At 41.3% G+C, this 121,896-nt stretch overlaps 5 protein-coding genes across 10 annotated transcripts; 4 read left to right on the top strand and 1 right to left on the bottom strand.

The window, feature by feature from the left end:
- The first annotated feature begins 960 nt into the window (after window positions 1-960).
- LOC311014239 (discs large homolog 1-like protein) lies at window positions 961-92,781 on the top strand. Of its 6 annotated transcripts, XM_084010710.1 has the most exons (26): window positions 961-1,262; window positions 2,368-2,538; window positions 4,457-5,288; window positions 5,829-5,925; window positions 25,260-25,604; window positions 28,883-29,005; window positions 53,781-53,834; window positions 56,278-56,328; window positions 57,457-57,581; window positions 58,286-58,455; window positions 58,653-58,789; window positions 59,587-59,731; window positions 60,692-60,824; window positions 63,136-63,292; window positions 63,673-63,775; window positions 75,213-75,327; window positions 81,067-81,249; window positions 84,066-84,129; window positions 85,609-85,624; window positions 86,188-86,229; window positions 86,638-86,688; window positions 86,925-87,026; window positions 87,350-87,522; window positions 87,602-87,711; window positions 88,598-88,689; window positions 89,369-92,781. In XM_084010710.1, exons 1-26 carry the CDS (start codon window positions 1,244-1,246, stop codon window positions 89,473-89,475), a joined length of 3,717 nt encoding a protein of 1,238 aa, XP_083866836.1. In that variant the 5' UTR covers window positions 961-1,243; the 3' UTR covers window positions 89,476-92,781. The 6 variants fall into 6 exon arrangements, with proteins under 6 accessions (XP_083866836.1, XP_083866837.1, XP_083866838.1 ...); XM_084010711.1 differs by lacking the exons at window positions 25,260-25,604; window positions 28,883-29,005 and having other exon boundaries at window positions 964-1,262; XM_084010712.1 differs by lacking the exons at window positions 25,260-25,604; window positions 28,883-29,005; window positions 86,188-86,229 and having other exon boundaries at window positions 966-1,262.
- A 3,048-nt stretch (window positions 92,782-95,829) lies between these two features.
- Window positions 95,830-104,797, top strand: meltf (melanotransferrin). Its single transcript, XM_084011948.1, is given in 18 exon segments — window positions 95,830-96,254; window positions 96,666-96,820; window positions 97,669-97,768; window positions 98,166-98,351; window positions 98,444-98,600; window positions 99,129-99,196; window positions 99,337-99,521; window positions 99,707-99,872; window positions 99,981-100,123; window positions 100,591-100,686; window positions 100,767-100,962; window positions 101,207-101,362; window positions 101,976-102,041; window positions 102,134-102,309; window positions 102,311-102,322; window positions 103,154-103,285; window positions 103,287-103,347; window positions 104,505-104,797. Coding segments are annotated over 18 exon segments (2,172 nt in total). The 5' UTR covers window positions 95,830-96,205; the 3' UTR covers window positions 104,573-104,797.
- Window positions 104,798-106,994: 2,197 nt separating this feature from the next.
- LOC311014833 (protein NCBP2AS2-like) lies at window positions 106,995-108,333 on the bottom strand. The gene is made up of 2 exons (XM_084011673.1): window positions 108,184-108,333; window positions 106,995-108,095 (listed from the first exon to the last, which is right to left on the bottom strand). The coding sequence occupies exon 2, from the start codon at window positions 108,013-108,015 to the stop codon at window positions 107,710-107,712; it is 306 nt and encodes a 101-aa protein (XP_083867799.1). The 5' UTR covers window positions 108,016-108,095; window positions 108,184-108,333; the 3' UTR covers window positions 106,995-107,709.
- A 58-nt stretch (window positions 108,334-108,391) lies between these two features.
- Window positions 108,392-109,987, top strand: fkbp2 (FKBP prolyl isomerase 2). The gene is made up of 2 exons (XM_084011672.1): window positions 108,392-108,980; window positions 109,485-109,987. The coding sequence occupies exon 1, from the start codon at window positions 108,526-108,528 to the stop codon at window positions 108,940-108,942; it is 417 nt and encodes a 138-aa protein (XP_083867798.1). The 5' UTR covers window positions 108,392-108,525; the 3' UTR covers window positions 108,943-108,980; window positions 109,485-109,987.
- A 627-nt stretch (window positions 109,988-110,614) lies between these two features.
- On the top strand, window positions 110,615-115,870 carry ncbp2 (nuclear cap binding protein subunit 2). Its single transcript, XM_084010964.1, has 5 exons — window positions 110,615-110,765; window positions 111,214-111,300; window positions 113,111-113,205; window positions 113,337-113,475; window positions 115,362-115,870. The coding sequence occupies exons 1-5, from the start codon at window positions 110,691-110,693 to the stop codon at window positions 115,458-115,460; spliced, it is 495 nt and encodes a 164-aa protein (XP_083867090.1). The 5' UTR covers window positions 110,615-110,690; the 3' UTR covers window positions 115,461-115,870.
- The last annotated feature ends 6,026 nt before the right edge of the window (window positions 115,871-121,896 follow it).

The following is a 121,896-nucleotide window of genomic DNA, read 5'->3' as shown; positions in this document are numbered from 1 at the left end:
GAAAGTTGTATTAGCGAGGCACAATATAACCTAGTGTATAATGTTGTAGTTTAAAGGTCAACTTCCCCAATCTCCCAGGCTATTCATGCAATGTTTTCATCAAACTGTATCATGTTTGAGATGATGCCACCAAAAGATGATCTTTTCCGCCACTTTTAACCATAAAGGTCTGACCGAGACTCACTTTTGATTTTCTAATGTATGAAAGCTAATTGCTGACTACTCCTCTAAGAGGCTGGTTTGGGAATCCTCGGCCTTACCTGACATGAATATGAGCTACAAGGGGACAAGCTATAAAGACGCTTTTAATTTACTCAAAACACTTCAACGGTTTACCATGACAATACCACCAAACTCACACGGGGACTCACTGTTTATTGGCATTTATTTTTCCCTCTTATATGGCATCAGGGTTTTGCTGAACAGTAGTTCTTGCTTTGTTTTGCATCACCATTTAATTCTTGCACAGCTACTCTGTGTATTTAATTGTTTCTAAATTGAATTGAATACTACATTGTGTGTGTGTGTGTGTGTGTGTGTGTGTGTGTTTGCCTGACCAGACATTTGGTTTCATATCTGCAGGGCAAAGCTCAGTTCAATATCCAATTTAGTCAACAAATGTATGGCAACTATAGCAGCCTAAACCAGTGGGAGCGCGGGGTAGGGGAGCACCCATAGAAGCACCTCTGGGAGACCAATCAGTGTTTGTAAACCGAGAGTGGATTAGATGTAGGCTGGTGTTTGTCCTGGAATAGAGCGGGTTTATCCGCTGCACACAATGTAGCTGTTTAACATGACAACACGACCAGAGGCTGGCGAAGACACGAAGAGCCTCTCAAACCTGCTGTTTTCAGTCGAGTGCACGAGTCTGTTCGGGACTCGGTGTGTGCGTGTGTGTGTGTTTTTTGTTCACGTCGCCTAAGAACCGGTCGGACAGCGTTTTGAGTCACCTGAATGAAGAAATGGAGGACTAGTTTTTCCAAAAGCGAGACAGAGAGGGAGCGTAAAAGCGAAAGAAGAAAAAAAAAGAAAGAAAACAAGGTGCTAAGTCCAAGTCAACGTTTTTCTTTTATCCGCCGCCGTGACGATTTTCTCGGACTTGCAAAACTCTTTCTCAAAGTTTTCCTTTCCACGAAGAGACAGGTTGGTGTAGACTGTTCTGGAGTCAGTTTGGTGTCCCGGGACGGACGCACACATCTGTAATAACAGCGCCACACGGACCAGAGCCCCGCGGAAGAAGACCATGCCTGTGCGACAGAAAGGTACATGTTTAGTGGTCTTCATTTCTACCTCTGTGGTGGCCGTTTAGCCTCCTCTCACACACGTTTTCACACGAAACGGTGTCGCATACGTTAGTTTTTAACAACTGTAAAAGGTTGTGTTCATACCGTAAAGTTCGCTCGGCGGAACTTCTGTAAAACACCCGCAATTTAACCGTGAATCGTTTATTGGCGCACGCATGCAACGTACACATCACACTTTAAGAGGAAGTACTAATTATTCAGACACTGTGATGCATTCGGCACGCAAGTCACCTGCAATGGGTGTTTTATACTAATGTTGTGTGTTATTAGTTTACAAGCTGACTGAACGCCTCGTGTTAATTGCCTTCAAGTGTGTGAATGTGCAACCCGATTCGTATTTGAATACGAGTCGCGCAAAAATATTACGGTATTTTGATCGGCGTTTGCCATTCAGGCGACAGTCGTTGTAGTTTGTGATGCTGTCAGTGCTTCCGGTTTAATCAGCTGTTCAGCCTGCACGGAGACTGGAATGTGGTCTGCACCTTTCTTATTTTTTTTTTTTTTTTTTGTCTGCACCTTTCTTTCACACCAACTCTATTGCCCACGTGACCTCATCACGTTTACACAACGTCATTGTCACATTTTAATACCACACAATGCAGATACCATAAAAAAATAAATAAAAAAAATGCAGATACCATAATGACATGTTCCACTGATCCTATAATTAAGATGACGTCAGGAGCTTAAAGTAAAGGTGCACCTTAATCCACCTTTGTAACATAAACGTCCACACAAATAATGAATGAATGAAGACTTTTTTATACTTTTAATTTGTAATCAAAACAGTGCAAACTGGCCGTAGTTAACAGCAAAGAGAACGGTTCTCTGGTACACCTGTGTCTACACTCCCAACATCCAGGTGTTATCAATCTGTCTCTGATTAAATGTGACTCTGGGAGGTCCGAACTAGCCTCAGTTTTCAATGACAGTCATCCTCAATTAATTTGTTAATGTACATAAAATATATTACTCTTTAGTGCCTGGATCATTTCTCCCTTTCTTAGTTATGGAGAAAAATACTGTTTTTATTTTTATATTTACCCATATATGTTGTATTTAGATGCTCAGCGAGCCCTGGAGCTCCTCCAGCAGTACCGAGCCAAACTTGACGACAGACAGCAGAGCCAGAGACGGACCAAGCAGGGCTCCGTGGAGGAAGATTCCCAGCTGCAGCAATCTCTGGACAGAGTCATCAATGTCTTCCAGAGTCAGCTCTTTAATGCTCTGCTTGGTAAGGATACCTTTTTTGTTTGTTTAATTCATACCCAGCCAGTCACTGTTACAACTCGAGCTATTGATTTTGAAACTTTGGTTTGCTTTATTCCTGCTGACCCCCCTCCATTCTTTGATGCTTGGATTGGACATCTGTGTATTTTTCTGCCCCGGGTCATTTCACATTATATTACCAGAGCTCAAGGTATTTACATCAGCGTCGTTTTTTTTTTTAGATTAAAGCCTTACCCAAACCCTTTGTTTCTCTTATACAGACATTGGCATTGGGGTAAACCAGTGGCTATACCGTGCTGTGGGCAAATTTCATTATTTTCTATAATTCCTTGGCTATCTAGAGGTACATTGTTGGAAAGCAGTTTTAATAATGTAATTTTGGATTATTTTATCTCAAAACATTTGGGAGTCAGAAGCTGCCTGTGCAGATGAGTGAACTGACCCTCTAGCTTGGTACCTGTGCAGGTTGCCTCAACAACACCACTATGTGTGAGGGATTGTATAGAAAGACTTAGTCTTGTCCACACAAACTAAGACAATGTGAAGACGATAAACTTGTAGTCCAGCACACAGACCGAAAGAGAGGGAGAGGAGCAATGTGGAAGCATATGTTTTCAGGGGGTCAACCAGAACTTGTGCTCTCACATAAGAGATCAGAGCCCAAACGTGTAGGCGAGGCTTGTCACAGAAAACACAGGGCCCTTTGTAGAAAGATTGCATAAATTTATAGAATGTGTAGCAAGTATGAACTCCTCTCAAGAGTTAACAGTCTGTCGAACTGGTTTGTTCTGCTTGTGGTGAGCTGTTGCCTTTTTAGAAGGAAAACACCGGGGGTTCAACAAACTGGTTCTAGTCCCTGTTCCCGCCCGCTACCTTGCACCACGCCCACACCTGTAGTTGTAACAGGAACACTCCTTTCTCTGTGTGTGTGCTCTTCAGTAAACGGCCGGGTTCCTGTTTGTGACTTTGACCTTTAATCAAACTCTCCGGTGTTAAAGTTGTATCCTGGCATTCGACTTAAGCTCTACTGTATGTGCATAGAGGGGATTATGTGTTACACCACTTTGTCATTTCCAATCTTTATGCCTGTTATTTGAATGTATAGGTTAAATTGTTAAATTGTACTTTTTCTTTTCAAACAACCTCCTCCAACTGTTCGGTTTATTCCCTGTCCCCTTCCCACATACTTTGTGGTAAGTTATGAGTCAGCAGCCTGAGTTCATAACCATTACTGTAATCATAATGGTCACTGGTGCGTTCTACCAGTGTGCTTACTTCTAAAATGGGAAATGACAGTCGAATGAACTATTTCTCTCTGTAAGTGAGGAACCCGGAATACCTCAGGAGCTGCTGTTCTCTATAACTACAGTGTCAGTATCGTTGTGCTGCCACTAGAGGTCAACAGCGTATTGCTCCTTAGGTTTCTCTACCAACGTCAACATTGTGTCTCTTGTGTTAAATAATTTAGACTTTTTTTGAAAAAGAAATTTCAATCACTCCCTCCCTGTGAAGTGACATTTTCAGGCATGTTTCGTTCAATGAAATGTCCACTACACCCAAAAAAACAATTTAAAATGGTTATATAAATCCTCAGTATGGACACGCATGAACTAGAAAATGCTTTTAATTTTCACGTGATGGAATGTCTCAATCATAAACCGATCATCAATTCAACTGGAGGTTAATTTTCTCTAATCGACTCATCATTTCGGCTCCACTGCGCTGCATTGCTTGGAGAAAACATTACCTCAATGTGCTGATGTTTAGCCAATTATTTATTCACTTTGTTTTGTACTTTGTTAGCCTTCCATTAATAGTCATGCATTCATTCACCCATCCCTTCAATGTGTCATTACACCATTTACTAATCCTCTCATCCCTTCAGTCATTCATCTCAGCTCTAATCTCTGCTCCTCTCCTAGACATTCAGGAGTACTACGAGTTAACCATCCTCGCAGACAGCAAATGTTCTGTAGACCAGGCAGACCCTCCATTGAACATCCCTGCCTCCTCCGACCTGCTATCGGAGCTCTCAGAAGAGCCCTCTTCTGGTCCTCTGAGCCAGCAGGCTTCTGGAGGATCGCCCAAGCCAAAACCCTTGACCCCCAAACCCAAATCAATCAAGTCCCATGCTGCTCCACTCCCATCTGGGAGACCCACATACAAGCCGTCGTCCCCTACAACCCAGCACATTACACCTCAGTCACAGCCAGGCAAGGTCAAGTATCGTGCTCCTCTTCCTCCTGTCCTTCCTGGAGTCTCATCATCATTAGTGTCAGAACCCTCTTCTCCGTCTTCTGCTCCGTCCCCTGGAAGCCCAGTGAATGTTGTAGAAAGCCCCACTGGCTTCATAAAAACACCTCCTGGAGTATCACGGGATCTTACTGCCACCAACTCAAATGTTTCTTCAGAAAGCTCCTCCACCTCCACCAATCCACAAAGCGAGTCTGCCTCTCCAGACCCCAACCTGGTGACCGTCTCAGCCCTCGTCTCCAGCACTGTCCAAGGCTTTGTATTTCCAACCACTCCGGAGAAACTAGTTCCCACTAGCCCCACTCCTAGCACCAGCCCCGGTCCCAACAATGTCAGAGATGTGACTATAGTCTCTACAGCTCTTGTGACCAGCAAGGACCCAGGCATAGGCAAAGCTGCTCCCAGCACCAGTCCAACGAGCCCCGACCAGGGAAGATTTACCTTCAGCAGCCGCAGCCCCACAGGTCCTCCAGGGCCTTTGATGAAAAGGCCTCATCTGAGGTACTTCCAACGTCCATATATTTTAATAATTTAGCAACACTTTGCAACTTTCAACTCTCAACTGATTTATAATTTCTGATGAATTCAGTGTTCAAAACATTACAGCAATGAGTAATCAAAGATGTGAATGAAAGAGGGAAAAAAAGGAGCATGACCAGTCAAAATGTTATCAGCGTGCCGTCAAAATCCTGATTATTTATACTTTGAATAAAGCTAATGTGGAAAAAAACAGTATGCTTTCAACTATAGCCTTTTCATTCCCATTGATGAAGTTTGTGGTACTACAGATGGTCCTTTTTCCCCTTCTTTCTTTCTTTCTTGGTCAGCTATTTCTACTGTAGCTATAGTGTTCATGCTAACAAACAAAGTTCTTCTCTTTACTACCACCACAATTGAAAACCCATTTAAAGAAATGTTGACACAATTCCTGATAGTTAGATTTTGTTTGCTATTGTGAATACAGGTGTAGTAGTACGGAAAAATGTCAGTTTTCACAATTCACTTTGAGACACCATCTCTCCTTGGTCTCTGTTCCTATAGTCCAACCAGCCCAGGGCCAGTTAAAGTCACCTCCACTAGCCCCAGCTATGGTCCAGCCAGCCCCAGGCCGGCTACAAGCTCACTGACCCCCAACAAGGTAAGACATCTCTGGTTGTGTTGTGCCTACAGGAAATCTCTCCTGTTACTATAAACACATATTGCCTCCTATCCAAGGTTGATCGGTGGCAACATTGAGGTGACAGTAGGCGGCAAAATTATGAAAAAGTTGTTTTATTACATTTAAGGAGTCTTGGAGGAAAAAATCAAAATATTTGATTGTGCCTCGGCAAGCTTGGCATGTGTCAGTGAGCCTCATATTCAGGTTTTATTTTGCCAAATCTATCCGCTAGTATTTGGATTTGTTGTTTGTATTTCTGCAAATCCATTTCCATCTCTGTCCCTTGTCTGTGCACCATTTGGTGTGACGCTGTCTTTTCATATATGGATAGAGCTTATTAAGAAATTAGGAGCATGGTTTTCGTTGCTAATGCAAATACAAAATAATCATGGTTATACAAGATAGGTTTTCATGGATCTCTGACTGACAGCTGTGGCTTAAATAAAGAAGAACAAAGAATTATCCTGGATTTGTTGCTTCACGTCAAACATATCATTACATGGAACTAATTGTGATATGCAGGAGGGCAAACATCTTTTAACCTGTGACAACTCTCTCTTCTTGACACAGTATATGGAAAGGCTGCTGGTGGCTCCAGAGAGCAGAATTAGATGGACAGGTCGTTTATGCAAGCTGGCTGTTTGAACATAGGCTTACATTTCATTACATACATAATATGACAAGGGAAATCAATTCAGTTCAGTAATATTTGATTCTCCAACAGAACAAACTCGGGTGGGCTCAAGCAACTGTGTTTGTCTTGGTGTTCTTGCTGAAATAGCTTTTTGTGGTTTGGGCTGTTTGAACACAGGCTTACACTGTAGACGTTGATCTTCTGGTAATATTCCACATCTCTGGAAAATGTGCTGATATGAACTTCCATTGCTTCTACTAAAGCTAAAGTCAATACAGTGCTGTACAATGTGTGCATCAGGAAACATTTGTCAAGTTACGGCTACTTGTTAATTTACCCAATAGAAACCAGGGTTAATGTAGTTGTTGTTGTCAGTTATCACACAAAAAAGTGAAAGGACAAAAGGGTAAAGTGGCACATTTTTAATAATTTTTTTAAATGTTATTATCCATTACTCAACAGTTTAATGAATGAGATTGCTTGGCAGTCGAAGAAATCGAGACAGACTGACACCTCTGTGTCGGCAGCAGTGAGCATCATGAGTGCGGGGACACAAGTAGAGTAGGACGGGAACAGAAACAAATGCATTTTGTTTGTTTTATGCATGATATTTGGATGTGAGACTTTTCTCAGTATCTTGAAGTACATTGATGTGTTTCAAGTCCAACATCCGTTGTAGTGATGTCCTGTCTCGAGTGTGTAAAAAGCCCACTAGCCTGAGTGAGTGAAATCCCATTTTTGTGTGCGAAGCTTCAGGGTGCATACGGAGCTTTAACTTTGCCAATACCCAAAGTTGAAAGTAGAGCATCCATTGCTATACCGCCGTTACTGTTCACTCAATCTAACCCCCCACTCCTGCCAGAGACTGACCTGATAAAACAGCAGAGTGGTGTGTGTGTGTGTGTGTGTGTGTGTGTGTGTGTGTGTGTGTGTGTGTATGTGTGTGTGTGTGCTTATGTCTGCGTATACACGTCTGTCTGCATGACTGTTTGCCTGTGTATCCATGCGTTTCTGCGCTTGTCTCTGCAGTTTTGCCGTTTTCTTCGTGCGCCGAGTGTGTTCGGATATATATTCTGAGCCATGCACTCTTTGAGGTCAAAATGTGTCTAACAGTTGCCGTAAAGCGAAGGCAGCAGCTGGAAAACAAGAGGGCGGGCGGAGGTGCACTGGGACAGCTGCCATGTTTCCGAGACGGCCTCTATTTTAGAGGAGAAGTCCTCTCTGGCTGCTCCGATGACAGGACAGGTGGAGAGGACATGAGAAAGGGAGGAGAGAGAAAGTGAGGAATGAAAGAAGAGGGCGTGAAGGAGGGGACAGAGACGGACCGACGGCAAAAGGATGTCACCAAAAGCAACAAGCGGCTGAGTGGTGGAAGTTGCGGCTGGAAGATGTTTGGGTGAAAGTTTGCCGGTCGGACTGGTGAGGATGGACTGCATCTGCATCCTCACTACCAAGGTGAGACACGGGAAGAGAGCAGGGAGGAGTCGAGCAGAGGAGAATGGCAGACGAGACGGTTTTGTGACAATGTAGATGTACAGCCTTAGTTTTCTAAATGACGAAATTATTGAAGGTTTAAATGATTGGTTTTCCAATGTTTCCCTCATGGTGACATTCATTCATTCATATCAGTCATCACTTTCATTTTGATGTTGAATTTGTGTATTATTCCCTCACGTGATCTTTTTTATTATAAGCTGTAATCAAGATAGCATGATTTGAATCGAAAGTGAGTCTGCAGTCCTTTCGGAGGAATTCCACTTCCAAATGTAGCATTTCACGATAAACTACAGGATTAGTTAATGATGGGAAACGAAGTGCACCTGCACCAATTAGCCACAATTAGTCGGTGACTGAGTGCTTATTGTACAGATGGTGTGCTGTACTTTGTGAATGAACAGGCTACAAGGTGATGTCTAGGAGGAACGGGCTGTGCTCCGCTGAAGCGTCTCTAATGGGAATGCCGAGCTGTTGCTCAGCTGTTGGTCTGACAACATGTGACACCCAGAGAGACAGGAAACTGGGTTGATAGGACATGCACTTCAAAAGACGAGCTAGCTGACTGATCCACTGGCTGACAGGAGAGAACACATACATTATGCACATATGTGCATGCTCAGAAATGCATGGCCCATTTAAAAGCAGCAGACCCAGTATGAGTTGGGCTAGAATCCAGCAAAGCCCCCCCCCCAATGACCCTGCACATAAGTGAACAAATAACAGATGGATGGATGGATGGATGGATGAAGAATTATTTAATGGTTAATGCTTTGAATGTTTGGAAGACACCTTTGCACAGGACACGAACAGTGGTCTCCTGGATAAAAGTCATGGGTTTGTTTGACCTATTACCCTCGACTCCCTCCCACGCTGTGTGGACTCCCTCGCTCGTTGTAATACGTCTGTTGCTCTGCTTGTAAAACAGCGGAATGCCCTTAATCTCATTAAGGACTCAGTCTTGATTGCGCTTATTCATGGACTCTACTTAAGTGTAACCACATTGTCTGTTTGAAGGACAAACACGGTGACCCTGTCTTGGAGCCAGTTCATGAGCTGGCTAACACAGAGATTGCGAGGTTTAGACTAGACAGTGACTCCAACTCTCACCGTAAAGTAGTCAATTATATCTGATAACAACACAGCGATCAGCTCGAGAGAGAAGCCATGTGGTCTTTTATTGGATCTGAGGAATGCACACACCTAAACAAATACAAATAAGGCTGTAGTGTGTTGGCAGATACGCAAACAGACTGCAGGGATTCCATCTTGCATTCATCTGGTTTATCTTGTTTATCTCATTAAGATAATGGATTAAAGAACGAAGGGTGTTCCCTGAGCTAAAGGCTTCTAGATTACTGCTTGAGGAATTTTCCGTATTTTCTCTCTCTCTCTCTCTCTCTCTCTCTCTCTCTCTCTCTCTCTCTCTCTCTCTCTCTCTCTCTCTCTCTCTCTCTCTCTCTCTCTCTCTCTCTCTCACTTTCTGTGACCCTCTTTGACTCTTTTAACTACATGCATCCTTGGTAAATTGCAAGCAACACGTTTTATCCAGACCTTAAGCCATTAAAATGTACGCCGTGTTGATCCGAGGTGCATGTTGTTTACAATTAACAATTAAACAATTAAATTAACAATGATGTAAAATTCAATGGCCTCCCAGTGCTCACATATCATAGAAAATTATTAAATCGGGAAGTCCAGGCTAATAGGTTTCAAGCTTACAAATTACAGTACAATAATCATGTGGGTGTACCACCTCTATCTATCTATCTATCTATATATATTTATATATATATATATATATATATATATATATATATATATATATATATATATATATATATAGTAGCATCTAAGCTAGATTGTTGCCAAATATACACATACATGTGAATTTTCCTTTCTATCAGTATTCCCTTCTCTATCTGGCCCAATCCTCTTTTCCTCTCTGATATATCCAGTCTTAAATCTCACCCTGGTTGTATCTGTGTGTGATTGTTGTTTGGCCTTACTGTCACTGGCCTCCTGCTCCAAGAGAGCAAGAGTCTCTCCTAAGAGGCTTACCTTAGGCTGCTAATAGACTTTACAGAGGTGGAGCTATTTTAGATGGGACAAAGAGGAGAAAAGAGAGGGAAAACATGAAAGAGACACATACAAAGACTGAAGGAAGAGGAGAGACCAAGTCTGCGAGGGTGCACACGTACATCTAGCTTTTCTGGGTTATTTTACTGGATTTTGCCAGGAAACTCGGCGCTTCATCATTCCACCGATCCATCCATCTGTGCAACTGTCCAGCTGGCACCGTGATGTAACTGTGGAGAGGTCACGGCTGACAAATCAAACAACGGAGAAAGCATGAGAGCAGAGGAGGGAGAGAACTTCCCAAGCAGCTGTAGGACGATTGAGCCCAAAGCTAGACAGCAATGTAGGGCTGCTGTCACCGGTTTGCTCACTTCATGAGATCTTCAGCCGAAAGGGTGAAAAAAAAAATCTACATCTGTTGTGAAGAATTGGACTGGAGTCTGGAGGTGTTTGGATATCCCTGCCTGTGGTGGGGCTGACACCTACTGGGCCTCTGCGAGGGTACATGTGAAGATGGACCATCGTAACTCTTCATTCTCAAGCGATGTAATGTATCTTCACTTACTCACTAGTTACAATTTATTCTCTGGCTCACCTGCTGGCTGGCTCACTTCAGGAAATGGTCTTAGTCTTGTAATTAGGGACTAGTAGAGGGCACTAGAGTAGCAAGTTCAATTGAGGTTAAATCAACATCACTAATGAATGACCAGCAGACTATACATGCTCATTAACGCGTGCTCTATGTAAAATGCCATACAGTTGGGTGCATTGTTTTTAGATCAAGGTTTTTGTGAACACAATTTTGTTTGGTGTTGAATTTTTAAGTCAAACAAAAAGTTTACATAGTATCTAAATGTGTACATACAGTAAACAAAGCACATGTCCTGTCGAACTTATATAAATACATTTTGGAAAAAACAACAACAGAGAAATAAATGTTTTTCTCTTTTATAAACCAGTATCAACATATGTCCAAAGGCTGTAATGGATAAAGTACATTGAAGTACAGGTTGGGACACATATATGTATCAGTGTGATACATATATGTGTATCAGTCACATATATGTATCAGTGTGCCTCCCTAGTTATTTTTAGAATAAGACGGGTGTTTCATCCTTCTGGAAACACTTTGACCCAGTCCCTGATTCATGGGTCCTCAGAACTGTGGAGATCAGGGAGGCTGGCTGACAACCGGCAGAGCTGAGTAATTAAGAGGAATTAGTGCAGGACCAGAGGTCATGACTTTATCATGAATGATAGCTGCCTGCTAATAGTCCACAAAGATACGATACGAAACATGTCCCCGTGTCTTACAAAGGGACAGATTTACAAATGGACAGTTCAATCTTTAGCTCCAATGACATTGAGAAAATATTTCCGATTCAAGTTTTCTTTCTCTTAGTTAACTGAAGATAGGCTAATATGTTAGGGAAAACCCACATTTTATCAACTTGTTTAGGAGCCCTGAAGGTGGAGTGAGAAGCTAGTTAATCCATGACTTTGATGGAGGCCTGGAGACGGCATAACTAATAAGATGGGAGTAAGTCTCGACAACTTATGAGAAAAAATCGAGCAATATGTGTGGCTTACCTGCATTGTTGTTTGAGGGACTTTGCTGTGAAATGCGTACCCTATACTGTAGTAAGTGATGGAGCCCAGATAAATAATTGTGAATTCTTCTTGCTCATTATTTCCCAAATCATAAAACAGTTGTAATTACACAATCCATAAATCGACAGTTGGTACAATAACTGAATGGAACTGCTATGATTTCTAATGGTTTAGTATCACTCTGTGGCAAAGGGGGAATCCGTGAATCACTCAAACTGGCCCAACGCTAGAGTGCTGCAAACTGGAGCTGATTCTCAGCATAAATCTGTCCGAGTCCACATCCCTGAAACCAAGCCAATTCCTGAAGCCATGCACCGGAAAAGCCAGCTCACATTTGGCCATCAGTTCCCAGACTTCAGCCTTAACCAGCCTGGATCAACCCTGGAGGCAACGACTGACCAGTGTTGGTGTGCTGAAAAATAAATCACCTGTATGAGAAGGAGTGAAAGCAGGCTGATCGCTTCATGAATAGCGGGTATAGTAGTGGGAGTGGCTTATGATGATGTTCATATCTAAGTCGAGAGCTACGTTCTCCTTTCTTCATTTGACTTTCTTCAACAATGTTTTCACAGGAGCAGGAATTTGTGATCTTTCCTTGTTTAGCCACCTCAGCTAACAGGCTAGGAAGCTAACATTACATAGTTCAGGCCATGTCATGTCTGAATACAGCAGGAGCAGTTAATCCCATTAAGCAGATGACTAATCTCTGAGGAGCTACACACACACACACACACACACACACACACACACATACAACTATCTGAGTTCATTTCAGTTCAACTCAGTCTTATCATTGATTTTTCAGAAGGGGGAAATGAAACGGGTTTGGGTCACCGTGGCTTTGTCAACCCATGACCCTCGCCTGTCCTGATAGTTTGAGAGTAGATGAGGGATATTTTTGTATTGTGGGTATTAAAGATTAAAAGATATTGCCCTCGTCCTGCTTGTACTGCTCTGAATTACTGTTAGTAGTATAGTTTCATATTTAGGATCAACTGGCACCTTAATATCACACTTAGTAGGTTTACATCCATTAAAGTATTACACATTATATGTTTATAACCCTTATTTTTCAATGAACAATCAAGTAATCAATGTTTTTGAACAAAATTAGTTATTAATATGACATACATTTTATATATGTTTAAACATAAACCATTCTATCTACATCCAGATCAAAGAGATTAACTATTTCTCCTGTCTTACAGCTCACATAGACAACCTTCTTCTTTCATTTTCATAACCTACTAAAAGCCTCTGTCGACAAAAAGTTTAAAACCAAAGTAAATCAAAGTTTATATTCGACATGATTGAGATAAAATGAATATTTACAGAATATTTTCCTAGCACTGCGGTGTGTGTGTTTTGCCACATAGTGGCACTGTATGTATGACAAACCCACCAACATCTTGGGTGATCATATTATATTCCTGCAGAGACAATCTTGACATCTGTCCCTTTGAATTAATTATTATAAATACATAAAATGACAGTCCATTAATGGGTGGAACCTCTAACTTTTCTGCTGAAGAAGTGTTGTACTTTCAACATTTGGATTTCAGCAGCAGTCAGCGTGTCCTCACACACCATTTAAGAGAGGGAGGAAGAGTGTGTGTGTGTGTGTGTGTGTGTGTGTGTGTGTGTGTGTGTGTGTGTGTGTGTGTGTGTGTGTGTGTGTGTGTGTGTGTGTATAGAGGAAAATCCACTCACATGGAAACTGAATACACAGCTGGTAAAAGATGATCATATGACCATATTTGAAATGTATGGCGTCCTGACGTTTTTTTCTGAATAGAGAATCTGCCACGGTTGGCTAGTAAGTGAGTGTATGAGGTTAACACACACACACACACACACACACACACACACACACACACACACACACACACACACACACACACACACACACACAGTGTAGTTATTTCTGTGCTGGCTGACCTACTAATGTTAACATGGAGTGCATGCCTGCTAGGCTCATGAGGTAGCATCCTCTCTCTCTCTCTCTCTCTCTCTCTCTCTCTCTCTCTCTCTCTCTCTCTCTCTCTCTCTCTCTCTCTCCCCCATTTGTATCTCGTTCCTTCCTTTCTCTTTATTTTTTGTCCCGTTCAGTTATTTGATGTGTGATTCTGGAAATATGACATAACATTCTATCACTAACCTCACATCATGTTTTATGAAGCACATGAGCCAGAACGCCCGGGGCTATCTCAGATGCAGGGATGTATTTGTGTGTGTGTGTGTGTGTGTGTGTGTGTGTGTGTGTCTGTCCCCCATCTGTTCTTTGCCAAACACAGAAGGACTCAAACTCATATAGCTGGTCTCAGGACAGCCAGCGTATCACATAAGCCAAGGCTTCTAGAAGGCTGGCACTTGACCCAAAGCTGACTTTGTCAACATAAAAATAACTCACTGGTCTTTTCCAGACGAATACTTTAGCTTCCTGTGTATGCATAATACATAAATCGAGACATGGCAGAAAAACTACTGTCCCAATCCAGACTCCTCATCAGGCGATCTGTTGAACCATTTGATGGGAGCGCTTACATTTTCTCTTTACCCTTACACTCCTGGGAACAACTCTCAAGCTCAGGGCAAATGTTTATTTATAAGAAATGGAGCAGCTGGGAAGTTGGCCTCAATATTTGAAGTTTTATCCATTCAACATCTTGAATATCACTCTTCAAAACAAGCACGGAGCGCCAAAACTGTCTCCAACAAACAAGTACACTCCAATACACACACAAGAGAGGATCTCGTGGATTTAGATGGATATCAAAGTAAATATTTTTAGCGGTATGAGCAATCGTATCTAACATACGTCCAAAGAGACATTATCAACACACCAAAAAAATATTGTTAAAAATGTTTGAGGATGGATGGAGAACACAGTGTTCACTCAATGATATGTCTAAATGAAGAAGACTTTCTAGAAAGGTGGTGTACGGAGAGATTTTCAGCGTTGCATCCATTATTCATTCATCGTTGATGCATTACACAGAACACACATAAAGTTGTACATGTGTAAGTTTATGCAGAAGGAGTTTCTTGAAGATAGGTCCCTGCTGTGCTCAGAATAACCTTTCATGTCATTGCATTATTTATACCACTTGTCTACCTGCATCAGCTTCTCCACTTAATTGGCTCCTCCAGACTTTTATCTTGTATCAGTTGGAACCATTACTCATTACCCGCTGTAATTGTAAGCCGGGGCTTCGTCCTGGGTTGTGAATTGATTGATTTACTTGATCAGTAAACCAATGAAATCACTTTGGAGACGTCTGTGTAGCGGCAGCTTTTCCATCTTTAATTATTTCCCCCTGAAGAGTCGACCGGTCGTTGACCTTAAGTCTACCCTCTGTACGCTTGTTTCCTTCACACTCTGCTTTCCGCATCGTGTTTTCCCTCGCTCTGTCCTCTTCTCTCTCATGCTGCGTTGTTTTTCTGCCGAGGCGAGAAGAGGGAGTCAACCGCAGAGCGACGACTGTGTGTGTTTGGATCTGTATCTCCGTGTGTGTGTGTGTGTGTGTGTGTGTGTGTGTGTGTGTGTGTGTGTGTGTGTGTGTGTGATCGTCCAGATGGCCCAGCCGTCAGCGTCAAGAGCCTCGGTTTGAAAGTGCACTTTGACTTGTTTGACTTCCTTTGCCCTTTTTCTCCCATGAACCCTCTTCTCTTCTTCTCTACTTCTCTTAGATATTTAGCATATTTATAGCATATTTAAGTTGGCAAAGATGGCGTAAGGACAAATTCAAAGTTTGATGACCTCACTCTGTCTCGTGGTTACAATGTACTTTACACCATTTACAGTGTTAATGTTTGGTCGCATCTAGAAGTTAAGTGCTAGAAGTCGTGACCAAATGCACTGACTTAGGATTCCTTTGGCAAATTCGCCTTAATAATGCCTTAAAACGTAACTCATAATTTTCCAAAGCTGTAATATCCTGTCTCAGAAAGGGATGCAGTTTTTTATTCCCAATATTGATACCTGTGTTTTGGGTATTGGCTGATACCAATTAATGGGCTGCCACACTGTGTGGAAGTGACTCGGATCATTTTGTTTGTGAACATGAAGCTGGACTTGTAAGGTTGTTTATGTTAAAATAATCGCCCCATTTGTGTTTTTTACCCGATATCCGATCCAGCCATTTGAGTCGGTATCGAAATGATGTCGGTATCGGTGCATCTCACAGTAGTGCCTGCTTACACCAACATTTTGGCAAATGGAGCAACTCTTTGGCGTCTCATTGAGTGTGCATCCTGTTTATCTCTCTCTTTGTGGTTGAGCAAGATACGTGCATTTTACTTTTTTAACTCTTGTCCATTGCTGGTTTAATGGGATTGTTGGTGATTATATTTTTCCAATCATGCATCCACGTCACCTTAAATGGCTTCAAATGTGAGTTGAGCGGGTCAACCCTTTGGTGTGTGTGTGTGTGTTAGTGGGAGATCATGGCTTGTTACTCTGGATGACATAACAGGCTCTCTCATTGACTCTTTATATCTCTCTACCCCCCCCCCCCCCCCTCTCTCTATACTGAGATTATATATATATATATATATATATATATATATATATATATATATATATAATCTCAGTATGGTCAATTCAATCTTTACTAGCCTGTAAATACTGTACTCCCCTCCTCCTTGTGTGTGTGTGTGTGTGTGTGTGTGTGTGTGTGTGTGTGTGTGTGTGTGTGTGTGTGTGTGTGTTTACTGGTATGTATACCAGGCAGAGCATCACTGCAGCAGGTGAAGAGGGAGAGAGAGAGAGAGGGAGGGAGAGAGAGAGAGAGAGAGAGAGGGAGAGAGGGAGAGAGAGAGAGAGAGGGAGGGAGAGAGAGATTTTTATCCTGCGTGCAGGTCTCTCCTTCTCTTCCTCTTTCTTTCTGCCTCTCATTGATCTTGCTTTTGAGAGGCGGGCCAAGAGAGGCAGTGGAGCGAAGCGAGGGAGAGTGAGCAAGCCAGGGAGAGAGAGGGAGAGAGGAAAAGGGAGAGGGGGAGTGATGGAACGAGAGACACACACTCATACAGATAGAGAGAGAGGAGATAGAGGACTGGGACTGCTGCTGCAGAAGAGGACAAGAGACCACATCCATACTGACACACACACACACTTGCATGCAGGCATGCTCGCACGCACACGCAACACACACACATTTATTTATGCACATGCAGACAGACTGACCCACACTTACTGACAACAACAACAACACACAAATACATGTGCTGACAGATTCAGACGGACAGACACACACACGCACACACACAGAGACAGTGACCATGTTGCGCCTTGCATCCTGACCAGCTATGAGGATTACACAGGACAAGATGAAGATGACAGCAGTGAAGAGTGAGAGGGAGAGGACGCCGGCCTGCCACAGCTGAGGACCATAGCCAGGCGGTGGGGGGGCTGCCCTGGGGGGCAGGGGGCCGGCAGAGTGGGGGACTGTGGGATGGGATGGAGCGTGGTTGATAGAACACATGCATGTGCATGTGTGTGTGTGAGCGTGGGAATGTGTGTGTGAATGTGTGTGTATGTGAAATGTGTGTATGAGGACTAGAATGCCCCCCCAGCGCGGGACCAGCTAGCTAACGTTAGCCACATGTTGTGCCACTGCAAAGTAGCATGCACCAACAACACCATATCTCTGATGTTTGGATGCAAGGTAGGTAGAGAGCTGTGTGTGTGTGTGTGTGTGTGTGTGTGAGAGAGAGAGAGAGAGAGAGAGAGAGAGAGAGAGAGAGAGAGAGAATCCCTGTTGCTGCAACTGTCTGATATGTAATTATTGTAAATATGTACAATTTATATATTCACATATGGAATTTATAAAATAGAGGAAGAATGCAACTTCATGTAACTTTATGTAAACTTTAAAAAAATGTCTATTGCCACTACATATTCCACTTTTTATGCAGTTATTGAATTAATTTCAATGTCCTGTAATCTTGATTTTATTACATGAATGAATTAATTGTTTAGCATATTAAAATATCACAAAATATTGAAAAGTGCCTATCAAGAGTTCTCACAGGGTTTCATGTTGAAACCTTTGTGTAAAAACACTCTGAGAGACTGTTTAATTGCTGGGTTTAGGTAATTCAACCTTGCGAAAATCACAGCAGTTTATTTAATCTAAAATGACTGTATTACTGTAATAAAAAACATTAAAATGTGAGCATTGATATCAAATCACTAGCGAAGCTAGAAGCAGTTTGTGGGTACACTTGTTGTTACAGTTTGGCTGTCTCCAGTTTACATAAGTGGCTGGCTCTGATTGGACAATTCAATGTAGAGAAGAAGAAACTGGTCAGAGAACAACTTCCCATCATGTCCCAGTATAAATATGAGGAAGACGTACTGGAAGAAGTTGATAATCATTGAGTTATGCCGACTGTTGAGTTGTATCGGTACAAGCCTGAAATTCACTGCTGAGGTCTAACTTTCAGCCAATCATTCTTCATACTTTGGTTCCGGCCTCTGAGCTGTCAATCACAACAGACACACCTTTGGGCTGAAAGTCTGGAAACATAATTTGTTACAAGAACAACATTTCTAACTCAAATTTGAGCTAGGGGGAGGATTTTTACATTGAGGTGAATTTAACGAACCTTGACAAACATTTTCAGGTATATTCTGAAACTTTTATTGAATATAGACAAAATGTAAATAAACAAACAATCTCAAAAATCACACTATTTTGGTAAACAAAGCTAGTTGGCAGATGTTGTTGATGGACAATGACTTGTTATTAACACTGGTATGGTCCTTAAAACCATTCTTAAGTCACAAGATTTATAAATAAATTGTTTCTGGGATGTTTGATGGTGAAGCTTGTTAACCTCTGTATTGTATTATTTCTATTAAACATTCCCAAACGTTAAGGAAGTATGTTCCATTACTGCTATTGCTAATTTAAATATCGTCTAAGAAGAACTTATATAAACAAGTTTAATATTGGCAAAACAATCATTTCTATTTGGATCTCTCTGATCAAAGACAGCGCAAAATAAATTAATAAAATAAAATTCATCTACACATCTGTTTCCCCAGTAAATCCATATTAAAGCATGTGAAGCTGGCTTAAATTCAGTCATTCCATTAGGAATGTTAAAACTGTAGCCTCCAATATTGCTTTATTTCTTATGAATATACTCGCTAATTACATAACATCAGGCCATGCCTTGTGAATGAGCAATGAAATGAAAAATGGGAAATCATCATCCTGCAAAGTACTCTGAAATTGTTGAGTGGAAAATCAACACATGAAATATTAAAGGTCCACTTAAGGAACTGTGCCTTTGATGTGGAGAAACCGCTGCATCTTTGAATAACCAGTAAACACACAGCTAACCAAAAAGAAATGGCTTCATAAACGGATCTTTAAACGTGTCGGAATGGTGCGGGGACAACTGGACATGAGAACGAGGAAAATGTACATTTTGTTGGACTGCTGTCCTCGGATAACATTTTGATACCAGAGAGGATACAGTAGGGTCACTGGACTGTGTGTATGAGCATGCATGGGTATGCTGTTGTCCAGTTCAGCAGTTAGGCCATAATAAACTGTATGGACTTCACTTCTGTCCTATTAGATCACCTCATCGTGACAGCCTGTTAGATAAAGGCAGGCCGAGAGACAACTGTTAGACGGGAGAGAGAGAGAAAGAGAGCGCCAACACGAGTGTGTGAAACAGTAGGAACCCTGGTTTAGTCCTCTATAAGTATAGGGTGACGAGCGAGTGTTTCATGAGGAGAATAAGGAGGTTTTTGAGAGATTGGTCATCACTGTATTCTGTACTTCCAAACATCATGAACGGCTTGGGTCGAGGCACCTGCATCTGTACGTCTACCTGGTTCACTCTTGGCTGCATTGTCTTCTTGCTTGCTTGGAACATTTAAACTGTGACATTTTGTGATTATTCGACCAATCTGCCACACAAATTGGTCAATAGGGTGAGTAGAGTACTACTGACGCTCGCTGAACTCTCCTGAGGACGTGTCTCTGCCTTTCTAGAGTTGAGTCAGTTGAGTCTCCTGGAGAAATGATAGTGTCATGTACAATATGTAATGAGGTGTTTGTATCGTGTCTTATGCACACGCAACGGTCTTGAAGTGCTCTTGGGGCTAAAGATCTATTTTATGCAGCTTAAGGGGAACTCAATTTGCTCATAAGACGGCCAATTGGAAACAGTATTAAATGTATCCCTTAGAGAGGCACTTAGACCCATTTTTGTCCTTTTAAGGGGGAAGGAAAAATAACATCAGACTGGGGTACCCATAGAATTGATTGTCGTTCACGTATCTTGAGGTCAAAGGTCAAGGAAAGCCTTCAAAAATCACCATGCCAGTCCCTCACTACTGTGGACTGTTGGAGAGCGATACAGCAAAATGTAGATACTGCATACAAATAATAACATAAACATAAAGACCATCACATATTACATGATATAATGATGCTGGTTATGGTGAATTAGGACTACAACTAAATATTGGAATACTAATAAATAATAACACACAGTTTAGTAGTTTTTGTCATAATACACCTGAATCAGCTAAAGTAAGCACTTCAAACTCAAACAAACACAAGTGGGACATCTTCACATTATTAATTACCTTTTAGATTAAAGTTAATCACAAAATCCCTTGCAGTTTCTTTTATCACTCAAGTAATGCTGCACTGATATCGATTTGCTGAATTTTCATCAGAATTGATTAAATCCAAACAATTTTGAACTTGTAGGAGTTAGCAGACCCTGACACAGAAAACATACAGTGATAACACTGATAAAGACACATGTAAAGTACTGTAAGATACAACAAGAAGGACAAGCATAATGGTTATAACACATACAGTGCATAGAGGGTAGAAGAGAGTACATTTTATATACAACAGGGAGAGCTACATCTATTTTACAATGCCAGTAAATGGTGTTGCAAAAATAGCCTGCTGAATATTGTGTGTAAGAGTACTGTATCTTTACAGTAAAAGTAAAGTACTTTAAAAGTAAAGTAAAAGTAAAAGTACTGTAAGATACAACAAGAAGGACAAGCATAATGGTTATAACACATACAGTGCATAGAGGGTAGAAGAGAGTACATTTTATATACAACAGGGAGAGCTACATCTATTTTACAATGCCAGTAAATGGTGTTGATTGTTGAGACTGTTTAAGTGCCTGAGAAGATAAATCAAACACACCTTAACTAGGTCAGACATTTCAACACATTCAAAATAGATGAATCTGTTCCTCTTTTTCTGCTCAGGTCTGTTTATTTTTTTTTACTGAGAACACTTGCCCTGGTGAGGTCAGTTAAGGTTGTCTCTTTCTCATATATTTACACATTTGGCATATTTAAACTGATATATCATATGTACTGAAGACAAGATAAAATTGTTGTTCTATTAATACAGACTTTCAAGTTTAAAGAGATTTAAATTCCACATGGATACTGGTAGTTTGTCTGAAATTTAGCTTTCTGGAAACTGCAAATATCACAGCCAAGCAGAGCATGCACGGTGACCTTGAGCGTGAACGATGTTACATCATAGTATCAGGCACGTTCAGGGAGGATTGTGGGATTGGGGGGAAAGGTTCAAAACATAAACTGGAGACAGAATTTCTGGATCATATATAATAGTTCAGAAATGTTTAATCAAACTATAGGCAGGAAAAGACATTTGTGTCAACAATGCACATTAACATTGCATTGTTAGAATTTTGTTGAAATCTGCGAAAAAGCAATTCCTTTGACAAAATATGTCTTCTGATTGTGATCAGCTGACTTTATAATATGAAACCCTTTTGTGTGTTACTGTTATGATCAGCTGTGATCTGAACTATTCTAGTGATCTAAAGACTTCTGTACTTCATACCAATATAGCAGTAAAGAGAGAGCATGATGGGAAATATAAAGACACGAGAAGGGATGAAGGCACGTGTGTGTGTGTGTGTGTGTGTGTGTGTGTGTGTGTGTGTGTGTGTGTGTGTGTGTGTGTGTGTGTGTGTGTGTCAGAGTAAAGCCAAGCGTTAGTCACGCTTAGTGAGATACGAAAGAGCAGGGGATCCTCTGCCGTGAGGGACTTTTCGCACACACACACACATACACACACACACACACACACACACACACACACACACACACACACACACACACACACACAGATACAAACAAACACATAGACTAGGATGCTGATTCCGCTCCCTATCCAGTCACGTTTCTGGAGCTACGCAAGACTGGCTGACACACTGACGCATGACAGCAACATTGTGCGTGTGTGTGTGTGTGTTAATATTCAGCAGGCTATTTTTTGCAGGCACAGTCCTGATATAAGGAATGCTCTGCTCTTGCTAGTCAAGCAAATACAAACATTTGGCATTTCTATCCATTCATGCATGAATTCATTCAGAGGTGTTCCCGTGCCATGGGAAAATTTAACTCCAAATATAGGATCATGGGTGACGTGTGTGTGTGTGTGCGTGTGCGGTGTGCACGTGTGCGTGTGAGTGCAGAGGGCAATAGCAGCAGTGTTGTGACAACAGTGTGAGCCAGGGTCTCTTCAGGGTCTTAGCGCCTGGTCGTTCAACCGCCGCTTTCCCGATTATTTTTGAGGCATTCCTGACTAATTAGCGAGCTGACGGCGAGTGAAAACATCGGGCTGAGAGGCAGAGAGAACATGAAATGTGCCGATGGTCTTGAGGCTGGGTTCAGATCAGTTAATTTTGTCAGAGCAGCGTTTGCTCCCAATCCGGGTCTAAATGAGGTTAAAGCATGCAGCAGGGGAGGCGAGGGGAGAGCACACGCAGCCACGTCTATTTGAATCTGCAGGAATTGGCTGATACTGGGCAAGGCAGCAGCCGGCTTCCTGCCCCAAAACACAATTTCCAGAATAGATTCTTCATCTTGACCAAGATGACAGCCAGCTGCAATGTAGGGTCAAATGTAGCGCGAGTGCTTTAGTGTTTCATTGGTCTCGCTCTGCTAAGCTTGCTGGATGTGAAAGCATGAGTTTGGAAATGTCATGGAATGGTCACAAATCGTTTGAATTGAGGATACCTTTCATGACTGAATAATTTGTGACAGGAGAAATACCAATGTTTTCTTAAACAGTCTGGGCCAGAGAACAAAACGTCTATTTCTCTCGCAGGAAAGAGGTTTAATTAAGACTGTGTAGTTACTGATTGAGAGACCCTGGGAGAGCTGTTTGATAAATCACATTGTACTACTTTTTGTGGTTCATATAGTTCATCCCCAGGAAGCTTACCGAATGCCAAACCCTAACCTCTAAACCAAATTAATACAAGAAAACACTCAGGGATGTCAGCTCTGGCTTTCTGTTGACTACCTAGATAGATAGCAAGCCGAAAGGTTAAAGGTCATGTGTGTCTGTCCCAAATGACACTTGTTCTTGTGTCAAACAAACACTACGGGAACAATAAAGTGAACCAGCTGCTGCAACCCATTACTTGTAATGTGAAAGATGCAAAACACGAAACTGTGCACAAATCCAAATGTGGAAAAAGTACACTTTATTTTCCTGTCACATGTTTTGACGTCTCTAGGCTTGTATAAATTATGATTTCAATACTCTCTAAACTGGTGGATCCCTTAAGTGGGAGTGCTGCAAATCCTTTAAATGGAATTTTGACACTGTGTACATACTCTTTCATTCGTTGTGGAGTGTCCCTTTAACATTGGGTTAAAGTCAAGCTGTGAGTCCATTACCAGGAATCTTCTTAGATGGGTTGTGATCTCACTGTATTGGCTGCTTGTATCTTTGCTGGAGTGACAGAGTTGCTGATAACATCTCAACATCCATGTTTCTCAAAGCTTTAAAAATCCCCCTTTAACTCATCAGCTCCTCTTTCTATCTCCTCATCAGATTGAATTACATTTAAATGGAAAAATGAATGAGGGCTAAATGAGTCCACCTAAATCCATCTAATCTGTGCCCTTCCTAGAAGGAGTGAGTGTGCATTCAGTGTACAGTACAGCAGGGCCATCCATCCTCCGTGCTGCTCAGCCGGCCAAGTTGCACACCATGTAACCACAATGTCACAGATACAAAGTTTTGGAGCCGTCAGCGCTCCCTCCTCAGCTTTGCTGGCTCTCTCCACTTTACTCTGTCCAGTAAAGCAGAAAGAACCATCAAATAGTATTTCTGAAAAGATGAAGGGAAGCGAGGGAGAGTGCGTGGGAATGGGGAGTGAGACAGGGAAGAGGAAGCGGTGAGACGTGCTGTAGTGCCACTCTGAGATGTGGAAGGGAAAGAGGTGTGATTACAGCCAGAGATGAGGAGGAGAGACAGAAACGGCAATTCCCCGAGGCTGGCTCGTCTCCTGCTCACTGTCTCATTCCGGTTTGAGACGTCTGTTTCAAGTCTTGTGTGTTTGTGTTTGTTTGTGTTTGTGTTTGTTTGTGTGTTTGTGTTTGTGTGTTTGTGCATTCACGTATGTACGGTACAGGAAGCTCAGGAAACAATTACCACCACGCTGAGTGTACACCTGGACTGCCTCATGTGCTTACACACCAAAACTGGACGATAAAAATATCTCACACACACACACACACACACACACACACACACACACACGCACACACGCACACACGCACACACGCACACACACACACACACACACACACACACACACACACACACACACACACACCTTACCTTAAACATCATTCTAACCTGAACCTCGAGACCAAGTCTGAACCCTCAAACAGCGCTTTGAAGAAGTGAAGACCAGCCAAAATGTCCTCACTTTCCAGAAATGTCCTCACTTTGTTGAAAACTTGTTTCAGTCCTCACTATGTAGTAACTACAAGAACACACACATTTTATACACTTTATTTGATTCCACATTACAAGTCAGGTTTCAGTAAGAATCAAATATTTTGAATGATCCAACAGGATAAAACAGATCAGCACATTGTTACTGTTTCAGGGATACAAGAAACATCTCCGTTTCCAGATAAACATGCTTCCTACGATAGAAGAAATTGAGCAGTACTTTACTAAATGTTTGGCTGTTGTTCTAGAAAGCCCCCCAATGCGTAGTCCACGGATCGCCAGCCTATGCACATGCCCTAGACTACCAAACACCAGCACAATAAGCTGGCGTTTGTAGCCCAGATTCTCAATGGTGGATATCAATGATTGATACTTTACAGCCTTAGAATAGTAAGAGTCTTCCATAAACAGATCAAATGCACATGACACACACACTCATTCATATACATGCACACTCTGGGACGCTCTGCCATGCTGGTTGCAATTTCACACTAATACTTTCTTCTTTTCCAGCCTGACTAAATCGTTTCTGCCTCTGATCTAACATTTTCTCTTCTGTCTTGTTCTTCCTGCTTCTATCCTTCCTTCCTGCACCTCGTCTTCCCAACCATCACCTCCTTTATTCTCTCTTGGTATTCCTTCCTCTCCTTTACCATCTGGTGTCCTCTCCTCCTCCTCCTCCTCCTCTTTTCTCACTATAGAAGTATCGGTATCAAGAAGGGGAGGAAGGGGCGTCACCAGGTGCCCCAAAACTCCACCAACACCCCTGCCATCAGCACCCAATGGGAGTAGCCAGGGAGCTGAGGGACGGAGGGACCCTGGGGAGGGAGGGAAGAGAGGGAAGGGAAGGGGGAACCTGGAGGCGAGAGGGAGGGGGCGCTGGGACCATGGAGAGACAAAGGGAACGGTCATTGGGAAGGGACGGATCTCTGGGTCGCCACGGTGACCTGCGGGGTGCGGAGCTGGTTCAGGTGGCGGAGCGGCAGCTGTCTCAAATTCAACATGTTCACGGATACGTCACCCACACACACATCACGCCTGCTCAGGTAACTAAGGACGTTTCATCAGTATGCCAAACACACACACACACACACACACACACACACACACACACACACACACACACACACACACGCACTGTCAATCAGTTCCCCATCTCATCTGCACTGTCTACCAGGCTGCCTCTGTATTAAGAAACCCACGCATGGCTCAGGGCTTGCTGTTACATCCGTTCACCCAAGAGATTATGTCTGTCTGTCAATATGTCAAAATAACTTGGTTGAAAATTGCTACTTTTTTTGACGATTTTTATATATTTTGACTCCTAATGGATCATGTTTGAGATCATACATTTGGAGGTATATCATTCATAATTGAGGTACAAGGCCATTTGATTTTAGTCCGATATCTGCACCAGAAGGTTCACATCACATGTCATTATGTTTGGGCAACAAAACGTTTAGACAAAGATTGTGGTTTTAGTGAAATGCACAGACCAAAAACTTTCCCTAACTGTAATTAAGTGCTTCTGCTTTGTACAAATAATAATTTACTTGGTGACTTGGTTACTTTTTTGCAAGAGTGGAAATTATAGGAATATTTTAGGTTATACAATTAGTTCAATACAGTCTGTGTGGCATTGAACTTCCTTCAAAATATATTTGGCTTGACAAATAAGTAGTATTTAGGTTTGTAAATTGTTGTGGGGACTGTTGTGTTGTAAATTGTTGTGATCACATACTGTCCCTTTAAATTGACTCTAAATGACTATATAGTTCTCTGGCAGTGTCTGCCACTGGATGAATTGCAAAAACATAATACAGTCAAGCTTAACTGAAGCCTGTTTGTCATAGTCCCGGAAAATGTGACATGATTTAAGATTTAAGAGCAGTAACGTTCCTCATGTCTATTGTCATTGTAATTTATTCAGAATTCATTGATCTCATATCAGAGCTAAAAAGCTTAAAAAGTAGTATTGGTCGGTCGAGGCAGACTGGAGTGAGGAGACCTGTTTAAATATGGCTCCAAACTTAGACAGGTCTCTTTTGGAAGTACTAAGAAGTCAAGGATACTGGCCTACATTTCCTTCCATGCACAGAGCCATGCTTTGTACCGGGAGAATACTTTAACAGAACTGTGCATGAAGGGATTCAGTCAAATCCTTGTCCCATTTTTTAGTAATGAGGACCATTACTATCTCTGTTCTGCACTCGGTCGGTGTCTGTCTGGCTCCCTCCCCTGTCTTTCCCCCTATATCTCTCCCTCTCACACTCATAATAGCCCAGCGCAGCCGGGTAATCTTTTTATTTTGGTTGATTAGGCTGCGTCTGGCTGCAGATTAGTGCTTACATCACTGTATTTCACCGCTCTGACCACACAAACACACACACTCTCTCTCACACACACTTGTTTTCACGCTGCACACACCCCGTTATGCTCCATCATATGCTTTTTATCTTTTGTTGACGTTTCATGCTCTACTTTACATTAGATGCTGGGCACTGATAGGACGTTTTACAAACCAAACTGGGCTGGAAGCCGATGGCTGAAATTAGTGCGCTCTAGACCAAAAATTAGGTTGTAGATATTTATTATTGAGGTAGTTTGAGATATTTTTTTTCAGAAAAGCGATTCTCCACTCCAGGAAAACATGCAATGCAGAACTTTGCAGTCCTGGGACCAGCTGATTTTTTACAGCAAGCTGACAATCATATCTGACCCATTTTCGTGTCCCCTTTATTTCTCCTCACAAAAGTTATCTAATATATAACACATCACTAGCAGCTCTTGATGGGTATCAGCTGATTAATTGCATATCAGCCTTTTCTTGCTCCAAACTGTCATAATTATATCGGCCTATTGGTGGGCCTATTGGTCAACCTCAACTTTATATTTCTGTTTTTTAAATTGTAGATTTTTATTAGTGTCTGGTATTTGGTCTTTTATATGTGGAATCTTACAAATGTCAGCTGGTAGACTAGTAAAATAACATTTGCAAATTAGCAATATGCAGATACTCATTACCACATTGAATTTTATGGTAGTGGTGAAGCCACAGGATGCTTTACAGTGATTATAAAAGAACAAACAGACAGATATACGTTTTTTTTATTGATTGTTCCACTCCTTTGGTTTCCTCTCATTGTCATTGTCTTGTCTTCCATTTCATCTGTTTGTTCTTTCATTATTATTTTCATTAAATTCATTCTTATGTCGTCAGTAGTAGGATGTGCGTATATTGGGGTGAGTTGCCTTCAGCATGCAGCAGGCAGTCAGAGCAAATGACATCATATGATTACTTGGATCTAAAATAACACTGAGTCATTTATCAGGCACTGCAAGTTCAAAGTTTGTGTGCTGGAGAAGCCTCAGACAACTGAAGATTGAGTCACTGAAGGGAATGGTGGTGTGTAGCTCCACCTTGTGGTCGGACACCAACTTCCTGTCACTTCCAATCCATAATTCCATGTCACTGTTGGAATCACTGAGGGGGCGTGTAAGGCCCACATTGGTGTTGATACTGATAGATGGAATGAAAGTTTTCCATCTTCATCATCATCATCCATGATAAGGGAGCGGTGGTGAATGTGTGTTTTGCTACTGCATGGTGTATTTGGGTATTCAGGTTATTTTGAGAAGTCCTCCTTCCCAATGGTGTGTATATGTTTGTGTGTGTGTGTTTATGTGACTGTGTGTGCGACTAGGTGCTGGTTCTGGCTCACTTCTGCCTGACAGATGGACGTGCCACCTTTTTCTCCCCATGTACATGTCCCTCTGTCTGTCTGTCTCTCGCTCACACACACACACACACACACACACACACACACACACACACACACACACACACACACATTATACGCACACACACACACACACACACATTATACGTACAATATTTCCTTCTTGCGCCCTCATTTATCTTTAGTCCACATTTGTGTTTCTTCTCAATATCAAATCATATAAATAATCCATGCATAATAACTGCATATTGAAGACTGTATTTTTTTCCTCTTCATCTACAGTCAATATATATTTTTGACTGAATATTTGAGTTAAAGAAATCAAATGTCATTGACATTGATTGTCAAGCCTGAATGAAAGAAATAGTGTAGAGTTGGTTATTTCCACAGATATCAGCTATGGACATGGACTGTGTGTATTGCATGCAGCTGCATTGTTTCTCTTTGCTTTGATGAAATTGGTATCAATATATTATAACAGTGTTACAGTCGAGCTGTCTCCTGTGCGATAATCAGCAGTGCACATTATCAGTGTGTGTGTGTGTGTGTGTGTTACCATGCTGAGCTCTGTCTGTACATCGTAGGTAGAATCACCTGAGGTTCCCTTTGATGACGAGGCGTGGCCTCACCCAGAGGGAGAGAGGCTGAATGAAGTACCAGCCCCGCCTTTCTCCTCCCTCTATTCACAAAGCCACACCCACTACCAGGTAACCCTGCCTCTGAGCCCGTCGCATGCATTCACAGCTTTGTTCGTTTGTTGTGACATGATGTCGGTTTTCAGTCGTTTCTCGTCTCTGACGTTCAGGTTATATGAGCATGCAGTTCATTTTTTTTTTGTGCTTAATTCATTGATTTCTTGTGATTTGAAAGGCATTTGTGCAACTATCTCAGATTTGTGAATTGCATCGGTTCACAATTCACAACAACAACCTCATAGAAAGTTGTTTTTGTGTTCCATGCAACCATCAATGGTTAATAAGACAGACGCTTAATAGGAGACTTCCTCTATGCAAATGCAACTAAAGTGCCAGAGGTTTCAGTGGCAGATGGTGAAATGGATGAAAACTGAAGCAAAAATAACTTCCAACATGTTTATCTTAATACAAAAAAAGAAAAGACTGGAGGGGAGGCAGCCAGAAGGGAAAGGAAGTTTGATATCCTCTTGAAGAAACTTCATATTTTAAAGGTGCTATATGCGAGATTAGGAGCATTTCAAAAGCCTCTCGGCGGCTCTCGACATTACTTCAGCTGAGCCTGCATCTCGCAGCTAACGATGCTCACAGGGCTAACAATGCTCATACTAATATTCCCATTATACTGACATTTGAAGATTGCTACATGTTGGAGCTTTAAAAACTTGATTCTGCTCATAACGTCTGTATTGCACTAATCTTCTGAAGCCAGAACCCAAATGCAGCTATGAAGTTATTGCATCTTATGATTTAAACCATGCGAACATGGAGCATGCTAATGTGTAATTGTGGATATGTTGGTCTTGCGTGAAAGTTTATATTGTTTTGTACTGTGCACATGCTCTGGCATGGATGTAATTATTACATAAAGAATACACTTGCATGTGATCTCATCTTCACATGATACCTAGAACAATATTCGATCAAAAAGCATCAGTAATTATTATTATTTATTAGGCGTTTGGGCATTGGCTGTGCCATAATGCCTAATTGTAATGCAGGGTCCATTTTCTAAGCATGTACAAATTTTAAATGAAAATAAATTTGAGAACTGAGACTGCTTCCTCTTTCATCTCTGGTCAAAGTAGTGTAGATGTAGGGGCAGTTTGTAAACTGCAGGTGGCAGTAGAAGCAGAAGAATAACCATCGTGTGTGGTGCCTTCACAAATCAAGGTCTGATTGAACTGAATTAATCAAACTGTTTAATAGCAAGCAGAATGATTGAATATTGGTGGGAAAGAGGCTCAATAAATGAAATAGGCTCACAGTATTGGCATATGTGTTAGGCAGTTATGGGAGACCGAAGTGGAAATGCAGTCGACACTGCAGCAGTATAATTGACTTTACTTAAATAACTCTACTTACACAATTTATATCTACTTCAGGGACTGAATGAGGAGAAACCGTAAAAGTCACTTTTCTATAACACACAGACAAGAAGACATACAGAGGCCTCTCAGAGACCTTCGTGGCTCTTATGTGGTCATTAAGCTAATGCAGATCATTAGGAAGTATGGAAAGACAGAGAGGGTGAGCGGCAAGAGATGGGATAAAGAGAGAGTTAGAGGCAGACAGACACAGACAGAGGGCAGATTTGTTGCTGGATGTTAATCAACCTGTCAGTCAGCCAAATCACCCCTTCTCAATTAATTTATTTTTCCTACCACTGGTACGGTAATAGAAATTAGGAGTCAGTGAGACCTATCCTCTGCACTTACTGTAATGTTTAACAGGTGTATAGTGACCTCCTCACTATGGAGGGCCACAAGGCTGAATAGACAATCAAACCAGCTGGTCAACAGACTCCTAGTTTTTACTTTTCTTCTTTATGGTGATTGTTTTTAAAACGCAGTATCAGGATTACTTTGGCCGATCTTAAGGGAGATTTTTTTTTAGTAAAACAACAACATGGCTTATTAGTTGTTTAGATATTTGCTGAAATATGCAACCTTATATCCAATCACCTAGACACTTGGGCTATACCTTGAAATATTGCCCAGCCCCGCAGAAACTGACATAATACAACCTTTCAGTTTGACACGGTGCACTTGTTAGCAATTAGTTGCCTATTTAGCAGATTCCACCAACTCCTGTGGGAAATATCTGGCTTTAGCTGCAAAATGCCTTGTTATGGTCACCAGCTAGTTGCTTACTTTGTTTGTCTGCAGTGTTTGCTGCAGATGAAAAAAAGAAGACGCTATGAGAGTTGAACCAGCTGACTTTAAACTCTCTCAAAGCATTTTTTTTTGCTTGACCAAAAGATGCTATGAGACTTGTTGGCCAACAGTAAAGTTGCAGCTGGAAATACAGAATCAGTAGGTAATTAATCCGTGGGTTAATATCACGGTGAGCCCACATTATTAAATGTACTGCATAGAAAAACATCCAACCCACCATCAAACACAATCTGAGAGGCTAAATATTGGACCTGGACTATTGGGATTGAGCCAGTGCTTTGCTTGCAGTGCTTTATATCTATTCCCCCATGACTCCAGTACCAGGGGAGCCTGACATTGCTTTTTGAAATGGTCCCAGAATCTGAAAGGGATCTAATGGAAGGGCTGAGGAGAGCCAACAAGGTTAGGAAGCATTGAAATAGGCCGTATCATAGATCTGCATGACGTCTGGTCTTCTAGCTGCACCAGCAGCCCTTTATACTGCCTAACGCAGTAGGGATGAAGCTGCAAGCCTGTATTACAGCCGAACATACATAACTGCATTGTTACTGGGTTACAGGGTCATGCTGTCTGGTGCCTGCTGAGCTGTTATCCAAAATTGGTTGTGGGTCAATTTATGGCGTGGCCGCCGCCAAAGCAGGCGAAGCAGCAAATAAATTGATAAAAGAGTGAACACAGCGTTTGTATGCTAGGCTATCTGTCACTAGCTCGACCTACCTGTAGAGGATGGAAGGGCAAAGTTGGCTCTCTCAGCAGTCGGCCATTAAACATGCATGATGTGTGCTTTTATTTAATTGGTCCTGAAATATTAATAGAGCCAGCATTCACTGGCTGACATTTGACTGGAGATGGGGAGAGAGAGGGAAGGGGAAAAAAGTGTAAGAGGAAAGCACATGAAGGCAGGGTGAGTTGTGATATAGCCAGCATGTGTCACTGAGTTATCGCTGTGTCAGCTGACATGTCAGTGTATTGTATTTTTTTCTCATGGTGGATAACTGCAGACACAGTGGCTATAGAGAATGACTGGCAGATGCTAATAATATGGTTCCCGTTTGTGCGAGCTATGATAACCTCTTGCTGTGCATTCACACTGCGGGCAGCGTGATTGATTGTGAAGTAGAAGCTCAGCTTGCTTCAGGGCTGTGTTCTGCATCCACGTGGTTATTTATCACACTGTATTTGTGTTGGTTTCGAGAGAGTTCGTTAACCAGGAGGCATTGATCCAATACGGTTAGAGATTGGATAAAGAACTCAATACCGCTTGTCTCTAGGCATGCATACAGCGCTAATTAGCATGCTAACAGACTAAGCAAAGTTGGTTCATCACCATGGTACATTGGTATTGTGAGCATGTTGCATGCTGATGTTTGCATTCAATTCTTAGTGCTGCTATACATAGTACTGTGTGTTGTTGGATGGCTTGAATCAGCCAACACACAGCCACGTTGTCTCAGCAGGGTATAGGTCTTTACAATTATATATAATGTGTTTAATTGAATGTCATAAAATCCCAGCCGGCTATGCAAGGCTAATGGGAATTCATAGTCTGTCAATCACAATCCACTTTCCCCTCCACATGAGCTTCCCAGGTTGATCAGTGTCTTTCTCCTGCTGTTGACATACGATCAAAGTGATAATTTAGCAGCAACGCTATGAACCCTATGAAAGGACTGTGAATATCTGCAGCGTTTCTAGTCTTGTAGGAGCTTGGCCGGTCTGTAGCTATTTTCTGTTCAAACTGTGAAGTGTTAGTCACAGAAGCCTCTTGCAAAGGCGATTCAAGCCAGATCAGGGGGCGTCTTAAAATCACTCTCACCCACTCTTTTTTCCCTGTCACATATCAGGCAGATTTCTTCATATTAGCTTAATAAAAGAGCATAAGAAATCTCAGTGTTATCTATTCACATCTTAGCAAACATCACATTAGTCAGTCAGCACCAGGTGTATTTCAGGACTCGGAAAGCTGTTGCCATGGACACAGTTGCCAAGGAAACATAGGGAGAAGCTGTGACAGGGGTCCTGCTCCACCTGTGGTTAATCCTCAGAGAGGCTGAGATAGCTGTGCATGCTAGCTGCACACCTCGTACGCTAGGGGATACTGCTGCAAATCGCTCTGTCTAGTTTGTGGCCGTGAGCTTGTAATTGCATCGGTGGTCACTCAGTTACCCGCCTGATAAAGCCAGCTATAGACCTGGCTGCGCTTTAACTTGGCTTGCCATTAGCACAGACATGCGAGCTGATTGACTGCATGCTGAAGCCTCAAGGCCACGCTTGAAGGGATGCTGTGAGGCCACTTGCTAGCCCGGTCGTATACTTTCTCCTCTTCTCTCCCCTGTCTTCTCTCTTCTTTTATCTCAGTTGGTGCCCAGCAACAGCCTGTTGTTTTAGAGTCGTGCTCTATTTGTGTATGTCTGCGTGTGTTGGATGAGCGTGCATGTGCATGTTTGTGTGTCTGTGTGCCCATGAGAGAGAGTGAGTGTGTGTGTGTGTGGGAGAGCTGGGTGCTGCAGTGTCTGGAAACAGCCTCAGGAGAAGACCTCTCTAACGCACACACACACACACACACATGCATACACAAACGTATAAACAGCAGACCTATCAACTGATGTATGCTTGCACTTTGACCCCCCCCCCCCCCCCCCCCCCCCCCCCCCCCACACACACACACACACACACATACACACACACACACCCAGACAGACAGAAAGACAAATATTTAAAGCATACTTGTTGATACAGTGCTTCAGTGTCAATTGTTATTACTGGGTGAACTGAGAAACGTACCTCTCTTATTTCCCTTTTGACCCCCCCCCCTCTCTCTCTCTCTCTCTCTCTCCCTCTCTCCCTCTCTCCCTCTCTCTCTCTCTCTCTCTCTCTCTCTCTCTCTCTCTCACACACACACAAACATGTATCTCCTTATCTGTCTAGTCACCACTAGCATATTATTTCTACTTCTGTGACATTCAGCTGTTTTCTCATGTCCTTCAACAGGCACCATTGCATAGGTTTGTATGTGCATGCATGTTTTGAAGGTGTGTGTGTGTGTGTGTGTATTTGGAGTGGGGGGGGCTGCGTTATGTAATTGGCTGGCTAGAATGTAGGGGTGTGGCTTGTACCAGTAACGATATCTGACAGTGAGAGAGTGAGGGAGGCGTCAGGTTGCAGCTAATAAAAGACTGGAAAAGACAATTTGCTGAAAGACAGGCAGAGAGGGAGGCAGGGAGTAAGGGAGAGAGAGAGAGAGAGAGAGAGAGAGAGAGAGAGAGAGAGAGTGGGTGTGGGTAGGTAGAAAAAGAGAGGGAGAGAAAGAGGGAGAGAATAATGTACTGTACTATAGAGAGAGTGAGACTTGGAGCGACATCACAGATGTAGGAGGGAGGGGAGGCGAAACAGAAGAGTTGCCGAGTGATTCTTCCGACCATCCTCCTACTTCAGATGCTCTCCTCCTCGCCTGCATCCTTCCACCTCCCTCCTTTCATCCATCCATCCAGCCACCCATCCCTCCCTCCCTTCTTCCTTCCATATTTAATGGGAGCACATACAGTGACAGAGGGGAGATTGACTGGTCATCTCCTTGGACTAGAGAGGAGGAGGAGGGAGGGAGGGAGGAAGAGGTGGGGTGGAGAAAGACAGAGAGAATGAGTGAACCCCCTTAAATAATCAATCCTCATATCCTGTCGTTGCCTGGCCCACACTCCCCCTCACTCTGTCTTCTCTCTGAAGAGAGGAAAGCAAGGAGTTGAAGAGAGGAGATTCTGGACAACCAGAGATGTGGACGTTGGACATTCCGACTGGCTAAAAGAAGATGGGATGATGGACAAATGGATGGACAGCAGAGGCAGTCAGACAGATGGATTGACAAGTGGATGTACAAAGACCTGGACAGACCGACTGATGCTCCAACTCTAAGAGGACCCTGTCTACCTGCCCTGCAATTTCTACCTCCTCCTCCAACTCCTCCTCCAGCTCCTCCTCCTCCTCATCTCTCCATCTGCCAGCTGCTCTCTCACTCCTGAGGGAGCTGAAGAAGAGAAAAGGGAAAAGAAAGAAGAAACAATAACAGAAAATTGAGAAGAGACCCATGAAAATAGCAACATAATCCTCAACAGAAACGGGTGACAGCAAATAAGGAAGTGCTGGACTTGTATATTTGACAGCAACACCTTAAAGGGCTTCAGAGAGAGAAAGCGAACCGAGAGGGGATAGAAATTAGACATGAAGCAGTGGAGAAGCGCTACAACATGAACTCTATCTTGTGTGTCTAAGGGAAGAGCAGCCTGCAGAGAAGATGAACTATATTTTCGGCAACAACACCCTGGTCCCCCGCAGTGTGAGGGTGGGCGGATCGTCCGGGGGTCAAGGGGCGGGGCTAGGAGTCAAACAGAAGCCGGGACCCAAGCGGGGCTCCTCGGAGGAGCTGGCACCTCCCCACACCTCCTCCCCCTCCACCTCCTCTCCAGCCTCCTCCTCACCCTCCACCTCCTCCTCTCGCTGGCAGCAGCTCCTTACGTTCTTCTCCAGGAGGAGTGCCTTCACCGACTGTATCACTGCTAGCCAGGTAACACAGACGTCACACCCTCTGTGTGTGTGAGTGTGTCTGTGTGTGTGCGCTTTATGCTTGAGGGGTGGTAGAGGATCAGGGTGGGAAGCATGTAACTTAACCCGGGCTTTTGTTTTGTGTGTGTGTGTGTGTGTGTGTGTGTGTGTGTGTGTGTGTGTGTGTGTGTGTGTGTGTGTGTGTGTGTGTGTGTGTGTGTGTGTGTGTGTGCGCGTGTACATGGGACTGGTCATTACATTATTCTCTAGTTTCAGTTTCTTAGCCAAAACAGGGAGGCACTCAGGGGCAGCAGGGACATTTCAAACTGAAGTTGAAGCAGCTCTCTGTTGGTGGTTGAGATTTTTGATAATGTTGTCATGGAAATGAGCCCTGGCATCGTGTATGAGACCCAGAGAGCCGGTGTGTTACCATGGCAAAGCATTAAGCTGAGTAGTCCCGTGGCACTCTGCTAAATCTACACAGACATCAGAGTGTCTGGGGAAGGTAGTGGCTCACCTGATGAGAGAGGAGTCACGCATACACCATGTTTATATGGTTCCTTGGCACAATGGGCTCTAGGAATTTTCTAGATAATGTGGCTTTGCGTCTCCTTTGAATAGAACTTGAAGCAAATGTATTTGAGCTGGATATGCTACAGAGCCTACGCACTTAGCAGAGGCAGCTACGCCACAGGTGATGTCTGAAAGATGCAACTACAATCACAGCCGCTATAGAAATATTATGGTAAGAACTATGATCAGAGAGTTTGATCTATTCCTACACATTCAGTTGAAAACATTAACAGTGAATAAAACATGATAGAAATTGAAGAAAGACTCAGCAATCCTCTTCCGCAACATACTCACTTCCAAATCAGTGGCCCTAAGCTTCAAACCATGATGCTCCCTGTACACCTCTAGTGTTATTTTTGGGCTTGGCAGGGACAGCATGGCAGTTTTCACCCATTACATGCATAATGTATTTACAAAATAGACTTTTTTTACAGGTTATAGTTAGGATTTTGCAAAAAACACTAAAAAAGAGCGAGGTTGACATTAACAGCTAATGTATAGCAAGTGACAAACAAGACTTGTGGCTGTAGTGACTGCTGTGACAAAATGTCAACGTTTGGTTTTAGTTGTGCCTTGGACATGAATGGTGTTCTGCTGGCTGAAAGTCCTGTGTTTGTTTGTATATTCTGTGGAGGATGTAATTAGAGAACAATGCAGCCTCATAGTGCTAGTGAGCTAAATACAGAAAGAAAAACCCAACTATAACTCAAATCCCACACTGCAGCTACCTATGGTTTGGACTACCTTTTCCCCCTTGCAAATAGTATAAATCCATTACATCATTATATTGACCGTTATATATACCGTAATTAAAATATGATGCTATAATAAGCTTTATTTAATCGGTGTTTGTAGCCTACCTGTGTGGTGAAATTAAGGTAGAATATCACCAATGTATGGGGGATGTGTTTGTCCCTATATCTGTGTAAAACACAGTGTAGCACTGAAATACTGTCATAATAAATTGAAGTAAAAAGTAAATAAATGTAATCAAACCAGCAGCTTGCGTCTCTTAACTGACATCCAAATCCAACAACCAATGAAGGACCCAGCAGGCCACTATCTACTTACTGTATTTGATAAAGATCTATGGAGGAGGCCCCTCTGATGGTGACACATGCTGCTGCCCCCGTGAACAGTTTCCAGTGTTGCTAGACAACTCTCCATACCACTTCCATAATTACAATAATGCATCACAGTGTCTTAAGTCCAAACACCCCTTGCATCAGACATATCACAATTGCTCAATTTTATGCACAGAGACACATAAATCCATTTCATGTAGGGTTGTTTCATGTCATCAGGTTGTCTTTTTTAATTTTTTGTGTTCTTGAAATGAAAACCATCTGCGCTTGGAAGAATAATTGAGGTCTTGATATCAATATTAGATGCTTATATTTAGGATGATGGGTCTGGCACTCTGAGAAGCCGGCCCTACATCTCTGTTGCTGTGAGCTGATTGGCCAATATTTAAAGTTATGGTTCTGAGTAAAATGCACCCTAGGTCATTTCCACCATGACATCACATTTTTATAAATGCTTTTTATTATCAGGTCAACAAGTGTTGACAAGTGTTGACCTGATAATATAAGCATTTATAAACATTCAGTGAAACTTTTTCATACTCTCGCGTGAAACTCACGTTACGGCATCGGCTGGGTAAACACGGAAGTGGCGTCTACGCAGCGGTAGCGTTAGCAGCCGAGGATAGAAGCTATCATGCAAGTGTTCTTTTAAATAAACTCTTACTTACAAACTTTCAAATGCCTCGTTTTGTGAGTACAGACCCTATGTGTACTACTGCAGAAGTTTGGTAACATTCCATGCATTATTATGGGGTAATTTACGAGATGTACAAGATGTACCATAGCGCTAGTACTAAGTCATTCTGCTGATAGCCCTATCTTGACCAATGTTGACCATCGCCAAAAAGGCTTCTGAGGGGGTATTTGGCTGGATGTCATGGTGGAAATGACCTAGGGTGCATTTCACTCTGAACCATCACTTTAATTCAAACATTAAAAATGGTCATAGCAAAATCTCTGTTATAAACAGATAAGTACAAGGTAATCATACAATATAAGAGCATATATTTTATTCACAGATTCTTTGGTAGCTGCGGATCTGTCAGAAATCTGTTATAATATAAATTTTTGTCATTGTGCATTTAAAAGGAAGTTTTTCTTGATCATATATGGCTCAACTATCCATCCAAATGTAGCGCAAACCTGAAAATAATTTTCAAGTCGTTGAAATGCGGGTTACATGTATGAGGAATTGGCCGCATTGAGGTCAACGGTAGGTGATTGTCCATTCAGGTGCCATTAAACAAGAGAAAAGGCCACAAACCTCCAATGGTGTTGAAACATTTATTAACATTTATTAATTTGAGCATTATAGTCTCTTTCTTCAACCCTTTATAACTGACGTTATTGTCTGGCACGATTATTTGTCTCTTCTGTGGAGTGAAAAGCTTCAGTGGTTTATGTCACATGCTTTGTCATGATTTACTCACTTAACCTGAATCCATCACACTTTGTGGCGTTTTACTTTTATTGATAGATAGTTCCACCTCATCCAAGTGTTATAAAAAGATTCCAAATGACCATAAAAATAGGTAGATGGAAAAGCACTTATTGTAATGGCTACTCCTCTGTCTGAATGATAGAAAGCACGATGATATACGAGCGTGGCAGAGAAGGATTAAATACTTTCTGTGCTGCAGATGACAAATGCAGTAATGTCTCTCGATCCAAACCTGCATTATTGATCTTAAGTTCCTGAGTAGTTGGGGCGCCACACAAAATGTTCAACCCTGCGGCACTTTTACAGTTGTCTGCAGATTTACGGCACAGCCCGTGGAAAAAGTGAACCCCCCCTTCCCCCTTCCCCTTGCAGTAATCATGTTGGCCAGTGTTTTCCCAAGGTGTTGCCATTTTCCTGTCTAAGGCACTTACTGCATGACTGATGGGCCATTATACCACACACACACACAAACAGAGTCCTGTTGATGCAGGAGAGACTCTTAACTATATGATGGAAGTGGTTTGAATCTGCTGATTTGGCCTCATAATAATAATCAAGAACATGGAATCACAGTTTTCAAACTTTGTGTGCATTGTTGCAAGTGTTCAAGGACATTACAGGTACGGGGTCCAATTAGATGTTGATGCTTGAACTAAAAATTAGGGAAGTGTGCACCACCCCCTCTCTCTTTATCTCCGTCTCTCACTCACTCTCTCTCTCACACACACATACACACACACACACACACACACACACACACACACACACACACACACACACACACACACACACGCTTGCATTATGCTTTAATCACATTACTCAGTCCCACTGACAAAAGCCATATAGATTAGTGCATCTGGTCTGGAACATGTTAGTGTCCAGAGATGGTATTTATGTCACTGGAAAGCTTTATATATATATATATATATATATATATATATATATATATATATATATATATATATATATATATAATATAAAACCCAGAATGATTTCCTTACATCTCACTGCAAAATGCAAAATTGATGTGAAACTCAGCAAAGTTTCATATCTAATTCATGTGCTTTAGATCTCATAATAGATCACATAAGGTATCTTCACCTGTGTTTGCCACTCACAACCATCAAAGATCTGTGTTTGACCAAACTCTTTTACATTGTTTTTTGTGGACACAAGTGGCCTCTCTCTCTCTCTCTCTCTCTCTCTCTCTCTCTCTCTCTCTCTCGCTCCCCGAGCCCCCACCCTGTTTCTGTATAATTGATGAGTGCTACAGCAGAGGTATGAATGTCATCCTGGCTCTTCAGGAAGAGCTCTAAAAGCCTTAAAGAAGTGCTTAGTGGTCACAGAAAGTGTGGGTAGAGAGGGATGGACGGAGCTGGAGAAACAGAGGGACAGAGAGAGAGAGAGAGAGAGAGAGAGAGAGGGAGAGAGAGAGAGAGAGAGAGAGAGAGAGAGTAAGACATAGAAGGAGGCAATTAGGGATTGATTAGGACTGTGAGAGAAATCCGATAGCTTATGTGCTCAAAGTGGGCAGTTTGAATATATTGTACACATTACCTGATAATAATGTATCCATCAACATAAAGAGCACACAACAGGTCAGCAGACGGACTCTTACTAAGTGTCAGCTAATTGATTTTTTTTATCACGATTGGTTATGATGGAAATATTACTAGGGTCAACATTGGAGGCAGTGAGTAAGTGGGAAAGGCCTTGTATATACTGTGTGTAGAGATCGTATAGAGAACGGAATTGCATCGCTGGGCAACAGCTTGGGTCTGTGTCTACTTCCTGTAAACGGGGACACGTATGGGAATGTTCACAACTTTGAAATGGTCTGCATTGGGTCCTTTTCACATGTCGGGACCAACGTCATTAACACATCCGCCCATCCTGCCATAAGGGCATGTGTTCAGTCGAGTTCCCAACATCCACAGCGCTCCTATAGAGAGAGGCTCATTATCCTTCAGCTGGGAACTTTCCACTCTCCCTGTGCCTCATGGGATACCACAATGCATTTTAGACATCGCGGGTCATCTTTCTTTAGATCTGTGGTGCCAATGGTGCGATGGGCGGTAAAGGTCATATTTAGGGGAATTTGTCCTGAGTGGGATGGATCGAAAACCTGAACACTTACAGTAATCGCAGCTTCTGCCACATTATTTTCATAGATCATCTGTTACTGAGTGGGCAGTATGCAAGTATGTGTTTTATTTTTGTGAATCTTCACACCATAAGTGCACATTTTCGCCTCCAGCAAGCTTTTTTGCACGCTCAGAAACTATACTTTGTGGCAGTATAGGAATTGGATGGTCCTTCTGAAGCAGGATTGAGTGGAAGACAATATGGAATAAAACTAAGGTGTGGTATTCATTCACCACATGTTCACCCATACCTGTGCTAAACTCACATCATATCAGAATACATATTGAAGCAGCTTGAGGGTTACCCCCATTGATACATTGGAAACATGTAACAACAACATTTTTTTCTTTTCTTGTAAATGAATCAGTCATTTCCTAAATTTGAGCTGGAGAATGAAGTGTTATTATTATAGGTGTCATTATTTCAAAACATTTTAATGATGAGGTGATGACATCATCAGTGGGAGGGGCTTAAGCAAATGTTTACAACCTGGACCACCATCGCCCATGGTAACCAATTAGCTCTCAACCGTGGCGGGCGGCATCAGCTGTTGTCATGGTGACACTGCCATGCTCATCACCAAGCAGAGCGTGGCATGTAGGTGTGTGTGTGTGTGTGTGTGTGTGTGTGTGTGTGTGTGTGTGTGTGTGTGTGTGTGTGTGTGTGTGTGTGTGTGTGTGCGCGCAGAAAGAAAGAGTGGATGAGTGTGTGTCTAAACTTAAAACCTTAATTTACTCGCTCAGTTGCACATGCACACACACACACACACACACACACACACACACACACACACACACACACACACACACACACACACACACACACACTGTATTGTAGAAGAGAGAAGTGCATTAGATTTGTGGTGTTGGGAGTGTGTGAGGTGTTGCATCATCTTCTGTGTGTGGGATGAAGCCTGCATATCGGCTCCCCCCCACACACATACACACTGTCCATCTCTCTCCTCTCCATCAGTCTCCTACCTCCAGCCTGTTCTCTGCTGATATAATCAACGCAGATTAACTGACCACAAGTAATCACTTAATATGACCACTAACTAATGAGGCTGAACACAAAGTAACGGCAGCTCCATCTTTCCTTTGGTGTGGAATGGTTTGACACAGAAGGCTTCACCTATTCACTGCTGCTCATGAAAACGTCATTCCTATAAATGATGATGATAAGAAGCAAAAGCATTAACACATTTCATTTTATTACATACAGCAACATTGTCTACTTGTGTGATATTACCAGTGATAATAATACGTTTATCATGCAGTCACACATGATGTGTTGCAGTAAATTACATTTCTCATTCCTGTGTAAGGCAGATTTTAATTGGAGAAAACATGGTTTAACAGAGAATGGAAGACAGCAGCTTTGAACCCATGTAAGTCATGCTACTCCTCTTAAACTGTAAAAATTGAGTCTCCTCGTAGTTCAGTCTTTGTTTATTGATTAAAATGAATGTTTAATGCAATGTAATTCTCTTGCATCCTGGGACATAACTGAATGTTACCACCCATGCCCTCAAATATGCATAACTTAAAGCCTTAATATATTTGAAATGAGTGAGTTTTTTGAAGTGGTCACTAAACATTTATTTCTTCTATAAAGATGGGATGAAACTGCAGTTCTTGGCACTTCTGCGTTGGATTCATTTCTTATGTAATGTGCATTTGTCATTACTTTTTGTTGATTTCTTTAGCAAGCAGTTGATTCTAGAAAATAATCAGCGGATTTATCTAAAAATCATCATTAGTTGCAGCCCTTGTGTCATTAGTATTATCGTCATTCTGATGATGTGAACTTGTGGACAATCTGTTGTGTTATTTGTGTTATTGTAATACATTATGGATCTGGGGGAGGAATTAATGAGCAACCTCTTTATAATTAGGTCTTAAAGTATTGGAAGTTTGTCTTTATTGTCACTTTTCATTGTGGTTGCACCTCCTTGATCTCCACCAAGGATAGATAGAGGGAGAAATCTCTAAGCATTGAAAGCAGAGTTGGTAATTAAGTTGTTTCAGGAAGAGCCCTGGAGGCTGGAAGACACTGTAGACACCTTGTTACAGAGAGAGAAAGAGACGGAGTGGCAAACTCATCTGAAACATACACTGAGACCATATCCTGAACAGAGAATACCATTAAGATAAGACATAACTTCACCCTGATTCTTTGGCTCACAGTTGGGCACAACCAGTCAAAAGCTAGAGTTTCACCAGAGAGGCCGAGGGTAACACAGACGGATGAGAAAAGAGAAGAGAGCATTGTAGTGAGTTACTGTTCTGTCCTGGAGAAGTGATTATATCCAAGGCCACACAAGTGGGATCACTTCCCGTTCAGGGAGATGACGATCTGAGGTCTGCTCTACAGAATGTATGAGACTCCCCCTTGTTGACCCCACCGATAACTCTGGGGTCCAATTACAGCATATACTAGCCCTGCTTTCAGCACTGGGAATTAGAGAACTATAGAATTAGAGATCTGTTCTGTGTTTTAAACATATCTCATAAATGGGCCAGTGACTCACGGTACAACCTATTCAGCTTATATATTCTTTAATAACAATATATTTTAAATATCTGACACATTGTTAAAACTGGACATTTATTCTGCTCTTTTGATGAAGTTGAAAGACTTTTGCAGTAACTGGGAATGAAAATTAGACTTTCTACAGTTTCAGTTCTATAACTTTATGACCAATGTGACTGCAGTTTTGTGGGACAGTGGTATTTGTGGGTCGCTGAGAAGCCTCAGGCCCTTAGTAGTATGAGCAGACTGCACATAGTTAAACCTTGAATATAAGAAAAAGAAGAGCATCCCATCACCCTCCACTGTGAAAACTGTGTTGACCCAGTTTGTTTTGGTGACCTGTCTATACACCAGCTGGATTTCTTTCATCATGTTATAATGACAACTAACTGCTGCATTTGAAGCGTTACTCATTCCTGCTTTAAAGACTATTGTTAGACAGCAGGGATGCACACATAGCATTTTAATGAGTAACACGGAATGTCAACAACTTTGATTTGTTTACGAGAAAACTCCACAGGGCACCTTTAAGTGTTTGAATGAATCAAATTAGGTTGCAGCCATGCACAGCATTTATCTTCTCTGAGTACCTTGTTTTGAACTAAAATAACCCATTATGACACATATTTTCCTCATACCCTCATATAAAACGGTGGTAGGCAGATGTTTCATTCTTCAGCCAAGCTGGATAAGCTTGCCTTGATTTTCCTGGTTGCCAGAAGCATGACTCCAATGGGTGTTGCTCAGCCTCTGCTGGATGCAATTGTAGGTTAACAAATTAGCTACAATCGCTTGAAACGAGTCAATACTATTTTCCTGACTTTGACTTGGAAAATACTTGTTTTTTCATCACATTACACCATCTGATATATTAAGGACCTGAACATAGAATATGAATGTATGCAGTTGAATTTAAATAATCCACCCTGTCATTACTTTCAATCATTTTTGACAATAAAAGTAAAGATGTGTACGTTTGCTGCCTCCCAACCTCATCCCAATACAAATCCCTGCGCTAATGACAGACGCTGTAGATGAAAACTGATTTATTCTGCCACGTTGTGTGTGGCTGCTGGTGTGATATATGATAATGAAGATCTGTAGCCTCACGTGTCTGATCACCCACTGATCCATGGAGACCACAGCTCTGCCGTGTTGAGATGCAGCATTTTCATATTCATAACATTCAGAGGATGTCTGCTGTGTATCTGCAGCCATTATGGTATTCTGTGTACATTTCTGTATGCATTTAGTTTAGTCCAGTCAGAAATGATTAAAGAACATTGTCATCAGTGTTAAATTAGCAACACAATACTAAGATAAAACCAATCAACAGAACAACAGCTTCAAAATGTATTATTTTGCTAATTATTATGCTATATTGTATACTTTTGTGGCATAATTGTGTGTATAAGCTCAAACAGGATTTAAACCCCTTACCTGCATTTCCTACCACCATTTATTCTTTTTTTTATCTCTTCTCGGAGTAGACATTGACGTTAGCTGCAGTATCTTTGTGCCATATCATACGTGCTGCCAATCAGTGATGATAAAATCAGACAGCTGAAACGAATAACTCAGGAATGACGAAGATACAATGCTGTAGTGAAGCATCATCATATCAGTCTATGTGTCTCTCATCAGCGCTCCAGCTGTCTGTGGAGTCGGTGGCCCCCTGCTGGTGACATTCAGTTTCACAATCCTGTCTCCCCTGCGGACAGTGGAATTGGGAAAAATATCTATTTCTTTTTATTAAATGTTTTATGCAAGCACATCCCTAGAGGTCCTGGCCAAAATGTTATTTCATTCACATTCCTGCTTTTCATATTGAACACTTCATCTATTCTGCTTTTGAGTCTGCTACTTATTGTGCTATTTACCCATTAAACAAAGACATAGGCAACAGCATCTTCCCCTGAGTCAGACTGACCTGTAATGAGTAATATATGTGCATGTTCACGGGACTAATTCATATCCATTATATCAATTAAGTGGAGTAAAAAAGGTTTAACGCTCAATTAAAGAGGATGTTTTTCCTGGATATTTAAACTTCATCATCAGGTCATTCTGACTCATTCCGAACATAAAACGGGGATTCAATTAAGCATATCATTTCACAGAATTAACAATGTCACGCTGGATCTACTAATAGGATGTGCTTCTAAGAGCCGTGTCAAAAGTGAGTAGGGGTAGAAGCCTAAGTAGAGCTTGACGTGGCGTGGGCACGCTGACTCAGATGTTTCATACGTAATAATATTTGAGGGGAATGTTTTCAGTTTGGTGTAGCGTCCGCAGGAAATCAGTTGACAGAGCTTACTAGAGACTTCAAACTTACTAGAGAATTTTAAACTTAAACTCTTCTGCTAAACTCAAACTCTAAGCCATTACTCATTCTATCTTTGTTTCATCTAGTCGTCAACCCTTCCAGCGTGATATTAGTGTGGGCTTCATCCAGCACTGTGACGCTAACAACCTATTCTCCTTGCTCATCCTCTCCTGACTGAGCGGTTAGCCTGCAGCGCTAGCAGCACTTTACACAGGGAACACACACACACACACACACACACACACACACACACACACACACACACACACACACACACACACACACACACTGGGTGGCTTTAACAGCATTTTTCTCAACCACCCTCACCCTCTTTTCATCTATTTGTGCTCTCCACATGGGCGCTGCTTTTTAACGTCCCTCGTCTGTCTGTCCATTGGTCTCTCTCTCTTTTATCAGGTTGGTTTGGGGCGAGTTGTGGCATATATTTACTGACATTATAGAGGCTTGGACCTCAAAGCAGATAACGGTCCGTGTGTGTGTGTGTGTGTGTGTGTGTGTGTGTGCCCCTGTTCTTTCTTAAATACCAGCTAAGAAGCCAGAAGCTGTAGATAAATGAATATTAAAGATAGTGAGTGTTCTGCATATCGCTGTCAAACAAACAATGTGGATTTATTATTATTGTCATGTAACTATATGAATGTACAAATACTGCTGCTTGACAAATGGACTGATTGAACTGTGTTTGGAGGAATTCAGATCTGTTTTTAAAGGGATACTTCACCCACAAAATGACCATTTTATATTTATTACTCACCACATTTTACCTTGAATTCTTGTTTATTTATTTATTTTATTTTTTTATGAAAAAAAATGAAGAAAGGCCTTGATGCATTGAAGTAAATGGAGGCCATATTTAACAACAGCAAACATAAGTTTACAAACTCTCAAAAAGATGTTTTACTCCATCATTTACTTAATGGTAGATTCTTCCTTCACTGTGGAGGCGTGCAAGAGAAATGTCTTCTTTAAGAATTAAATTATGGGATGAGTACTTTATATACATATTTTGTGTCATTTTGTGGGTGAATAATAACTAAAATCAATTAATGTACCAGTACAAGACCTGAGTTTTAATCCATAAAATAAAATGTGATTTAATTAATTAATTAATTAATTAATTAATTAATTAATGTGTAGCATTTGTTTGCTGCTATAAAGGACTAAACATTTGCAATATGTACTTTATGATATAAGATGGTGGATAGTGGAAGAGAAATGGATTCAAGAGTAAGGGAAATGTTTGTTTTGAAACCACAACATAATATAACATTTAATTAAATGAATTAAAGTATTACATTGGGACATCATTTCCTGTAAAAAAAAAACAAAACAGATAAACTCTGTCGTAAATCAAAAAGTATTGAGTTTCTATAGCAACTAGTACCATGCAATGGTTTCAACTGGCAAAACAGGAGAGACATTCGTAGTGTTTACTGTCAGGTCACTGACAGCACTGTAGCTTCACTGCTCCTGAATAGACTTGGCTGAACTGACTTGTAGTTTATTCAATTATTACCAGACTTACACCACACCTGGGGTCTTGGACTGTGGATGTGTGTGTCTGTGTGCACACATGTGTGTGTGTGTCTGGTGCAGAAGAAAATGCTTGCAAGCAGAGAACACTTTTTCACAAGGAAGTAGGCCAATGCATAGACACACAAACACACAGGAACATTTCATACACCATTCCAGCTGACCCGGCCTGCCTTGGTAAGCTTTAAAAGAACAAGACAAAGGTTGATGGAAGGGTCTGCCCTCCACCAATCACAGCTCTTTGTTCATTGTATACGCACACGCACACAGCATGGGCTCTGAGCGCTGTATCACTGTCCCCGGTCGCCTATCGATTAGTCATGCCTGGCTGCTGTCATGTGCAGGAGGCCAGGGAAGCCCCTAATTGGCTAGTCCAGCAAAGAGAGAGGGGGAGCGAGAGAGGCAGAGAGAGGGACAGACACTGAGAGAGGGAGGCAGCATAGGAAGATGAGAGAGGCTGAGAAAGAGAATTGTAAATGGAGATGTGGCCCAATATCAAATCATGATACGGAAAAATAAAACAAGAGAAGATGAGAGGACAACAAAGGAAAGTGAACTATTTCTCACCATCCGGATGGAAAGACTGAACATGACTCAGAAAACAAAAATAAGTCAACCTAAGGAAACTGATCTGAGTAAACTCTTTTACATTTTCTGATTTTTCTTTTGGACTATATTAACCGAACTGCATCGTCTACAGAGAGAGAGACTTTACAAATGCAAAGCCAGCGTGCACAGCAACAAAGGTAGAGTTACCCTCAGTGACGGACCATTGGAGTGGAGCGTAATCATGGAATGACGAAGACGAATCTTCCATTGGAGCACATGAAGGAGAGACATCCTGAGTGAAGGCTGCACTGAAAGGATGCTCAACTTGTCCATGTGGTCCTTTGCTCCTTCTACGGATTGCACCTCTTTTTTTACTACTCACCCTGTTACCCTGAGAGATGGTACGAGGGTCAGTGTGCTCCTAACAGCAGAACGCCAAGAAGAGGAGTGTTAAATATCGCCCTAAAGGAGGATCCTTTGCTTCGCTGGACGAGCTGAAGCTCTTATCTCTAAAGGAGACATAATGGAAACAATGACTACAAAGGGGCTGGTTAATTTCCTGGTATTGCAGTGATCTTATACACAGCAGAAAGAAAGAGAAGAACGGCACGATTACCAACTTAGAATTGGACACAGAGGACGATTAGTTTTCTGGAGAGGCATGACCTACATTATTCGGAAGATGATGTTGTGAGAGTGACACGAAAAAGATAAAGAATATCTCTTTGTGACTTTTAACAATATATATCTTTGTAGCTATGACCACTTATTTCCACAGCCATGAGTTCTGTTGTAGCCCCAAGAAGCCCAGTAGTGGCTCCGCTAAGGGCAAATCCGGCAAGGGGAAGAACAAGTCAGGAAAGGGCCACTCTCATTCGAAGCATAACCAGAATTTGCTGCAAGTGCAGACGGCAAATCACCACCTGCAACCTTTACCGCTGCACTCACCAAATCAGCATCTCCATTCGCCGAATCATAGCTGCCATTCGCCACATTTTCTGCTTCCGTCTCCGTCTCCCAGTTACTACCACATAGCACCCCCATCTCCAAGTCATCAGCTGGCTCCACCATCGCCAACGTACCAACTGTCTCCGCAATCGCCAAATCGCTTGCTGCACTCGCCGAGCCACCACCAGCTTCACCTTTCGCCGAGTCATCATCAGCTGCAGCATCAGCATTCTCAAAACCAGCAACACTACCATCCACCGGCCTCGCCAAATCACCTGCTCTCTTCACAATCGACACATCAAATCTACCAACAGCAGCAGCAGCTGCAGCACCACCATTCACCCAGTCACCACTCGCTGTTCCAGCAGTACCAACACCACCACCACTGTTCTCCTGCTCTTCCTCACGCCTCCCAGTCACTGTCTATCCACCCTTTCCACTCGCCACAGCTCCCCCTTTGTCCAGAGCTGGGTGGATATGGGTGGAACACACTGCCGACCCACCTGGCCACCAGGGGCTCCAGAGGAAAGTTCCCCAACCTGAGAGACAGTGTGAAGAAGAGTCCCACAAAGAGCAAAGCCAAGGGCAAGGCTGGAAGCAGGCCGTGGCCCAATGACACGTACATCTGGACCGCACACTCAATGGAAACGCCCTCGCACATGCCGTGTATGCACCACTTTCCACAAATACAGGCCCAGGTGCAGGTAGGTCTGACGGGTGGATGCAGTAGATGGTGTTAGGACATTGTTCCTAGCAGAGAACATCATGTGTGCATTTGACAAATTATGTCCTATCCAGCTATGATTAAGCTGTTACAGAACACAGGTTCTGTTAATATATAGGGATGTTACTAATAAATCAGCCATGAACTGACAATACACATTTGGACCAATTTGTGCTATCAGTTAAACAGTTTACGAAATAATACAACTTAAAAAAGCTGAGCAAAACTCAGACGAGCAGCTTGACAGAATAGGGTTGGTCCACCTTAAATGTCAGCCCACCTTAAGTGTGCCTGAGCTGGAGCTGTTGTTAACTTTAGGGGCTAACCCCCTTCACCTTAATCAGCAGGTGGTGGGAACTTGGCTTGTGACTTGAGGAGTTGTAGTGTTAATTTACAAATAAAAATGTAATATTAATGTACAAATAAACTGTACACACACACACACTGCTCTTCTACATTCACAACTATTATGTCACTGCTGCCCTCAAACTCATTGTCACACACAGTCTGTCTCTCGACCACACACTCTCACAACTTTACACTGTAATACACTAGTGGGAACCATGACAAAATGTCAGGCAGCATAGACTTAGCGGCTTCCTGCGACCACGATTATGGCTGAAATGTATCGGCTGCTAATCTCCTGTGCAGGTGAACTGGGGACTCTGCTGCCTATTTTCCACACGCACTGCAGCTGTTGGTAAATGATGGATTTAACCTGTTTGTGGATCAGTTGCATTGCAGCTGAGCAGCTTGTTAGGCTCTTCAACCGTAAACTGACAAGATTAGTGCCTTACAGGCATGGGCTGTAAGGCACTAATCTTGTCAGTTTACGGTTCATGATCGGTTAACAAGGGTTGGCTATTGGTCAGAAAAATCAATAAAAAAATTAGCATCCCTATTAATAAGTCATGCAATCGAACTGAACGTTTGAAATTGGTAGACTCCTGCACACTTTTATTATAAAATATGTATGATTATACTTTTCATATGTAAAACTATTAAAGTGTATATATATATATATATATACCTATACCTTTTTAGAGTCAAAAGTTTTAGTGACATAAAGCATGACAAAGTACATAACAGGACGGGTCGTGTGTATTGTATAAAATGTACTTTAGAGCGCTGTAGCGATGGCACACTTTTGAAGGCCAACCCAGAAGTTGGCATCATCACGGTTCTCTCAACAAAAAGCCAATGGGATTTGGGATTATTGCAGAAAATAAGCTCTGTGGCAAATACAAGTTTATGATTCTAACATATTCAGCAAGATAATCTTCACCAATGAACACCACTTTTGTGATGTTGGAAGCATATGCAATTGCCTAAGTAAAAAGCTAACGTTGGGCTATAAACTACTAAACTAAACTAAATCACAGTGGCATGACTTCAACCTCACCCCCACTAAGCCTGACCTTTAGTGTCCCCAATAACCTCTGCAGTCTCATTTAGCCACTTGTTAGCAACTGTTTTTTTAAAGACAGATAAAAGCTTCAACATTCACGAGTGAGGTGTTTACTGACTTATTGTATGTCACAAAACAAGTTAATTAAAAAAAGTTTAAAAAGAACAAAACAAGTTTGTGTTAACCACAGAGCCTCATTTCAGGTATCAAAAACCCACTTTGAGCACTTAATAGTGAGCTACAGAAAAAATCCAGCATGGCAGCCTGTTATTAGCCGTTGGTCAGTTACTTATTGTGCAGTATGTCATCGGAGACAGCAGGTAGTGATAGACTGATTAGCGTGATTAGCACGGCCATTCTGATTTGATTAGAGTCATGCTCCATCTGATTAGCTCATTAGTCCCATAGAGTTTAATTGCACATCAGGAAGGAATAGACAGTGACATTAGGATTATAGTATCGTTGTGTCTATGAATGCGTCAACAAAGTACGTGGGTACGATCGTGCATGTGGGTTTGCGTATGGCAGTGTGTGGTGCATTGCAGTGGTTATTTCATTAGCATCTGTTGTGTATCCTTTAGATATTTGGGGATTTTTGGCTGTTTATCCAATCACGATACATTCGCTAATTGATGAATCAATTTTTATGGTGGTGAAGAAGCGTGCGCACGTACACACACACACACACACACACACACACACGATCAAACAAATCTTGGTAATGCGAAATCTGATGAAAGCCCTTGTCTGTCTCGTTGCCTAATGAGACAAACCATAGTCTGGACCTCTTTCTAAACTGTGCTGTACTGGACTGAACCAGGCAACAGTACCATGGTAACACAGCTCAACAGCAATTATGTAACAACTAACAATCACTTCAATAAAGCAGCATAACATTGTCTGGATGTTGGTGGTGTCTGTGTGTGTTTGTGTATTTGTGTGTAAGTGCTTGTTTGTTTATATTTGCACGTTTGTTCTTTTGGCCTTTTCATGTAACACTAGCTCATCCACACACACACACACACACACACACACACACACACACACACACACACACAAAACACACACTGATGTTACATAAGTGTGCAGTCAGACATGGCGTGTCAATGGAATCACCGGCACAGACCAACTGGATTTGTTGCTCTCTGAATGACACGCATGCACACGCACACACACACACTCACACTCACACACACACACACACACACATAGAGAAGTTGCGTGCTTTGTATAATGATGTGGAGCCAGGTAAAGTTTAGGTGCAGCAATAGACCGTTAGACAGAGACAAGTTGGCACATCCTTCACTGTTTTAGAAACAAAGAAACCAAAGAATTTAGGTATTCTAGCAGAAAAAGTCTCAACGTTTTTACAGAATCATATGCATGGTAACAGGGTGTTTAATTGACTGGTTATCTTTGTCAATATGATTAGAGGTAGCTCATCAACCACCACCCTCTGCTTCACATAGCTGTTGTTGAGCAGGCAGATTTGACTCCTCCCACCATACGTACAGTATAATCCCTCTGATCCCCCCTCTCACTCTCTTTCTGTTCCCGTGTGGGATCAAGCATCCTGTCAGCTTGACTGACAGACAGTTTGACATGTGGTGGAGAGAGAGAGACATGGAGTGAGATAGAGAGAGTGTGTGTGTGTGTGTATGTGTGTGTGTGTGTGTGTGTGTGACAGAGAGAAGATAAAGGAGTGGAACGGGGGGATGAGGGAGGTAGAGATTAGTGTAGAGGGATAGATGCTATTGCTGCTCTGTTGCACATTGATGCCGTGAAGTGAAGTCTGGGTGACAGTCCATTTGCCTCGCTACGTTGTCTGATGTTTGGTTAGCTAGTTTGTTTGTGACTTTTTTTTGTTTTAAAGGTTGCAGGACAAGAGCTGGAGCCTCAGATTATTTTACATGGACCAGCTTGCTCAGTGCTGTTTTTTTGGAGAACACTACAGCTGCAGACGCTGGACTGGCGAGCACTAAATACTCTCAGGGGAGAAAGTGAGAGGAGACAAGGGCAAAAGTGGAGACAGGTGGCAAAAAGGGTGGAATGGTAAAATGGGAGCTGGTGCTCACCTTGCAAATGCACGGAGAAAAAAACACATTGTGGCTATTTATGAGCTAGTGTGAAGTTTGTCATTTGCTTTGATTGCGTGGGAAACGAGGAAAGATGATGTCAATCATCGGCTGATGCTTTCACCCTGATCTGTCCAGGTCTGGACTCTAGAAGGAGGCCAGGAAATACAGAGGAGACAAAGAAGAAGGGGAAGGGAGAGAAGGAAGGAAGAGACACTTGTGGTAGACAGCACATGGGTGATAGCGGCAGAGTGCAAATGTTTGGTATTTCATTGTGGAATTATAAATATTGGATGCGGTTAGCCTCCGATAGTATATAGAGTACAGAATAACAGTTGAGTACAATACCCTACTGACCAGTAGAGTACAGTCTAAATGTAATAGCAGTGTAGGTTTTGAGTTGCAGTACTGAAAACCTTCAGTGAGAGTAGTTCATGGCACAGCAACAGTTGCGTTGCAGTGCAGTTTGCAGTGTAGTCATTTAGTATTGTCCACTATAAGGGCTTTGCAGTATGTCATGCGGTGTATGCTGTCGCTCCGTGGTGGTAATCTGTAGCAGATGTACTCAACATGCTGTACCAAAACATGAGACGAGTAAGTCTGCAGATCTCTGGAGATGTGTGTCTATGTGTGTTTCAGCAATCTTGGTGAAATCCTGTATGTCTTTGGTTTCATGGTGATCTAATTTTCAAATTGTTGCATTGTTTTCTCTTGCAGGCCAACCCCCCTCCAGTGGTGGTCAACACCGACAGCGTCGACACCCCCCCATATGTGAGTCCTGGTTCAAATATTCTCTGTGAATTTGAATTCATATTTATTTATTTGGATAAGCTAATGGATAATTTGAAACCAAACTGTGCATTTGAACTGATTTCAGTCATTAAAGGGCCAGAGTTTACCATTTAGCAGGATATATTGGTAGAAATTAATTATAATATTAAAAGGATTTTTTTTAGGCTGTAATCACCTGGAAAAACACGGATTGTTGTGTTTTTGTTAGCTTTGAATGAGCTGTTTATATAGTGGGCCCTCTTAGGGAGTCTGCAATGTTGCACCGCCATGTTTCTACAGTAGCCTTGAATGGACAAACCAAACGCTGGCTCTAGACAGGGTCAATCACGTTTTTGCGTCAACCTCCATGCTTCTCCAACATGCTTGGCACATGGAGGAAGAGTTTCCAGAGAAATGGCAAATAGAGCTTAAATCATACACATTCAAGAGAACAATTTAGTGAGATCAGTTGTTTTGATTGGACTACTGACCATTTATTTTTAACTGTGTTGGCTGGAGCTGGCGTCATGTTTGCCTCTGTGGGAATTTATTTGTAGTTTGTTCATTTATTTTACCTTTTAGGAAAAGGGTTTTTAATGGAGATAGCTCTACCAAATCACATAAATTACTTTTTTGATTATTACTGAAATGGAAATATTAATTTGCCTTTGTCTAACTGTTCCATGATGACTACGCTTGGAGACATTATGATCAGCATGGGAGAGAAATAAACCAACCCATTTAGACCAATCACAGTTCTTGAGGATTCTATTGCTCTGATGTGTAATTTTTAAAAGGGATGCCCTCTTAAATATGTACTAAGCCCAGGCAACACTATTGTCGATACTGTTACTACATTTTAATCGATCCAACCTATGAGGTTCCACGGTTATATTTCTAATCAAGCTTCCATGAAATTCTACTCAATAATTTTGCAACTTGATATTTAAATACGTCTGTAAACAGACGGCAGCCCTACAAAATCCCATGAAGAGCTGTTTTAGTGTGTAAAACACCTTTTGGAGCTTCTACTAAAAAATGTTATAAATGGTAATTTCAATATGTCTCCCGGATAAAAAAAAAAAGAAAACACAATGGTGATAGCAACATCCTGGATTTAGACAGAAAGCCCCGTCCAGAATTAGATGGATCCAGATGTCATTTTACTGGTAGCCAGCTGCCACAGAGATTTAGTGTCTGTTGTTGTTAGATAAGTTTATTATGTAATTACTGTGAATTACTCCCTGCAGAACCGTCAGGAATATAACACAGAGAGAGAGAACATTATTCATGCAGATTTTTGTTAATATGTCACCTATATGATTGTTAACTGTTGTCTTAAAAAAAGTTAGTTAATGTATGTAACATATACAGAAAAAACAGTTTACTTTAATTGTTTAAGACTCACTGGATGCAAAGAAGGTATGTTAACCTTTTTTAAAAAATGAAAGGAATTCTGTAAAGCAGGAAATATCACAAACATGTTTCACAAGAGTTGCAACCTCCTGCTTTAAGAAAGGCAGGAATAATTGCTGATGCTTTGCGTTTATAATTAATTAATGTGGCCTTTTAACCAGGTGTCCGCCCAGTCTGAGTACACAGTATATGGGAGGTGATAACAGACACACTGCACACTGATGGAAGACTGTGACCTCCGTTTGAAATGACAGAAATTCAAAATCTGAACTAATCTGACTGTACAGAGACACAGATTACAACCAAGGGGATTACATGGGCCATTGGGATGCCACTCGACCACTGTGTTTGTTTGTGTGTATGCGCCTGCAGCAGCAGCTATAGCAGGAACAAGACACTCCCAATATAAACTGAATGGAACACAAAATATATAATAGTCTGCTCGGATCGGATTTAAATTCTACATGCTGGCCATTCAGTTAGGAAATCTGGATGTTAATATGTTTTATAGTACTGGCAGTCCTGGCTGAGCAGTGTGATTGGCTCGCTGGTAATTCAGCGGGGATGTTCTTAAATATGACATCAGAGGTACATCATCATGAAGAACGCATTACCAGTTTAATCTCTGGGCTTCATGCGTCATTCATGAATGATCAAATGTCTGATATTGCTTTTTCTGTAATTCTGATGTTTGTCGCAGTTTGCCTCACTTGATAATAATCATCTCTGGTTTGTTTTAGAGGAGAATTCTTCAACCGAATGCTAATAATGTTAAAAGACGCCATATTTGGTGGCACAGAGTATTCGGTGCACATGCATGTAGCGCAGAAACAGTGAGACCTTTGTGATAGACCCAAAGGTTTTGATGCAACATGAGAGTGTGGTGTACCTGCCAATAGCAACTGACGTGGCGGAAAAACACTACACGTAAATTATGAATGTTAAAATCTTTACTATAAAGTCTAATAAGTGCCTGTGACAGGAAAATGCTTCCAGTATTTATTGACAAATTCTTCCTCTCTGACAGGTCAATGGAACAGAAGCAGACTATGAGTACGAGGAAATCTCACTGGAGCGGGTAAAGACTTAAAAGCAATGAAAACACACTTCCAGAGCAGATGCTTATTTGATACACTGTAATGACATCAGTCCCATATTACATGATATAATATGATATTTTGTCTGTACTTTTACTCAAGGAACATTTTGAATTCAGGACTTTTTTGGTGTAATGGAGTACTTTTAGACTACAGTACTTTTACTTCTACTTAAATTTCTTATGTTCACTAATTTAAACAGAAAAACATGCTTTCATGTCTATTTTTTAATCTACAAAGAGGATATTCTTAATCCAAAGCATAGAAAATATACATTTATAAAACCAGAAACATTGTAGTCATAAATCTTTTTATTTGCTCCACATCCTCTATCTTCCCATCGATCTCTCTCCTCTCCTTCATCTCATCGTTCTGCTTCTCCTTTCGGTCCCACCACCGTTTCAGCTCTGTTGACCCTATTTCCTCATCCGTCCTTCCCTACTTTCTTTTCCTGAACCTCGTGCTCCCTCTCTCATTATATTCCCCTTCCCTTCACCCTGAGGCTTTCTCTCTGTCTCTCCACGTCTCTCTCTATTCTCCTGTGACCTGGTTCTGTCTGCTTGACTGGATCTGCTTTAAAGATACTATGGACATACACGCATACACAGACAGTTAAGCCCAGTGACAAAGCATGAGAGTGAAACATACAAAATGTAAAGGCTGTTATCAGGTAATGTCTGAAATTGCCTGAGGCAATCTATTGTGTGTAATTTAGTAATAAGTGATAACTGGAGAGAGTTATTATATATTGTTTGTTTGGGTAAAAATCCAGTTTTGTGAATACTGAGGTGATGTTAGGTGTATTTTTACAATGAATGCCCTTTAGATAAGTATAGTATGAAATGCTGTGCTTCTTGGTGATTTTGGCAACTAGAAGCATTATGCTACTGAGGTGTGTCTGGGTGACATTTCCATAGTAATGTTTATTTATTATTTAAAAGTGTCCAGTCTGGATGGAGAGATGATGATTTTATGGCAGGGCAGATGCATTTATCTTCAATCATCGAAAACGTCAGGCCTCAGAAATCATCTTTTAAAACCGATAGTTATGTGCAGACGGTGGTCCTTTTCCCCTTTAAAACATTATCTGTGTTTGTGTGCATGTGTAGGGTAACTCAGGTCTTGGGTTCAGTATCGCAGGAGGGACTGATAACCCTCATATCGGAGAAGACCCCTCCATCTTCATCACCAAGATTATACCTGGAGGGGCAGCTGCCCAGAATGGACGACTCAGGTACTCTCTCTCTCTCTCTCTCTCTCTCTCTCTCTCTCTCTCTCTCTCTCTCTCTCTCACTCACACACACACACACACACACCCTTAAGTCATTGTCGTTCTAGCCTGAACCAGAACCGAAGAATTAAATAGTTTAACCTTGTTGGGACCAGCTTGTTGCCACCAGATAGCAGGCAAATGCAAGTACAGCTTTACTGATCTGTGCTGCCTGTAACATGAGTTGTAAATATGAGCTAAATCTGCCAGTGCAATTATTATTATGACATTATTAATGTTGCAGTCCGGAAAGCCATGTTTAAAATACAACAGAAATGTTTGTGTCACAGTGATCAACCTGGTGGCACATTACATAAAGCAAAGCAACCGTCAACTAATCACATGCAACCCAACAAACTCAGTCGACCTATGTTCTGTATGTAGCTGAGGTGCCCCCAAGCAAGGCACTTTTACCAGCGGCTGTGAACTCCTCACACACTGAGACCAGATATATGTGATTAAACCAGGACTTTATAAAGTGTAGGAGGAAGAATATCAACTTAATTTTTCCCTTAATTCAACATCCAAGAGGAAAGAAGAGAAATCCTGCTTCCTTTCCTTCCCGACAAGACTTCTAGTTTCAGCGTGGAAGACTACCATTTGCAATCAGGAGACGATGTGTATCATTTGTCTTCACCATAAACTCCTTGTGTGACTTTGCTGTGCAGGGTGAATGACTGTATAGTCCGGGTAAATGAGACAGACGTGAGGGACGTGACCCACAGCGGGGCTGTGGAGGCGCTGAAGGAGGCAGGAGGTCTGGTCCGACTATGCATACGACGCAGGAGGAGCCTCACTGAGAGAGTCTTGGATATCAAGCTGGTCAAAGGGCCCAAAGGTGAGACAAAAATGTAAAGGTACGGAGAATATCCAGCAGATTGGATTTGAGGTGATGTTGTTTGAGTTGTCACCATGCTTCTACTTACTGCCTGCATGATAAAGAATAAAGAAAATAAAAATGTCTTACATGATGAACATCCCCTGGAAACCCAGAAGTTACATAGAAAAGTACGACGTGTTGATGTTTTCCCTCAGGTTTGGGATTCAGTATAGCAGGAGGAGTTGGAAACCAGCATGTCCCGGGCGACAACAGCATATACGTGACTAAGGTCATCGAGGGAGGGGCCGCACACAAAGATGGACGGCTACAGATAGGGGACAAACTTATGGCTGTAAGCAGCAACTTTTTTTATCACCTGTTGTTACCCTCTGTGTTGTCTTTTCTTATTATCATGTCAATGTTTTCGACTCTAGTATGTAGATTGTAGTCGTCATCCAAGCAAAGTTTCACACATCGGCACAATTTACTTTCTAACCCAAGAAAGAAATAAACATGAAATGCAATACAGAAGAAGTTTGCCTGAACACTTTTCAGATTATAATATTAATTCAGATTGATAAGCCCCATATTGGTAATGAACATCCCCCATAGCACCACATTCTCTTTGCTTTTATTGGATTTATATCATGAATATACCTTAGTAATAACAAACACAAAATGGTTTTCCCTTAATAAAACCAGAAATGTTCCACAGTAACATTACACAGTGTAGGATGACTAGTTAATGAATTAAGCAAAAACAAGTCCTCCATTGCCCCTAGTTTATCAGACCCCTACATATTAGTGTTGTATTCTCAGACTAAATTAGGTGTAATAGAGAAGGACAGTGGACAAGAGTGTGACTGTATCAGATCAGACTCTACTGCTCTACATCAGAGCCTGTTAAAGGCAGGTTAGCAAAGCTGCAGATCTATTCAGCATAAAAATAAAGACAACATAATTAAAGAGTATGCTCCATTAAGTTATAATGCATCCACGTGCATCTATGGATGTAGCCAGTAAAACGGCATGATAGCATCCCCACTGCATGTTTGTGCTGCAGTCTGCGATGGACGTCATGTTGTCTGTGTTGAGGCTTGTCAGTAGCCTGTGCGTGGTACTACAGTGTGTGTCTTCCTGTGTCTCCAGGTGAACGCCGCCTGTTTGGAGGAGGTGACCCACGAGGATGCAGTGGCTGCCCTGAAGACCACTCCTGACGTTGTTTACCTCCGCGTGGCCAAACACACCTCCCTTTTTATCAATGACAACTTCCCTCCGCCCGACGTCACTAATTGTGAGTCTACAGACATCATGAGACTTAATTAATAATTCACGGATGTGTTTCATAACATATGTTTGAGGGATGCGGCATCAACCACACTCTTTTATTCAGACATAACTGTGATGAACGTGGCACAATTGGTTGCAGCCAAGAGAGATTTTAGGGGAGAGAGTTCTGCTTCGGGTGGGGTTTAAAAGAACACATCTATTAGTTGTTTTTGCAGAGACTCAGAGACTTACAAAAACTGCACAGCAAACTTGAATGTACCACCGTCATTAGAAGCAACCAATCAAGGCATTGGTTCAGGAGTGCTGATGGAAAAGACATGGATGAAGAGCAAATTTCCCTAACTGTGAAATCCTTGTCACAGTAGCATTTATGACTCTCGTGAGGTAGTTAATTCCATAGATTTCCATTTTAGGGCTGAATACCACAGGGGACTGTTATGTTTGTCGTCATGGTATCGAGCCATGAAGATTGATGGATTTCATTAGTGGTTATAAACATGACGGTTCTGAGGTTGAATTGAAGATGCATCTTAAACATGTGAAAAAATAAATAAAACAACAATCCTTTAAATGACCCCGATCATAATGTGCTCATACAGTGTGCATTACCAGATACTCCCAACCACTACTACCAACATTATATGTTATGTTATAAATATATACTGATGACCTCACCCAGACAGCTTTAAATGTGTTATATAACAGTCTGATAATCAGACTGGGTAAATTTGATCCAGTGGATTAGAGCCAGTTGTCACCTCCCCAAATCAGCATATTATCAAACAACATGTTGTTTATCACCGCTCTGAATTCAACACATTACCAACGTGCATGTACACACCACTGTCTCTCAACGTATCTGTTATTAAGAGCCGTTCTAACAGAACATGAATGTTTACAAAATAATGTTGTATGTGTGACAGCATAGTGAAATAAGAAAAACAATGTTAATGTGTTCCTCCAGCGTACTCCCCACATCAGGACAACCATATAAGTCCCTACATGAGCGGCAGCCAGTCTGTGAGCCCCGCCCCTTTGACCACGCCCAGATACTCACCGCTGCCCAGGGCCATGACAGGAGACGACGACTTCAACAGGTGAGTCCTCACACACAAACACCTGGGCCTTTATGGGACAAACAAAAGATATTTCTTTGAAAACTTTCCAGGCTGATTATGTTAGTATATCACGTAATTATTAGTTTTAACAAATCATGTCCATCAACAGTGATGAAGTTCTATCACATTTTGCAGCTTCTCATAAACTTCACCATCTCAACATGAATGTAAATCTAGCTGTTGAGTGTTTACAGGATCCTTCATCTTCTTCTTTGTCCTGTCCTTTATTACTTGTCTAATGTCCCCCTCTGAGGTCAAAGAGTCAAACCAGATTGGGAGAAAGAGTCCCTAGAGAGCCCAAAATACACTGAGTGACCTCTGCTGCTGCTGTGTGTGTGTGTGTGTGTGTGTGTGTGTGTGTGTGTGTGTGTGTGTGTGTGTGTGTGTGTGTGTGTGTGTGTGTGTGTGTGTTTAGCAGTAAAAGGCAGATGGCATTGCAAATTGTGTCTGGCGTGTAAACTCGGGTCACATAAGCACAGACACGCACATAGAAACATGCAGATTCACTCTCAGTGCTGCTCTACTGTCTTTAATCCATTTTAATGGACGGATTACAGCCTATCACAGCCCAACTCGTCACTCAACCGGCGTCACCCTGGTTACCAGAATATGACTCATTTCGTCATAACCCTCTTGGCCAATCAGTGCGCTTTGATTATGATAAATCTGATAAGCCTCAGCCCGGCTGGAGAATGGTCATTTTGATGTCTGCCACTCTTCTTTCTCTGCCTGCGTCCGTGTCTGTCTCTTTCATCTCTTTTCGCTCTCTCAATAGTTTCTCATGCAAATAGAGGATTGTGGGTTTTTAAGTGAACGTTTGGTTTCTCTAGAAGCAGGACATTTGAGGTGAAAGGTGTCATCATTAACTTGTGTTGTAGAGCGAACCAATTCAGCATTTCCGCTTTTGATATCGATTACCTTAACTTTGGGCACCTGTCAAAAACTGAATATCATTTTCCCAAATATAACATCTATAATCTGCACCACACTGCATGGAACTCATGGGGCATTTCTATGTCAGGTGACATGAGTCCAGGGATTGCTGTAGCATTAAAAAACTGTGTCGCCCACCCACCGTATTGAATGTAACTGACAGTTTAAACACAGTATATTTATGATGTGGATCTGTCAGGTCTGGATCCTGATCCCATGTTTTCATTTTTTATTTATAAGTAACCTGATAACTCACTAAAGCTTTTCAACTCTTCAATTTTTTGAATTGTGTCTGCACTTATCATAATAGTTCTATCCACAATCACAAGTAAGGATAACTTGATGGTCATCCTGTGATTTCCTCATAATAAGATGGACCTTGTTTACTCCAACTGTCAAAAAACATTGAAGTTAATTCACTAAAGAATCAAACCTTTTATAGGTATAACCTGAATCAGAAGTGTGATTTTAAGAATAACTAACTGCAGTACTGGAACAAAACACAGATAGTGCAATACTGACATCTGCTGGTAATTGTGGTGAACAATCCTAACATTAAATGCCCTCTCCTCCCACTGAGTTGTACCATTTATCACTAAGCAATAGGCTTATATCAGAAATATTATACATTCAGAAACCATTAAAATACATATACATACATATTGCATTTCCATTTGTAGTTCTGTTGTAAGTACATGTTAAATGATATATTCCCTCATCAGATCTGCCTCTTATTATTCACTTCTTCTTGTCACTGCTTCTGAGGCTGTGCTTAGACATGTTTTACAACTTAACATTAGCTTTAATTGGATTGTATAGGATGTAATCACATTGTTAGGTGCTGTTTGTAAACACAGTATTCAAACGTCACCCCTCCTGATTGTTTCATAGTGTTTTAACACAAAAATAGACACCTCCTCACTAACCTCTGAGAAGGTGCCAGATTTGAATGAATGCAGCCCAGGCCTGGGAATGAGACCGGGCTGCACGCCCTGCTTATTGGCTGGGGGTTACACCCCCACATGGGGTCCAAATGCTCTTTGCTGACACCCAGAAGTTTCCTGAACACAGTAAAATAACAAGATAAGTGAAAATGCAGGCCAGAGGCAGGGCCACAGACACCACCTCACACTTCAAGGGGGTCATACGTGATGATGGAGAAGCATTATATTATCAGTCTATACATTATGTTTTAGAAAATTGTTGCATACGATACCTTTAAGCAGATACCTATCAAAGTTGTAACTGATTGATGAAAATCATGCATCAAGATGCCTGTTAAACTAATAACATCATCTTTAACATAGCATCATCTTTTACCTAAAAAAAGTGTGTGTGTTTAATTTGTTTCTTCCAGGGAACCCAGGCGGGTGGTGCTCCAGCGGGGGTCCACAGGTCTCGGTTTCAACATTGTTGGAGGGGAGGATGGAGAGGGAATCTTCATCTCCTTCATTCTCGCTGGAGGTCCGGCTGATCTCTGTGGAGAGCTACGGAAGGGAGACCGCATCCTTTCGGTATGGATGGCTAGGACTCATGAAAACACAATACACACACACACACACACACATTTATAACACAAGCACTTTCACCATTAAATAAATTGTGGCTTTCATTTTTATTGAGACAGGATTCAAATAGGATTTATCCTTCAGACTAGAGTCAGTGATAATCCCCCTAGAATGACTGTGGCTGTTTAATGATGACACGGAATGATTTTATGCTTAAACAAGCCTTCATAAAGCACCCACATACTACACATGCACCGGTCACCTGTGAGTTATTGACCCACCAATAAACACCATCGTGTTCTTAATGGTGTTCTCATCTCACTACACATATATTATTATTGATCAAAGCGAGGCATGAGCTCTAAACCTGTGTGTTTGTGTGAAAGGTGAACGGTGTGGACCTGTCCAGTGCAACGCATGAGCAGGCAGCTGCAGCTCTGAAGAATGCAGGACAGACGGTTACCATTGTAGCGCAGTACAGACCAGAGGGTGAGTCCTGCAGATAAACTGCCCACTGTCAACCATCTCATGTGCAGATTAATGCAGAAGCAAATCTGTGTGACATCTCACCTTCCTGGAGTGATGAACAGGTGGACTTCAGGAGCCTATGGCAGTGATGACATACGATCATACACAATGTGTTTTTATTTATATAAGATTAGTGCAACATACGACACACACACACACACACACACACACACACACACACAGACAGACAGACAGACAGACAGACACACACACACACACACACACACACACACACACACACACACACACACACACAGACAGACAGACAGAGACACACACACACACTGAGAGACAGAATGATCTTTCCCAACAAGCACTATCCTGGATATGTGTCTACTGGGAGTGACTGAGAAGGCTGTAACCTAGGAAACCAGGTTATAGCTGCTGATTGGCCCAGCTAATGGGATGCTGTCATGACAGGGGGACCTGAGTATATATCACATAGACGAACACACACACACACACACACACACACACACACAAGCAGTTACACAGCATCAGGTCCCCTGGTCCCTTTCTGGTATCAGCCATGTTTTATTCAGTCAGAGAGGTGTTCCACAGAGGTGTTGTTAAAAGCAAAACCAGAGTCTAACACACAGATCCTTGAAAACACCTGAGAGGAAATTATTTTTAACTCTTTTATTCTGTTAATTGCAATTCTGGGTAGCATTTGAAAACATTTTGAAGCCCTGCACACATCCTGCATATTACTGCATGCATGGATTATTTACCTTAACAGGCCAGGCGAGTGGACTAGTGGGCGAGTGGACCCACTAGTATACAGATATTATTTCAGGACAGGGCTTTGTGAGCGCCACGAGAGGAGGAAAGGGGGCCGGACTACTAATGGGGCAAGCATCTATTAGCAAAAGGTTGAATACGGCCTCAAGGTGCTGAGACACTGATTTAAAGATGAGTGGCTAACACTGATGAGACTGTTTGCATACGACTTTTGTTGTTTGGAGAGCATGCAACTAATAAACTGAGTCAACAGTTTGAAGTCGGAGGATCAGAAATGGCAGCTGAAAATTCACTAGTGGTTAATTTGAGGAGGGAAGTGTCTGCTGGGGAGCGCTTAAGGGAAAAGAATACCACAGAGATATGATGCGGAGTAATTAGAGTTGAGGTCAATGCATGTGGAACCCCAGATATGGATGCAAATATTGTTAGCCCAATTTATATGAAAATTAATTAATATGTGGGAGGCAATGTCAGAACATAATGAAATTACCCAGCAGCTATATGTACAGTGTAATCCATACATCATGCTGAAAAGAGTCATGTGTGGATTATAAATTCTAAAAGGCTGAACAAGCATGATATATGGAAAGTGTGATTAAATAAATATCCTTCAAGAAGGTTATTTCCTTCATGTGAAAATATAGGTTACATTGATATGGCAGAAAAGAAAAAATACCAGGCTCAAGGTGCATAGATCAGACAAGCAGGCAAATTCATCATCCATCCATCCATTTTCTACCGCTTATCCAGTATTCAGGGTCGCGGGGGGGCTGGAGCCGATCCCAGCTGTCATTGGGCGAAGGCAGGGTACACCCTGGACAGGACGCCAGTCTATCACAGGGCCAACATGTAGAGACAGACAACCATTCACGCTCACATTCACACCTACGGGCAATTTAGAGTCACCAATTTACCTATCCCCATCCTGCATGTCTTTGGACTGTGGGAGGAAGCCGGAGAACCCGGAGAGAACCCACGCTTACACGGGGAGAACATGCAAACTCCACACAGAAGGAACCCGGGCCGACCCGGGGATCGAACCCGGGACCCTCTTGCTGTGAGGCGAGAGTGCTACCCACTACACCACCGTGGAGCCCGCAAATCCATCATAATTAAGCTTTTTTTGTTCTGCTCCAGTAAAATATACTTAACATGTTCATGAAAGTTATTTGCTATTCTAAACCATACTGTTACTGCTTTGTTCTTTATTGTTATGGAAAGAGAAACTGCATAAATTTCCTTCTGCATTCAATTTCATGTACTTCAGATGTCATTTTGTAAAAAGCAACACTTTCTTTTTGAACCAGCAGAACGTGTTAAGATGGTTAACTGCTCCTTTTGCAGTTGATCATTGGGGAAATGACCCTGGTGTTTGTGAGTTATTAAAAAGCCTTTAAAAGTTGTGATTCACTTTGATCTTAGGTCTAAATGTGACCACAGTCATAGAGCACCAGCATGCAGAAAGTGATGAGCTAGATGGACGTGGTAGACAATGGTTGTACCCGATAACATCTGTGCATTACGTTTGCTGGAGTCACAAGTGTGAAGTCAGATCAGCACCATGGACAGCTCCGTAAGATCTCAAAAGGAATACGTCACCAGAAATGTTATGAGGATCACAAATGATGTAGAGGCCTTGAAGGTGTCCAACTGAAATCACATTTAGTCGTCCCTTTTTCCAGTCAACATGTTTCATTGATGTGGTATTGATTAATTATTAAGAGAAAGAACTGGACATTTCAGAAATGCTTCTTCTTGTCTTAGCAGGCTGCATTGGCATGTCTGAGTTTGATTAAGAGTTAACAAACTTCCACTGTAGTATATTTCATGGGTAGATGACGTAGTTATTTTGAACCGTAAGGACCCCACCAGCATGTAATCAGACTTTATTTCCTGTTGAATGTGCTGCAGCTAAACGTGAGTTAGCTTTCTAGCCTGCAAACTGACATTAGAGATTCACTTTTTCCAGTGAATGTTTGTTTTATGCTTATTCAGCAAATGAAAGTACAGGACAAAACATGGGAAACATGGGTAAAAGTTGGATAAACAAACGACTTTAGCATGGAAACAAAGTTCTCCTTACGTAGACAGAGAACTAATGCTATTCTGACAAATTAATGCAAAACTCTGGGGGCGCCATCGCCCCTTAGAAATTTCTCCCTTTTAGTTTGGGATTCTTGTGTAAAACGAGAAGACAAGGCAACTGATTAACAGAACAATTATGTATGCTGTAATAGGCAAAAAGAAAATGCTGCTTAAGTTCAACTTACCAACATGTTTCCATGGTCTGTTGTTTTGGCCTGGTCCAGTTGTGTGTTGGCACAGTTTGGTGTTATATTGGGAATCTTACCATGACAGCAGGCGTAGTTAACAGTGGTGGTCCAGCTGGCCTCACTAAGACCTAACTGTGCTGTAGCCTGGTTTTAAAGTTCAGCGTTCTCCATGCAGTCAAGGAAATATAGGTGTTCTTCAGCATTTCATGATTTTGCTCACATGCTAACAATGGAAAAGTTAAGTGTGTATGTGTGTTTGTGAGTGAGTGAGTGAGTGAGTGAGTGAGTGAGTGAGTGTGTTTGTCTGTCTGTCTGTGTCGTGACTCTTATTAGTGACTGTTGAATGAACTCTATATCAAACCTTCTGTGCACGCTGGGCTTTGGTCAGCACTGTGTTGTGTGAGTGTGTGTGTGTGTGTGTGTGTGTGTGTGTGTGTGTGTGTGTGTGTGTGTGTGTGTGTGTGTGTGTGTGTGTGTGTGTGTGGCGTGTGTGTGTGTGTGTGTGTGTGTGTCCATCTGAGGTCCATGTTTGTCCTGTTCCCGTGGTGCTAGCATGTGGTGAGCAGCAGTGCACCCTCTGTTTCACACACACACTTCCTGCCAATGAGAGAGGAGATCATAATGACCTCCACCAGGAGAGGAAAAGTGTCTCTCTCACTGTGGGCAGGTCTCCTCCTGTTATTAATATTAAATTTGGTGCCCGGTGTACCCACAGCTCTGCGTGTGCTTGTGTAGGTGTGTGTGTGTGTGTGTGTGTGTGCTAGCTTGGGCAGAGACACCATTGATTTAAGCTGATGCAGCAGATATAGATCTGTGTTTATTTGAAGTGCAGCAGATGGTGAGTGTTTATCTTAGAAAAGTCTTGGTGAAGTATTTGGACTGCCGGTGTGCCCCATCACGTTTCAGGCTATTTTAAGCCAATTTTTGTCAGTCTGGCTCCATATTGTGTTTTTGACTTGTAATCAATGTAGCAAAACAAGAGATTTTGTCCTTCTATAAACCTGGAGCCTACCTTACCCACAATGTAACTGAATGTTATGCTGCCAGTGGCTAATGTAGCATTGAGCAGCTAGCCTCAAGTAGAGATCAGGAGCGGGCTACAGAGGTCTTGAGCTCACTTCTTTCTAACTCCACACACTCAGATTTATTTCATTTACAAACTAGCAGTCTTCAGCCAGATCTGACACTGAATCAAGTGACCACTGAGGCAATTAATCAGATTTCTGCCTGGAGCTCCAAATAATTCATACATTATTTCTCCACTGTAAACAGACTCTGACATATAAAAAGGTGGAATTCCTTTTTAAAAGGGAAATGTATTTGAGTTGTGCTGCCACACGGTCTAATTAGAAGATAATGGCTGAGTGAATTTCCTTTCGTTTATCAACATCATTGAGCCAGCTGCTTGACATTCCAATTGTGTTTTACACTATATGGCAATAAATTGAACCTTGAACCTTCAATTGAACCTTGAAATACACACTTACCTGAGTTCAATGTGGTGGAGAAGAAAATGTCAGTTACATAACAATATCTTTGTGTATTGAGTTGTCACTTTAAAACAACAAAACTTTTCTACAACATTAACATATATAAAAAGTAGACATTAAAATAGTGTAATTATTAAAACCACTTTAAATCCCTCACCCAACAGTGAATCCTACATAAATACCATTCAGGTAGCCTTGTAGCTTAAGTGGCCTGGCTTCAACTCCCAGTTCAATGCGGCTGATGAGAAAAATCTCTGCATGTTAATGAACAAAAAACCCCCAAAATGTTGCAGTATTGACTTAAACACCATGATCTCCTCCCATGCTATACGTTTCCTGATGTGGGACTGGTAAAGCCTGCAGGTTGACAGCAGTATGAGTCACTGGGATTACACACAACTGTCACAGACACACACTGTCACACGTACTGTACACACACACACACACACACACACACAGAGGCGGTGTCTGTCAGCGGTAATACTGAGGTGATGCAGAGAGGATTATTTTCTCTTCTGTTAGCCTGTGTGTTACACTCTGTCTCTCTGTGTGTGTGTGTGTGTGTGTGTGTGTGTGTGTGTGTGTGTGTGTGTGTGTGTGTGTGTGTGTGTGTGTGCCAGTTGTTAAGTAGAAGATTAACAGCAGCTCTATCTCTGAGCTTTCACACACAAAGTTGTGGGACTTTTATCTGCTAAATACATAGAGTAGGCTGCTTTATTTTCCTACGTCACTTCATCTCTCTGTTCTTCTTTTTTTTTTTTGCCCAGTTGCTTTCCCCTCCTTCGTCCCATTCCCTCCGTTCCACCTGTCTGTGCCTCCTCTCCTCCCCAGTGTTACTGTGGTAATGGTCTGATTCACCGCTCACACAGTGCAGTTAGGGATTGAAGGCGTCCCTCGTAGCAGGCAAGTGACTGATGTGAGATTTGCGGCACGCCGCTGCGTCACTGCTGAGCTTTTATTAGGAGCCGGAGATGTTACACGTTTTTCAGTCTCGACATTTAAACTTGAATTTAGTGCACTAACATGAGACATTTCTCTCTTTTTTTTTTCCCTTTTCTTTTTCCTCTCCTCTTGTCTCCGACGCAATCTGATCTAGTAATCAATACCAATATGGATTACTGTACAGTATTGTATCAATTATAGATGAGCCTACTCGAGCGAGGCTATTTTTAGAGCTAGAGCCTCATATCGATTCTGGTTCACTTTAGCAACAGACTATCAAGTGGAGGATTTTTTTTTCACTTAATTGGACATAAGAGGCACTCTAGATGTCTCAGGATTTTTGATGACTTGCAGGCTCATTTTAATTCATCTGTTTCTTGTAGTCTGACATATACATCCACTTAATTATTAAAAAAGTAAAACAAAAAAAAGAGGATAACCAAGGATTAAAGGTGCCTTGTTCTAACATAGTATTACTCACCACTGTCCTCTCTCACAAATCATCTGTAAAACCTATGTTTCAAGTATTTCAAATAATGCATTTGCATCATGCTTTCTTGCTACACTGCATATTGCTACACTTCTCTGCACGTTACCGCCACCATCAGTGGAATAGTGTGAAATCAGCCGGCGTCCACAGGTATCAAGTGCATGATATAAACACAATGGGTCCCCATCCAGGAATATGTTGCTCAATAGTCCTACCAGTGGTCAGGAAGTCCAGGGGGTACCTTTAAATGTAGCCTAAGCAATTCAAAGTAAATGTTAGAGTCAAGTGATAATTACATGAAATAGGACATGAAGGCCACACTTTTTCCTGCTGGAAAGTAAATGACGGGAACGAATGTGGGTTATCTACAGCATGTTTCTATAAATACGGCTCTGGTTCAATATTAGAAAGGGTGTTCTGAAAGGGAAATATTGGTGCAATGCACACAACCCATAAGATGAGAACTGCCTGTCTCCAGTGGTTTTCTGTTCCTGTACAATGCAGAAAGGGACTCTGCTAGCTGCCGAAGGAGGAACAATGCTTCTCTAGGGAGAGGAGAGGAGAGGAAAGGAGGAGAGGAGAGGAGAGGAAAGGAGGAGAGGAGAGGTGAATGAAGAAAGGGGGAATATGATCCCCAAAGCCATTAGTCTCTGTCATCACCCCTCCCCCACATCTTCCTCTTCTCCTTCTCTCTTCTCCCTTTTTTCTCTATCTCCATTATGTCTCATTTTCTGTCTGTCTGTCTGTGAGTCTGTCTGTCTGTCTGTCTCTCTCTCTCTCTCTCTCTCTCTCTCTCTCTCTCTCTCTCTCTCTCTCTCTCTGCCTTGCTCCTTAATCTGATAATGCTGCATTGAGGTGATGTGTGCTGACAGACAGTTAGATGCTGATCACATGAAACCTCATGCGTGGTGATTTGATGTTCGTTAATGTATCACTCTTGGGGAGTTTGATGTCCAGAGACCGAGGCAGTGATTGAAGTGTATGTATGTTTGATGGGACCGCGGAAGCTTATTGCATAACCTGCCGACTTTGACTTGATAGAAAAAAAAATTCAAGAACAAGTTTTCTTATAAGTGCAAACTTTGAAAAGAGAACCAGATTCAAGACAGAAACATTGACTCTCAAAAATGGATGGATGGAGAGATAATGACGGACAGATGGAGACACAGACAGATATTAATCAAGCAGTTACTTAATACTTATGTAGGCAAATGGAGATTTTCTTCTGTGTTTTTTGCTGTTTCCATATAAAAAGAATAGAAAAGCCATTCAAGGAATATGGATTGAGTTTTTAATTAAGCTTCCCAAAAATCAATATTCACAAAATGCTTGGTCAAACTTAGCTTACTTTGTGTATGTGCCCTGTGGACCAATTCCCTGAGCCAAAGTAGGGCAGGAGAGCCTGGCATCGACTCAGTCTCCTGCATGAGTGACCTGAGGAACAGTGTGTGTGTGAGTGTGTGTGTGTGTGTGTGTGTCTGTGTCTCCGCCCTATGGCAAGCTGCTGTCAAAGAGGGGGAGGAGCAAACGAACGCACCAGCGAACGAGAGCTAGAGAAAGAGATGAGTGTAGGAGAGAGAGAGAGAGAGAGAGAGAGAGAGAGAGAGAGTTAGCATCTGTTGTTTCCGTGGCAGCTGAGCAACACTGGACTGATTTTACACACACACACACACATTCTCTCTGTGCCACACACTACTGCATACCTACACACACACTTCTTTTCACACACACACACATACACATCTGTCTGCTCCGGATCTGGATCACATGCTGGATCCAATGTGGAGCTGGCGTTAGATCTCCTCCATCATCTCTCTTTCTCACTCACACAGACACACACACACACACTCACACACACACACACATCTGCTCCGCTCTCTCTTCCTGTTTTTTTTTTTTTCTCATCTCATTCACATCCTGGGACTCTAAGCAGCGAAACCCACTCTCACTTATCCAAAAACCGCCGCACCGGCATCACATCGCGGGGACGTTGTTGAGCCTGCCTGTCTGCCAGCAGCATGTGAGTACTTCTGAGCAGGAGTTGGGAGAGACAGACCTGAACTGGTTTTCTGTGTTCACGTCCTGCCTGGAGACACCCTGACATCAGTGTGTTGGTCCAGGGGAAGATGGTCACTCAAGGATCGGACTGAAAGAGACAGATGATCTGGTGACAGTGTTATGCCTCTGATGACCAGTGATGCAGCATTAACATGTTGACTCCTATGCTGCGTTTGGTCTAATGACTCGAGCAGCGTAAGAAATGATCGGCCATGTGGAAACACGGTTTGGTATCAACAGTATTTTTGTTCTCTTACTGTGGCACTTTTACTGTATTGTTGGATTAGTTGTTTTTTTTTTCATGACCAAGCCTGCAGCTCTGACTTCTCAACACTAGCACACTAGCTTTGGTCTGAAAGCAGAGGTTGATCTGCAGCCTTGGCAGCGCTGGCTTCCTCTTTCTCTTCAGGACTCAATAACACTAATGTCTTAAATGCAGAGCAATCTTTGTCCTGTAGATCTCAAAGAGGAACAACACAGCTTCTCAGTGATATCTTTAGTGTATCAGGTGTCATTTCGCTGCAGCACATCTAAGCTCGATCACAGTGTATAATCCGTTTCCTCTCTTCATTCTGTGTTGGTGTCTCTCTCTCTCTCTCTCTCTCTCTCTCTCTCTCTCTCTCTCTCTCTCTCTCTCTTTCTTCCTCTTAATCCCATAATGCTGCATTTAGGGTGATGTGTGTTGACAGAGACAGTTAGATGCTGCTGCTGATGATAGTACAGTATCTGTGTGTGTGTGTGTGTGTGTGTGTGTGTGTGTGTGTGTGTGTGTGTGTGTGTGTGTGTGTGTGTGTGTGTGTGTGATATTGTTGTGGTGTGTCCAGTGAGGCAAACAAAAATAGAAGTCTTATCCATAGATTTGTAAAGGATTAGAGCTGAGATTGAAAAAGCATGACTGAGGTCGTAAAAAATATCTAATGTTAATGAAAGAAATGACATTTCTAGCAAAAGGGCATTTTGCGCCTTAGATTGGAGGTTGTTTTGCTTATGTGAAGTGTTGTATTGTTGTTCTTTGCATGCTGTTTGCATATAATATAATATTGCATTGGATATAGCAAGTTAAATACTGGATTCATGCAGGTGGATCTCCTTGTCAGCAAACATCAAATCTATTTCTAAATCCAAATCCATCATCCAAGTTCTTTTTTCCCCGAGAACATCCAACGTGTTGTTTAAAACTGTAGCTCTAGAGAAAAAGGATGACAGTATTTCAGTGTTTTCAGTGTGCTACTTTGAGCCATTTTAGTGCAGTTTAATTGTTTGAGTCTGTTAGTGTCAGTGTGTCAGATTAATGAGTGCTTTGGGGGAAATGAGAGCTGAGATCTGGATGTTTTGTTGGCTGGTTTTTGACAGTGTTCAGAAGCTGAGCATCTATGCAGAGAGATAAACAAGGAAATGAAAACAGAAATAGGGAGAAAAACAGGAAAAGTCAGGAGATGCTGCTGTTTCCAGATCTGCGTGTTTTTCTGCCTGTGTGTGTGTGTGTGTGTGTGTGTGTGTGTGTGTGTGTGTGTGTGTGTGTGTGTGTGTGTGTGTGTGTGTGTGCATGCCCGTGTGTAGTGTATCTCGAGTTTGATTGAATTACTCAGGGTTAATTAGATTCTGTAGTCCACAGTAATGGTTCACACACACACACACACACACACACACACACACACACCCACACAGGGACATCCTGCAGAAGGGCTTTTGCAGGCTTATTGCCAGCAGCGTTGTCATCCGTGTGTTAGTTCAAAGGTTTCTGGGAAGCTGTGTGGTGTTAAGGAGACTAGAGGACAGTCAGTGAGGATTGAATACGTACTTATCTGCTGTTTGTTCAGCCACTCCGAATCAAAAAGATCACAATTCACTGACATTTTGAGACATAATCTGCCCAGTTAAAGTATTGATGTTTCACTTTTTTTCTGCTGGAAGAAGAGTAACATCCTAAAAACCATGAATTCACATTAGAGAATACATTATGTCATTTGTTTTTCCACTTTGTGCATTTCCATAAATAATGTACATTTATAATTAAAGAGGCAAAATGACATTTTTATGTCCACTAGGGGGAAAAAATGGTTCAGAATGAAAGCATTTTTGAGGATACTAAAGCTCAGGGCTGCTTTGCTGAGTGTGTGATGAAATGATTGCACTTTGCATTGATTGGCCAACTGGTTGCTCTCTCGCAATTGACTACTTGTCATTCAAGTGAGATGGGGAAACAGCTGTTCCCGGCAATTCGAATTGAGAGTGCTGTTTGAAAATTAATTGTTGTAATTTGTTTAAAACAACAGCAGGATGCTCTTGTCAAATGTGAAATTGCACCGTTATGGGTTGCAGTATCCGTGTTGCTGTGCTTCTATTTGTTTTGGCTCCAGCTTTGTGTGTTTCCAGTAGGTTAGTTACATTCCAGCCGATGAACAATTAGGAGCTAACTAACTAATAACTCCTGCACCAATGCTGCTATGTCACACCACTGCTGAGCCGCTTCAACGTCACTGTGTGAACTCAGTGTGTGTGCGTAATGTGCCGCTTGTGTTCATTGCAGACTCGCCCTTTTGCCTCTACAGCACAACGTGTTTGACAGTTTTTGGCTGGGTCGAATACAGTGTTGTGTCAGTTCTTCTCAGAAAGAAACTCCCTTTCAAATCATGAAACAGAAACCAGCACCCATTTTTTATTTGTATGATAGTCTGATGAAAGAAACCAATATAATAATGAAGAATGTTATGGTTTGGACTGTGTGTGTGTGTGTGTGTGTGTGTAAGACAGTGTAAATGGGTGTGTTTATGATGATATTGACATGGACCCGTTCTGATGTAACAGGAGTTAATATTCAGATCAAACAGACTCTTAGATTATGTCTGGAGAGAATTTGTTGGCAGCTCAAGGCTTGTGTCTGAATGTGTTTGTGTGTGTGTGTGTGTGTGTGTGTGTGTGTGTGTGTGTGTGTGTGTGTGTGTGTGTGTGTGTGTGTGTGTGTGTAGCTAAGCAGGATATTCCAACACATCTGCACTTGAACATGGAAAACAAACTTCTTTTTCATCACATCTGAAATAGCACCTTGTACGTGTCTTCCTCCGACCGTTTGTGGGAAATGTGGTTATCACGGTGCATAAACCGACCACCACATTTAAATCTGTGTTTGTTCATGCCTCTGATCTTCTCTTTGATCCACAAAAGTGTGATGTGATTTCTGAACTTCTGAGCAACGATGATCGAAGCGTAAAAGAACTCTCAGTCGCTCAGCTTCTTCTAATGTGGAGTAACATGCGTGCAGCCTGTAAATTAGATTATCTATGTTTGGATAGATTGTGCGAGCATTATTTTTAAAACCTGTCACCTGCTCCGCTGGGTCTAACAGTGTTTGATCTCTTTGTGTGTGTGTGTGTGTGTGTGTGTGTGTGTGTGTGTGTGTGTAGAGTACAGTCGTTTCGAGGCAAAGATCCATGACCTGAGGGAACAGATGATGACCAGCAGTGTCAGCTCCAGCTCCACGTCGCTCCGCTCCACACAGAAACGCACACTTTACGTCAGGTAAACCACACACAGCAGTCGGAAATGGCTGATCTAGTGTCCTTCGGTGTGACACAACTAATCTGAGTCTTATCTCTGCTGTCTGCTCCATGTCTTGAGTCAGTGTGTGTGTGTGTGTGTGTGTGTGTGTGTGTGTGTGTGTTTGATGCTGAAAGGGAGGTTATCACATTTAAAATCACAAACGGATTGTCTGGCAATTGGCAAATACTGTGGGGCACACAAAGACAAACACATCCATCGCCTGTCAGCTCTTAAATTTCCTTCTTGTGTGTGTGTTTGCGTGATCCTCTGTCCTCCCGTCCTTGCCTGTCCTGGCTGTTCAGTCCTCTCTGAATCACCCTGTTCATCCTGAGTGTTCTCTGCCGAGCCCAGAAGCAGTGTCAATCCTGATCCAACAGCACTTTTAAGGCTCTTTTCTTCACAAGAATCCCAGCATTTGAAATATTGATTAACCGTTAGATCGCTGGGTCCAGATAAGTCACGTTGGAGCTCTCTGGAGATCAATACCATAGAAAGCAAAGACGGGAAAAGCAACACAAATGATGACAAGCGTGATTAAATCACTGGTTAGGAGACACAGAATCATTAAGTGAAAATGATTTCAACATGTTATCAAAGCAAACAACAACAGCAGAGGAAACAACCTCCATGTCTGAAAAGTGAAACCAGTGCCTTGAACTTGCATTCTTGCTCATAGCCAGCAGGGGGCGACTCCATTGGATGCAAAACAGTTTATCTTATAGAAGTCCATGAGAAAATGACACTACTACTTATTTGATTTATTGACTCACTAAACATGTAGTAAATATGAGTTTATGTTCTCAATTGCTACTTCCAAGTCTTCTTCAATACAGCATGATGTTCGTTGAGTAAATCATGGTCCCATTCAAAGTAAAATAGACGATAAAGCAGAGTTTGCCTCAGGGCGTTGCTATGACGTTATCTGGAGAGTTGTCCGTGTTTTTCATCTTAAAATTGCAATTGTTTCACAGTTTTCAGTCAAAGGAAGGGAAGTTAATTGTAGCATTATGCCTAAATAATCCCAACACCTAAAAAAGCCAAGATGGCAGCAACCAAACAGGCAAACACGAGGCTTCAAAAGAGAAGTCCAGTGAGTGAAGTCACGCTTACTACGTCTACTTCTTTTATACAGTCTATGGGCACAATCCGTTTTTACACAAACACACTGCTGGAGTTGTGAGAGGTGTTAAAGCTTTAACAACAGCAGCTTGTGTACTGACCCAGAGGAGGGTTACATTGTTTAGGATGACATCTAATTGAATCCTCACTGAACTTTGACAATCTATCAATTAGAAACACAAAGCTCTAAATTCTATGGGCGAAAACCAGATTAAGATGCTGCCATGCAGCATGCAAAGTGGACCGCATAGCAGTAAACTGTGAAGTGTCTTAGCCATGAAACCTGAACTGGCTGTTCATTGTGACAGGCACTGTGCTGGTAACGTCACTTTATTTTTGACAAATGAGCACCAAAACATTCAACATTGTTTGTCTATCTGGTCCAAAAATATAAAGCTCAGAGGAAACTACAGCTGACAAGTGCTGCACACGAAAGGAACATCTGACCTGAACTATGTGCAAGTGGCCTGGAAGGAAAAGGCAGCAGCTGGAACAGACGCACCTTGAACTACTCCTACTTGACGTTCAGCCCTCTGGGAGCTGTAGTCCAACAAGTGTTGGGAAACATGCCCATTTATTGGTTTTGAATTGAATACGTGAAGTGTGATTCTAGTTTTAATTTAGTTTCTTAGCGGGTGTTAAAGTGAATGCCAGTAGACCCACATGGCCTTGTAAGGACCTTCTTGCCAAACCCACCGTTTAAACAAATGATCTTGTTTGTGAACTGTAGATTCAATAGAGAAATACAAGGAAACATGACATTGCAGCTGCTTGCCGTCACCCTTATTAAATCTTTTAAGCAGTCACCCATAGGCATGACTGGCATTAGCATAAATTAAGTGCGCACCCACTGTTTTTACTTGGTTTTGGCTAAAAGTAAGAACAAACAGCCTGTCCACTGCTCATTTGATTACATCAGAAGAAGCCTGCATAAGCATGTTTACACATTGATTGCTTTGACATGCTAAAAGCATTAGAGTTAATGGTGCAATAATAATTAACTTGAAGTTTGTCTAGCTATAATTATCAATTGTCGGCAAAAGGAGGAAGATTATAGTTGATGTTTTAAAGCAATTTTAACAATTGTACACAGATATCTAATATGTTTTGGTGCAAACAGCAATCTTTCCAAGGTTGACTCCGTTCAGAGAGCAGTTACAGGCACAACGATTTGACAGAAAAATGAGGAAAACGCAATCAATGTCACATGGAAAGAAGAGCAACTGTTGTTTTTTCTTTTCCTTTTTCCCTTTTTTTTTCTTACAAAACTGCTTTAATGGCACCAAACCAGCAGGGTTAGAAAAAACAAAATGAAAGTCAGCTCTATTGATTCTTCCACATGAAATGTTGAGATTAAAATCATTTTGCAGTGAGTTCCACAGAAGGACAGCAGCCTGCATAAAGGTAACTTTGCTTAATTCAATCCTGAACAAACATATAATTACGTGAATGAAATGTGCTGCAACGCTGCAAAGTGATCCAGTCTGTGTCACTGTAGTGTTTAAAGTTAAATATCAGCATACTAAAATGCTCACACAGGTACAATGTTCACTACGTTTACAAACGTTCATAATTAGCCTTAAATACATCACCTACACAGGGTTTTGCAGGTATTTTGGTATTGATGATATTAAAATTCTAACTTGATGAGAATGCCAGAGGAAAGGTTAAGTGAATATAATTCATCCTGACGGGACCATGGTTCTCTGTACAAATGTCTATGCCTGCCCCTTCAATAGATTTTTCACTACATTGGCATCTCTTGAGCCGTGCTGCAAACGGAGCACGCTGTGCTTGACTGTATAATTGTAGATTTAATAAGGAAATATGCATGTGTCAGACATTTATCATGACATCGCCTGTGAGTTAATCAGTTTACATGATGAATTTTAATGAAGACGTTTCTCCAAGTCTAAAAAAAAAAAACAGGCCAGGATCATTTCAAGGTTGTATAAAATAATGCAGTACAATACAACCTACATGATAAATCACTGTCATACGGGAAATTCCTGTATCTGGTTACTGCAGATAAATGACCAATCAGCATCAGATATTGAAAAGGAGCGCTCAGACTGGAAGCTGATTGGTGGAGGTGAGGGTGTCGGTGCGTGACAGATTGGTGGTGTCTGGTGCTGTGGGCTGCTGTGTGTGTGTGTGTGTTCATGCATGTACATATAGCGTGTGTGTGTGTGTGTGTGTGTGTGGTTTATAGTGGGGTGTTTGAAATATATGCATAATGGGGAAGAAGACTAACCTTTTCTCAGAGGAAATGTCACTGAATCAAGGTGACGTATGAACGACTATCCTTTGTTTGAAACGTGTGTGTGTGTGTGGGGGGGGGGGGGGGGTCCTCCCCTCTTCTAATGGTATTGTATTATAGCTGTAAAAATACTGCCCAAAGATCCACTGTAAAGGCAGGGATAGCCACAAAGTAATGATAAGACAGGATAACGTGTATATTGGATCTGTGATTAGTTAAGTGCTAAATCTGATATGTCATTATATTCTATGAGGATTTGATCAGGATTGGATTTTACTAGAAAAATGATGCATTGATTTGGGTTTGAGAGCTGAGGCTTAGACTCACTGGGAAATGAAACTAATCTCTGCTGTACTTCGATGCTCACGGATATTTGCTTCTTGAATCTTATGGTTTTAAATTGCTCATGGGGTTTTTAAAGAAGTTATTTGAATGTGGTCTGACTTTTATTCCATGAATGTATTGTATTTGATCAAGTTTCTAGTACGATAATAGCAAATATTAAACATGCTTTATAAATAAAAGAACAGTTACCTAATAACTTTATATTAGTCCTCACAGTTTTGTATTAGACAGCACTATAGTACGGTCTCATTCTAGTGAAATTCACATGTGAACTAAAGTGCAAGTGTGCAGTAATCTTTTTAAAAGTTGAACCGCAATGCAGTTTGGACTATAGTTGCTGGCTGTGCAAAAAAAAAAACAATACTATATTGTTTAAAATGTACACAGCACTCTCAATTGGAAAAGGTGTAAAATATGAGCCGTGTTTCTGTTACGCTCTGCTGGTATTCCTGTGTGTTCTCTCACACGAGTAATTAGATTTCACAGGTTCTCTCACAGGAATTAAAACTGAGAGCTGGTAATTGATTTACAGTTGTATTTACATGTGACCTTAATAAAATAATAAAAAAAAAACGACATCAGTGTAAAAAAGAAGGTTCTATAATTAAAAAAGAAGGTTTTTTTAATTATAATGGGAGTCCCGTGATGTTGTTATGAAATGGTAAAGTCTGGTTCAACGATACATTGAACTATCACAGACAACCACTGTTTGTTTCCTGTTTTCAACAGTCAGCATTGTTTGTTTAACTACGATCATCCCATCACCTTAACTGCGTGGTTATTATTGATGCCATAATGATGAAGCTCCCCAAACCATAATCATTATAACGAAAACTGTGACCATTCCCTAAACCTACCCAAGTCATGTTTTTCTACCTTTACTTCATTATGTTGCCGCATCATAACACAGCTATTTGTTTTCCAGCTGTGATTTGTAAATGCTGCTGATTGTCAGATGTGTCGTAGAGGACGTGGACAAAAAGCGTGCTTTGTTGTTTAGTTTGGTGGATTTGGCCCCTTTCCCCCCCTATAATAAGTACCAAATAAAAATGCCCCCCCCAGCAAACTTTCGAGAAATGATTGGGAAATAATATACCTGCAAAATAAACTGTTAGCATTTGGTGCCTGGTGGTCCAACAACAACAAGGTCACATTTTAGCCAGTTACATTTATAATGTCCCATGTGGAGGTCTTACTTTTCTCATCTTTAATCAAACATCAATAAAACATGAGGTGGTGTTTTTTTTTGTGCTGAAGTATTTCTCTCTGTTATACCTCACTGTTTGAATTTCTCTCTCACTTTCTCCTTCCCTGTCTGTGTTCTGTTTTATTGATGAAGGCAGAAGGGACTTTAGGGGATGCCGGTTATTTCAGCTCTAGTTCCTTTGCACACGCACACACCTACACACACACGCACACACATGCACACACACACACACACACACACACACGCACGCACACACATACACACACACACATTGCTGGCCTACTTTCCCAGGTCTTTTCCCTCTGGACGGGTTTGGAACTCTGGTCACCGCTCAGACACACACAAATGCACATAAACAGACTGACATGCACTTAGATAAATGTGTACAACTACACACACCCACACACACACACACACACACACACACACACACACACACACGCACACACACACACTCACACACAGACAAGGTCATACATATAAAACTAGTGGATACTAGGAATGCAGTCCTTGGCTGTTTTTGCTTTTATTTACTACGACATATTTGATATTTGTCTGTCTTGTTTTGTCAGTTTATTTTATGTAAGTGTTTAGTTGTCAATAGTTGTGAGAAATGTGAAACGCATCAGGACAAATGTGTTTTTTCTAAATAGTAATAAAGAAAAATGGTATTGTGAGCCACCAATCCGTCTGTCTCCGTCCCCTCCTGCAGACTGTGTTGTCACACTCCAGTTGTATTTCGACTATAGATGTATAATACATTGTTTGTTCCTCTTTCTGTCTGCAGAGCGTTGTTTGATTATGACGGAAGTGCGTCCGATCTGAACGCACCCAATCAGGCCCTTCCATTTCATTTCGGGGATGTCCTCCATGTGAGCAGCGCCGGCGAAGAGGAGTGGTGGCCCGCCCGCCACCTCAGCCCCCCGCCGCCAAACTGCCCTGATGTCGGAGTCATCCCCAGCCGCAGGAGGTCAGAGTTCAAAGGGGCTTTGAATGGGAGTGGGCAGCTCTTGTTTTAGAAGTCTGTGAGCTAGTGTAGGCAGTCTCTTTCTGTTTCACCGGCTCCTTCTCCTTTTCTATTCCTTTCATCCTCTTCCTCGTTCTGTGCTACTCATCCTCTTCTCCTCCTGTCCTTCACCTGCTCCTCCTCCTTTATGAACCCCACCCACCCCTCCTCTACTCCCCCTCCGCTCCTACTCTCCTTCTTGTTATTCTTCCTTCTCCTTCTCTCTCCTCCTCGTCCCTTCTCCCCTTCTGTTTCACCTTTACCTCTTCTTCTCCTTACCTTCTCTCATCCCCTATATTTATTCTCTCCTCCTCTTCTTCTTCCCTCTGCTCCTCCTCCCCTGCCTCCTCCATCTCCTCCTCTCCTCCTCCTCTTTGTCCAATCCAGGACCAGCTCTCAGTGATGTTGGGACTTTGGTTTTCAGTCGATGTCGGTGTGTCATTTTGCTTCTGACTCATAACACAAACATCATTACTGTGTAGAATCTGCTGAAGGTTTCTGTGGTGGTAACTCCTTCCTCTCACCTCCTCCTTGTTCCCCATTCGAGGAGGTGACAGACGGATGTTGATAGATTCCCGAGGTGGGAAGGGCAGATCTCAATTTAGTCCGTCTGCGACACAGAGAGAGGTGTCGAGGGTGGAGGGGATGTGGGAAGTGACGGAGTAATAGGATGACAGTGAATAAGTAATAAAGAGGGATGAGTGGGAGTGAGCGAGGGGAAACTTGGGAGGGATGGATGTACAGATTGTCACACAGGGGTGTAGATGGGGGTATTAATAGATTGCAGTGTTAGAATAGAGGCTGGTGCATTAGGGGTAATAGAATAACTGAGTTACAGAAGGTATTAGAAGAAGATAGATAGATAAAGAAGATATTAGAGTGTGGCCACTAGAGGGATATTAGAAAAGGAGGATATCAGAGGTCTTAAAGCTGTGGAAGGATGATGTTGATCAATTATTGATTATTACATGATGATTATTGTTATTTTGATAAAGCCTGTTTAATCATCCTCAACCTCGACCCTCTTATCTCCCTCACGTCCCTCCTTCTCAAGTAAAATGACGAGAGAGAAGGAAAATGAGAAAGGAGAAACAAATACAGCTAATGATGTGAACATGCTCACAGGAAGGTGTTGTTGGCTTTTAAAGTCTTTCCAAGCTGATCGCTAGCCTGCAGTCTAACGCTGTTGCTTTAGTTATTATTGTAATTTCGGCTGTGGACCTCAGTGCTGCTGCTCTGTTTTCAGTGACAGTTGTTTGGCTGTTTACGGTCATTAGGAGGCTAAAAGCTGAATCCTTACAGACACATACTGGCTTTTCAAGCTCGTATATAAAATGAAGCATCTACAAAGAAACAGGTCCCTGAGCTGAGACGATGGAGATTCAACTTATTTGAAAGGGTTGAATGTGATCACCAGCAGGAAATGGCCCTCTGCAGGTAGTGACAAATCTAAATTTAAACTAACAGACAAAACTGTCTCCCAAGCAGGATGGAGCAGACCCTCTATAAGGAGAGAGTGTATTTCTACTCTGACACTAAAGTATTTCAGTTTTTTTCAGTCTGCTTTTTATGGTCACGTTACATAATATCTAGTAATTTTAAGTCCACAAAATGCAATCAGCTTTGATTACTATTCAAAATCCCATAATCTCATAGTGCTTCTTACAGACAAGCTAGATAAAAAAAATATATACATATATAATAAGCTATAAAATTACTTTTTGAATATAGGGATATTTTGGCATTGTGTGTATATTTTTTGGATGTGAGATTTGTCGTTCTCATATAAAAAAACTGCATTGTCAATTAAGTTTGTAGGGAAATGTATTTTCTCCCAGATATCTATTTTATCTGCGATGGACTGGGTGTACCCTGCCTTCGCCCAATGACAGCTGGGATCGGCTCCAGCCCCCCCGCGACCCTGAATACTGGATAAGCGGTAGAAAATGGATGGATGGATGGATATCTATTTTATCTGCGATGGACTGGGTGTACCCTGCCTTCGCCCAATGATAGCTGGGATCGGCTCCAGCCCCCCACGACCCTGAATACAGGATAAGCGGTAGACAATGGATGGATATCTATTTTATAGGTATCACAAATACAATATTTCTAATGAAGTCCACATAGGTGGGGACATCATACAAGAGAAACTGCAAATTACTGCAGACAATTTTTTTCTGTGGCAAACACGTTTATGATACTGAAGTTTTGTTCAGCAGGATAATCCTCTCCAATGAACACCACTTTAACTGTAGGCTATAAACGCAAAAGTTCAAACATTCATGAGAGAGCCATAAACATTGAACAAAAAGTACACATTTTTATGTTAACCACAGACCATATTTCAGGCATTTAACCAAAAACCCATTCAAAAGAGTCACTTTGAAATGAGGGAAGAGCAAAAATGCTGACTCATTTCCTGATTTGAGGACCCATTCCTGTAGGAGAACCGGGTTGGACTGTGAGATCAGAGGTTTGACCTTCCAGTGTGTGCCTGTATTATGGGGGATTACTTTACTGTGAACAATCACTGTTGTGGAGGCAGTGTTTTGCAATGGATGCAATTTATTATGTCTAACATGCCCGAAGAAAGTCCCAAGATTGATGCTTGATTTGTTTCCATTTCTGAAATTTTCTTCACAGCCAGTCTCTCCCTGTACTTTTCACCGATCCATCTCCTGTGCAAAAGAACATTTTTATACTGAAAAAACAGAGATGATTGAATGTAAATTGAAGTTAGCTTCATGTCATTATATTTGCTTCGCTCCATCTCACAGGGCGGAGAAAAAGGAGCGGTCGAGGTTAAAGACGGTCAGAGTGACGAGGTCCCAGGACAGATCGGTGAGTAGCAACCTGATTTATAAACCTTAAATGATGTTTGTTTCTTTACGAAGGTCACATCTTAGAGTCAACGTCATGTTCAATACTCAAATGAGTTATTGGCATTAGAAGAAGAGATGAAGTCAGAAGAAATAACCATCCAACCTTTTTGTCTACGTTTCAGGCCAAGCAACAGAAAATAGATATAAAACGCCAAATAAGTTCAATATTTACACAATAAAACAATGTAACATTATGAGAAATTAAAAAACACAATGACTCAGAATGACCTAAATGGATTATAGAAGAATTGAAACAATATAACATGTTGAAATCATATGGAAAGATGGTTGAAAGAAAAGGTACATGCAGGTGTTTTATGTATCAAAACAGAATAATGAAGCAACGAATAAAGCAAAAGGTAAAGTCAAATAAAAAGTAAAGAAGATGAAAGAATAGATTTACAGTGTGGATCTAAAAGCAGCTCCATGTTCTGCTAACAACACGCTGGCCCCAGTTCATATAATATTATTATGATATTAATCCACCTAATGCTGTAGATCTACAGAGAGGGAATGCAAACAGGTATACTGTCGGTGAGTATTATTAATTTTTGTTGTGACCTCAACTTGAGAATCAACTTCATGAATAAGCTGTTTTTAAAAAGATATTTTAGAGAGACCAATAGAGATATAGGTAAATGGATACTTGTTGATGATCATTAAATATTAAATATTATTAAATGAGTCAACCAGTCACTCATTAAGATCTTTGTTGAGTAGGAAAATGACTCTAAAACTCCAAAAATAATGTCACAAATATTTTCCTTTTGATAGCAGTAATTTTAAATATTTTGCAGTTGAATCAACAACTTGACGAGTCGAGCAACTCCTGTGACTCCAAAGTCTTCTGTCAGTGACAGCCACACCAGTTGTTACTAAGAAAAGTGTAGGCGGGTTCAACTAATTACAAACCAATTAAAAGTGCAGAAAGCTTTTTGTTACTTTGATATTTGTGATTTAGAAAGTTTTCCTTCCTGAGCTCAAAGGCGAGGCGAGACTTTAATCACACTTCACACAGCGTGATGATGAGAGCCGACGCACGCGTCTCACACAAGCTATTGATATCACTGTGTTGTCAGCTCGCACTGTTTTCCTCACACTGTTTGAATCAGCAAGTCTGCAATCAGCAACTCTGCACGGTGAAGAGCTGATAATTAAAAATTATCACACACACACACACACACACACACACACATCCCCTGGCTTCGTGCTTTGAGAAAGTCTGCAAATTAGTCCTGCTCACTCAAACTGTGTGAGACGAATAGAGAACCCATGAGCTTTCAAATAGGTCTTCTGCTGATAACAGTCAAGATGCTGTTATGATCATCTTCGCTATGATGATTAATGCTCTCTCTCTCTCTCTCTCTCTCTCTCTCTCTCTCTCTCTCTCTCTCTCTCTCTCTCTCTCTCTCTCTCTCTCTCTCTCTCTCTTCTGCAGGATCAGGATGATAAAGGTAGGTAGTCTCTTCATCAGTGACACCTGCTGGTCACTATATGTAACTTCAGCTTCTTAGCACACCAGACTGACACACTACTATACCGTCCACCTCCACCCTCATCTCTACCTCTTGAATCCTCCTTCAAACTCCTCCTCCTCATAAATCCTGCTTTGCAACGGAGGAAGAGAAATGGACATCAAAGTTGATGTGTTTCTACACATTTTTAACAAAAAGCCTGCATAACCAAGTGGAAGTGCAGAGTTAGAACCGAGTGGCATCTCGGAGGAAGGGGGTCTAATGAAAAAACAGGGTTCAGTTGCATTATGGGACCTGTGCTGCTTTGTGCCACATACTGTAGGGCTTCGCTTGGGATCGTGTGATCCATGCTGGGATAGGCTCCGGCCTCTTGCTCACCTGAACAGCAGGAGCGAGTATAGAAAACGGATGGATGGAATGATGTGTTTATAAGTGGTTGTCTGAAATAGAAACAATGTAAGTCTCTGTCTGTTTGTCTGACTCTGTGTGTGTTTGTGTGTGTGTGTGTATGTTGCTGACTCTGAACTGTCTTGTCCTTCCAGAGCTGGTAACCTCTGGCACCAGCGATAGTGAGAGTAGTTCCTGTAAGTCTAGACCCTCCTCTTTCTTTCTTTCTTTCTTTCTTTCTTTCTTTCTTTCTTTCTTTCTTTCTCTCTCTTCCTTCTTTCTTTCTTTCTTTCTTCCTTCTTTGCTAATTCTTGTACAACGGTTGTGTTATTTGTGTGTCTGTGTGTGTGTTTCTCTGTGTGTGCATGTTGGAGTGTGTTTTTTGTTGTGATTGTTATTTTCTTATGTGCATGTGTGTGTGTGTGTGTGTGTGTGCATGTGTGTGTGTGTGTGTGTGTGTGCGTGCCTTTCTCTGCTTCTCCTGCTTTTCCAGAGCTGTTGAAGAAGTTTAGTCCAAAAGTAGAAAAGGGTCAGATGTGTTCTGTTGTCAATAATCCCCCGGCTGTGCCTCTAAATGTGTTCGTCATTTCTCTTTGTCCGATCAGCTGGCCAGGAGGAGATCTTGCTCACCTACCAACCTGTCATGCAGCAGGAAGGTCAGTGCTTAACTTCACATCATCAGTTTTATTTTAGTTTCTCAAGGTTTTGTTTTAGTTTTATGTTATTCACTTTTGGTAAGTAACTGGAGTAACGAAATATCCACAAATGATTATTATTATGCAATATATTTATTCATTAATATATATTTTTATTTTCCAGTGTTGGCATTGTTTAACTCAACATACTGTGCCTCTTTGAGTGTGCTGACATGGTTCTGTTTGTCATATCCCAGTTAATTACACGCGGCCAGTCATCGTGCTTGGACCAATGAAAGATCGGATCAACGATGACCTCATCTCTGAGTTCCCTGACAAGTTTGGCTCCTGCGTCCCACGTGAGTGTCTTAAGCCTACACGGACAGCTGTTTATACTGTCTGCTTGGAGGACACATTACACACATGTAGCGAAGTGGCTGCAAAGCTAAATCTGATATCTATAAAGAGAACTGGATACAGTGTTGCCCCGTTTGTTCCCATGGAAGTTGCTCAGTGTCACATGAAGCAATTAAAGTTAAACTTAATTCACCATCTTTTCCGTTATCTACTGTTTGTTCGTTTGTATTTTCTTCATGCATATATATGTGTGTGTGTGTGTGTGCATGTGGGTGCCTGTATTCTTAAACAGTAGCTGAATGTGTGTTAACTCTATGATCCTCAGACACAACGCGGCCGCGGCGAGACTACGAGGTGGACGGCAGAGATTACCACTTCATGTCCTCCAGGGAGCTCATGGAGCAAGAGATCCAGGAACACAAGTTCATAGAGGCTGGACAGTATAACAACCATCTGTATGGAACCAGCATACAGTCGGTGAAAGAAGTGGCAGACAAGGTGAGTTTGATGACGGACTATGAGTTGACAGCGATACCATACAAAGGACAGAACAGAAACAAGTCTGTCTCTTTCTCAGGGTAAACACTGTATACTGGATGTATCAGGGAATGCGATCAAGCGCCTCCAGTTGGCAGGCCTCCATCCCATCGCTGTCTTCATCAGACCACGCAATGTCGACAACATCCTGTAAGTAACGTACATGTTCACACCACAAATACAACATGAACAACATCCTGTGTTTGAGTTGAGTAGTCACACCACAGGGTCCATTTAGTTACTTGTTCTTAAGCTTCTACCATAACACACGTTTCTCATCAGTGGGTAGGAGCATGTGATTAGTTTAGTTGTCATGGAAATGGAGATCTTCACATCCTCCTTTAAAGCACTTGTAGAATCTCTCTTCCATGTTGGCTTGAAAGTTGAGCTTTAAAGTTGATTGTTTACAAAAACAGTCTCAGCAGGAAGTCCGTATGATAGCTTGTTTTGGAGCTTTCAGCCATATCACACAGTCAAGTTCAACTTTTCAGCACAACAAAATCCAAAAGGTTCTCCGAGGAATGAACATCTAGGCTCCTATCTGCTGATCAGGACAATGACACGTGGTTGAAAGCTCCGGAAGCTAAATGGACAGCCTTGCTTCTACAATAGCAAGCAACATCCTGTACATAAGTGTAAATACATGACAAATAAAATGAAGTTCTGCAATCACAAATAAATTAATAACTGACAGTTAATAATTTAAATTATGAAGTTTTATGTATCAGTTCATCTTGAGATTATGGCACTAGAGATCCCTGCCATCATACAAGATATTTGTTTTGTTTTATTTTTCATTTTTATTACTTTTATTTTAACATTTGTCTCAAACAAGCATCTTGGCCAGTGGAATATTCTCATTCACTCACCACACTGTATTGGTGCAGTTCCCGTGTCATTAAAGTGAATTATCGCAATACAACTTGACCACTGTTCAACTTCACAATAAGCTCAAGAACATTTCTGAGGGTTTACTTTCATGTAAAATATGTTTTAAATGTGTGTTTATTCTGTACTTTAATATTTGTCTCTGCAGAGAGATGAACAAGCGTTTCACTGAGGAGCAGGCGAGGAAAACCTTCGACAGAGCTATCAAACTGGAGCAGGAGTTCACAGAATTCTTCACCGGTTAGTTACCAGCACACAAACACCATAGACCCTTAATGTTCTGAGGAATAGAACTTAGTTTCATGAGGTACAATTGATACGACATCTTAGGGAAAATGCTCTCTTGATAGTGGAGAGTTAGATGAGATGATTGATACTCTCTTGCAATTACTTTTTTGAGTCTTTGTGTCACAGTGAGACAACTTGTAGAGATGCTGCACAGAAGTCCTGGACGGGCAGGTGTACGGTTGTTTGTTAAGAAATAGTCACAGCAGGTAGCAAGATATAAGATGTTGGTGAGCTTCTGAGGTGTTGGTAGGCAGGTTTGCTTTGGACAAAGGCAGGCTAGATGTTTCTAGTCTCAGCTAATCACCTCCTGGATGTAGCTCTATCCTTCACTCACAGAAATATCAATCATCTTGTCTATACATTTTCTCATACGTAAGACATTTCGTTTGGTTCAAACGTGGCTGTACTTCTCGGTCTTGAGCCGACAGATTCATTACTTTATTTTCCCATATAGGAGAACAGACGTACACAAACACACACTCAAATACACAGATGTTGCCCTTTAAAGGTTACTCCTTCTTTAATGGAGATTTAGATTTAAGTCCCTATTTGAACACACAGTTACCATGGTAATATGTTTTGTTAGAGGTTTTTCTTAGATAGTAATATCTCTCTCTCTCTCTGTCTGCAGCTATAGTCCATGGCTCGACTCTGGAGGAAGTGTATTCGCTGGTGAAGCAGATCATTGAGGAGCAGTCTGGTCCGTACATCTGGGTGCCCACCAAGGAGCGACTCTGAATAAAAACACGCATACTCAACGATCATACACATCACTCTTTCAACACTTCCTCTACTTTTCTATTATCAGCCTGGTTCCTTTCTCTCTCTCTTTCTCTCTCTGTACACACACGTTGCTACACACACACAGATTTACTCAAGCACACAAAGTCGAACAAGTCGGGGACTATCTCGGACTGCTACTTCCTGAAGTGGGAGGGGCTAATGTCTGTTCATGAGCCTATTTGTGGATCTTCCTACAGCTCAGTTCCTTAATGTTTAAGGAGGTGGTTCAAATCAAGGCGACATGTACCATTATCTGATTTGATTTCATTATTGTTCTTCTTATTGTTGTTGTCGTTGTTGTTTTCATATTAACAAAGGGTAATGCATTCATGTATGGGTTTGTAATGATAATATTGTCACCAAGAGGCAGACTTTTGCACGCTGTAGCTTTAAGAGCATGTTTTTGGGACAAAATATTTATCTCCTTCTCACACTGTTTGTCTTTCCTCATGGCATTGCTCCCGTTGTCTTTTTCTATCTTTCTCTCATATCCCTTCACTTCTTCCTCCTTTCCACTTTAAGCTGCAGACTTTAGATACGAGGTGAAAACTTGATAATGTTTCCCAGATTTTTGGTATCAAAGGCCAAAATGAATCGAGTGTACAATTAACTGTTTAGAGACATAGCAAGAAAATGATGATATGATGATTTAGAATCAATAAAACATGGAGACTCATAGAGTTTGGAGCCCTGAGCCTGTATCTCTCAAATATCTGAAAGTTAATCCTCAACAGTAAAGATGAAGACACATTTATCAAGAGTCTTGCTCCTATTGACAGTGAAGTGGAGGAGAATCTTTTCAGAGCAGTTTACAAGTGATCATTTACCAAACATCTGTCCTGTTCATTGTTTTTAAAATGCTTTAGTTTTACCCATTTATGTGTTATTTTGACCATACCTTTTTAATTGTTAAAAAACACATTTTATTTTTGTCAAATTATCAACATTTCCAGTAAAAATAATGTGAAATTAACAAAAAATGGTATATATATTTATAATGCATAGATACAAATATGAATTAAAAGTGGGCTGGAATAGAAACAGAAAAACAACACCAAGCAGGAAATCCATCCTGCACTTTGTAGAGAAAACCGATATTGAGAGTAATTTATTGCCACATTGATGACTGCAGATGCATGGAGAGTGATTGCAAACAGAATCAATGACGGCTTTATTGTTGTTTTTGTTTGCACCCTGATAAACACAGGAAACCCTCAGAAGAAAGAGTAGTGGAGAAATGTAGGTTTAAAAGTTCCAATCCAATGCAAATAATGGGCTAAAACTTAAAAAAAATGGGCTCCAAACTGAATTTAAAATTTGCCTTAGCTAATATTCCTCATCATCACTGATTATATTTTGTACAATCCCTCTAAAACACATTTAAGAGGGTAAAAGCAAAGGATTACTTTTTTATAAACACAGGCCCAGAACCTCCGTTTAAACAACTTGTGCCTCCCCTCTTCCTCCTCTCTGTCTCATGTCTTCACCTCTCTCCTCCACATATACAATGTGACATTAGTCAAGCGCTCCAGCATCAAACGGTGTATCATCTTCTTCATCAACTCTATCATGGCGTTCATAATCATCAGCATCATTGTATAAGCTTTCCTTACTGTAGTTGCACTAATGAGGGCTGGTTTCTTAAAAGCATCTTAGCATGACATAATTGATCCCGTCCCGGTGTTTCTGGTATTTGGATGTGCGATGCACTCATCAGCTATCAGTGATCGTTATGCTGGTTATGAAAGAGCTAACGAGGTCGGGGGAACTCGTTATGGTCATTTGCTGTATGTCATGCTCTTGTTGCGTAGTTAGACATCAGGTGAACAGTTTATTTTTCATGCTGGAATTATAAGTTGGAGTCCCAGTGTACATGACTAACACCTGAAACTAGCGCCACACAGCACTCCACGATACAGGCACATGGTGGACAACCAAAGCGTTGTATTCTTACCTGTTATCCAGGTATCATCAAAGGGGTTTCATGATCCCACAGATGTTTAAACTCTGCCCTAAAGATCCTGCTTAAAACGTTTTGATTTTGAAGCATTGTTTCCTGCTTTTTAGGCGTTAATGCTCTATTGATCGTGAAGTCTGGACACCCATGGGTGACTCACATCTTGCCTTTGGTTTCGCATCGTAACACCGGCAGTCGGTGGCTGGATCAACTCTGAACTTCTGATTGTTTAAAGGAAAGCTCAGGGCTCCTTTTAATCTACTGATCAACAAAAAAGAAAAGTAGTCACAGTCCGTGGAAATAAACAATTTAAATGTTGGTTTAGCCTTGAGCAAACTTTGATCTTTTCTGGGCATCTGTGAGATCATGAAAAAAGACCCTTTGAAGACTCTGCAACAGGTAAGATGATTACGATTTGAAAGTGACTATAATCAATATTTTTATAACAGTGTATCAAATGACAATGTGAACAGATAATTATCAGCTCCCCGCTGCTTTACAGAACTATAATGCATTTCAGTTCATTGTTTAGCTGCTGAACCACAGCTTTACCATTTTAGTTCACTCTCATGGCTCTCATAGTGACGTTTTTGGCCGCAGCAGGCAGCTGTTTTCAGTGAAAAAGCTTTAAATCTCACACTTTGCTTCGCACCAAACAGCAGACAGACAAAGTTAGAGGCTAACAGGCAATTGTAGTGGAGCTTTTAGCAGCTAAAGTGTCAGATATTTTCCTCAGGAGTAGGTGGAGGCCAAAAACAGAGCTAAAAGAGAGAATGGCACGAATGGCAATGAACTAAGACATGACAGTAATCGTTGTTATGCGTAACATGAAATACCAAGATGCTTTTGGTAACAGCCCCTGTATGGACCTTGTCAGCCACCCAATTCCTATCTCCACACCCAACCCTCGAGGCGACTCCTCCAAGCTGACTGGAGACCAGAGACGTACAGAAAGACCGTCCTGTCAACAGAGTAGCGCTTAGACCCAAATTATAAATAGCTTTGATCACATGTGTTTATAAAAGCTTTAATATTTCCTCACAGAATGTCCGGCTAAATGATTTCTTTCCATCTATAATACTTCATGATTCCAGTAAACCAGTGGTGTTGTCAGTTGACAGAAGCGGACTCTCTGTGTGACTCTGGCTGTGTGTTTTAGCCAGGGGAACATGCCACTGTCTGTAAGGATAAAGCACCGATGCAAAGAATCTATTAAAAAGATGGATCTATATCTAACATTATAATATTTATCCCTGCTCTTACTGCCTATTTTGGTACATGAAAAATAAAAGTCTTTATTGACATTTACTGCAATCCCTTGACCGATGACCTGAGATGATTATTATTTTTGCATTGTGGAATGTGAATGAATGTGTATATGATAAAACTGTAAATATGAGTATATTTTTTCTTTACTTTCACCTCCACTGCAGGTTTTTGTAGTCTTTTGATGTATATGGCTCCCTTTAGCAGAGACACACAGCTTCTTGTCTGGGAAGGTGAAGCATCTTCTGACTGAATCTTTAAAAAAATGACTACTCTGCGAAGCTTTGAGCAAAATGCAAACATCAACATTTTAACATCCCCACAAAGACACTGCTAACAAGTTGAAGGTTAGCATGTATAATGTTGACCAAATATTTGCAAAATAGCACAATGCACAAAGTACAGCTAAGGCTGATGGGAATGCCATTACTTGTGTAAGTATTTGGTCCAAAACCAAAATATTGGACACATAAATATTGACCTGATGTTGGTAGAAGAAAATACAGAGGATCATCAAAGGTACAATAATTCATCCTAATAGGACCATGGACGCTTGTACCAAATTGCATAGCAATCCATCCAACAAGGCCCAAGTTTTTGCAACATTGCATCACTGAAAACTAGAAATGTCAACCTCATGGTGACGCCAGAGGAAAACTCAGACGAGTCAAAGTAATTAGGATTCATCCTTTGAGGACCAGGAATATCTGTACAAGATTTCATGGCAATCCATCACATATTTAGGGATATTTCTGAAACATGAAAACATGAACATCACATCAACATGAACATCAATGTCATCGAAGTTTAGGATTTAATTCTAAGAATGGTTTGTCAGTTTTCTAAGTTTGATATCCACTATTTAGCCACTATATAGGTTAGTCCGTAACCTATATAGTGTGTCCTACATTTACAAGATAGACTCTCTCATACATAACACTCACTCACAGTTAATCAGTCACTGTGCTGCTGCAGAGCCAACACTTTGGTTACGTGAATGAGGTCACACCTGACAGCTACGTGAAAAAGAAGACCTCATGTTGGCCATGAAATTCATTAACCAGATGCTACTGGTTTAAATAGCTTCACTTGTTTCAGCTTAAAAATGACAGGAATGAATTTACATTTTTAGAGTAATCAAAAGAATACAATTACATTATAATAACAATATAGTAACATTTCTTAGTTTTATTACCAGAAAATATCAACTGCAATCAATCGGTTAATGGGTTTCCTTGAAATAACTAAATTATTTGTATTAATTATGAAGAAAAAAGAAATGTCAGCGGAGTAATCTCTACATATAAGCAGTAGTACATTATACTACTGAAACTGCATTATGGTATGCTGAATTGTGTGCTTGCTTTTAAACAAATTCATATTTTTTCATGAAGCTTGACCTGCCGAGGACTGAGTTAGAGTCCGGGTTACACATAAAAAGAAAAGTAAACCAAGTGAATAGATATGTTCCCTCTAATTAGTAGCACATTACATCTTTCTAGGAAAAGAGAGAGGGGAAATTCTTCAGAAATTACATAAAAAGGCCAAAAATGTATCTTTAGATATTAAACAAGTAATAGCTTGAAGGTTAAGGTTTTGAGAGGAAGTGATTTGCCTGATTTCAAGGTGTTTGAGTTCTCCTTAATTGTACAAAATATAAATCTCTGAAGTCAATTCCCAAATATCTCGATCCATAATCATCTTCAAAGATTTCACTTCCAGCTCCCATCTCACCTTATTTAAATGCATCAGGTCCAAAGTTGACAGTATCAATTGCCTTGAGTTCATCCGGTCCTCCTCGGGTAAAAGCCGTCCTAATCTGGTATAGGAGCTTCATTTCCTGCAGTAAACAGAATGAAAGGAGATATAAATCATTATTGACAAGAAATCAACCTCAGGATGTGAAGATAACACTCCTGTTGTTAAAAAAACTGCAAACCTTATAATCTTTGGAGGCTTCTGTAGGCTATGTGACATTAAGTGGAGCTCAGCTCATTATGAAACACATGAGGGACAGTAAGATCTGCCGCTTCAACATTTACATGCAAATAAAAAGTTAACAATTCAGATTTGACAGTAGATTTTCAGGTGACCAGTTTGATGAGAAGATAGCTAAACTGAAAATAGTTTCAGTTTGTTGGTGAACTCAGTGACATCCTCAATACATCACCATGGGTCTTGTGAGAGCAGCATAAATGTAACCTGACCCAAATAATAAATCAAATTTAACAATCACTTTAACTCCAGCTGTAACCGTTGGAGGGGAACACCTAATGTCATGTTTTAAAATTGCATTGTCTATTATTTTTCGATTTATTCCATTTTCAGGTATTAAGCAGAGCTGACTTGTATTGCCTGCATCATTCATTTTTATAACTTTTACTCTTGTCATTCATGCTTTGGAATGATCAGGGCAATTACATATATTAATGGAAAGGCTGCTTTCCTGTGTTTCACTAGAAATATTTTATTACGATAATCCTGCATAATTTAATACAAAGCAGCCACTCGCTACACCTAGACTCTGGAATTAATTGTCAATATATTGATATACTGTGAGGCAGTAACGATGCATTGTAATTTGTAATCCATCATACATTATTGTTTAAAATCACATGATTTAAAGTAACTAGTCTATAGCCATCATATACATTTGTGGAGTGTACTTAAAGTATTTCCAATTAACTTAGAAATACTTGAGTATACCCCGCGTTACTTCAGTACAGTGTGTGAGCACATTTAATTAGTTACATTCCACCACTAGGAATACATTTTGGACGAGGATGACATTCCTGGCCCCAACCCCAATTCTAACCCAGCACATGACTGGAGGGCAGGCATCTTGGCTCCCTGAACCGCCAGCACACCCACTTGATGGTCAAAAGACCAAAACGGAATAACTGACTTCATCTAAATAAATAAAAACAAACTTTAAGACTGAAAGTCAGAAACAAGGTTAAAGTCAGCAATGGAAGCAGGTAAACAGGCTCCTTGTTTCTGTGTTCGTCTCGGCGGGTAGAGTAGTGAGTCAGTGACCAACGGCCTCGTTGTGTTGGCCGGATTCCCTCCTTTCCTTTTCCCATCAGTGGAAAAGCACCACACAGAAGGGCAGAGGTGGAGTTCTCTGACTGTAAAAGACCTCTCTGTGCGGACATTGGCCTGCGTCCAGGCAGCGGCAGCAGAGACGTGTCAGACCAGGTAACCCAGAGAGGCACACTTCATGAACTCTACACTGAGCTCAAATACTCGCGCTGAGACTCTTGTGACTCCTGAGTGACATGTGGTAGCATTGTAAATCACTAAAATATACAACCAACCCTGAGCTTGACACGAGGACTTTAAGCCGAGTCTTGAAGATAGAAGCTGGACTTTGAAGCGAGAGTCATCATATAAAGCAGAGGAGCGGGAAAAGGAGAATATTTTACCCAACACGGTGAGCAGTGAGGAAGAGAGACCGAAACCATGGCCATGTGGAGGACTGCTGGAGCTCTACTGCTAATACTACAAACTGGTAAGAGATGATTTATTGTTACAGGATGCATATGAGCTGGCAACAACCGACGAGTGATATTCTGATATTCTCTTCTCACTTGGTTTAATTTGGACAGTTTAAAGATCTGAAGGGATAAAACTCAGCAGCATTTTACGATAAATTAAAGCAAAAAGTGAGAAACATCAGAAAAACATATTGAAACCATAATTATTTTGATCTAATTTACCTTTGATTTATCTTGTTCCCCTTTGAGGGATCCCGGTTGGGGGAAGCAATGCACTGTAGCCTACTGATGCAGAAAGTAGAGTTGAAATGGCAGAATACATTCAGAGTTAGAATATGTGAAATGACAGGTTCATGAATCATTTGGTGGAATCGATTAATAAGAGAATGATAAGAGGTCTCTGTGTGCGTGTCTCCCTCTCTCAGTGTTTTGCCAGAGCAGCATCAAATGGTGCACCATCTCAGAAGGAGAGCAGAGGAAATGTCAGGCCATGTCGCAGTCGTTCGCCGAAGTCTCCATCCGTCCGTCCCTCAGCTGTGTCAATGGAGCGACAGTCGAGGGCTGCGTTCAAAAACTACAGGTACAACAGAAACTTTAATTGATTAAAAATCTTGAAGTCAACACCTTTGAATTACTTTTGATTATAATTGTCAATTTATAATAATCCAGTTTTTTGCACTGTAAAATATATTGATTTAGTCATCAATATAGCGACATTTAGTCAATTACTGATAGCGACATACTGTTGCACTTTCTTCAAACAAATGTACTTATTGCAAGTCGCTTTGGATAAAAGTGTCTGCTAAATGTAATTAGTCAGGGCATTAGAGGACTCATCTAAGGCTAATAAACATTTTTGGCAGGACACACTGGCATCAGATAACGAGGTTACATGCAAAGTTGCAATAAACTTTGAAATAGCTGATTCACTTATCAGGCAGCACAAAGCATTCTGGGTTTTTTATGACAACCATAACCGGGAAGATTTCTAATCAGAGAACAAGATGTCCTAGTTACCTGAACTGAACCGGGAGCAAAACACAAGCATTAATGAGTGAATTATACATTTCCCTATGTTGGGTTAGGGTAATATGGAAATACCTGATATAGCCAGATTTCTCTCAAAAGCATTTCAAACCCAGTGTTGAATATTTAAACCTCTTGTGGATCTGAGCCTAACAATCCTCATCTAGTTTAGGTTTAAGTTTAGATCGTCATGTTCATATTTGAAGAGGAAAGATATGGTATTCTGTTTCGAGATATTTTTTCGCTTATGCAAAATGATGTGTCTTCACACAAGTTCTCCAAGTTAATTAACTTTCCAAATCTTTCCAATGTGAATCGTTGGGCTTCTTAATGTTGAAGGCATAGTGGAAACTCCCTGATATCTATAACACCATTATTTTTTTCTTTTCTTTGTCTCTGCAGAGAAAAGAAGCAGATGCCTTGTCCATGTTCGGCACTGACATCTACAATCTGGGGAAGACTGCGTCCTTCAAGATGGCCGCCGCTGAATCAAAGGTTGATGGTAAGATGTGTTTTTTTTTTCTTTTTGGAAAGAGAGACTTAAACAGATAACATGAAAGGAAAGGAAGATAGTGATTCAGAGAGAATAACAGGTATGAAACGTGATTTGTTAAACTGCCCCGGGAACAAAACACGTCTGCAGCTAATTAATTAACACTATTTGTCATTGGTTTAATAAAACTAAATATCAAAAGACAGTTTATGGTTTAATGGGACGGATACAGTTGTTCCCCCGTTTCCAGTCAGTGTGCTAAGCTAAGCTAACTGAGTTCCTGCTGTAGCTTCATATTTATTGTATAGATAGTGCAGGAAAGCAAAAATGTTAGTTGTTTATTGTGGATAAAATGGAGTAAGTTACTGTTTTGTGTGTTTTAACACCCGTGCTGTTGTTGCCACAGGCACAGGTGCCTCCTACTACGCAGTTGCTGTGGTGAAGAAAGCAAATTCTGGCATCAACATCAACAACCTGGCAGGAAAAAAGAGCTGCCACACCGGTAAAGGCCGCACAGCCGGATGGAATATGCCTTTAGGATACCTCATAGACCAGGGCTACATGTCTGTGGTGGGCTGTAACGTCCCAGAGGGTATGAAACATGCACTTTACATTCATGTAGCCAGACATACATAGACGTGCACGCAGAAAGCTGGAGAGACGTGTGTGTGTTTGTGTGGTCAGGTGTGGCACATTTCTTCAACGCCAGCTGTGTCCCCGGAGCCAACGGGGCCGGTGAACCTGCGTCTCTGTGTCAACTGTGCAGAGGAGATGATATCGGAGAGCACAAATGTGAGATGAGCACCAAGGAGAGATACTTCAGCTACGAAGGAGCTTTCAGGTACAATGTGGCCAGACATATCTATTATTATTATTATTATTATTATTATTATTATTATTATTATTATTATTATATTTAAAAAATCATAATAATGTCTGTAAAACAATTTAATTAATTGAGCATTTGAGCTAAATGCTAACGCTAGCATGGCAATCTTCACATAACAATGCTCCTATATTTAGCAGGTGTAATATAGACAATGTTTAACATCTTGGTTTAGCATGTTGGCATGTTAACCACTGGTGTCACTAGTGGACAAGTCGCTGAAGTTAAGATTCCTCATCTGGGGACCATGAACATTTTATAAACTTCCATAGAATAATTGTTGAGATATTTAATTCCGGACAGACATTACTGTCCCTAGAGCCAAGCTGCTAGCACGATCATGTTAGCATCCTCATTGTGACAGTAGGCAAAACAAGTTTTATGAAAAACTGGACTTGAGTAACACTTTCAAAGCAACTAGTGTGAAATTGAATTAAATTACATTTTTAATTCTTAACTTCCCCCATTGTTGTGTCTCTGTAGGTGTCTGGCTGACGATGCAGGAGAGGTAGCCTTCATCAAACACACAACTGTTGAGGAAAACACTGATGGTAAAGTTTTAGTCTGGTTGCTGGATAGTTAGCTTGACAGTCAGTAATCAGTTGGTTATTACAGTAACTAGTGACACATTCAGCCACGTTGCCATTAGCTGGTCTGCATGTCTGTTAGCTAACCAGTTATTTTTCACCAGGTCAGGGTCCAAGCTGGGCACACATACTGCGTTCATCGGACTATGAGCTGTTGTGTCGTGACGGCACCAGAGCTCCCGTCTCTCAGTGGAAAAGATGCCATCTGGTCCGCGTCCCATTTCGTGGGATCGTTGTCCGCAATGACATCACACCTTCTGTAGTGTTCAACATGCTGACGGAGGGCCTGGTATGTCCAAACAGCTCACTGTGGTAGTAACAACCACGAACAGGGCCGCGGCTACAGTAGCTTAAGACACAATGAAGCAGTCTTAGGAATATAAATGAGGCCATTTACCAGTCAGTCTTGCATTTAACCACATTGTTGTGAGATCCTATCCAGGAGATTAACTGAGTGCAACTTTCTGTTTGCAGAAAAAGTCCAGCTTCAACATGTTTTCTTCTGCGGGGTATGGAGAAGGAGCTGTGCTCTTCTCGGAATCATCCACAATGTTTCTGGGGTCCGAGTCGGATGACCCCAAGACGTGGATGGGCCACTTCTATTATAATGCTTTGAGAGCCATGGACTGTAAACCTGAAGGTACAAAAATTGCACTTGTGGCTAGTTATGAGCTACCTACCTACCTACCTATCAATTGATCTTTATCTCCTCCTTTACTACCCACCCATCCTTCTACAAATATCCCAGGTGTCCTCCGGTGGTGTGTGTTATCCAGCGGTGAGCAGCAGAAGTGTGCTGACATGAGTGTGGTCTTCAATGGTAAAGGTCTGACTCCAGACATCAAGTGTGTCTACGGGAACTCTGTGACTGACTGCATGAAGAAAATCAAGGTAACCGATGTTTCTTACTGCTAGTTCCTGAAGAACAGCTGCAGTATTCATTTACTTCAAATTAAAACATTAAACACCAAAGTCTGATTCATACCGATATATATATATATATATATATATATACTGTATATATATAACTGAGTGTAAGCTAAATGCTAACATCAGCATATAAGCATGCTCACAATGACACTAGTTACCACTTTCAGCATCATGATTGTGTGTACCAAATTCCATTGTAATAAATGGTGGCTCGATATTTCAGTCTGAACCAATGTGGTGGACCAAACAGCAGACATTGCTATCCATATAGCCATACATAGTTATTAGTAGTTAGTATTGTGTCATGATGACTTATTTAGAACTTGAAAGTCCTGGCTAAGAAAACAGTAATCTGTGACTTTCAAATCACAGAGATCAATTATTGTTCTGGCATCTTGATCTCTTCTTTTCTTTTCATATTTGTGTAGAATGGAGAGGCTGATGCCATCACTCTGGATGGAGGCTACATCTACACAGCAGGCAAAGAGTATGGCTTGGTCCCTGCTACCGGCGAGAGCTACCAGGTAGAAACACAAACACACAACAGAGTCACACGTTCTTGTTTCAAAGACGACAGATACAGGATGTTGTTGTTTTTTCTCCAGAGGACCGTGATGGTTCCATTTACTATGCAGTCGCGGTGGTGAAGAAGAGTAGCCTTGACATCCGTAACCTTGACAACCTGCGTGGCCGTCGCTCTTGTCACACCGGATATGGTCGCACGGCTGGCTGGAATGTTCCCATAACAACACTGATGGAGAGAGGCCTGATCACCCCTAAGCACTGTCAGATACCTCAAGAGTCAGGGATGTTAGAATGCGAATGCACACACACACACAACACACACACACACACACAAAACAACACACACACACACACTCACACTAAACAACACAAAAATGTCCATCACAGTTTGCATTTATAACAGAGATATGCAGCTGTTGTCACAGGCTGAGTATTCATCCTGTGACAAGTAAACCAAACTTCATGCACTAAACTTATTGTATTTTGACTGTCTATTTTCATGTTACCCATGATCCTTAGCGGTGGGAGGGTTCTTCAAGGAGAGCTGCGTACCAGGTGCCAACCAGCCTGGTTTCCCTGGCAACCTGTGTGGTCTGTGTGTGGGCGACAGCTCAGGACAGAACAAATGTGAGAAGGGAAAAGACCTGTATGATGGATACGATGGTGCCTTCAGGTAACACCCCAAACTCCTGCACCTCATCAGGGTTCTGTATTTCATTTGTTTTAATGATATCCTCAATGTTACTGAACATAAGAACACAGGACTCTCACAGATCATGTCACAATCCTGTATGGCTATGTTATGATCACTTTTAATATTTAAACTTTAAGCTGCTGAGAAATCTGGTTTTGTCAGTCAGTTTATTTAGGTTGATGGCTTTAAATACTACAATACCTGTGAAACTCAGGGTTTCTTTGGCGCTATAGCTGTTGAATTTATCCAACCAAAATAACCCAGAAGCCAAAAGTACATTCAGGTACGTTTTTTTTTTTCAATACTGTAATCTATAGCGTTCTGTAACAGAATGTTAAGCTCTGTGATTGAATGTTCCTTAACTTGGTAGTCAAAGTGAACTTCTTCCTCAAAGTTTTATTTCTTTCGTTTGTAGTGATGAATCAGGTCGTGCTTGACTCAAGTGCTCCAACTGTCATGCAGCTGTCTATGGAAATGTGAATGAGAGTTTTACATCCGGAAAATACAGTAGCTTCTCCAACTTAGCAAATGTGTTGCCTCGAATAGAAACATGACTTGAACTCACCACACACTACATGTGTCTGTCTGTTCAGTGTCTGGCAAAAGGAGATGGAGATGTGGCTTTTGTTAAACATTCCACTGTCTTCCAAAACACTGATGGTAAGACAAGTACTCCAACGTACAAAATGCTCACCTTCTAAGGGTCTCATCATTTAAGGACACAATTAACTTTACATTGTGTGTTTATTTAGGTAACTCTGGTGAATCGTGGGCAATAGATCTCTTATCTACAGACTTCCAGCTGCTCTGTTCTCAGGACACTAAAGCCGAGGTCTCACAGTACAGACACTGTAATCTAGCCAGAGTCCCCTCCCATGCTGTAATGGTACGGCCCGACACCAACATCCATGCAATTTATGGACTACTGGGACCGCGCACAGGTAATGTGGCTGAATGTCACAGGTGCATTGTTGTAAATTGACAAGGACCACACTTCCGAGGTTATTTATTGCAAGACACCGCAAGTGGTTGTACGCATAACTTTTGGACTAAGTCCAAAAAGTGGAAGTAAAGCCGGCGGATGTGCAACATTTACAGTTCATAAAATAACATACTGGTACAAAAAGGTTCTGTTAAAACACAGAACTTCCCTTCTAAAGTGAAGTGTATGTATTTAACATTAGAACACGTGTACATTAATTAACAACACTTCAAGTGTATAAAGAAATAGGAAACTATAACACAGTGTTATACTTCCTATAACGAAATAGGAGTAGAAAAAAAGGAAGTATAACACTGTAAGGTGGATGTGTTTGAAGAAGGCTTCAAAATAAATGTATCTGCTTATCATTTAGGATTTTCAACAATATAGAATAATATCCTGTCTATAATTTAGCTCAAAACATCTACATACACACAACGACTAGTGAAGAGTGAAATATGTTTCTTACATTGAATCATACATTGTATCCTTGAACACACCACCAGATAGTTTTCAAAAGGAAACTGGGTGCTACAGGATTACTATGTTAATATAACTTTAATGTGACCAATGAATAAATACATAAATGATGAATCAATAAAAATGGTGAAATGTTCAATGTCGGTTAGATCTATGCTTCCTCAGATCAAGTTATATTTCTGTATGTCTTTAATTTGAAAGAATGGAAATCAATGGCTGACTGGAATGTTTGGAATCCATTTTCTTGGTCAGTTTTAGTGTTCTTCTCTCTTTACCTCTGATTCCTACATGTTTATCTGTTTCCCTGTAGACATATTTCGGTAGTGACACCGGAACTGCATTCAAGATGTTTGACTCACAGGCCTACAAGGGCACAGATCTCATCTTCAAAGACTCTACTGTTCGCCTTGTGGGCGTTGGTGACAAAAAGACCTACCAGGAAGTGGCTGGGCCACGGCTACATGGACTCTCTGGTCGACATGGAGTGCAACTCATCGAGTGCAGGTAAAAACGCACCCAATTGTACAAATTGTTCCTCACAAAACAATTGCTAATAACTGTATAATATTTGAAATAAATCTTTGAAATAATTGTTTTACCTATGTATGAAACAAGGTACTAAAACTGAAATGAAAGCCGAAATTGCTGTTACCAAAAGCAACATGTGATTATGCAGCGTTCACTACTATGAGCATTACAGCAAAAGCTAAAGTCATTTTCAATGGAAGCCAGTGTGAAGTTACAAACTGATGCCCTACTGAAAGTTGAGCTGGTCTCAAGTTTAAACAGCATACCAATGATGCTCTGAAGCGTCAACCAGTCAAATGATTTTGTTTCACCCTGCTTCATTGTGTCTATAAAAATGCTATTAGCCAGTTCACAGTGCTATTTAATGACATAATACGCCAACGAATGTTTGAACACCATTTAAATGGTGATAAATTATAAAACTAATTAAACAAATACACTTTGAAGCAAGTGATGTATGATCTTTTATTGCCTTGAAGGAAGAGTTGACGTTTTTTGGTAACACATTTATTCACTTTCTTGTTGAGTCAATAAGAAGATTGATATGAGCTAGCAGCTGGTTTAGCTTAGCATAATGACTGGAAACAGGGGGAAACAAGTTAGCTTGACTCTGTCTGCTGTACAGATAAAACAAAAAACATGCATGCTAATTAGGGATGTTTGGAGACCCTGGTAGGTGGCTTCCTACACTTTGGACAGACCCATGCTAGCTGTTTCCCCCTACTCTTTGTACTAAGCTAAGCCAACCAGCAGCTTCATATTTGTGCTAAAGACATAATAGTGGAATAAGTCTAATTCTGGGTAAGAAAGCAAATAAGGGTACCTCCGAAAACAGCATGCTATTCCTCTAACATTGTGACACTGCTCTGTTTCATCAAACTGCAGCCAGGAGTGTTTGTGATATTACAGATTATATATTGGAAAAATGTAGCAGCCTCTAGGTAATAATATATAATTTTGAAAATGCTGGAGTACTGCAATGAGATGAATAATTCCATAACATCAAAAATAATGACAGTTTGATGAATGAAGGAAGATTGAACCAAATATAGAGACACTAAAAGACAATCTAGTGAAGCTCCTGCAGATTTGCATTGTTTACTTATGTGCATCCTCTTTTCTTCTTCTTACAGTGATGTCCTCTGTACGGCTGCTACTGCTGGGCCTGTTCAGCTTCATGCTGACTAACCTCTGGATGTAATGTGACCCATCGTCCAGCCTCCCCTCCTACTCTCTTCCACCCCCATTTTCTCTCTTCCCCATCCCTCACCTCTTTGTATTTGTTGTATCTATTCCTGTGTCTTTATTCTCACCATGTCTGGGTCTTCTGTTCAGGTTTCTTTCTCTTTTTCTTTCATTCTCAGACAGAAGTTTTGAGGTTTTAATTGTCTTTAAATCACCCATCACAACCTTAGTCCAGCCCAATTGACCCTTAGTCCAGCCCAATTTACCCCCCCCCCCCCTAATTTCTATCTGATTTGAGCTGCTTTGGGATTTAGATAGTGCTAGTGTTGTAATGAAGCACATTATCTCCTGTCTTTGTGGCCGACAAGAGAGTTTAGTTGCCAAAGGACTTCCAGCTTGTGTGAATCAGACATGATAAGAGATGGTGTCGCTGCCAAGTTGTTTACTGAAGGTGAGCTGCCATATCAGTGTGTATGCTGCCACCTGTTACATTGCTTTACTTGGTTGTGCATGCATGTCTAGTTTCACAAAGTACAGACAATCTGATTTTTATCTTCACATGAGCCACAGATAATGGTTTAACTTTGGGTTTACCTCAGACTGTCTATCATGTGTAAGTGCATGTGAAATCAGCGACCAGGCCCTCTTGTCTTTTAAAGAATAGTTTCACATTATGGGAAATACACTTTTTTAATTTGTATTGATTGTAACAAGCTGTAACTGACCTCAGATCAGCTCCCTCATTATTAAAGGCTGTATGTGAATATAGAAGTCAGATTGTGGTTCTATCTGCTGCCACTTTGCTCTGTGAGTACTACTAACCAATACAGCCACCGTAGTTTAGGCTGTTTCTACTGTAAGCTAATGCCATATCAATAAGTATGCACTAGTCTTGCCTCCACGCAGATCTGTGCTGGGGAAAGTGTGATGATGAGTGCCTCCTACCTGCAGCCATTTCTCACACCTTTTTAGCATTTCAGTTTCAGTTTCTACATTCTGACACAAATGGAGTGAATAATGCTGACACATGCACAATGCTGAAGAGTGAAGGCGTTTTTGTTTGTCTGGATAGTTTAAAGATGAGTTTGTGTCCATTGAGGAAAGAATATGATTAGTTCATGTAATTTCAAGGTACACATTTTGTTTGACTTGGAGGAAATTGTGAAGAGATTGGCCTTAATATCTTTCATGCAAGAGTTTCAAAGAAATAAAATACATCCATCCATCCATCCATTTTCTACCGCTTATCCTGTATTCAGGGTCGCGGGGGGGCTGGAGCCGATCCCAGCTGTCATTGGGCGAAGGCAGGGTACACCCTGGACAGGACGCCAGTCTATCACAGGGCTAACATATAGACAAACAACCATACACGCTCACATTCACACCTACGGGCAATTTGGAGTCACCAATTTACCTATCCCCATCCTGCATGTCTTTGGTCTGTGGGAGGAAGCCGGAGAACCCGGAGAGAACCCACGCTTACACAGGGAGAACATGCAAACTCCACACAGAAGGAACCCGGGGCCGACCCGGGGATCGAAGAAATAAAATACAGTTAAATGTAAATACTAGATGAAATGTAAAAAATGATGCTCTAATGTCCTCTATCCCAAACAAGTCACTCCAGAAATGTCTCTTTCTATCTCTAACTACCATCTGTGTCATATCTGCTGTACTTCCTGCTGCTGGATTCTGTTTCCTGTTTCAAAATGTTGATTGGATGTGTATTTTCCTATGTTGAGAGATTTATTTTTATATGAAGTTCAGATGCCATATCAGTGTATATGTACTGACTCATGCTGTCAGAAACAAATGCCCTCTCTTCCTCCTGATAGGGATTTTATTTCTATGTGAAATGATGAACCATGTAACTAATATTTAGTTGCCAGGCCAGTGAGCCTGCACAAGTATTGCTACATAAAACTGCCGACTCGAGCTGTTTTCTGTGCTTGTCCAAATGAAATAAATAAATATTAAATGCATTCACTTGCGGTATTCTTCCTGACAATGAATTAATGTTAATTTTCTGCATATCTGTGAAGCTTTATACATGCAACCAACGGATAAGATCACCATTAAATGTTGTATTCTTTTTTAAGTAGTAAATGTAGAGCTGCAACTTATATCTGGTTTCATAATTGATTAATCATCCCAGCATCATCTTGATTCATCCATAAGTAAAAAAAACCCTGATGGAAAAAGTCCATCCAAAAAGTTATGAAATCAAAATGAGTTACAATCTGAAGGCAGTAAACTGTAAACTTCACTCACTGACTCAGCAAACCCCCAGTCCACAACTCAGAGGTTGAGTCACATAGGCACAAAAAAAAGTGTCCTTATTTAACCATCTTAGACATGGAAAATACAATTCACATATCTTTTTCTCCATATTGATTCAAATAATGTCAAATCACACAGTCCAGCAGCAAGTTCTGTTATACATTTTAATCCTTATTTTACAGGCAGACAAAATGGTGGAGTCATTGTCTAAATATAGATCATCGTCGCATCTTGCTCTCTATGTACATTTATTTTAGCAATAAAATTATTTCCCAGGACAACTTCTCGTACAGATCCATAAAAGCTTTTCAGGCAGGATTGGTGTCCGAGTACACATCAGTGGAGAGAAATGGAAAACACAGGACTTACAGTGTGTGGTTTGTATCATAGATAGGTATTAATGGGCCATCGATAGGAGACAGTTGCTCTTTCTTCTTTAGATTGTCAATCTACTTTAGAAAAGTGCACATAGCCTTTCAATACTAATCTACGTCCTCTTAGAACTTTCCAAGACAGTTCCTACTTTCCCCACAGCCTTTCTGAAAGATGAAATAAACACTTCAGAGTTCGGTGCATTCTCAGAAATATGAATACAGTGAATTGAATTCGTTTAACCCCCGTTTATAATTAAATATCTGCTCATGGATTGCAGGTCAATTCTATTAACCTCCTTTAATGATTGTGAACTGATCAGTGTCCAACACGAACACAATACTGTTGCAGTGCCTTACTGGGGCAGGTTGTTTGTACAACACCTCTCATTCGCTGCCCTTTAGTCATTGTTGGTTCACATTGCGTATCACAAACGTCAGCTTTACAACCGGTCACGAAAAGTATCAGTGCAGTCCTAGTCGCTTTAACAGTCCGTCCTCTTCATTTCTTGATCTGTCTGGACCCGTCCTTCCATCCCTCCTTCACTTCATTCACAAAAGTCTCCCTGACCCTCTTCAGGCGGCTGCCCATCTCTCCCAGGTCTCCGGGGACTCTCCCGGCCTCGTCCCGGACCTGCCGCAGCGTCTGTGAGCGCATGACCCGCACCGAGGCGTCCTTGCCGGCTATCCGAGCCTTGGTGATGGCGTACGCTGTGATCTGGGCCGCCCTGCGCATCGCACGGGACTCCGCCAACTTCTCCACGACGTGGAGCTTGTTGAGGAGGCTAAATAGCATACGAGCGAGCATGTTGTCGATTGTTTACACAGATCCCTGACGCGTTTAGCTTAGCCAGCTAACTCAGCGGTCCCGTCCGCTGCACTTCTGACCTGTAATGACACCAGTTAGCTTAATGCTATCGTGTGTGTTGCGTTATGGTGTACAGTTCAGTAACGACACATGAACAAGTTGACTTACCTAAAATGAGCCAGGTGACCACTAGCTTGTGGAGGGTGACATGACCTCCGAGGCTGAAGTCGGTTTCAGTGTGTATTCCTTCAAGTTTCCCCCTGGACGACTGAATGTGAAGCTAACTTCAGCGCTGTGGCAAACTGCCAGTTCCCGGACGGTTTTCCTTGTAACACCAGCGAAATACATCCGGTGTTATCGTACGTACATCCGCTTTCGGTTACAGATTCCCCAGCCTCGTTCTCCTTATTCATCCAACCACACTTCAACAAACCGCTCGCGGAGTTTAGATCGAAGTCAACTCCAAAATACATCCGCGGAAGAAGCTCGCGTAAAGTGCGGACTGCTGCCATGCGGGTGATTCTGCTTTTCGTCGTGACCGTGCTGTCGCTGAGCCCGGTTGCGGTGAGCGGAGCCGAGAAGAAGAAGCTCCAGATCGGCATCAAGAAGCGTGTGGACAACTGCCCCATCAAGTCCCGCAAAGGAGACGTGCTGAACATGCACTACACGGGCAAGCTGGAGGACGGCACGGAATTTGACAGTAGCATTCCCCGCGACCGGCCCTTCACCTTCACGCTGGGCACCGGGCAGGTGATCAAAGGCTGGGACCAGGGCCTGCTGGGAATGTGCGAGGGCGAGAAGAGGAAGCTGGTCATCCCATCCGAGCTCGGCTACGGAGACAGGGGAGCTCCCCCAAAGATCCCCGGAGGAGCGACGCTCATTTTTGAAGTGGAGCTGCTCAGCATCGAGAGGAGGAACGAGCTTTGATGGAGAAGAGGGGTGGCAAAGAAGGCGACTTTCAAAACGTAAGTCATTACAAATATGTGTGTTTTACGCTACTTAGGGTGCAAAAGTGAGGTGATCCGGCCCTGTTAACCCGCCATTCCTCCCCCTTCCCTGTGCTTTGTGTAGGCCTGCGACATTATTCCTGGAATACAACATGGCCTCAGGCTTATTGTGAGATAATTTCATTAAATGCAAATTCAATTGGGAACATGCACTATGTAAGCTCAAGATCAGATTGTACTCTGAGCACATGCATCAAGATTATGTCATGCTTATTGTAAAACAGATCCCTCTCTGAAGTCAAACCTTTAGATCACAGTTACAGAACATTAAGTACACAACCTTTGTGTAGCAGTTTTTATCGTCGCCTGTTAGGGGCAGGATTAAAATTGCCTTCACATTCTCAAATTCAGAAACAAACGACATGTATTTAATCCACAGAAAGATTTCAAATCAATTTTATTTTCAGATTGAGAAACATTTGTGGTTATTTTTATTACATGAATGTTATGATTTTCTTTCAGGTTCCAGGAGCTGCTGCAGCATTACGTGGAGATCATCTGACCTCTGATGAGTACTACATGGGAATCTGGGAGTAGTGTTGAAACCCTCTGGCAGAGCCACTGTCCTCCTTTCATTGGCTTTGCATATTGAGCTCTGATGTATTGGTCTGAAGTTATTGTGTGATGTACAAGAAGGGATGTATGGCCTTGGTTAACATTAGTAGAACTGACAGTGAGCAGCTAAACCTCATATTTGGCCGCTGGTTGATAATAAAGTCGTGCCCTGCTGTTTCATCTAATTTTAGTTTTTAATTGTCTGTGATTTATAAGCAGGTTCATTCATATTTTTTCATTATTTTCACATAATAGGTTAATGGAATAGAATAGATTATAGATGGGAAACAAAGTTATACTTCTGACTTTAGACAGATATTCAGAAGGCAGGCAGAGAATGGATTAAGATACATGTTTTCCTTCACTTTAAATATGTGAATTATGATAATAAAATTTGGTGAAATCAGAAATGTTGAGGTCTCAAGTGATTTTGTTTGACATTTTTACAACTTTCCTTGGCTTCATTAATATATATTTTAAGAAATAGTTGCAACAAATGCATCTGGGTTGTGAAACAAAGTACACATTTAATAACTTGTAGTTGACAGGGCCGTTTTTAATGCACTTAATTGATTGACTATAAAAGTTTTATAACTTAATCATTATGGTTTCACAACTTACAATTTGGCACGCTGTTAGTGGCCAATAGTGTGTGCATTAGGCCAGTTTTCTGGAATGTGGGCTTTTTCAGGGTCAGTCACAAGTGGAGAGCTTAAGTAAAAAAGATTAACCACATTTTTTTTTTTGTATCAGAAAATGCTGAAATCATGAAACGAAATGTATCAGTTAACTATCCTGAGAAAAGATTTGGGATAAAATGGCCAGTCAAACAAGTCTCTCAGTGCCAATGTGTAAACGGGAGCAGCCAATAGTGTGGCTACACATCTCACAGTTGCAGCCTCCAAGTCATGTGACTGTTTAAATGTATCAGCAACAGTGTATCACGATCATACCACCAGGGGGCGCCGTCTGTCAATGTAGACGTTCATATCAACATCTGGATAAGATGTTCCACCCGGAATCCTGAAAGGGACGGACACGTGAACCGGAACTTATGTCCGCGCCGTTACAGCTGCGAGCCTGCCGAGGACAGCTATCTGAGATTTCGTCACAATGTCTGCGAAATTAAACGCGTTGGTTAGCGATTCTTACGTTGATATTAGTCAATACAGAGACCAACATTTTAAGGTAAGTGGGAAAATATCCGCTAATACCTGACGTCTGTAACGTTATCGCAACGGGTTTATTATTAGCTGAGCGTTAGCAACTGTTAGCCGACGACAACGGGCAACTCGCGCGTTGGAGCCGTTAATTTATTTGTAACTCTAGACTTAAGCGTCTCAGATATCTTAATGTATGAATTTTGCTACTTAACTCTAAGCTTTGTTGTACTGCTGCACTTGAGCTACAAGCGTTATTCGACTAGCTTCGTTTAACTATTTTGGTTTTCAGTAGCAACGTTAATATTACCTACAGCTTGCATTCAAACAATGGCGTTCATTGAGGATGATCATTTGACCAGATACTCTCTAAAAAGTATTCAGCTGATTCAGATAGAGGTTTATTAGATTAATGTACTACAGTGGTGCTTAGTTAACGTCATATTGCTTACACTCGTTGCTGGTTTTCCTTGTAGGGTAACCGCTATGACCAGGAGAAGCTACTGAAGCATAGCCACACACTGTATGTTGGGAATCTCTCCTTCTACACCACCGAGGACCAGGTAGGGCACACTGCCATTGTTACTTATAGGCCAGGTATGTCTGCACATACAGAACAAGACATGTCTGCATTGCTCTCAGTGTTCTTACACCAAACAAACAGCAACATGTTCTTTTATGGAAAAAAATGTCAATATGGTATTATGATACTGGAAAGTTACAACAATATTTAAAAAAATGTATACTTTGCATGAATGAAAACCGCATAGCCTACATAGTAGACCTACTATGTTTCTATGAATACCGGTAACTCTAGTACATTTCTCTAACAACGTTCCGTTTTCTTGAAATGCCGGTTCATTATGTGAACTGTCTGTCATTGTGAATGACGAGTTATTATGTCATTGCAAAACCAACATGTTAGCAACATCAAAAGAAGTTAATGAAATCATTCTACCACCGACCAACCCCCAACACATTCTGTTTTAAAAACTGACACTTTACAATTTCTTTAAATATTCCTCAAGCTGTTTATGGTCGGTCCCCTTTTGCTACCCACATTTCACATTGGCATACATTAGAATGAATGCATCTGAATGCACAGCATGTCACTTTTAAAGCTGTTTACTGACCATTTGCTGACCAGCAATTTAACATATACAAGGCATTTTTTTAACGGAGTCCGGCAACAAGCTCACTCCATGTCGAAAGCACTGCAGCTACATTACATTGCTTCCAGGAAACTTCACAGACAACAAGCTCAGCTAAAAAACATCACCTTCACTTTACTTGTCTATCCTCCACAAATCGTTGCATGTAAACTACTAATTAAATATCGATACAATGTTTTTGAGAATCGGTACAGTATGCCAAAAAATAATATTGCAATACTCAAGTGTACTGAATCAATATTTTATTATACCCCCATTTAAGTTAAGTTTTTCATCTTATTATGGCCTGACTGTGACTTTATCATGTTAGTGAGTTGTCATCAGAATATGAGCTTGGTATCATTTTGCATTCTGTTTTTTTTTTAACCAGAGACAAAGCAATTTGATTATATTGATGATACACTGCTCAAAAAAACACTTCAATCACACATCAGACCTTGATGAACGAATTGAAAACCTTTACTGGTGTTTTCTGGCGAATACCAATGGAGCTGCACGGTGCTGGGCTTTGAGATCTGCTCCCACTAGAAAACATCAGGCCCTCATGCCACCCTCATGGAGTCTGTTTCTGACAGTAAGGTCAGAAACATGCACACCACTAGTCTGCTGGAGGTCATTTTGTAGGACTCTGGCAGTGCTCCTCCTGTTCCCCCTCACACAAAGGAGCAGATAGCGGTCCTGCTGCTTGATACTCTTTTACAGCTCTGTCCAGCTCTACTCGTGTAATGGCGGTCTCCTGGCATCTCCTCTATGCTCTTGAGACGTTTAATGGAGACACGGCAAACTATGGATGTACCATCCTGGAGGAGCTGGACTAGCTCTGCAACCTGATTGGTCTGCAGGTAGCACCTCATGCTACAAGTAGTGCAAGGACACTCGCAGAACACAAGAACCAGTCAGGAAGAAGGAGAAGGCAACTATCTGTGGCCACCAGATCAAAACCATGTTGGTGGTTATTTGCCTCTCCATTGCACCTGTTGTCACTTTAATTTACACCACAGCCGCTGAAACTAACTCACAATCACTTCTGTTTCTTAAATGGACAGATTGACATCCCTGAAGTTTAACTGACTTTTTGGAGCAGTGTATTTCGAAACTATTTTTACATTTCTATTGTTTTAAAAGTATTTTCTTTAACAGTCAACAGATTCATATTATCTCTGACATAATTCTCACTTGTGTCTTTGTAACTGATGTGCAGGTACACGAGATATTTTCTAAAGGTGGAGACGTCAAGCGTATCGTCATTGGCCTGGATAAAGTCAAGAAGACAGCCTGCGGATTCTGCTTTGTAGAGTATCCTTGTGAAATTAAGAATTGTTTAGAAAATACACAAATTCACCCATATGAACAGCAAACACTGTGATATCAAGTCATCCTTCTATCTGCGTGGTTACTGGAACAAACCTTAACCCAGACTGTACCAGATACTACACACGTTTAGGTGCAGAAAACGCCATGCGCTTCATCAATGGCACGCGCCTGGACGACCGCATCATCAGAACAGACTGGGACGCCGGCTTCAAGGAGGGGCGGCAGTACGGCCGTGGCAAATCTGGAGGACAGGTGAGGATTCTGACCCTTGTACACACGTAATAAATTAAGATTATCCTTTATCGTTCTCACAGTGAGGACATTTACAGGGTTACAGCAGCAAAGAGAATAGTGCAAATAAAGCAGTGCAAAATACAAAATACAATTGACTCACTGAGGATGCTGACATGTTTTATCTGTAAAAAAGTCCATGGAAAGCACTGCTTCTTTCACTTTAAACCACGGCACCCTGATCTTTCTTTTAAATGTACCGTTGTACTGTTATACTCGCCTCTAGACACAGAACATGCATACATGTGAAAAATGTTCTGCTAAAAATGACCAGATGGATATCTGTTAGAATTTATAATAAATTGACAAAACAACTGAAATGGATGTAAACTAAAATCAAAATTAAGTGAATTAATAAAAGTCAGCCACTTGAGGTAATGTTTCTCCTTTTGATTCTCAGATATTGCTTTTAAACAATGAAAAATGGATCTTGGCTGTGGTATAGTTACATCTTCACAGGAAAATACATGTTGCACACTCTGGCTCCAAATGCCTCTTTTGATTGAGATGGCATTTCAGCCCGCAGGCCTTTTTAAGGTCAACCAAACTAACTAACTACATATTTGACAGGGTTTTTTAAAGTGTAAATATGTATGTTGTACAGTATGATATATTGATATAAATGCCCCTTAATTTCTTTTTTCAGTTGAAAAGGAATAAATCTTTCAGCACTGTTCTTAAAGGCATCCACTTTGGGAACCACTGATTGTAATGTTAAGACTGGGTCTCGACCAGCTGGTTCATGATGCACTTACCGTAGCTGCACCACATTTATTTTAAGCTTCATGATGGTGGCTATTGGTCTTAAGTAGAGTTAGACCAATAAATTAACCAGACCGATATTTTGCTGTATGTTAGCTTGATGCAGATATTCTGCTGTCATTGTACTGGTCAGATGAAGTAAGACGTTGGAGCCCAGAAATCAACTTGGACGTTAAGAAACTTTCACTATGACATAGTTTGTCCACAAGCGAGCACCGACGAGTTGATTTTTCCAGCTGTAAAATATCTCGCTCAGTATGAATCTTAGAAAATAAATCTGTGGGCTCTATATCAAGATTGTATGTTTATGTTGCGTTTTTATGCTACAAATATCCCATAGGCTCAAAGCATTTTCCTCACTGTCAAAGATGCAGTGAGACAGATTTCCTATCGGCAGCTTAAATTCCAAAAGTTTGTGCTTTTTAAAGCCCATGTCTGTTCAACTCTCTTACATACATGGAAACCTTTTATGGAAAATAAAATAGATATAGTTAAGCAGTGATTCCCAAAATATAGGCCAGGAACCAGCCGTGATTGTAGGATTTTGAACCGTTTCTGATAAGTGTAGCCTTTTATTGCATGAGCAGATTTTAAATCCGTGGTGACGGTTATGTTATCATGGTGTTGGAAATCTGACTACTTGTTTTGTGTCCTCCCATATATAAAAAGTTCTCGACAACAATAATAAAACACCACATTATGGTATTTGAAAATTACATATACTGAAATGGCATTCAAAAAAAGAAATCAATAGTTTCATGACATTTGAATACATCAGTGTGATATTTAGAAAGTGATCCGTATCTTGTCCAAAATAAATTATGCATGATTAACCATGGCCTTTTGAAGAGAGCATTGCTATAGCATGGCATTTAGAAGTGTATATTATGCTATTAAGAAATACATAATTGTGTCCAGATTTGTTGTAGCTGTAGACGATGAACTTTCTGGGAGAGTTTGAATGAGTAGTCTAAATACTGGACTAAGAACAGTCTTATTTGCCAGCATAAGAGCCCCTCCATGTAAAACCATGAATGGCGTGCTGTGTAATAACCCTCCGGCTGTGTTTGTGTTTCTTTGTGTAGGTGAGAGATGAGTACAGGCAGGACTACGACCCAGCCAGAGGCGGCTATGGGAAGCTGGCTCAGCAGCATCGACCCACAGATGTACGTAATAGTTTTTAGACTGAGCCCCACCACAGCAGTCTGCATGGACTACACAGATCCCCATCCTCAGTCCTCGACTAGATTAATTCTCCAGCAGTGTTTCTACCACAGATTGTTTGCCTAAGTGTTACCATTTGAAAACTCTACAGCAGGTCTGTATGGACCACAGACATAAGCAGCTGTTATTTATTTTCTTTCTGCTCTGACTTTCACGCGGACAGACAGTCAGTCAGTCCAGCACGACGCCATTTTGCTGATGTGTCAAATATCAAGACAAAGTCGTCATGTCGAGTCTCCGTTTCAGATAAAGATAACACTTTGCTGCAGTAATAGAAAGGGATTATTCTGTTATATTTCTGAGTTCCATGAATGAATCTCTGTGTACTAAATTGGCTATACTTTTTTAAATAAATATTTTTTTCTTTTGATGTGTGATTTTTATTTATTTATTTATTTTCCTAAATCAGGGTCAGAGGTCTTGTAATTAAATTTTGCTTAATGGCATTCAACTCACTTTGTATGGGGGCAATAATATTACACATACATATAAGTAGATTCAACCTGCATTGATGTTGTGGACGGTAGGAGTGGAGACGCAGCATAGCATTCGCAGTATATCATTTGCTAACTGGCAGCTGGTTAGTGTTGTGCAAGTAGTGTGCAGTGGATTTTTGGAGCTGTTGGAAACAAAACCATAAAGTTGTTGCCCATAAATCCAAAACAATAAGCTGAAAAAAAATCCTCTGGGAGCTTCCAGAGTCCAGTAAACTTCTCCTGTATTTTCACAGCCAAGTAATTAACAATTATAGTGGTGATCATCCTGCTGAGCAGTTGGCCAGGCCTCCGTTCCTGGACTATCCTCATTCCACTTGTAATTAAGAACATGGTAGCGTTGCAGTTTTCAAGCAGTCAGCTGGTCTCTTATCTCAAAGTGAGCTGTAGTCGTGAAGGGAGGAGCAGACCATGAATACCTTCAGATACATTTATTATTTTATCCCCACCACGAATTCCTGACACCAGCGACTACATTTTATTCCTAATCGCATCCTCTCTGTGCAGCAGATATTGAAAATGAACACAAGATGGCAGAAGAGGAGGTGGAGTTTTTGGAATAATTAGGGACGATGAGGTGTGACTGAACCAACAGTCACTTTCTGTATTAGCTCAAGCTTCGCACTCTGATGAGAGGGACTTCCATTTTGAGCAGGACCTTAATTGGGTGAGGAGCGTTAAAGCTGGGAGTGGCAGTTTATTAACGGTTGTAACGAGAGTTGGATTGGAGAAAAATAAACATTCATTTATGATTAGCAATTAGTGTGACAGTGGTATTTAGTGCTTATTGTCACAAAAAGCAGTGAGCTAGCAGCTAGATGCACAGTACACGCCATGTACCTGAGTCAGACCTTAAGCCACACGTTGAGATGTGATGCATGGAAACTAATTGGCAAGCAAGCAGAAAAGTGAAAATAGTAAGTAAAAATAACTGCTTGTCACAAAGTCTGCTTCAGCCCCACTTCCACTTCTCCTGCATGCTCCCTCCGTCCACCAGATGCCCCCACACTTCCTCACTAGTCTGGCTCTCATTCACCTGTTTCCACTTTCCATAATCAGCCCTGCAGTATATAACTGGGACCTTTCCACTCCTCTCCTACAGGTCAGTGTTGCCTTCTTAACCTGAACTTGAACCTGATCTCTTCCTGCGTTTCTGTTGCCTGTGTTTTGAACTGTTGTTTTTTCCTGACCTACTCACCTGTTGTGCCCCTTTTTTTATGATTTGTTTGAAATGTTTTGTCTGTGGCTGACCTGTGAGCTTCTTCCTGACCGTCGCCTTGACTAAATGTCACTTTATCCTTCCTGCCAGCCTGGAACGTAATCTGTAGCTAAATACTGTAAACTGATTTAATTTTCAAACTAGCTAAAAAATATTTTTCAAAACGTAATGGATAAGCAGTAAAACATTAAACTAATGAATGGTAGAGCGTCCAGATTCTGCCACTACATGTGTAGAAGAACAAAGATGACCAAACTAACTGTAACAACATCCACATTCATGCAGTGCTAGTTAACATCCCTTTTCAAAATCAATGGAAATAAACACATGATGCAGAGATTTAATGTGAAAGGAAGCAGAATTGAAGGATACGGTTTATCTGCTTTAGTACAGGCGAGGGGGGGACACAACCACTTTTTCAGGCCCTTTTTATTACACTGCACGTGGGTCAGAAGAGCTGCGACCTCAACTGCTGAAAGGATTGTAAAAGGATGTCATTACATCCGCAATATAATAAAGACCCCGTTCTTAATCCATGAAAGCTCTTTGCATGCCCATGACGTGTATTTGACATTTTGTGTGAGCCTGAGGATTTAGCCACTCCAATTTCTTATGCAGCAGAGGAGCAGGAAGCTCACGGAGGCCTCACATAATTTGGTTCTTGCACATTTAAAACATTAGCTGTTATCATAGCATGGTTCAAAAAGTCAAGATCAAATGGGGTCAAGTGAGAATTAGACTGTGCCAAGCCCAGAGCCAGAATTAACAAGATATGTATGCAAAGCAGCGGGCTGTTTGGACATCTGGAAAGAAATGTCTCAACCTCTCAAACTCATTAGGGCAACCTGTCAAGCTGCTTACAGGCAATGCAGTGAGATAATGATCCCCCATTACAATGAAGAACAACAGCCAGCATGAGCTCACTCGTGTCAAGTCGTTCATTCTTATCTCCCTATCCGTGTAGTTTCATGTACACTTTAGGTCTGAATCTTTTTTTATGTTATCTAAAGGGAAATTGTAATGCAGTAAGAAAAGAGTGTCCATTCAACTTTTTAGCAGATTTGGAAAATGTATTTTCTGTTTTAATGTGACAATGCCCAAATACAAAAAGCCACGTCCGTAAAGAAATGTTTTTTTTTTAGTTTAGCCTGCAGAGCCCTGACCTCAACCCTAATTAGAATAAACTGGATCTCTGATTGTGAGCCAGGTCTTATGGCCGACCTCACAAATGCTCTTGTGGCTGAATCAGAGCGAATCCCTGCTGCAGGTTCCAAAATCTCCTGGAAATCCTTCACAGAAGAGCAGAGGCTGTTGGAGCGATTTTTGTACTTCTGGCCATAATTTGGATTTGGTATCTGATATTGCACATGTTTTATCTGCAATAGGCATCTTTTGGAAGTGTGCTGTGATTGATCAGGAGACTCAGGGGGACAACTTACTTAACTCCCTCAATAACAGAATCCCAAATACAAAAAAAAAAGAAAAAAACAGAGCGGATGTTCTGCTTTTTGGGCTTTGATAAAAGTTCTCGTAACTGTGCAAAGTTGAACCGTCACCAGCTTGTATTTAATTGTGAGAGGTGGCAATAAAGTAATGCTTCCTGATAAAGTCAAGTCATACATTCATTTCACAATTAGAAAATAATATTGAACAGACCTTGAAGGGTAAAATGAGTGGAGTTCCCTATTAAGTAGATCTCAATATTTTGATTTTAAAGGCCACAATTTCAAGCTAAAATGTGTAATTTGTTGCCTTTGGAAAAAAAACAACAACTATATAATCATTTTGAGTATTTCTACTGTATATTTGTCACTCCTGACATTTATAGAAAGATCTTGTGTTTAATGTAATTTAAACAACGCATAGTGAAAAATACATTACATCTAACAACCTGATTTCACTGATGGACAAATACTTCCATCACCATTCAACAGTGTCAGGAGAAACAATAACCACCTCCATATTTGATTCGCTCCAGGAGAATAACAGCCGGCAGCATTTCAAACAGTCCAGCCACTAAACATGCAGAGTCCCTGTTATTGGCCGTGATCTCATTACAGCAAAGTAATTCACTCCTGTGTGGTGGTTTGGAAACACATCTACACTGAAGAGCCGAAGCGTGCCCATAAAGGAGCTAAAATAGCTTGACATTTCGCCATAGGGGGGATGTATTTTTCAGGGAATGAGTTGCTTTATTCGGTGGCGTGCTTTACACTCAGCTTAAATGTGAGCATTAGTGTCGGTCTAGATTGAGACTGAGCTGTGTGGTGTGATGAGGTTGAAGAGGAATCACTGAAAAGGATTTGACAGGTAGAAGCTCAGTGTCAAGGCTTAAAAGGCACCTTGTCCTTTCATAGATGCTGCAGTGTTTCATCATCTGTGATTTCATTTCATCCGTTTCATCTGTCATTCCATAGACCATGAAGGGGTGATGCAGGGAACGTGAAAACACGGACTAATGTCCCGTTGTGTGTTTCCACTTCAGGTTTGTGTATTGTCCCTGTGTCTCGGCGGGTTTGCATGGTGGATGAGTCCTCCATCTGTCAGCGGGAGATTGACTAAGATGAAAGATGTATCTGCTGGCAGGTATCATATTGAGAAAATGGCACAGATGAGAGAGGGTGAGGATGAGAGAATTTTATTTAATTGAGGACCACAACTCTGTTAACATCACGATCTATTTACTAGTAATGAGAATTCCCTTTCAGCCAACAGGGGCCTGCCCTATAAATGATGGGGTAATTTACCAGTTAGAGGGTCTAACACAAAGAAATCATTATGGCCTTTACTGATTCAGCATTTTGGAACTTTACTCATACAAGAACAAACATTCGGATATCTCAGCCTAATGTACCTCTATACATGTTGGGCAATTTGTTTGAGTGTATGGAAACATCGCAGCCATGGCCATTGGTTCTGCATGAGAACAAACAATCTGCACACAACTTGATGCCCAAAAGACTAGAATAGAAAAGAGACAGAGAGAACTTGGCATTAATTAGACTGCTGCTCTGGATTTTCATGTGATATGTGTATCCGTTCCCCCAAGGTATCTACAGGCACTGACCTCCTCCAGAGTGGAAGGGCTTATGTTGATAACATTTCTTTTCCTTCACTGACACCTGAGTGTATCCACTGAGTGTAAATCCCCAAATCCAGAATGGTTTGATGTGAACATAATTCAGAATCAAAGGCAATGTCTGTTGCTCGGCAGCTCTAACTCTCCACTATCCGTTTCCATGTCTTTTTCCGGCTGAGAGAGTCTGTCTGTCTCAGGTGCTGGACTGGTGAAGCCTGCAGGTCGGTGCGGCTCGTAGACCTCTTGGTGGGTCTAATATCACGCTTCACAACATGCTCAATACCCCGCGGCCTTCTGGAGGGCTTCACCTCCTACTTGGCAGTCAGACAGCACCGAAATACAAGTGTTCCTCCTGCTTACTCAGTAATGATTAAAGACAGCTGAGTGAAACTCTTACCAGTCCAGATTTTCTATTGACGGACTTGTTGTCAAGGTTGAGGCTAAAGGTTTCACAGAGTTTTTATTTTCGGTCTCTGAGACGTAGGTGTCTTCAAAAATGAGACTTTAAGTGTAAACTGTTTGCGGAAACAACTGTCACGCTTGAGCTCCGCTCGCTCGAGCCATGAGGCAATATTAAGGCTAATTGAACACAATTATAATTACAGGATCATTTTTTCGAGCGTTTCAATTAAGCACAGTTCATTTCCTGTCTCTGATAAATCCACTTTCTTCTTTCCAGTGGTACTGATGATTGTTTGTGAAAACCAAAATATTTTGCAGAAGATTCTAGTCCCTCTCACTGGCTTCCTCCCCTCTGAGTAAACACAAGTGAACCATCCATCACTTAAGAACAGAGAGATCACCAGAGTAGAGAGATTTTTTTTTTCTTTTGGCAGAAATGGGATTTTACAGTAAATCTCAATTGAAATCCTTTGGAGCAATGGGAGGATGGTGCAGTATGTCAAAGAAGCCTCGATTTCAATTCTACTCCACACTTCTACTCCACTCAAACTCAAATAAACTCATGTGTGTGTATATATACAACACTGTTCTTTATGACTGGTTCACATCAGGTCCCCAAGATTATAATGTTTTCTCAAATACTTCTAGTCGCATCTAGTCATTCGAATTCGGGATTTCATCTCTTTCTAAGATTGAAACATACCGTCTCTCTTGTTACTTTGGATTAATCCACTAAAAAACACACATCAGGTTTCACAGATTTTTTTTAAAATTAAAAGTCAGTGAAAACTGTCGAGTTATCTGAGTAACTACCGATGAATTTGTTTTGGAAAGACCAGTTGTTGCTGTTTGAAGTTTTATTTTGAAGTAATATTTAAGTGGTGCATGCACAAAACTGTACATTGAAGCATTGGTCATTTGATCAAACAATATAAATTACATACAGTGATTGGCTTTTCTGATATGACAACATACAAAAAAAAAAAAAAAAGAAAGAGAGTATAGCAAACTCTATTGTATACTGGACTGTATGTTGGCTGGGTGCTATCTAACCATACTATAGTAGTAGTTTGTGGATTATATCCTAAATCCCATAATACTTTTTAAAAATCCAAATAAAGCTCAGGTATTTGGCATTTTCACTGGTTCACCCCCACTCTGAAACTCGTATTGGTTTCCCCCATCTTTCATCTGTACATGGA

Source organism: Eutrigla gurnardus, assembly GCF_963514095.1.
Source record: "Eutrigla gurnardus genome assembly, chromosome: 6".
Taxonomy (NCBI): Eukaryota; Metazoa; Chordata; class Actinopteri; order Perciformes; family Triglidae; genus Eutrigla; species Eutrigla gurnardus.
The sequence above is the reverse complement of the archived record's forward strand: the minus strand, read 5'-3'. Positions and strand labels throughout refer to the sequence as shown.

Bases quoted from the DNA above. Each gene is read 5' to 3' on its own strand.
- fkbp2 (XM_084011672.1), top strand. From the start codon at position 108,526: ATGCGGGTGATTCTGCTTTTCGTCGTGACCGTGCTGTCGCTGAGCCCG.
- LOC311014833 (XM_084011673.1), bottom strand. From the start codon at position 108,015: ATGCTCGCTCGTATGCTATTTAGCCTCCTCAACAAGCTCCACGTCGTG.
- ncbp2 (XM_084010964.1), top strand. From the start codon at position 110,691: ATGTCTGCGAAATTAAACGCGTTGGTTAGCGATTCTTACGTTGATATT. The intron at 110,766-111,213 runs GTAAGTGGGAAA...TTTTCCTTGTAG, and splicing joins ACAGAGACCAACATTTTAAG to GGTAACCGCTATGACCAGGA. The intron at 113,476-115,361 runs GTGAGGATTCTG...TTCTTTGTGTAG, and splicing joins GTGGCAAATCTGGAGGACAG to GTGAGAGATGAGTACAGGCA.
- LOC311014239 (XM_084010710.1), top strand. The intron at 5,289-5,828 runs GTACTTCCAACG...CTGTTCCTATAG, and splicing joins ATGAAAAGGCCTCATCTGAG to TCCAACCAGCCCAGGGCCAG. The intron at 63,293-63,672 runs GTATGGATGGCT...TTTGTGTGAAAG, and splicing joins AGGGAGACCGCATCCTTTCG to GTGAACGGTGTGGACCTGTC.